Raw genomic sequence first — 121,786 nt, forward strand, 5'->3', positions numbered from 1 at the left:
AGCCATTCCTAGGAGTCTGAACTTATGTTTGCCGGTCCTCAGAAGGCAGATGAGATGGTAGCACTGTTACTTCAGGGGCCAGAGGGGGTTTTTACTTGGGTCTGGAGTGTATACACTGCTCCCACCATGTAACACGTATACGAACCCCTTCTCTGCCATGGTTGTACCTTCTGTGGTTTTTGAAGTTCAACCAGAGGCAGGACAGGAAGGCAGTGAAAATTCGGAGGACATGCGGAGGAAGATAAGCTCATCACTCATGGATTCACCGAGGCTTCTCACCAACACTGAGTACAAGTTATAGTAAAATGAACCAACCCGTTGTTCTTGCAGAAAATTGAGGTTCGATTCCCATAACCCGTGTATTGGCTCACTGGCTCACACCCAGTTACTGGGGGATCCAACGCCCTTTTTGGACCTTTGTTGGCACCAGGCACTCTCGCGGTGCACAGACACACAAGCAAGCTAAACGTTCATACACAAAATAAAATGAAGGACTTTAAAAAAATATATCTTTAGTGAGATTTCCAGCTCTATATTGGCTAGTCCTGGAATTCTTTCTTCATCTGGTCTTAGCCTCAGTAGAGGTCCCCCAAATCACGGAAAACTTGGGAAGCTGGTGAGCCTGGTAGTGTGGAGCTGAGTCTCCATCCTCTCCCAGCCGGCTTGACGGGTGGAGCCCACCAAGCAAATCCCGGCCTCCTTTGCTGCGGTGACCTGAGCAGCAGGCGGCGGCAGGCGGGGCTACGGGACGGGAGACTTCGGGAGATTCGGGGGCCGACCGGGGCAGCCTGGAGGAGCGGGACCCAAAGCAGCCAGCGGGAGGAGGGAGGAGCGCCGGGAGGAAGAGGCCGAGCCGCGGAGCGCCGCCCCGGAGGAAGGGGAGGAGGCCGGGTGTTTCCTGGTGCATTCCCGACCCGCCCAAGTGACTCATTGGGGTTGGAAAGCTCCCGGGGCCCGCCCTGGACAACCGAAGGCGGCGCAGACCAGGTAAGGGCGGTCGCTTGGCCTCGGGGTCCTTGCTCCACTCGTAGTCCGGTGGGGCGAGCCTGCAGACGGCCTCGGCGCACCGCACGGCCTCCCGGGATTGCCTCCTGGGCTCTGGAGTCTCCCGGTCTCTGCACGGCGGCTCCGGAGCCCGGGACTCCCGGCCCAGCTCGGCGGCTCCAAGGGCTCCCTCCCCGGAATCACATTCCAGAATCCCCGGGCCGTGGGCTCCCCAGTGCTGATTCCCTGTTCCCTCGGCGGTGCGCAACCTGCACTCCGGTGGCCCGGCCCCCGCGTCCCGAACCCCCGAGCCCCCGCACCCCCGCCCGGACTCACCCTGGATCCTTGGATCCCGGAGGATCCCAGATCTCGCGCTTCCGGCACGAGGTTTAGTTCCAAAGAGGAAGAGACAACGTTAATGTTTAGTATTTTACTGGTTGAAAAGTAAGGAGCGACGGCTAGTTAATGTTGCACTAAAGCGGCAAAACAAACCATGTTTGTTTTGAGTCCACCATGGTTCTGCCCTCAGAGGAAAGGAAGGAGAGTGTAGTCTAGGGAAGTCCGTTCTCAGATTCTTGGAGAGAGGCATTTTGGGCTTTGTTAAGGAAACGGGATTGTTCAGGAGCAGTAGTGCGCCGCCGCATATTCACACCGAATTTTGTACTTTAAGCCTAAAGCATCTGCGTAATTTGCAGCATTTCATGAGTGTGAGAAAAGAAGGAAGAGATTTGCAACTGGGGATTGCTGAGGGGGCTAGGCAGAGGGAAGCATCAGGCAATCCGCATGTTACATGGGACAGTACAAGGTGAGCCTAGAGATTTCTCTTGGTTGTCTGCTAACAGATCTCTTAGTTGAGTCGTGTTTGAAGCACCACTGATACGGGGGTACTACTGTAGGTATTGTTACTGAGATCAGTGCTTGCCAAGGTGGGGGTATTGCTCGTAGATCCTGGCCAAGTTTGTTGGCTGGAAGTTGAAGCACAAGAAACCGGTGGTATGCCTGAATACCACCAGCACTCCCCTAATTCTGACGATCCTAGTGGTTCTTAATAAAAAGCCTACAGGCACATAGCCTGAAAGAATTAATTCCGTTTTTAAGTACATGTAAGCTACTGCAGACATGCATTTTAAGAATTCAGTAGGGATGTTGTGGGGAAGGTTTCTCTGTTGCCCTCTTCCCTGAACAGCATCTTCACTGTAACACTGATAAAATGCTTCAGTTGAAAAGTCCCTCTAAGAAAATACATCACTAAGTATTTGTGTATTTGAGGAAGTGTGTATTAAGGTTTTTTTTTTTTTTTTTTTAAATAAACGTGTGTGTGTGTGTGCTATGCGTGTTCTTATATGTGGGTGCACAGGTGTGTGAATGTGTTTGCATGTGCATGTAGAGGCCCAAGGCTGATTTGGAATTTTCTACCTCATTCTTTGATACAAGGTCTCTCAGCTGAACGTAGAGTTCACTGATTGGACTAGTCTTGATAGCCAGTTTGCACCGGAGATCCCCTATCTCCACCTTGGAAGCACTGGGACTTCAGGGAGGTTGCTAAACCCATTGGCATTTATGTGGTTCTGGCGATCTGAACTCCTGTACTCATATATTTGTGTGGCGGGTGGTTATCCACTGAGCCGTCTCCCCGGCACTTACGTATTTTTAAGTTTACATATAGTAAAATTCATGCTTTGGAGTGTTGACTGCCGCTATCATTAAGATGCAGAACCGGTTCCTATCACCTCAAGATTTTCTTTCCTGTGTCCCTTGAAGTTAGGTCTTTCTCATGCCGTCAACTCTTGGCAACCGCTGATCTTTTTATAGTGCTATTTTGCTTCCTTCAGAAAGTCCTGTGGTAATCTTGGAGTCTGCATTTAAGATGGTTCTATGCTCTCAGTAAATAGTGTTGGGGGGGGGGCGTTGGGGAGGGGGTCGCTACATTTAAGGCCATCCAAAGTGGGTTTTTTTGGTTTTTCAAGACAGGGTTTCTCTGTGCAGCCCTGGCTGTCCTGGAACTCACTCTGTAGACCAGGCTGCATCCAAAGTGTTTTACCAGCCAAATACCATTAAGTGAAAAATGTATGATACTACATGTAATATTATTTGTGTTACAAAACCGCTACTCAAATATTAAGATGTAAAGCTAATGCTTTGAAAAGTAGAGCCTTGGGAAGGTGGGGTGGCTTAGTGGGTATAGGTGTCACACAGTGGGTATAGTTGTCACAGAGTGGGTATAGGTGTCACACAGTGGATATAAATGCAACACAGTGGGTATAGGTGTCACACAGTAGTTATAGTTAGCACACAGTGGGTATAGTTGGCACACAGTGAGTATAGGTGTCATACAGTCGGTATAGGTGGCACACAGTGGGTATAGGTGGCACATAAGTCTGACAACCTGAGTTACAACCCACAGTGGAAGGAAGGGACTAACTCCTGAAAATTGTTCTCTGATGTCCACAAGGACATGGTGATTTATACCCAAATACATACCCCCTCCCATGAACACACACCATACACAAATAATAAATAAGTACTTCTTTAAAAAGGAAAAAAAATGTAGTTCTGGATACTGCCTGGAAGGAAGACTAAAATGCTATTTCTTCTCTCTTTCCCTTTATCTTTTCATTTCAAAAAAAGCTTTTAAAATACATATTTGACTTGTGTATATTTGTTGTTGCCTGCATGAGTTTGTGTGCACCACATTCATGCAGGAGTCTGTGGAGACCAGAAGATGACTTTGGATCTCTTGGAACAGGAGTTAAAGGCTACTGTGAGCATCCATGTGGGTACTGGGAACTGAACCTAGGTCCTCTTGAAAAAGCTTAATTGAAGAACCGTCTTCACCCTCCCATTCCCTTTGAGATAGGGTTTCATTATGTGGTCCAGACAGCCTTGAATTCGTGGTCCTTCTACATTAGCCTTTTTTTGTGTAGGGAGGGGAAGGGGCTTGAACACCTGATTCTCCTGTCTCCACCTTCTGACTGCTGAGATTGGAGGTGTGACTACCACCCTTCCTCTCTATCTCAGCTCCTTGAGTGCTGACATTACAGAAATAAAATACAACCTAGCCTGAACTAGTACTTTTAAAGGTGAGAAAATTGACAAACTCCACCTCGATAATTTTTTAAATAGTTCAGAACTATATACAACTGTATATGTACTGAAACATTCTGCTCTGGCTTTAGCCTCTGTTGTTGGAATAGGAGTTTCTGTAACACCGGCTGCATCCCATGTGTTACACATTTTCACTCACTGATGCTCAGCTGGGTAACAATCCTGGAATTCCTTAAACGTTTCTATATACAGAGAGTTCAGTAATTCTTTCTATTGATTGTATAATACAGTCATGTATTGCTCAAACTATAGTGATATATTCTAATGTATATCTACACAATTCCATCACTACATCAGAGTTCTAGGAGTGCCGTGATCACTGACTAAAACATGGGTAGGCAGTGTACAACTGTAGTCTTTAGTGCGGGTGTATTATAATGTATTTGATTAGTCTTCTGGGTATCCGACACGAGTATCTGTGCACCACATGTGTACCTGGTGCCAGAAGATGACATTGGATCCCTTGGACAGGAGTCATAGATGGCTATGAGCTGCCATGTGGGTGCTAGGAATTGAACCTGGGTCCTCTGGAGCCAATGCTCTGAATCACTGAGTCATCCCTTTTGAGCCTGACATTGTGTTTGAACATTTATGTCCACTCCAGTTGGTCTTGTGTTTGTATCCTTGAGTACATGCTCAAGTTCATTGTTCTGAAGGTGTCTCACTGTTGTATTGGTATGAAGAGACACCACGGCAGAAGCAGCTCTTACAAAGGAAAACATTTAATTGGATTTAATCGGGGGTGGGGGTTGGTGGGGAGGCTTGCCTACAAGTGTCAGAGGTTTAGCCCATTATCGTGGCAGGGATGTTGTGGTAGGCATGGCACTGGAGCAGTAGCTGAGAGCTACATCCTGATCCAGAGAGAGAAGGGAAATTGTGCTCACTGTCTTATTACATCCTATGTTTTGGGCATCATTGTAAGCCAGTGTTCCTTTTCCTGTAAAGGTGCAGAACATGAGTAGTCTGGGTTCTGTGGGCCTTGTTGTTTACACGCTGTAGCAATAGAGCCTCGTGGAAAATGAGTGGGTGTGGCTGTCTGCCAGTAAAATTATTTATGTAAAAAAAACCAATGTCCTACAGTTTGCTGACTTCTCAGCTCACATATTATTTGCACAGTCCTCGAAATAGATGCAGCTGTCACTTATACTTGGTGGATGAAGAATCGACAGATGACATAGGAGTCCAAGATTATACGGAAAGCCAGGTGTTGAGTTCAATCATCAGATCCTTAAGTTTGCAAGATTAAAAATTAGAAAAAAAAATATACAAAATACTGTCCTCCAAATGTTAGACCCTCAGGCATATCTGTTGAGTCAGTATTACAACAGGGTGCCTTCCTGACTTTAGCTAGCCTCTCAGTCCCCCTCGCCCTCAGTGTCTGTGTAAAACATGTTTTTTGACCTACTTCACTTAGTAGCAACTGCTAAGGATAAATTAGGGTTCTGTTCTTCTAGAGTATATAGGGTTGTAAAAAGAGATTTATTAGATTGGCTTATGATTTAGGAGCCTAAATAGTTCAGTAGTAACAGTTTGCATGCTAATTTTCTTTCTTTTTTTTTGAAATTAAATTTTGTTTGTTTGTTTGTTTGTTTGTTTTTTGAGACAGGGTTTCTCTATGTAGCTCTGGCTGTCCTGGAACTCACTCTATAGACCAGGCTGGCCTCAAACTCAGAAATCCACCTGCCTCTGCCTCCCAAGTGCTGGGATTAAAGGTGTACGCCACCACCACCCAGCCTGAAATTAATTTTTTTATTGGATATTTTATTTACATTTCAGATGTTATTCTCTTTCCCCATCCCCCCCTCCCCAGAAACCCCCTACCCCATCATCCCTCCTCCTGCTTCTATCAGGATGTGCACCCACCTCCCTGCCCTAGAATTCCCCTACACTGGGGCATCCAGCCTTCACGGGACCAAGGACTTCTTCTCCCACCTTTGCCCTACAAGTCCATCCTCCCCTACATATACAGCTGAAGCCATGGGTCCCTCCCTATGTGCTCCCAGGCTGGTGGTTTAGACCCTGGGAGCTCTGGTTGGTTGGTATTGTTCCTCAGTGTTCTCTCTAACTCCACCATTGGGAACCCCGTGATCAGTTCAGTGGTTAGCTGTGAGCATCCGCCTTTGTATATGTCAGGCTCTGGCAGAGCCTCTGTTGTTTTACATTGTGCTGCTTTGTTGAGAATTCTTTTAATAACTATTTTATGCAACCAAGGATTTTCTCTTTGTCACCGGTAGCTGCATGTGTTGACTGGGTTGTAAGGTATCTGTATGTTTGTAATTGTTATATCACGATGCTGGATTGTGATTGACTTTTATAATGTCCCCTCATCTCCACCCTGCCAAGGCCATGGCTAGTCTGATATCATTAGGTAGCCTAGGATGGTCTCAGACACACAGTCATCGACTTGCTTTAGCCTTCTAAATGATGATGGGGTGCCCAGCAAGTGCCACAATGTATGGCTATGTTTCTTTCAGTAATATTTTTTTATTATTATTATTTTCAAGTGCCTTTTCTTTATCAGAATAGTCACTCCCATTATTTTTTGGTTTTGCTTTTTATTTTGTATCTTTGCTATTCTTCTGACAGGGTCTTACTATGTAACTTTGGCTGGCCTGGCACTTACTATGTAGACCAGTCTGGCTTTGAACTCATGGAGAGCCACTTGCTTCTGCCTCCTGAGTCCAAGGTTAAGAGCATATTGAACCATGCTTGTTTGGTGTATCCTTTTCCATTCTTTTGTTTCACTTCCTGTGTCTTTAAGTTTCTCGTGGACACTAAGTAGTTGGCTCCTTTGGATTTTAAAATGGTTTAAAACCATTTTGTATGTCTCTGCCTTTCAATTTGAACGTCTTGTCTATTGAATGTGAATGTGAATTAGGCAATATTGTGATTTATTTTAGTATTTGTTCTTGTTACATGGAGAAGTGATGGCTACCAGCAGCCTTTGTAACACAGGTGTTGCCTTGGTTGCAAATTATCTAATATAAGGCTTCCAGAATACTTTAAACACAACATTTGTATTTGTAAGATTTTAAAAAGATTTTCATTAGCAGCTTCTGAGGGGGTGGTCCCAAAGAAACTATGTTGTGTCCTTCAGTTTCTAGGAGGGAGGCAGGGCTTAGGGGTGGGTGAGCCTAACAAAAACTTGTAGTTCTTTCTAGCTGCTCCTCAGCCGACTTTAATATGATTGCTTCTTCATACCTGGCAGTGAAGGCAGAAATGGTGGACACTGAACTTCAGCTTCCAAGGTTTTTAGTTATGAATGAGACAGATGGACAGTGATAGCTGTAATGACCCTGAATCCAGAATGCCTGTGATTTGTATTCATGTCACAGGTATTGTCCTGGCCAAACTTGTCAAGCTCTTTGTATTCCCCAAGTTCATGCAGGGATTTTGTTCCACAGAGAAGAAAAACTGATAGTCAGAAAGTAGAGGTTTTCATTCCTGAATGTGATTGCTTGTGAGTCCTTGTCCAGGATAGGACAGTTGGCATGAATATCGGATTTTTTCTTAAAGCCACTGAATAAAGGAAGACTTTGGTCTGAAGAATTGTCAGTGGGAACCAAGTTAAGGCACATCTCTACACTGAATCCTCTTAATAGTTTTGGGCTCTTGACTCAGGTAAAACCAGTTCCTTACCAAAATATCGAGTCTGGCTAGTATGAAGCAGAGGTTGCAATTTATTAAAAGAAAATTTTTACATGGATATTTAGTACAAGGGTTAAGAGAGAGATGCTTAGTTGCCCTTACAATAGCCATATGAGATGTACAGAGTTAGGTTTTTTTTTTTTTTTTTCCTGTGATTCCCAGACAATATCCAGGATAAAAGTGAGGCCCTACTGTGCTGATTGGTTTGTCAACTTGACTAACCTGGAGCCACCTGAGAAAGGGAGTTGTAGTGAGCAGGTATCTGGATCAAGTTATGGGCAGGTCTGTGGAGGACTACTATATTAATTGTCAATTGATGCTGGAAGACTTAGACTATTATGGGTGGTACCATTCCCTACTCAGGGAAAATAGAGAGAGCTAGCTGAGAGCAAGCAAGCAAGGGTCCATGCGTTCATTCTGTCTCTGTGCTTGACTGTATAGATGTGATGTTTTCGGTTCTTGACTTGATTTCCCTGAAACAATAGATTGTAAGCTGGAATTGTAAGCCAGATAAGCTCTTTCTTCCCTAAATTGGTTTTGGTCAGTGTATTTGTCCTAACAAGATAAATGAATTTAGAACATCTGTTGAAGGTCATACACATTAAGCCTGGTTCGTTGCTATTTTAACATTCTCTATATAAAGGAAGCCTTGTCTCTGTTTCCATAGCCTTCACAGCAAATGTGCATTGTGCTAGAATTCTTGAATTTCAGCTGGTGACTCTGGAGTGAGGGTCTCCATTCTTATGCACCCGTCATTTAAACCTGCCTTTTTGTCCTGCCTGAGAATCACACGCCCAGAGCCTTACTTGGTGCTGCTGCAGCACTAAGCTGCACCCCAGCCTAGAGGTCTTCCATTTTAAAACATGTTCTTTTGCTTACCACCCACAAACCATGCAGCAGCCTCTACAGACTGGGAGCTGGAAAGCCACTTCTCCTCTTAGCTCCCTGGGGTCAGCTACCTTCAGAGATGGTTGATTGTGAGCACACTGTCGGAATCCAGCTTTGTTTCTGTCCCACACACCAGACTCAGAAGGATTTTGTACAGACCCGTTTGCGTTTTCTTGTTTGCTTTGATTGCAGGAGTGGGGGTGGGATGGTAATAATCAGCGTTATAGCTTGGGTTCTCCAGAAAAACAGAATAAATAGGGTATGCACGTGGGCTGGGGGGAGGCACACAGAAACACTGAGATCAACTTTAAGGAGTTACTTCACACAGCTGTGGAGATTGGTAGGTCGAGATTTTGCAGAGCAGACTAGACTGAAACCTCACAGAATACTTAAATGCTGCATGCAGTCTGAGACCAAAGACCATGCACAAGCAAAATTCCCTCTTTCTTGGGGGCTGTTGGTGTTCTTTCTCTTTAGCTCATTGGATGAGTTCCATCTAAATTGGGGTAGTCTGCTTTGCTTAAAGTTGGCTAACTTTAATATTTATCTCATTTAAAGATTACCATCATAGCTACATCTAGACTAGAATTTGACTTTGACCATAACTTCCTAGATAGTTGTCACAGAGGTGATTCTTGGTATTTTAATAACTTGTGTTTTAGAGAACTGCCATCTCCTACAGAGATTGGGTCAGTGTTCCTTTTGTGGGGGTACACTGAGTTGCTTGTCTTCTGGAATCTAGCTGAGAAGAGACTGTACTATTCAAGTGTACAAGCTATGAGAAGCTGTGAACCCCCACTTCCCTGTCCTACTTTTCTTGCTGTACCCGTCTTCCCCAGTCATCCCCTCTCCCCTTCCATAGCCCATGTGTTTTGTTGCTTTCAGCATCCGGTTCACTTCTTTTGTACTGTCTCATGGGCCTCTTTCTCATTCTCTAGGCTCTCACACTTATTCTCTCCCACACACAAACATTCCCCCAACCCAAACCCCAAACAAGATTTCTCTGTGTAGCCCTGGCTGTCCTGGAACTTGCTTTGTAGACCAGGCTGACTTCAAATGCAAAGACCCACCTGCGTCTTCCTCCTAAATGCTGGGAGGAATTAAAGATGTACTTGTGCCATTGTAGCCTGGCCACACATAAAGCCTTTAGAAGCTATGATATCCAGATGCAAGAGATCATGTGGTATTTGTATTTCTGAGCCTGAGTTACTTAACTTAATCTAAGGCTTTGCAGTTGCTCATAGTAACTGTGGTTGTCTGCACAAAGCCTATACAAGATCGAGCCAGTCAACATTCTAGCACAGAGTGAGGGGTTCATAAGCCTCTACTGGTAACTGAGTAATGGGTGGTTGGTTCATTCTGGGGGAAAATCATTTTGCTTTAAAGGTGTGACTCCTGGTATGTTGACCATGTTCCAGTGGATGGCCCCACACCCAGGAGTATGTGGGCAGCTCTGGCTCAAGTCAATGGGTTATTTTAAACAAAACAAGAAAGCTAGCGGCAGGGCAAGGAGGTGAGGGTGGAACCTCGGGGGTAGGTTGTAGGTGAATGTAATAAAAACATGTTATGTGAAATTCTCAAGGAACAAGAAAGAAATTTGCCGCTCCGTTTTCTTGCAGATTTTGCAATCTTTTTTTTTTTTTTTTAATGGCTCAATAAAATTCCATTGTGTATATACGGCCTGTTTTTATTATCTTTTACTCTGTAAATGGGTGATATCTGGGCTAATTCTGTTTCCTGAATGTTGTGAAGGAGGTGCGGTAAAGACGGATGTGCAAGTGTCTATAACAGTTGGGTATTGCCATCAACTATAAAAATGGGTTCTTCCCCTACATCCTCAATGGCATTTGCTGTCCTCTTGCAAGTTTCATTTATTTTTAATTATGGTATATACACCTGCCTAGAGAGACCAGAAGAAAGTATTGGATCCTCTAGAGCTGTAGGTGGGGGTGGCTGTCAGTTGCCTGACTTGGGTGTTTGAGAATGGAACTTGGCTCTTTGGTAGGAGGGGGGTGTGTGTTTATCCACTGAGTCATCTCTGGCACTCCTCATCTTTTTTAACTTGACGGTAGTCATTCTGACTGGGGTGAGATGGAATTTCAGAGTAGCTTTAATACACATTTTTCTGATGGCTGAAGATAATCAGTTGTTTTAAAAATATTTATTGATCATCTGTACTTCCTTGGAGAACCGTCTTTGCTTTATTTGTCCACTAAATAGGTAGAATTTTTGTGTGTGTTTTAATTTTTACAGTTGTGCTCATTAGTTTCTGTCACCTTGACTATCAGGCTTGAATGTATCTGCAGAGGGGGAGTCTTTGTTGAATTATCTCCATGGTATTGGTCTGTGGGCTTGTCTGTGGGGCATTTTCTTGAGCATTGACTAATTGGGAGGGCCCAGTCCACTGAGGGGCCATCCCTGAGCAGTCAAGAAAACAGGCTGAGTAATTCATAGGGAACAAACCAGTGAGTGGAATTCCCCCACAGTCTCTGCATTAGTTCCTATCTTCAGATTCCTGCTCTGCCTGAGTCCTGCCTGACCTTTGCTAGTGATGGACTGGTACCTGGAACTTACATAAACCCTTTCCTCCTACGTTTATTTTCATGGTGTTTATCACAACATTAGAGAACATTCCAGGACATCACATAGACTATATAAATACACACACACACACACACACACACACACACTTCATCATCTATTTATTGAACTTCGATCCAAATTTTACTTTTAAATTAATTCTCTGGTATTACTCATTACCTTAATACTGTCTGACATGAGAGATTTTTTTGGCTCCTGGGGGTGACATCAACAGTTTGCTGAGTTATGGACTATTAGAAACCACTTCCTCCCCAGACCCAGGGCTGGCACTGTTTGGTAAATTTAGAAATGAAAGAGGAAATTCCAGAGTGGAAGGCTGAAACATTTGGCATGGTAAAAGCTTTAGACCTTGCAATATCTCCTCAGTTCAGTCTCTAGCTCCCCAGCTCCCCCCCCCCCCAAGAAAACAGAAGTTACATTTCCGAAAAAGCAAGCAAAATGGAAAAGCAAATAGCTTGACCTGGAAACAAGTTTGCTGCAGTTCTGCCAAAGTCGTAATGTCAGAAGTGTAGTGAGTGACTTCATGAGTGAGTGAAGAGGAGGACTCAAAGCAAAGCAGCAGCCAGCCCACACCAACAAGTCTTTGAAAAGGGGTGGGGCTGCAGGACACAAACTGGCTACTGTATAGGAATGTGTAAGAATGTGCCCAGTCATAGAGGCAGTAAGAGAAATGCAGATTGAAGAGCAGTTATTATAGGTAGTGATAAAAATAAGCAGGATTCTAGTTCCTTTTTTGACAGTAGTTTTGATTCCTTAATACTGGATAAATACTGGAATTGTTGGATCTTGTGGTAGACCTATTTTTTTGAGGAACTTTATACTTTTCCATAGTGACTGGACCGGCTCACTGACATCTAAGGATTCTCATGTCTCTACATACTCAGCAGTATTTTTCTTTTTAATAATGGCCATTCCCTCGGGAAGCGGGGAAACCCTCCCCCATTGTGGTTTTGATTCATATTTCCTCGATGATTACTGATGCTGTTCGTATAACTTCTTTTGAGAAATACCCATGTGTCCTTGCCTAAATATCCTTTGTCCATTTCAAAATGGAATGATTTGCTTTTCTGTTGTTAAATTGCCTGAGTCCCTTATAGTCTTTATTAACCCCTTGTCAGGTACATAGTTTGCAATGCTTTCTTTCATTAGATGCTGTTCGGCTACTGGATCATAGCATGACAGTGATCTAAGTTTGCCTTGCCTGCTGGTCCCAGCGTGAGTACACCTGCCCTGTTGGGTTATGTGTGTGTGGGACCTATTGTTGGGTTGATGTGTGGGTCCGGAGGTGTCTGTCTCACCATGGGGCTAGGGCCTCTCGTGGGGACAGAGGTGCAGGAATTTGACTGTGTTCTCCCCACGCTGGCACCGGGTGGGCACTGGGCTATGTGAAGCCAGACCTGCTGGGGGGTGAGTGCAGTCTGAGGTCTATTAGGGAGCTGCAGACAGCTCGTCTGGTTCTCAGGCTCTTGGGCCCCCAGGCACCGCTGGGCTGAGAACAAAGTGGGGGCGTACAGGCTAGATTGGCCCATAGCCGAAGGGGGAGAAAAGGAGAGAGACACTCTGGCTGTGTCCCTCCGAAGCGGCTCTCTTGGCTTTGTCACGGCTGGCTCCGCTTGCTTGCCTGGGTTGGTGGTCTCCATGGCTGGGGACGCAGAGAGTTCTTCTGAGTGAGATTAGGCCATGGCTCTGTGGATCAAGACCTGCTCCACTGTTCTCCACAGCAGATTTTGAAGAAGAGAAACAGTGTGTGGTCTTAAGATGCTTATTGTCATGGAGAAAAGTATATGAAAACTATACCCCAGTTCCCTCAGGGCGGGCCTGAGGTTAAATACCTTTTGCAAGGAGGAGGGTCTGGGAAAGAATGTGTAATTGGCTCCGTTCCTCTGGCCTTTAGGTATCTCTGCATTTTCTGGGTAAGAGGAAGGACAAGGCAAAAAGGGTGTGTACCGGTAGTGTGATTGCCAGGGACAGATGACTTTACTGGTTCGCTTTCTAGTCCTGTGACAAAACACCATAACTAAAAGCAATCTGGGGAGGAAGGGGTTTATTGGCTTTCATTTCCTGTCACAGTCTTATCATTGAGGGCAGTCAGGCAGGAAACTCAAGGCAAGAATATGGAGGCAGGAACCAAAGCAAAAGCCAGAGAGGAGTGCTACTTACAGCTTGCTTCCCATGGCTTGTGCAGGGTGCTTTCTTTTATTTTATTTTATTTTTGAGGCAGGTAGAATCCTGGCTGTCCTGGAAAACACTGAGTAGGCTGGCCTTGAACTCACAGAGATCCACTTGCTTTCTTAGACTACTCAGGAGACTGAGGAGTATCGATTGTGTGCAGGATGGCATCCTTAGCTGTATGCTTGCTGAGTATAGGGGCTTGCAGATAGATATATAGCCTGGTAGTGACAGGCAACAGGTAGTTCCTTCCTGGAGAAAACATAACTTCTGCAGCAATGAGCATAGGGTGCTTGGTTATGCTCTCAGGGTGGTGTCTGGTGCATGACTATATGCCTACTCTTCTGAGTGGAGCAGATGCACTGTAGTTCTGAGTATTCAGGCTGGCACAGGCTGTCCCCTGAGTCAAGGCTGTAGAGGTGGTCCGTGGGTTAAAAGGAGCCCTGGGAACCCATGCTGGCCTCCGAGCTGCTCGGTGGGCTCTGTAGCAATCTACTTGATGCCTCAAGATTCAGCTTCTGCTTTTTGTACATGAAGACTTCCTAGCAGTCTATTCTGGTCGCTGCTAGCCTCGGTGTCTGGGGTATCACTGTTCTCCTAAGCACAAGAGACCACAATGGGAGGAATAGTTCTAATGGTATAGTAAGAAGCCCACCCCTGTTCCCACAGGGAGACCCATGCCAATTATCCAAGCATCATCAAATTGGTCAGCCACTGGAGTTTTGCTCCTGTTTTCTTTCTGAGAGATATACTAGGAGCAATGGGAACGGCAGGAACATAGCTTAGAAACTTATGGGCTGTATCTGGCATGGAATGATGGGATTACATATGCTAGCTGAGTGCAGAGACAGCAAGAGAGACACATGCACATGGCCACACATGCACACACACTGAATGAATGGATGAATGAATGAATGAATGAAAGAAGTAGACAAAAGAGATTTGTACTTGTTTCCATGGATTCCACAGAACATGGATTGGACAACACAGCTGTGGGCAGAGAAAGCTATTGGAGAGTGACACAATCAGAAGTCTGCGTTACACAGTTAAAATAGAAAGGAAGAATGGCAGTTTGGAGTGACCCCGCCTTCTTTGTGCGCAGGCTGCTTGGGGCAGTGTCATGAAGCCTAGTGTACAAGCATGGGTTGGGGTGGGGCAAAGAGAGCACAGTGTCATGGGAGTGGCTGGAGTGACTGCCAACTGAGGATGAGGGCCAATGCGTGTGGTACGTGGACATGTACGGTTTCATTGCTTCATCCCTGTAATATTGCAAGCCAGATTGGTTTATTTGTTGTTGGAGCTGCTCTTTTGAACTTTTGAGTTCCTGCTTTAGAAGCTGAAATTTGGAACTTTTGGGTACTAAAAGTGAATTTCTTCTTTAGTAGCACTAGATGAGGGTCTGTTGTTTTGGTTCTTAAGATTTTATTTATTTTTATTTTATGTATATGTGTGTAGTGCTTGCTGAAGCCAGAGGACATTATCAGATTCCCCTGGGGCTGAAGTTATAGCCATTGTGACTTCTCACGTGTGTGCTGGGAACTGAACCTGGGTCCTCTGCATCAGCAGCAAGTGCTGTTACCCATGGAGCCATTTCTCCAGTTCCTTTGCTTGCTTGCTTGTTTATTCATTCGGTGTTTTGAGACAGAGTCTCCATCCTGTAGGCCTGGCTGACCTGGAACTTAGATCTGCCTGCCTCTGCCTCCTGAGTGCTGGGATTAAAGATGTGCACCTCCACATTTGGCCTGATGGTTTTTAGTTATAAGCATCTTACCCACTTTGTCATACCAGTTACATCTATGATAAAAGTGGCGACAGATTAAGCCTTGCTTAATCTGACTTAGTTCCGTGTTTAGCCATTTTAACACATGGGAGAAAAAGGAACAATTCAATTAGACAGGCTTTAGAAGTGATTTCTTACAAGTTTGAAACTGGACATTTCCGCCTTTCTGAGAAGGGCTTTCATTTTCATATAGAAGAGGAAGAAAGTCGGGGGACACCTTGCATATGTTAGCAGGAACATGTCATCCTTTATCTTCTGCGTGTGCTATAGTTAGGCAAGCACACTCCTTCCTTTTTGTTTTATAAGTTACTATGCGAAGTACTAGGTTTCATCATGGCGTTCAGACACAGTTTGGTTTTGCTGGTCTTCCTCCCCATTCCTTCCTCCCCAGTCTCTCTGCGTGACTTCCCAGTAGTCTCCTTTCTGCTTCTGTCCCCTGTGTCTTATTGGCCTCCCTGCTTTCTTAGAAACACCTCTTTCCCCTTCCTTGGTCTCCTTCTAGTTTCATAGCCTACCCTCATACTTAGACCCACATATGTGGATGGCCTTTTTAAAAAACGAACTTTTTGTTTCATGTGTGTGATTGTTTTGCCTGCATATATGTAAGCATATCACAGTAAGTACAGTGCCCGTGAAGGCCAGAAGACCTGACATTGATCCTCAATGCCTGTCTGGTCACCCTTAAAATATTCTCTCTGGCTGGTTCTCTTGATGGGATCCCATGACCCCTGGGGTTGCTGTCCAATTGAGCGTATACCTAGACTCACTGTTTCTTTTGTCCTTCTTGGTCTCCTAGTATTGTGTTGGCAAGCAGGTTGAACCTCAGTCTTGGGTTCTGAGTTTTATTCTTTTTGCAGCTCATAGCCCAGGAACTTTTGTTTGTTTGTTCGTTTGTTTAATTTTTGAGACAGTGTCTTGCTAAGTTTGTAATACCCAAAATTAACTTGTAACCTCCTGGGATGGCGGTTGTAGTTCTTGGAAAATAACAAAGCCTCACGGGAAAGTGTGGTGTTTCTATGTTTCTGTCTATAAAAGCCCCTACAACATGTGTCTCGGGGCCACTCAGCTAGGAATTCCAGGTGGTGGCCCTGACCAAAATCCATCTTGGTCAGTATTCAATAAAGCTTTCTTCAAATTTGGCTCAAAATGGTGGAACTGATTTTCTCTAGTGAATCTCAGGATTAACAGATTACCTGGGTTGGCCTTGAAATTACTCTGTAGCGCAGGCTGAGTTTGAACTTGTTATCCACCTGCTTTTTAATCCAGTAGCCTGGTTACAGGCTTGTGCCACAAGCTTTTGTGAGCCTGGAGTTTCCAAGGACAGCACTAAACAGGAGAGCATCTGTTCTGAGCTATCTGCCTGAAATTGCCCAGAGACAGGGAAGATTATCAAGTCATAATCTGTTTTGTAAAGAAACAATAGTTTAATTATTTACCATTCTTTCTTTCAAAATGTGGTTAATTGTCTGCTTGTCTAACTATAGTTTTGCAAAAGTCATTTCACTTTTTCCTTGGAGAAAGCATAGTGTGCGGGCAAATGCTGGGCTTGGATCACAGTGTGCAGGCAAATGCTGGGCTTGGATCACAGTGTGCAGGCAAATGCTGGGCTTGGATCACAGTGTGCAGGCAAATGCTGGGCTTGGATCACAGTGTGTAGCATCAGAGCTGGATGGAACTGTTCCAATTTGCATTTCCTAGGTTGGTACAAGTTCTCTCATGAGACATCGTGTTTAGGACATGCCTTGTGTTTATCCACTGGGCCTACCTCACTCACAGCCCACTGGCATCTGCAGGACTCAGTGGGGCCAGAACAGAGAAGAAGGATGGGGCTCTTACTCTTGTGCTGCTGGCAACTCCTATGGATCTGTCTGCTATTCCAGCCTTAAACCGCCTCTTTCCTGAGCATTAGACCTGGGCCGGTTTTGTCTGCTCACCCTGGCCTTGACCCCACCAGTTCTCAGTTGAGCTGGGGGCCTTTGAGCATCTGCTTATCTTATCAGTATACTGGGATGACTTCACCATAGGAGTGACTGTGAGAAGGACTTACTGAGGAACTTGAGTCTAACGAGTCAGTGAGTGACACGTGGAGGGAAGGAAGATGCTCTGCAGCCTTGCCACCTTCAACATGATGAACACTTACTTCCCTTTCTGTGGGCATACTAAGACACTCAGCCTTTGTCTCTATCTATGATACCCTGGTGCTACTTGATCTTTCTTGGTGCCTTGTGATGCTCACCTGTGGTCCCTTTATCAGGCAGTGAAGTAAGCAAACATGTGTATAGCTCCAAGCTCTGACTGCAGCTCTCACTGAATGCTGAACACTTGCTCTATGCAAATTACCATCTAGCCTCTTAGAGCAAAACTCTGCTGAGCCATGAAGATACTCGGTGATTAACTTGGGAAATCATTTGAAAAGATATTTTAGAACACTCTAGAACAAAAAGGAATTGATGATGTATTAAAATACCAGGTCGGATACCAGATTTCAATTAATTTTTGTAACTTAGGAATTGTAGGATTTAGAAACAAATGTGACGGCTGAGCTGCTGCCAGCAGAACACAGAGAAGCAAAGCATCCTTTACTCTGCGTAATCAGCTAACCCACATAGCTAAGGGTTATTTGTGGGTCAGTGCAGGGCCTGGGGAGACTATAATACCTATAGCTTGGACATGTGGAATACCAGGCTTTACAGGCCAAGCTTGAGCAGGTGGTTGTTTACTACAGGAGCATATCTTTGAGTGCAGATTAAACATGTATTGTTCTCCTAACTATCAAAATGCCAGTGCACGCTCTTTTTATCTGACAATCCAAGGGCATCTGGTCCCGGCCTGGGTGATTCTCTGTATGTGTGTGTGTGAGACCTGTCACACAAAATACCACAGATCAGTGGGAACTTACGTGCTCACCGTTCTGGAGGCTAGAAGTTCAAGGTCAAGGTTGTAGGAGGGCTGGTTTTATCTAGCACTGTCCTAATATGACGTCTCCTAGTCTGTCTGCTCACACAGGATGTGCTGTTCTGACCAGACCCAAGGGGTGGACATCTGTGTGTTTGGTTATGTCATTAAACTGTCAATTGCTTATTGGTAGCACCAACAGGAATAAGAGTTATTCCAAATATGTGATTTAAATTTTACTGTGGGATGTTCATATTGTGGTATCTATGCTGGCTAGTTTCATGTCATCTGAAAGGAGCAAATTTCAACAGAGGAATTGCCTCTGTAAGATCAAGCTATATGCAAGCCTGTGGAACATTTTCGTAAGGGCCTTTTGGATCATAGTAAAAAGGAATCTCAACCTGTGAACAGTTTCCAGACTTGAGCCAGTTTATAGACCCCCTTTAATTAAGGAGTAGTCAGGTTCCTCTGAGGAAGGAATTTGATAAAATACCTTTCAAGTTTATTAGCCTTTCTCTACTCCTTCCCCAGAGGGACCTACAGCCTTTTTTTTTTTTTTTTTTTTTTTTTTTTTTTTTTTTTTTTTTTTTTTTTTTTTTGTAAACCAGGGTAACTACACTGTGGAAAGGAAATAATCAGACTTCTGGTCTATTAGATCCTGGTTCTGAATTGATACTGAGTCCAGGAAATCCTAAGAAACATTGTGGCCCTCCTGTTGAAATAGGGGGTTATGGAGGCCAGATGATTAATGGAGTTTTGGCTAATGTCTGACTCACAGTAGGTCCAGAAGGTCTCTATCCCATCCTCTGGTCATCTCCCCAGTTTCAGAATGTATAATTGGGATAGATAAGTTGGCAGGATTCTCACTTTGGTTCCCTGACCTGTGGAATGAGGGCTATTATGGTTGGAAATGCTAAATGGAGGCCTTTAGAGCTGCCTCTGCCAAGGAAAATAGTGAATCAAAAAACAATATGGTACCCATGGAGGAAGAGCAGAAATTAATGCCACCATCGAGGACTTGAAAGATGCAAGGGTGGTGGTTCCCACGACATCTCCCTTTATCTCTCCTACTGGCCGGTGCAGAAGACAGATGGATCATGGAGAATTACAGTTGAATATTGAAAACTCAATCAAGTTGTTACTCCGATTGCAGCTGCTGTACTAGATGCGGGGTCCTTGTTGAGCAGTCTAACACATCTGGTCCGTGATACCCAGCTGATGATCTAGCAAATGCCTTTTTCTCAGTACCTGACCATAAGGACCACCAGACCAATTGGCAAGGCAGCAGTATACCTTTACAGTTTTAACTTAAGGATATAGTAACTCCCCAGCCCTGTGTGTCATGAGTTAGTTAGAAGGGATCTTGATCATCTGTCTGCGCCACAAAATATCACATTGGTGCATCATATTGTTGACATTTTCTGATTGGACCATGTAAGTAGGATGTAGCAACCACTTTGGACTTGTTGGTAACACGTGAACCTCAAAGGATGGAAAATAAACCTAACCAAAATTCAAAGGCCTTCTGTATCAGTGAAATTTTCAAGAATCCAGTAGGGTGAGACATGCGGAGATATTCCTTTTAAGATGAAGGATAAATTATTCTGGCCCCTCCTACCACCAAGAAAGAAGCACGATATTTAGTTGGCTTATTTGGATTTTGGAGACAGAACATTTCTCACTTGAGTCTGTTACTCTGGCCCATATACCACATAACTTACAAAGCTTCTAGCTTTGAATGGAGCCTGGAACAGGAGGAGGCTCTTCAACAGATCAGGCTGCTGTGCAGGCTGTTCTACCACTTGGACCATATGATTCAGCAGACCTGATGGTACTTGGGGTATCAGTGACAGATAGGGAATGCTTTTTAGAGCCTTTGGCAGGCCCCTAGGTGAATCACAGAAGAGACATTTGGGATTTTGGAACAAGGCTCCATCATCATCTGCAGACAGTTATTCTCCCATGAGAGACATCTCTTGCCCTGCTATTGGGCCTTAGTGGAAACTGCACATTATCAGACAGAAGTGGTATATATACATGATTGGGCTCAATCAGGTCCCGAAGGCACAAGCAATTTATGTGAAGAAGTTTCCCAAATGGCTATGGTTTCTACTGCCATTACGGCCATTCTGCTGTCTTCCGCCAAGTATGTTCCTGTAGCTTCGTGGGGTCCGCTCTGTGATTGGTTGCGTGAGGAAGAGAAGACTAGGGCAAGGTTTACTAACAGTGGTATAAACATGATCCACCCCAAAGTAGACAGGTGTAGCACACACTCATATCAGCATCAAAGGATGCTGATAATATGTATTTCAGGATGCCCTGAAATATAGCAGTGAAGGGAAATCTTCACAGTGGGCAGAACTTCAGGTAGTACACATGGTCATACATTTTGTCTGGGAGGAAAAATGGCCAGATGTGTGAGTGTGTACTGGTTCATGGACTGTAGCCAGTGGATTGCTGGATGGTCAGAGACTTGAAAAGAACGTGATTTGGAAAGTTGTAAGAAAGACATCTAGGAAGAATATGTGGATACATCTCTCCACATCAACAGGTAACTTCAGCAGAGGAGGAGTTCAGTTATCAAGTAGTTAGGATGACCCATTCTGTGGATAGTCACCCTCCTTCCCCAGTGATCCTCATCATTGTCCAATGGGCCCATGAACAAAGTGGCCATGGTGGGCTCAACAACATGGCCGACACTCACCAAGGCTGACCTGGCTATAGCTGCTCTTGAGTGCCAGATATGCCAACAGCAGAGCTTAACATTGAGCCCCAGATATGGCACCACTTCGTTGGGTGTCCAACCAGTGACCTAGTGGCAGGTTGACTACATTTGACTACTTCCACCATGGAATGGACAATGCTTTGTCTCTCCTTGAGTAGATACGGATTTGCCTTTCCTGTGTGTAATGCTTCTTCCAAAACTATTATCTTATAGAATGCTTTATCCACAGTCATGATATTCCACACAGTATTGCTTCTGACCATGAAACTTATTTCACTGCCAGAGAAGTGTGACAGTAGGCCCACGATCATGGAATCCACTGGTCTTACCGTGTTCTCCACCATCCTGAAGCAGCTGGTCTGATAGAAAGGTGGAATGGCCTTTTGTAGCTATAGTTAGAGCACCAATTAGGTGTGGCATCCTGAAGGGCTGAGTCAGGGTTTCTCCAGAAGCCAGTATATGTTTTGAATCAGCATCCAATATATGGTAGAGTTTTTCCCAGGATGCACAGGGGTGGAAAAAGGAATAGTTCCACTCACTAACCTCCCTAGTGACTCATTAGGAAGATTTTTGCATTCTGTTGAGCTGGAATGGTCTTCTGATGTCCTTAAGCCAACAGGTTAAGAAAGGAATAACAGTGTTAGGAGGGGTGATTGACCAGATTACCAAGGGGAAATTGGATTGTTTCTCCACAGTGGAGATAAGAAAGCTTATTTCTGTAGCGCAGGAGATTCCTTAGGACAGCAGTTCTTAACCCATGGGACCTCTTTGGGAGTCAAACAACCTTTTCACAGGGATCACTTAAGATCATTGGAAAACACAGGCATTTACATTATGATTCATACCAGAAGCAAACTTACAGTTATGAGGTAGCAACAAGTAATTTTATGTTTGGGAGTCATCATAACATGAGGAACTGTATTCAAGGTTCACAGCATTAGGGAGGTTGAAAACCACTACTTTAGGGTGTCTCTTGGTGCTACCATGTCCCGTGATTAAAGTCAATAGGAAGCTACAACAACCTAATCCTGGCAGAATGACAAAGGGCACAGATTTTTCAGGATTGAATGTATGGGTCACTCCTCTAGAAAAAGAGCCAGGATCTGCTGACATACTTGCCACATAAGGAGGACATACAAGACGTAGAGTAAATAAATACCAACTAAGATCATGTGACCAGTTACAGAACCAGGGATTATAACAGCCATGAATGTTGATTTTGTTAAGAATGTGTTTGTACAGTTATTTGTGTTTTCTTTCCTCGATTTCTTCATCGTGTAATGTAAAATCAGTTAAGAAAATATCAGTAGTTATGACATTTAAGTTTGTGATACTAAAAAATGTCCCTCAAGGGACATTGCCACGTAGTCTAAATTTCTAAAGTGTTTGCCATTGTACAAGGGATCGTTATATCATGTTAGGTATAATTATGACTTGGGTATTGTTTTCATTTAGAGACTAAACATGACATGAGATCTGATTGTGTGTCAAGATGACACGGGGTGGACTTGTGATGGCTGTTCTTGGTTATCAACTTGACTACATCTGGAATTAGTTAAAACCTAAGCATCTGGGCACTTTTTTTTCTTAAAAATTTATTTTATGAAATATTTTTGTATTGTGTATTTTGCCTGCATGCACAGTTGTGTGCACTACATGAATGCCTGCTACAGTGGATCCCCGGGGAACTGGAAGTACAGACAGGTGTGAGCAGCCTTGTGGGTGTGGGAATTGAGTCCGTGTCCTCTAGAGAACAGCCAATGCTCTTAACTGCTGAGCCATGTCTCCAGCCAGAGGGATTTTTTTCTTAATTAAATCATTTAAAGTGGGAAGACGGACTGCTCATCTTTGGTTTGAGGTTGGAAGTTGCACCTTTAATATGGGCCACACCTTCTGCTGTCAGCTTATGTAAAGGACATAAAAGAAGGAAGCTGGCTCTCTTTGAGAAGGAAATGAGAGACATTTTATTAGAATTAGGGGAAAGTAAACAGGTCAAGCAAAATGGAGATCTCAGCGGCTTCTAGAAGGAGGCAGACTGATGAGAGGAGGAGAGAAACGTATGCTTTCTAAAGTTCAAGAAAGCAGACAAGCTCGGTGCTGGGGGCCTGAGGTTGTGCACATGGCAGGGGTGGCGGGGTGGGAGGATGGCTCGTTCAGAGAGCATGGAGTGTTGTGAGTAGTCGTGCAGACTGGCTTAGAATTTTGGCCCATGTTCATAGAAGGGAGATAGAGGAACAGAGAGAGTTCTGCTTCAGGCAGGCTTAGCAGTGAGGGACTGTAAGCATTAAAGATTGAGCTTCTGGCATTAGTAAGAACATATGCCACTGATAGGGAAAAAAAAGACATTTTGTTTTAAAAAGAAAACAAAAATCTGGTCACTCTTTGCCAGGAGGAGACAGCTTTTCCTTGATGGGCCTCCACCTTTTCAAATGACATTTTCAGTTTTGAGGAGGGACAGCTGTGGTGCTTCTACATGCCATTTCAAATGCTAAGGGGGAGTAGTTCTGATATTTCCTCCTTCCTTGAATCTAGTGTGTTACCAGGGAAACAAGCTGCCTCCCTGCCTTCTACTAGGTGACCTGCTGTCAGTCTCCTGTTTGGAGATGTTTATTTTCCTAGTTTTCTTCCTGATTCGGTTCACTTTTGCTGTGGAATTTGAAGGTTTTGGGCTCGATGCAGACAGAGCTAAGGTGATTCTGCCTTTGGAGTATTGCTCCTTTTATTATGTAAGGCCACTGTCTAGTTACAGTAACCGTCTTTCTCTAAAGGCTACTTAGTGCCCAAACCCACCAGCTTCCGTTTGACCAGTTCTTGCCTGTCGGCTGATTTCTCTTCTACTTTCACTAACATCCATGTACTCATCTTTTCAGGTCATTTATAGTTAATGTAATTATTGATTTGTTTGGACTTAGCATTATTTTTTTTTATCATTGTTGATATATGTGTGGTTATTATTATTAATTCTTTTTCCTTTTTTTCTTTATCATCTTTTCTGGCTTTGTGTTGTTGGTTTGTTTTGATGAACTTGAGTGCAGGGCTTTACGGATACTAAGTGGTCTTTGTCACTGAGCCACACTGTTGGCCCTCTTCCTGCCTTCTTTTAGAACTTGAGCATTTTGTAGTATCTCCACGCCCACCATCTCTTTTGGGGTGGTGATGGCATTGCTACTAAGGGTTAAACCTAGGACTTTTGTGCGTTTAAGAAAAGCCATCTACCACTGAGCTAAAGCTTGAGCCCAAAAGTTACTTTTTAAACACTTTGTAGCTTTTTTTCTTCTTTTTTTAAGTTGGTGCTGTAAAGAATACATGCCTATTAACTTTTTCTAATCTTTTAGGACTAGAGAATGTGGAGATCTTACCACCATGTAAGTTTGCTTTTCTCCTGTGAATTGGAGTTCCCTTTTGTGCCTTTGTAATCTCGGTAAAATAATTGAAAAACAGACTTAGAAGGCTCTTTGAGAACCATTTTATTAGAGTTTTATTAAACAAAAACAAACAAACAAACAAAAACAACAGGGCAGGCAAGCTGTAAATCCCGGCAGTTCCCAGAGAGAAGGGAGATAGGAAAAAAACAAAAAACAAAAAACAAAACAAAAAGCCACTCCTTGAGTTAGGAGCAGCAATGGTAGTCTGTAACCAGCAGTTAAAGAAAGCCTGCTTAGGGTTTTGGCTGATGTTCAAAGAAGAGGTAGACAAGGAGAAAAGGAAGAAGTTACAACTCAAAAGATGGGCACCCTTAGCAGAGAAGACCTGCAAGCAGTTACCCTGAAGGAGGGGCTTCTGGGTTATATAAGTACTTAATTCATTAAGAGAATGATTGGTTTTCCCTTGTCCTTAGCACAGTGAATTAACTAATCAGGTAATCTGGCCAGGTGATTGACACATCTAGTTGGTCTGTCTGTCTGTCTCCCTATCTATCTATCTATCTATCTATCTATCTATCTATCTATCTATCTATGCCCCATTCCCAGTGTCTTCCTCACACACACAATCCCTCCCTCCATCCCCCCCCTTCTCTGAGAGAGTGGAACATCCTCTCTCCACTATCCCTACCCCCCCCCCCCCATCAAGTCTCTGCAGGGCTAGCTACATCCTCTCTCACTGAGACCAGACAAGGTTTTTTTTCTCTTTCTACATAGTGCTAGCTGGCCTGAACTACAGAAATCTGCCTGCTTCTGCCCCCTTACTGCTCTGCTTAAAGGTATGTGCTACCATGCCCAGCAGTTGGAGTAACTTTAAAATTTTTTTCACAATATAATATTTTTATTAATTGTTTAGGAATTTCATACAAATGCATCCTAATCACACTTGCTTTCCATTCCTCCTAAGTCCACTTTCCTACCCTTTTCTTCCACCTACCCCACCCCTGAGGGGGGAAAAAAACCCCACCAAGTCCCATTATAGTCACTGGAGCATTTATGGAGTCACACTCCCAGTGGCCAGCCATTTAAAGAAAATTGAGGTGTCCTGTCTGTCCCATGTCAGTTGTGTCATCTAGCCCCGCTCCCCACCAAGCTCCAGAAGCCATCAACTGTGAAGAGCTGCACAGCTTCTTTATCAGAGTTTTTAAGGACTCTCTTTAATAGCTTCCTGTCTGGACTGTTGGTGTGGGCTGGGTGGAGGGGGCGGGAAGGTCACTGAGGCCTTCATGTCTCCATCTCAGTTCCGAGTCCACAGTCATCACTCTTAAGGGAAGGTCTGGCACAGTAGTGGGCATGGAGGCTACAGTTGCCTGAGACAGATTATAATTAAGCCGTAGAGGAATTAATCAGGTTGGCGGCCTTTGCAGACACAGCGTCCTTCCAGGAATTCTCATTCACAGGACGTTGACCAAAATATTTGACTTTTTTTTTCCCATTGACTTTGTTTTTCAAGTATGGTTATTGAATACCCAGGAACTTAGTTACACCAGTATTGACAAATGAATGAAGAGGTAGGGTCCAAAGCTGATTATGAGGGTCCATCTTTAATTGCCTTCAAGTCTGTGTGTCTAACATTCTCTTATGTTACAGTCATTTTATATAGCTTATATAATTGCACATAAGTATTATTTGCAGTTGCATTTATTATGTGTTTATATGGGGCTATAGTTTAGTGATAAAGTATCTTCTTAGCATATGTAAGACCCTAGGTTAGGTCTTCTGCACCAATGTAAATAATTAAATACTATGTGTTTACGTAATTGCCATTTATATAGACTGAATATTTTAGTAGATTGGGTGGGTATCAGTCTCTGTCAGAATAGAATTGAATGGCAGGCTGTGAACGAATTATCTTTCAGACAAAATTAGGAACCATAGTATAGCAAGTTCACTGGACGAGGGCAGCTGGTTCTGTCTGTAGTACCTAGAGTGCTGCCTGTGGTGAAGGACAGTGGGTTAGGGTGTTCTTCCCTTAATATAGGTGTGCTGTTTCCTGTCATGTGACTTGTACAGGGTGAAGGAGTATAGTCCAGTTTCAATTATGTACAGTCTTGAGGGGTCAGGCTTGGCAACCGGACATATAGTTCACAGGTATGCAGTCTCTGACACACAAATCATGGCTGTGCACATGAGAGTAGTCCTGGTTGATTAAAGTTAAGTTCACAATCTAAGATCTAGGTCACAGGGTATGGGGCTGAAACTGTGGGGTGGGGCTATAGCAGTCTAAGGCTAGCAATTTGGATCTCTGGGCTCCGCTTGTAAGAATACTCTTAATAGAAGACTAGCTCCATTTTGGTCTTCCCTCTACAAATGTAAGGTAATTTTGTAATTTGTGGTGTGAGTGTTTTGCCTACATGTATGTTTATACACTCCATTGCATAACCAGTGCTTGTAGAGGCCAGGAGAGAGTGTAGGATCCCCTAGAACTGGAATTACTAATGGTTGCAATCAGTCATGAGCTTATTGAGAATTGAGCCCTGATCCTTTGGAAAAACAGCCAGTCCGCTTAACTGTGGCACCATCTCTTCAGCCCCACTAAGTATATTTAAGAGTTGTAGAGGAAATAACACTCTTTTGCATTTCTTTGCATTTTCTCCCATTCTTCACTCCCAGCTTGTCTCCTGTATCATTTCTCTTCAGTCTGAGGAACTTCCTGTAGCATCCTTGTATTCTTTAGTTCTCTGTTCTCCTTTGAGAATGATTGTTCTGACTTTGATTGAAGATTCTCACAGATACTGCTTTCAGACTTTAAAATTCATGTTGCTGGGCTGAAGGGGGGTGGGGATAGTGTAGGCAGGAGACACTCACTAGAGCATCTCCTTAGCATGTGTGAGTCCCTGGGATTGAAGTTCAGCAGCAAATTGAAAAGGCCCCTGTCCTGTTCCCTTTGGCTGCCTGTGTGTTCAAGCTTATTTGGGGAATTGCCAAGTTTTCAGCATTTCATCTTTCAGTTCTAAAAATTCTCCACTGTGTTCTCTTTACTTTGGCTTGTTGGTTGCTTGTTGTTCATCCTGAACATTGGGACTTTTCACAGTTGATGCTTTGAAGTCAGTAGGACTTGTGGCTTGTTGCTGTTGATTGTATAATCACATCATGTATACTAATGAAAATGCAGACATCAATTTTCCCCTTTCCTCCAGCTTGCCTGAGATAACCGCTCTAACTCTGGATTATCGCTGTTACATATAGAGATATGCATTCATAAATATATAAATACAACCGGATGAGTCTGTGTATATGGTTTCAGGGCTGATCGCTTTGTATTAGATAAGCAGTTAGAAGTTTTATCCCTAGGCAAGGCTAATTCTCCTTCTCTTGGCAGTTCTTTTTCTAGTGGTGGGACCTGTAAAAGGGCACAGGGTCCTCATCCTCACAGATAGCACTAGAGAAACCAGGGCTGTTATACTCAAAGGCTTAAAGGGATTTATACCCATTTTCCACCCAGAAGGCTGCGAGTGGATGCTGTTAATATCCTGGTAATCTTTGCTATTCTGTAGAACTAGGCCTCACCTGGATCCTTCGGACTCCTGGGCCTTACTTCTCAGTCATTAGAACCCATTCTTATGAAAGGTCCGGTGTACTTTACAAGAGAGCTTACTATTCTTATTATAAACCTTTCCTAACTAGACAGCTATTCTTATTACAAACCTTTCATACCTAAACAGTTATGGGGCACTGTTTCTCAGTCAAAAGAACATGCAAACAATGTACTTTATAAAGGAGTTTCAATATAGTCATGCCTTAAGCTTTGTTGTAATAATTATCACAAGGAAACTTTGCTTCCAAGTTGTACTGTGTCAAAAATAAACCGGGTCACCTCTGTCAGCTGTAGCATTTGCAGAGACCCCCTCAGGGACCCTTTGAGATTTTACCCTTTGTGAATAAAAATGGCCCCCATGGGTCCATAGAGAGTGGAATTATTAGTAGGTGTGGCATTGTTGGGGGAAGTGTGTTATTAGTCATGGACTCTGAGGTTTCAGGAGCTCAAGCCAGGCTTAATGGCTCAGTTGTTTTCCTGCTGCCTGCCAATCTGGATGTAGAACTCTCAGCTCTTTCTCCAGCACTGTGTCTGCCTGTGCACCACAGTGCTTCCCACCGTGGTGATAATGGGCTAAACCTCTAGAACTAAGCCAGCCCCAATTAAATATTTTCTTTGTAAGAGTTGCTGTGCTCATGGGGTCTCATCTCAGCAGTAAAACCCTAAGACCCCCTTTTCCCTTAGCGTGTTTATTGATACTGCCATTGTTCAAGTCTCGTCTATGCAACCATTTCTAAGACTTTTTTTTTTTTTTTTTTACAGCAAATAACTTGGCATTTTGGCTCTTAGAATCCAAAATGTGACTTGAACTGTAGATGCAGGATATGTGATGTAAATGTGTCCAGTTGTGTTTCCCTGTAATGGTCTCCATTTGCTCTAAAAGGAAGCTTCATTGATGCGGGGTGATACTACATTTGTTTTTTGGGTGTAATGATAAGATTTATAATTCAGTTAGGAATTATTCTGGACTGACAAAGTGGCAGCAGTAGATTTTCTTTTGAGATCCATGGTCTCAGTAGCCTGGGAAGTTGGCTAGAAGTTCTTTATGTGCTGGGTAACTTGAGTGGAAACTAGACATTGTGGATATTGTGATGTGAGTCTTACTAAAACCACTGTAGGATGTTGCTGTTTTTACTTTTATTAGGCGAACAGCCTGTGTTCTCTGGGCTGTGGCTCCATCTCAGTCCTACTTCTCAACTTCTGCTATGCCACTTAGACCTGTCTTCCGCTTTGTGTTTCAATGGCTATATAAGACTTTACTGTGGCCTCAGAAGTAAGAGCAGGGTCTTAGGTCAATACTTGTGCTGTTTGAGGTCAGTCTGGAATTTGAAGAGCAGTTCTGAGGACTCTTCTGTTCCTCACCACACTGACTGGGGACTACTGGGTCTCTGGAACCTTCCTTTTCAGTTTTCGTCTTGGAATGTAACTCTGTTCCTTGAGTGAATCCAAGGGCAACGTGCCAAGGCCTGTGGGTCTTTATCTTCCACACTGCCATTTTCCGGAGGCTTCTATTTAGCGCTTCCTTGTGCTTATTTGTATTACTTCCATCTTAGAACACAACCTGTCCTGAGGCTCCACCTGTGGAGAGAGCCCAGGTCTTCATATCTCCCCTCCAGGAGAGTGAACTCCACCACCCACCCTGCTAGGGCCAGACTACTTTCAGTGGGAGGGAGGGTATGTGCTTCTTCTGCATTTTGTAGCTGGCATAGAAGACTTGTGTTATTCCTGCACCTTTCTGCATCTCCCTCCTAGCTGTGGTGTTTATGATTTTCTCACTAACAGCCACCTCCCTAGTTCACCTTGGACACACTTCTCTAGTGTCTCTGTGATTCCAGCCTGACTGTGGAGCTGTACTGCTGGTAGTCACGTGCAGTGGAAGTCATCTGTGACCTACATCTGTCCCTCATATAGTTGGAGTCACCACTTAGGAGATGCTGCCCTCTCCCAGCCATATGAAGGGTTAGCATAGAGGGTACTCTGGGGGCTAAGCACCAGCAACTAGTACCGGAGTGTCAGTGTCAAAGGGGGCAGGAAGTGACGGCAAATGTAGTAGCCAGAATACTCTAGTAACCAGCCATCTTAGTTAGGGTCTCTATTGCTGTCATGAGACACCATGAAACTCGTATAAAGAAAACATTTAATTGGGGGCTGCCTTGCGGTTTCAAAGGTAAGGTAATAGCATCATGGAGGGAAACATGGCAGCATGAAGGCACACATGGTGTTGGAGGAGCTGAGAATTCTACGTCTTGATCCATAGGCAGCAAAAGCAATTGTGTGCCATCCTGGGTGTATCGTGAGCATAACAGACCTCAAAGTCTGCCTACACAAAGGCATACTTTCTCCCACAAGCCACACCTATTTTGTCAAGGCCACACCTCATAATTGTGCCACTCCTTATAGGCCAAGCATGCAAACACATGAGTCTGTGCAGGCCATTCCTATTCAAACCACCATACCAGGGTAACTCTAAAGATCAAGAGAGCCTTCCCAATAAACCTGGAGGAAGGAAAGGCTCCCAAGGACAGTCCCCAGGCCCTTGTGCTCTGGTCATCTCCAGTGTCCTTGAAAGAAAGGGAAGAGAAACCCATGTAACTCACTGAAAGCTTGTTGTATATTCCAAGCCACATCTTTCCTCACGGGTGGCTCTGTGCTTTGTTCTGTTGCAGGATGGCTGCCCAAGTGACACTAGAGGATGCACTGTCCAATGTGGACCTCCTGGAGGAGCTGCCTCTGCCTGACCAGCAACCCTGCATTGAGCCCCCACCATCCTCTCTGCTCTATCAGGTAGGTCTTGGGACAGATGTGATGCAGTTGGCTGCTCTGACCTCAGTGTGATGGTTTGTTTGTTTTTTTTCCATTTTCCTTCAGCCAAATTTCAACACCAACTTTGAAGACAGAAATGCATTTGTCACTGGCATTGCAAGATACATTGAACAAGCAACTGTTCACTCCAGCATGGTAATATCTGTTTCTTTGTTTCTATCTTGCCAGTGTCATAGTTGAACAGCAGATAAACTATATATTTCCTGAAAGTTTTAAAGTTTTAAAGTCTTTCCTTTTATTATAAAAACAACGCATACTCTTTTAAAAATTTTAATCTCAAGCTGGGTGGTGGTGGCACATGCCTTTAATCCCAGTGATACCCAGGTAGTGGCAAGCAGATCTCTGAGTTCAGAGCCAGTCTGACCCATAGAGTGAGTTCCAGGACACCTAGGGCTACATAGAGAAACCCTGTCTTGAAAAACAAAACAAACTAACAGACAAACAAACATACATTTCTCTGGCCCATAGAAGTTGTTTACCAGCGTTGTACAGGTGCCTGTTTTGGTTAGCAGTCTTCCTTTCTCTTTGTCTGTGTAGTGCCAGGGAAATGTTATTGATCCCCAAAAACACAGACAGGAGCCAATCTGATGCAACTCACAGCCGGGTCTTTATTCTATTCGAGCTAGTTCTGCCCACCCCCACCCCCCACCAACGCACCACCATCACACAGGACAGTTTTGGTGGTGGTGAAGCCATGAATGTCTATCGGGACAAGGCTTTATAGTAAGCAGCAAGCACGGAGTACGTGTGCCAGCATCTAATTGGAAAAGCTGCTGTGGTCTTACACATAATTGTCTGGTGCTGGGAATCATATCATAAACTTAACTTCTGCTCCCCTCTGCATTGGTAGTCATTAGGCAAGGAGTGGGCTTGTAACCTGAGGTGCAGGTTTGTTGGGGGTATAACCTGGAGATGCTGGTCTTGTTGGGCATTAGCCTAGAAACTGGAGCTATCCTCCAGTTTTATTGGGGGGGCAACTTGGAAACGAATGCTAGGTACCAGTCTGTTAGTTTACCTGAGTTCAAACTTAGGTCAGGTTCTCTAAAATGGAGTCTGAACTTAAAAGATTTGGCATCTCATCTGTACTTACATGTGTCACATGTATACTCATAGGGGACTTAGGTCTTCTAAATGAATTCTGTTGTTGTAATTACGTATTTTAATAGTTTTGTGAACATTTTCAAATCATGGCATTTACCAGAGAAAATACCTTTAATGTCTGCATAACCCATATTGCAATGTCCATAGTTAGCCACTTTTCTACATCTACCCTGTCTCCCCTTTTGTGTAATAAATAAAGAATACCGTGATGAACATATTCCTAAATATTTGTAAAAGTGAAGTTACAAGAAGAAAAGCAGCAGTACTTTTAACGCATCTTTAAGACCATTGCCAGATTTCTAGTCACCCACAAACCTATGGATTTTACCCTTTTTACCAAAGCAAATGATATGGAAGTAATGGAATAGAACACCAAAAAGCAGATTTTAAAAATGACGGTAGCCCTCTTGCTGTGGACCCCATCCCTGAACTCTCAGTGCTGTAGGAGGTCTTCTGCCTTTTCCTCATGTATATCCTGGGCTGGCAGCCCTGCTTCTGGACCCCGTCTGAACCAGGAAGCTTGGTGTGACTGGAGAAGCTATGAGCATGCTGTGTCTTGCCCAGGCTTTCACACCCCTAGCTTCGGGTCTGCATTTCAGGTAGTTACTTAGGGTTCAGTGGGCCCAAGATGCACCTCTGTGGCAGCTCTCCTCAGAAATGACTCCGTTGTCACCCAGAATCCTTTGCAGCCTGCTGAAGAAGAGGATGCTTGCAGTAGTCATGGTGGTCTGTCCTGTACAGTGCACCTCTTGTCAGGCTACCATCTCTCAAAGGGTTCTTTGTGGGACTAGCAACAGTTTGCATCTCTCTTTGTGCTTCTTCCCCTGCTTGCGTGTGATGTGTCCTGTGTATTTTGCAGAATGAGATGCTGGAGGAAGGCCAGGAGTATGCTGTCATGCTGTACACCTGGAGGAGCTGCTCCCGTGCCATCCCTCAGGTGCCTTCCCCTTCTGCCACACCCGTCCCAAACCCTACGCGGCCGCACCATCTCTCACCCCTTGTGCACTTGTGGAATACCTGCTTCAGCCTGATGAAAACCTGACTTTGAGTTTCTTTCTTTATGCCCAGGTGAAGTGTAACGAGCAGCCGAATAGAGTTGAAATTTATGAGAAAACCGTGGAAGTCCTTGAACCTGAGGTCACAAAACTGATGAATTTTATGTACTTTCAGGTAAAACATTAAAATAATTAGAGGGGTTTAATGCTAAGGATTACGGGCAGCGTGGTCTACAGCAAAATGACTGCATCAGGCAAAGGAGGACTAAGGTCTCAACAGTCTTCAGAGTAAATCGTTCTTTTCTATTTCACCTCTCTTTTAGTGAGGATCTTTATTCTGCGCAAAAGCCCACGGTCATCACTTCCAAGTGCGGTGTTTGTCTAGTTTTTTAGCTGTTTTCTTGTCTTCCTGGTACTTGCTACCCAGTGCTTGACCTCCTTTGACTCGTCCTTTGGGGAAGGGAGCAAGGCCACATGCTTGCTGTTTTTAAAGTAGTGGAAATACCTAAACCGTTTTTAACTGTAGCTTTCCTTGAAATTTTTTTGTTGTTTTGTTTAATGTTAAAAATTACCATGAAGAATCCTCTCTGCTTTCACCTCTGACAGTCAGCATCAGTATTATAGATGTTGCATTGGAGCGTTTTCCTCATCACTGTCTCAGTTGTTGGCTGTTGCTATAACAAAATACCCCCGTGAAGCCACTTAAAGGAGGAAGGGTTCATTTTTTCTCGCAGTTCAAGAGTAGAGTCAATGATAGCAGGAGACTCAAGGCAGTAGGAACTTTAACCACCTGGTCACATCACTGCCATACTCATGACGCAGAGATAAGAATGCATCCTGCGTCCCAGCTCCTTCCTCTCCTTCTGCAGCCCAGGATCCCAGCCAGAGATCTGTAGGCATCACCTACAGCAGGTGGCTCTTTCTACTTCAGTTAGTATAATCAAGGCAATAGGCAAGCTCGCACACCCATTCCTCAGGTGATTCTAGTCTGTCATTTGACAATCAGCAGTAACGGTTACTATCATAGTAGTTTCACTGGAATAATCAATAAACTTCTTTTACTTTAGTAAGAGATATAGTTGGTAAACTGCAAAATAACTAATGGTTTTTACAGAGCAGAGGCGTGGAAATTGCTCAGACAAGGGTCTCTATGTAAGAAGGAAGGTGATTATAGAGCCTCAGAGAGAAACAGTGAATGAGGGACCATTCTTGAGGCTTGGACATGGATTTGATAAGCCGCTCACTAGGGCTCTTCTCCCTTCCTCATTTTGTGCTCAGAGAAATGCCATTGAGCGTTTCTGTGGGGAAGTGAGACGCCTGTGTCACGCTGAGAGGAGAAAGGACTTTGTGTCCGAAGCCTACTTGATCACCTTGGGCAAATTTATCAACATGTTTGCTGTGTTGGATGAGCTGAAGAACATGAAGTGCAGTGTGAAGAATGACCACTCAGCATATAAGAGGTGAGCTCAGACCTGCAGCATGTGGTGGGTTTACCCAGAGAGGGCCTGTCTTAGCCTTGCAGGTAGCAGGTGCATATCTCTTGTGTGCTAAAGCCATCAGTTTTAAAGAAAGCTTTATTTATTTACTTTTTTATTTTATTTGAGTACACTGTAGCTGTCTTCAGACACACCAGAAGAGGACATTGGATCCTATTACAGATGGTTGTGAGCCACCATGGGGTTGCTGGGAATTGAACTCAGGACCTCTGGAAAAGCAGTCAGTGCTCTTAACCACTGAGCCATCTCTTCAGCCCATCATTTTTATTGATAGCAGCTACTTATTAGTCTTGGTACATGGTACCAAGAATAAGGTGCAGGAGTAGCTCACAGTTTAAGGTCTTCTGGTAGTTTTATACATCTTGAGTGGCTTGGAGCTTTTGGGTGAGCTTCAAATGGTTTTAGGGGAAACTCCGTGCTTAGTTCCCTTGAGGTGATAAACATCCATGTCTGTTCACTGAGCAGAGATGCTTGCCCTAGGGAACTTCTTGTTGTGGGAAACATGGGTTTTTCATCCAAGGATACCAAGTTGCAGTCTTTAGAGAAGTTGTCGTCGCCCTCGTTTGTCCTTTACGTGCTGAGGGACCCTGGCACTGCATTGCAGACAGGAGGTTGTATGATCTTACCCCATGCACAGTTGGTAGGCGTCTTAGGATCCAGGGCCTCAGGGCAGCTAGCTCTTTTCTATGGCAACTTCAGCTTCCTTCTTTTAAGACAGAGAACTTCTGGAAAGAGGCCAGCAGGGGTATACTAATCAGATTGTGTTGTTGCTATGATGAAACACCTGAGGTCCAGATTTAGGGTAGGTCTTTTGACCTCAAATGATCTAGGTTGAGGATGAATCTTCCCACTGCAAATGATCGATCAAGAAAATCCTTCATAAGTATACCAAACCACGTGGGTTTTACTTATTCCAGATGTAGTCCGGTTTACAATAATAAGCAATCACACTACCCTTTATATTCTCATATTCATTCATATTCTTTATCATTCATATTTTTTTCTCTCTCAATCATTTCTTTTGTGCTCAGATGATAACTTTCAGTACATATTCTGAGTAAAATGCAAGCCCACACAATTATTTCAAGCCTTGACTGAAATAGACCAGTGTCCTCAATTCCTTCCTTTCCTGGTTGCCATGTCTTCTACCATAGCATCTACTGGAATCAGTAAAGTGAATACATTAAAAGATAGAGCATTACTATATCACTAATATAATTGAACTATATACAAGTTTTCAAAATACTGATTTTTTAAAATTTTTGATTGAATTATTTTAATTAGGGAGTTATCATTCCATGGTTGTCCTATGTTGCTCATAGTCCAGTATGGCTGCTTGAGTTCTACCCCCATTTACATCTGGTGAACAGGGAGGAAAGACAACATAAAGCCATACTCTCTTAGAAGTAAACACTCAAGTTCCTGTCAATCTTTTGCGTCATATTTCATGGCCCATCTCCTGGTTCCCTGACCACAGCCTCTGCAAGGGAAGCACATTGTCATTTCTTGGGAAGTTCAGGCTGATCATGAGGAAGAAAGGAAGTGAATTCATTGTGGATATGGCCCTTCTTTGTGGAACTGTAAAAGTTTAAGGTTCTGAGTTGCACAGATAGAGCCTTATGGGCAGTCTCTGTTACATGTAAAGATTTCTTCCTATTTCTCCACACAAAGTCAACATGTGCCTTCAAGGATTTTACTGTGCAAGCCCTTTTGTTTGCCTCACATTGTGCGGGAAGTTATGGTATTAGTAGACTGAAACAGCGTAACTGGGGGAGAGGCACTTCTTGTTGGAAATACTGGTGGCCCAGAGAGGTTTTTGGAAAGATCCTTAAGAATGCATTTCAGGGTTTTTGGGCGTCAGAATCTGTATAGACAAGCTCTTCTCTGACACAGAGACTAGGGGTTGGTGCTTTGACCCATAGATAAAGGTAGACATTCACCTGTGTATAGGAGCACAGAAGTTCTCTGAAACTGTAGATGATATGTCTGAGTTGGCAGAAGCTTCTCTTAGAGTCAAGGTCATAGATGCTGCAAGAGGCTGAAACCATAAACAGCTTCTGCAACACTTATTTCTGCAAATAACTGCAGGTAGAGGAGAAGAGTGATTATCCCCCCCCCCCAAGTTCCCCAAGGGGCCTCCCCACCCCCTCCCCCAGTCAATTTGTAGATGTTTTGGAATTGATTTTTTTCTTTCTAGGGCTGCTCAGTTTTTACGTAAAATGGCAGATCCACAATCCATCCAGGAGTCACAGAATTTGTCCATGTTCCTGGCCAACCACAACAAGATTACACAAGTAAGGCCCGTGTCTCTGCACGCCATTGTCATCCTGTGTTGCCGGTGAGGCTGGAGTGGGCGGCAGCTAATGTCTTTCCTTTGTGCTTCAGTCTCTGCAGCAGCAGCTTGAGGTCATTTCTGGCTATGAAGAACTCCTGGCAGACATTGTGAATCTGTGTGTGGATTACTATGAGAACAGAATGTACTTGACGCCCAGCGAGAAACACATGCTTCTCAAAGTACGTGTATAGACGGGAGGGTACAACCTTTCTCAGGGATAAAGCGCAACCATACAGAAGGCTGAACTTAGTCTAGAATCTTTTCCAACCTTTTTTTATTCTCATGCTGTCATGTATGTACTCGGCATTTCTTGAGTCTACATACGTGTTCCCTTTGCTTTGCTTAGCACCCTGGCACACAGTTGGTCTGGGGCACTGTATGCTGAATATGCCTGCTGCTCCAACTTGTGACACATCCTTGTCAGGAGAGCACCTGATGGGTGGTCTGTGATAACAGACACGTCATGACTATGACTGGGCTGGCTGATGCAGAAGCCCTTGTCATGTTCCCAGGACACATTGGGATTGTGCAGCTGGCTGTTGCCAGATTGAATTTATTAGTTTACATAGACATTGAAAGTTAAGTTTAGTACTAATACATGGCTGTGTCCTGGATAGTACAGTTCTATACGAGCCTTGTTACTCAGGTTAGGGTAGTCAGTGCTGCTTTGGTTTTTAGCATCTAGCCTGGATATGAAATAACCTTTGTAACCCAGTTTCAGTGAAGAAAAAGATGCATATAGACTGGGAATAGTAGGTATTAAACCACAATAAGACCTTAAAAAAATAGACAGTCGCTGTGAGGTGGGTAACTACCAAATCTGACTTTGTGTCATCTCAGAGGTTAAATATTGGTATTTAGGTATGCTTGCCTCCCCTCGTTCCTGATACTCCAGGGACAGTAGTATTCTAGCACTTGGGTTTAGTAGGCAAGAATGAAACTTGTGGCATTATTGGGGAACCATCTCATGATTCCCTCGTGCAGTCGCCTGCATCCACTACTTAGGCTCTGTCCTCTGCTCAGTAGGCGTTGGCACCTGAGTGTCTAGGGAGGAAACTGAGGTAGTCACAGGATGACATGTACAAGGGAAAGGGTTTTATCTGAGAGGGAAGCTTTTTATTTTATAGCACCATTGAAGGAAGGGTGATTTGTGATTTCAGAGTTACCAGCTCTGGCAGTGTGCCTCTGTGTGGGTCAGTTCACAGGTCCGTGTGTTATCTTGCACCATTTTGTGGCTTTGCAGGTCATGGGATTTGGTCTGTACCTGATGGATGGGAGTGTGAGTAACATCTACAAACTAGATGCCAAGAAAAGAATAAATTTATCCAAAATAGACAAGTATTTCAAGGTGAGTTTCAAATGTACTTATTCCTGTGTTATGTGTATGTGAATAAAAGCATATATATATATATATATATGAAATTTTTTTGACAAAGACTTTTGCTTAGTTCTGAGCATTGATGATAAATGTCTTTATGGATATATATATCCATTGGATTTTTGCCACATGAATCTCTGAGTGATTATGACGCATATGGCATGACTTAATCTCCCTTCTGAAAAGGTGGCTGCTGTCCCCTTTCTGCTTCTTGCTTTGCTTTTCCCTGCGTTGAATAGTGTAGAAATGGAATCATATGATTTTTTTCTCTTTTGCCTCTGGCTGTGTTTGCCCAACCTTCAGTTTGTGAAAAGAATTCCCGTGGGAATCTGTGGGGAGAGCTTGTAGGTTTGCTTATTTTTATTTTATCTTGTGCTAGAACCATTTTAGTGGAATGAAATATACCTGCAAGATCCAGGAAGAGAAAGGTTTCTGCCTGTATGCTTTCCAGTAAGACCTATAAACACGGAGAACAATGATCTGGCTCAGTTTCTAAGTTCTCCTGTGTATTTGACCAGTGTCTCTTTTACTGTCAGGCATAATAACTAAATTACAGATAAATTAGCATCCCGTTGCTTCTCCTCTCATTCCTCTGCTCTAGAAACATTGTTCTAGGAAGTCACAATGCAGCTCAGTAATTGTTGGCTCTCCATGTAATGATGATGTGTTTAGTTACTGAAGAGCCCCTGAAGAGATGGAGTTCAGGGTTGCATGCAGTACCAGGAGATCATGATTTTGAAGTCTAGCTCTAATAAAAAACTGTATATGTGGTTTAAACTATACATTAACTATTAACTAGCATTTTTACATTTCTTTTTTAAAGTTTTTATACAGGTGTATTTTGCATACTTCTTGTCCTCCCTTTTCTTTCCATGAATATTAATTTTAAATAAAGTAGTGCTTGTAAGACAATCAGTTATGCAGTTCACTCAGCTCTGAATAGTTTTCCAGTGCCAGCTGACAGTCGATTATGCGATGTTAATGAGCTTGAAACATTGTCCGTTCTGCTGAGTTGACGAAGGGTTGGTTAAAACACTGGATTGTCGCTCAGCTTTTATTTTTAGTGGTGTGTGGTTGCATATAGTTTAGAGCATTTGTTTGATCAGTTGCTTTGCAAATCAGAAAAGGCAATTATCTAAAACAATAGCATCTTAAGTAGGTTGTTCTAGCCATTTTTTGGTGGTGGTTGTTAGGCCACCTCTAAGACACTTGATATTTCCTTCTGTGGTTTGCGGAGCTTTGATCAGAGAACTTGATAGTTACCTCATTTTTTTTTTTTTTTTTTTTTTTTAAGCCAATGTTTGGCTAGACCTAGATGTCTTGCCCAGAGGCCCAGAGTATTTAAAGAATATTTATTAAAAAATCCTACAGGGCTTCATAAACCTGGATTTTCCACAAGAATGTCTGGACTTTATAATCCAGGCAGTTGGTATTGCAGGTAAGCTTCCAGGAAGCAGTTTGGTCCCTATAAAGCAAGCAGCATTAGTTAAGACCCAAGTTTGAAGCTCCATGTGCCTGGGTGGAGAGTGAAGCTAGGGGCTCACTGAGCAGGTTAGTAACTGTTTTACCCCTGGACCAGGAAGGTACTGATGCAGAAGGTTCAAAAAAGATCCTCCATCCAGGGCTGGGAGATGACTTAGCATCCTCTGTATGTACTGGCTGGTTTTGTGTCAGCTTGACACAAGTTGGAGTTACCACAGAGGAAGGAGCCTCCCTTGAGGAAATGCCTCCATGAGGTCCAGCTGTAAGGCACTTTCTCAGTCAGTGATCAAGGGGGGAGGGCCCATTGTGGGTGATGCCATCCCTGGACTGGTAGTCTTGGGTTCTGTAAGAAAGCAAGCTGAGCAAGCCAGGGGAAGCAAGCCAGTAAGTAACATTCCTCCATGGCCTCTGCATCAGCTCCTGCTTCCTGACCTGTTTGAGTTCCAGTCCTGACTTCCTTTGGTGATCAATAGCAGTGTGGAAGTGTAAGCTGAATAAACCCTTTCCTCCCCAGTTTGCTTCTTGGTCATGATGTTTGTGCAGGAATAGAAACCCTGACTAAGACACTGTATAAGCTTTATGACCGTGGTTTGGTCCACAGAACCCACATAAAAAGCCAGATGTTGTGCCGAGCATTTACAATTCTACCACTCCTGTAGCAAGATGGGAAAGCAGAGACAGGACAATTACCTGGAGGCCCAGAAGCCAGTTAATGTGGAGGATGCAGAAGAGCTCTGTGGTGGTTTGAATGACAAATGTCCCCCTTAGCCTCAAGTGTTTGAACACTTGGTCCCCAGTTGGTGGTTGGTGCTGTTTAGGGAGATGGTGCTGCCTCACTGGAAGGATTCCCAGGTGGGCTTTGAGAGTTTATATCTTCACCCCACTTCCAGCTCAGTCTGTACTTCATCTGAATGACGATGTGCTCTCTCCGCATCCTTCTTCAGCCATCTGCAGCAGTGCCTCCCAGGCCATCAGGGATCTCTCTCTGGAACTATAATCTAAAATAAACCCCTTCCTTCATAAGTCATTTTTGGTCATGGTGTTTTATCATAGCAACAGAGAAGTAACTAAGACGAAGAAGCAAAGAGAGATCCAGCTGCAACAAAGTAGAAAGAGAGAACTGATTTCCTGAAGGTTTTCCTCTGGAAATCCACATGATTTCTGTGGTGTGTACAGCGATTATATAATAATACATCATGATGATGATGATGGTACAGTTTATGGTCCCCAAATAGGAAATTGAGTCAGCAGCTATATGACTGGCAGGAGGCTCCAATAGAGGTAATGGCAAGGCCTTTGTGTGTAGGAGGAGTAGGTAAACAAGGAAGAGATGTGACAGCATGGAGGTGGAAGTTGTACTCCAGAAGGACACAGTGGAACTCACCTTCCACTCATATGATGTTGTTTTAGACAGGTCATTCACTTTTCCTTCCAGCTTAATGCTGCTATTGGTGACATTTAGCTTTTTGATTTTTTTTTAATTGTAGTTTTTTGAGAACTTTATATATGATCACTGTGTCTACATCACTTCTACCCCCTCCTCCAACTTTTCCCTTGTCCCCTTGCAAATTCATGATGTCTTTATTTAATGTGACACACGCATACACACATGCATACGCACGCATGCATGCTCACATATACAACCTATTGAGTCCATTTTGCACAAGTATCCCCACAACTTGGGTTTGCACAGCCTGCTTCCTTGTCCATCTGTATATAATACTTTTGCCTTCTGTTCAGCTGTATACAGTAACGTCATCTCCTCATTTTTTCATTAATTAATTTATTCACCTTACATCCCGATCACAGCCCCCCTCCTCTCTTCCCAGCCCTACCCTCACACCCCTCCTCCCCCACTTCCCCCTCCCCTTCTCCAAGGTACCCATAGGTACCAGCCTGCCATGTCACATCAGGACTAAGTGCATCCTCTCACTGAGGCAGACAAGGCAACCCAGCTAGGGGAAAAGGATCCAAAGTCAGGCAACGGAGTAGAGTCTGAGTCAGAGACATCCCCTGCTCCAGTTGTTAGGAGACCCATATGAAGACCAAGCTGCACATCTGCTACATTAGTGTAAGGGGTCGAGGTTCAGCCCCTGCATGCTCTTTGGTTGGTGATTCAGTCTCAGTGAGCCCCCATGGACCCAGGTTAGTAGACTTTGTAGGTCTTGTGGTGTCCTTGACCCCTCAGGCTCCTTCAGACTTCCCCCAACTCTTCAACAAGACTCCCCAAGCTCCGCCTGTTGTCTGCTGTGGGTCTCTGCATCGGTTTCCATCAGCTACCGGATGACAGTATGCTAGGCTCCTGTCTGCAAGCACAGCAGAGTATCATTAATAGTGTTGGGTTGGTGCCCATGGGATGGGTCTCAAGTTGGACAGGTCATTCGTCGGCCATTACCCGACTCTCTGTTTCATCTTTATCCCTGCATATCTTGTAGGCAGGGCAAATTTTGGGTTGAATGTTTTGTAGGCTCACCTCCTCGTTTAGTTGTCTACAATAAACCCGTTCCCTTGATTCAGAAGTTTAAAACAAATGTGCTGAGTTTGTGTGAAGTAGCCTGGATCAGAGGGCAAGGCCACCCACTTCTATCCTTTCTGTACTTGTTAGGTCAATCCCTAAGCTATACAGGTCACAGAATTCCAGGTTTGGCTTAGTCTAGTAATTATTCCATGACTTTTACGATTTACAACATAATGGAGTACAAGTGTTTAAAGAATTCCCTAAATATTCTGAATTTCTTTGATGTTTGTCATAATGCTTTCTATTCACTTGTTGTTCTGTTAATTTATATTCATTCTTCTGATTAGTAGGATACAGGACTAGTGATCTTATTTATCTTACAGAATCAGCTCAGATGTTTGTCGCTTGTTTACATTGTTTCCTTGTTTCTATTTCATTAAATTCCGCTCTAATTTTTTACTAATTCTTGCTCTCTAGGTGGTTTGGGTTGCGTCATGAAGTCATTTATTTGTCCTCTCTATGATTTATCAATATGTTATTTGTATGGATAATTTGCCTGCATGTGTGTCTGTGTAATGTGTGTGTCTTTTATTTGTGTGTATATATGTGTGGGACATGTATATGTTGAAGTAGGTGTGTACATGTGGATGTACACAGGCTTGAATGATGGAGGCGAGGGGCTTACGTCAGATGTTTCCTTCTGTCTCTTTAACTTACTTTTTTAGTTAGGATCTCTCACTGAACCTAGAGCTCACTGACCTCACCAGGCTGGCCGGCCATTGAGCTTTAGAGGTGTACACGTGCCCTGCCTGCATTTGGCTTTTGCGTGGGTTCTAGGGAACTGAGCTCAGGTACTAAAAGCTTGCATGACAAGCATATAACCCGCTGGACCTCAGCCTGTATGTGTTCTTACTGGCTGATATTTCCTGATGTGTCCCTGGTGTGTTCCTTTCCTGTTACTGCTATTTCGTCTTTCCTGCTCTTTTTCCGGTTGATTTGTAATTGTCTGTATGTTGTAGAGTTAAGTCTTTTATTGGATATATGTTTTAAGAATACTCGCAGTGTAGGAAGCACAGCACACAGAAAGCATTAGAAGATCCAGAATCATTAAACATGATGGCTTTTTTTTATTTTCTTCAAGGGAAGGAAGGAAATGATGCTTTTTCACCTGGAAGAGGGTGGAGTGAATGTTGTCTGACAGTCCGGTGATCTTTTGCTGTTCTGTGGAGCCAGCCTCCTAAATTCCCCCAAATCCTGGGCATTCTTTAGGCCCTAATCCTGAGCCTTGTCTCTCAGTGAATAGAACCCATCCTTATGAAAATGTCCCATGAATTTTGCATCCTCCACTAATAGAATAGAATGTATCCTTATGCTTATTATAAACCATTCCTCCTTAAGCCTTGCCCTGAGCTCTGCTTATCAGCCAGTAGAACTCGTTCTTCCTGTGAAGGTCACAGGTACTTTGCTACTTTACAAAGGACTTTCAGTGTAGCTGTCCCTGAAACTTTGTTATGGGAATTGCACATGGAGACTTTTTTCCTAAAGTTTGACTGTGTTTAAGTGTATAAAAAAATTAAACCAGAGGATCTGACTGCGAAGTTTTGATCCAGTCTGACTGACCAAGTCCAGGTACCGCTGTTCGGAGTTTTCATTCTCAGCTCTTTGCAGTTGCCCTGCTCGGGGTGAAATCTGCAGGGATACCCTGCACCCCACCCGACCCTGCAGTAGTGCACCCTCCACCCTCCTTTTTGGGTATCAACTCTCCTCCTCATCTTTAAAAAGACAGTTGACATTTAAATCCAGTTCATATTCATGGTGTATAAAGTGATGTCTTAATACATGTATCTGCTGTGAACTAATTGAGTTCATACTTGTTTTTCATGTAGGGAGCATTTAAATGTATTCTAGTAGTGAATTTCAAGCAATGTAAGATGGTTAATGTTGTCAGCGTTAGATCCTACTCCAGTGCTGAAACTGTATGTCCTCAGACTTCGCCTGCCCTGTCTCTTATTCTGGTTCTTGTTTCCTTTTGCTGCTGGGGGCTGAGCCCGAGGTCCCACACGTGCTCAGCATTTGGCTCTGTCATTGAACTGTGAGAGATTTGTCCTCAGCCACTCTGCCCTTCACTTGCTTACGGTGTCATTTGATCAATACAAGTTCTTGATTTTATGCTTGAGAGCCAGTCTTTTCATTCCCACACACTTCAAGGCATCCCAAGAGTCTTCTACTAAGTTACCTTTGTGAAGCACTCTTTTCTTTTTCATATAGATGTATAAGCCCTCTCTGGTACTGGCTCCATATTTATTTGTGGAGGAGGTAAGGGTTGTCTGTTGGGAAAGAAATCTCGCGGGCGGGGGGAGGGAGTCCGGCGGCAGGGTCCCAGGGCAGTCCAGCATCAGGGTCCCGGGCGGGCTTCCCACATCGCCAGCGGAGGGTCCCACATTCACGCAGCTGTCGGTGGGCGGGCCGGCGGCTGCATCGGCAAGGGCAAGGTTCCAGGGTTCCAAAAGCTGGGAATCAGGTGGAGAGACCATGCGACACGTGGAGTCCGGTTTTCCAAAGCTTTATTGTTCATGACATGGTTAATGGAGGTAGGTGGTATGCTCTTCCCCCGCCAAAGGCCAGGGGAGTCTCATTTTATAGGGAAGGAAAAAGGGGAGGGAATAACTTAATTAGCTACGCCCCTGGCCTTTTGATAATTCATTAATATTTAAATCTCTGGAGGTAGAGACTTGTTAATCACGCCCTCTACCTGTGTCCTACGTGACTGAAGGTAACAGGTTAAATGGAGTTACCTTGTCCAAGGCCCAACAGTTGTCATTCTTGGGATTTTTTTCCTAGTATAGTTAGTCAGTTTACCCTGCTTATTTGTTACAGAGACATTTATGTTTCCATCGCTCGGCTTACCTGGGTCTCTGTCTTGTATTCTGGCTTCCTTCCTTGATGCAGGGCCATGCTGCCTTACTGTCTGCAGCTTTCTTCCAGGTGTGCTTACTCAGAAGATGATCTCTTCCAGTTTTATTCTTTAAGATAATCATAGATACTATTAGGATTAGGCAGCAAAGGGTGGGTCTGGGCCAAGGTATGCTGTAAAGATCATGTCATGTGACAGATCTAATGCAAGATGTTTATTGGGGGAGGGGTAAGAATGGAAGGCTGTCTTGGAGTCGGGATATGAGAGAGAGATAGAGATGGGGAGAGGAAAGGAAGCAGAGAGGGAGGAGGGGGGAGAGAGAGAGAGAGCCAGGCTTGATGTTCACATGTTGAGAGGATCTTTTAAAGGTTGTGCGCACGTGTGTGCTTTTCAACATAGATTTTAGAATTGGTTTGCTGGTTTACAAACAAAAGCATTTTTCTACTGAAATATCGATCGGGATTCCATAAGTATTGGTCTGGCCTGAGAGTATAGCTTGGTAGTTGAAGTGCTTATTATATATATGAATGATCCTGGAATTTGATTCCTAGCAACAACAACAAAATATAAACTTAATGAAAACTGTCAGGTCCAAAGGAAACTCGGTTTCCCAAATTCTAAAAGGCAGAAGGGGAAAATGGCCGCCTGTGGTGCCTGTCAGCATACTAAAGCTCATGGCCTCCAGGCCGTCTCCATGTTACCCGTACCTGTTACACATTCCAGTGTCCATGCTGGCCTCCTGGACTTCCCTCCCCCCAGCTACTCATACTCCTTATAACCCCGCTATTTTTGATATGCGCGAGCTCTTGCTGTCTTTGTCTCTCCATGACCTCTCTGCTGCTGCTTCTCTCTTTTCTCTATTCTCTATCCCCTGCTGTTTGTCCCTCTTTTGCAGATACCCCAGGCCATAGTCTGGTGGCCATGTTCACGCTACTTCTTTCTCATTCTGTTCTAGATTCTTCTTCCAGATGCCTCTGCCTGATATCTCCCACCCCCGCCCCATCTACATTAAAAACCTTCCCTCTAACCATACCATGGGACAATCATATAATCAGTTTATACAACAGTAAAATCAATCAATAAATAACTGTTAGGTCTTCTAATACATGAATATCATCTTTCCATTCATTGAGAGTTTTCTCTAGAATTTTTTTAAAGATAGAACTTTTGCTTTGCCATCTTGTACATCTTTTGTTCATGAGTATGTAGATCTGTTGTATACTGTTTGCCTGTACATTTTTATCTCCTAAGTGTTACGAATATGCAGAAATGCAGCTATGGCTATAGCAACACGGTAAGTTAACTATTTAAACATATTTTCATGTGCTGTTTCTTAAATTGTATTTTGTCCTTTTTAAGGAAGATATTTAAATATTGAATGATTTGCAACTGTGTTCAACTCAAACTAATAGCATTATTTTCCTCATGATTATTCATTTGGTGAATGGATGTATTTTGTGACATGCTCTTTTTTTTTTTTTTTTTTTATTTTTTATTGATACAGCAACTGCAGGTGGTTCCACTCTTTGGAGATATGCAGATAGAACTGGCAAGATACATCAAGACCAGCGCACACTATGAAGAGAATAAGTCCCGGTAGGAAGAGACTAGGCTGCCCCCTAGAGCTTACAGAACTCTCTGGCACCTTCACAGCATGCATTTATCTAAAGTAGTTACCTTGACATTCTCACGGGCGTGGAAGCAAATGTCCCATATGGTAGCCCTTGCCAAATGTGGCTGTTTAAGTTTTATTAATTTCATTGATAAAAGCACTAAACATTTTAATTTCTTTAGTAAAGCAAGCCACAGTTTGAATGTTCAGTGGCCAGCGATTAGCATGTTGGGCAGCAAAGACTTAAAATATTTCACAGTGCTGGTTGAGAATGTAAAAATATTTTTCTGGACCTAGTGATGTGGTGAAACATGGTTGTTAATCAACCCTGAAGAGGAGCAGGGGCTATTCATGTATATTCACAGAGTTTACAAAATTGTCACCCGAGGGCTAAACCAATTCAGACCTATGTTTGTAAGGTCCCTAGAACTGAGCCTGGTCTTAAATGCTTTTTAATGGGAATGGTTTTTACAAAAAAAAAGGTAGTCTGTGCATGTGTGCATGCGTTGACTATAACAGATGTGGCAGAGACACTGTGGCCCCCGAAGCACATACTCTGTATTCAGAGAGTAGTCTCAGCTAAGGTTTTGCAGCTTACCATTACAATTTACTATATGTATACTATCTTACTTAATGTATGTTGCGCATAGCCCACTGAATTTCTCAGGTGTTTTTACTGATTTATTGGACACTCATACCAGTAACTAGCCTTTACTAACCACTTAGGTGTGATTTAGACATTGTATTTCTCCCTCAGGGAGTCAGCTAACCTCTCCTAGGGAAAGCTATGCAGACATGCTTCAGGTTTTATAGGCCCCAGATGGTTTCTGTCAAATATTCCTTTAACAACTCTTACATAAACGTAAAACTTGTTGAATGGTCTTAGCGCCACAGTGCCTTCCCGTGCTGCAGCCAGTGCTGTACCTAGGCACTGTGCTAGTGCCTCTGGTCACCCAGGGCTTTCTCTCCATGCCCAGGTGGACCTGTACATCCTCAAGCAGCAGCCCACAGTACAACATCTGCGAGCAGATGATCCAGATCCGTGAAGATCACATGCGTTTCATCTCTGAGCTGGCACGCTACAGCAATAGCGAGGTACACACCCACTGCACCATTTGGCCTGCAGAGCCACATAGACTCTCAAGTGTTAATTTTATTATTATTATTTTTTTTTTGCACACAAATATTTACATTAATTGTCTTGGAAAATCTCACATCTAAAAAAATCCATTTCTTTAAACTGACCAAAACTAAATAAGGGAAGATTCTCCAAACCCAAACCTAAATAGTTAAAGCAAAAACAAAATCCCTCAGAATTGATGAGTCACTGCAGTTAGCCTTGCCTGTATCTGTTCAGATGTATACAATACAGCTTTGCAGCAGGGAAACACTGGGAGGACTGGAACTGGTAGAACACTTGCCTAGCACATATATGACTGTTTAGTGTAAGCCCCAGTGTAAAGGGGTTGGGAATGAGAGGGAGGAAGGGGGAAAGGGCCGGGGTCAAAGAGGGGGTAAAAAAAAGACAAGGAAAAAGGAACTAAAAGAAAAACTAAGGAGAGGATGGAGCAGTAGGAACTAGATGGAGAGGAAGACTTCCCAAAACCTGAAGTAACTGAAGCCTCTAGGTTGGTACAGGGGATATTCTCTGTGGATCTGTATTGGGTTCAGTTCCCCCACCAGTTAAAGAATTAAAAGTCAGGAAAAATCAAGCACAACACCAGGGAAAACCTCAGACGTCATCAGCCAATGGAAGAGACTTTTATTATACATGAGCATGCACAGCAGCAAGGCACACAGAAAGAGTCCCCAGAAGGCAGAGGGTGGACTCTGAAGGGCTCTGGGTATGCTGGAATGGGGACAATCTTCCCCTATGTAGTGTTGGTCATTTTAAATAAAGGGAAGCTGATACACTCACAACTTTGGCTAAATGTGTCTGCTCTAGCATTGAACCTGTGGGACTTGTCAGCTTGTAGGGGCTCTACTGGTCGATAAAATGCCTGTCTGGGCTTTGTCTCCCTGCCAGGTCTTCATCTCAAATAAGGAAGGTGAGGACGAAGCGGGACGATTATGACCTTTTTTATCCCTCTGTGGCACCTTTATTGGCCTCTCAGGAATGTTTAACCCCTAGTTCCTTAGTAGGTGCTGTCTGGGAAGTCTGGCCCTAGAGTTGAGTTAGGAAGAAAGGTCCCACAGGTCCACAGAATGGGGTCTTTATAATTCTTTACTGTTCGTTCTGTAGTCAGGTTACCATGACTTTTTTTTTTTCTTGGATATTCACATTATTTTACCTATCCAGCATGGCTCCTAGGCTTGTGGGATAAGCAGGGTAGTTATAGCCTTTGGGAGGATCTAGCCAGGAGGAGCATGGAAGCCACTTTTGATCTTAGTGAGCAGGCAGTGATGTCAGTAAGCGGGCAGTGATGTCAATGAGTAGGCAGTGATGTCAGTAAGCAGGAAGTGATGTCAGTGAGCGGGCAGTGATGTCAGTGAGTGGGCAGTGAGTAGGCAGTGATGTCAGTAAGTAGGCAGTGATGTCAGTAAGCAGGAAGTGATGTCAGTGAGCAGGCAGTGATGTCAGTGAGCAGGCAGTGAGTAGGCAGTGATGTCTGTAAGCAGGCAGTGATGTCAGTAAGCAGGAAGTGATGTCAGTGAGCGGGCAGTGAGTAGGCAGTGATGTCAGTAAGCAGGCAGTGATGTCAGTAAGCAGGAAGTGATGTCAGTGAGCGGGCAGTGATGTCAGTGAGTGGGCAGTGAGTAGGCAGTGATGTCAGTGAGCAGGCAGTGATGTCAGTGAGTGGGCAGTGATGTCAGTGAGCGGGCAGTGATGTCAGTGAGTGGGCAGTGATGTCAGTGAGCGGGCAGTGATGTCAGTGAGTGGGCAGTGATGTCAGTGAGCGGGCAGTGATGTCAGTGAGCGGGCAGTGATGTCAGTAAGCAGGCAGTGATGTTAGAGAGTATGCCAGTGATGTCAGTGAACAGACAGTGATGTCAGCGAGCATGTCAGTGATATCAGCGAGCATGTCAGTGAGCAGGCAGTACAGTGATGTCAGTGAGCATGTCAGTGATGTCAGCGAGCATGTCAGTGAGCAGGCAGTGATGTCAGTAAGCAGGCAATGATGTGAAGGCCACAATGTAGTCATACCTTGTATGTATGTGAGATCAACTGGGAGGAATGCAGGTCTTAGTCTAGTTTTGAGAACCAGTTGGCTCTCCAGGTTTATAGGAGGACAGTTAACACAAATGGAGAAACTAGTAATGGAACCTAAATGACTGAAAAAGCCTGCTTCTCCAAATGTCTCAGGGTGTCTGCTCCTCCCAGTATATACCCTACCTAACTGGGGTAGTTCCCCAGTGAAGAGGTACCACCAGACCGGTATTCCTGCAGCTAGTCCTGCCTGTGGTGTAGAAATGAATAGTGGATCCCAGCTCCGTGGGACTTCAGGCCGTGCTTGTAAAATGAATTAATAGGAAACTCTTAAACAATATGAACATCTGGAGGAATTGAGAGCTCCAGTTAAATGCATTTTACAGCATTCATTACCTGCCTTCTTCCTAGGGTTTGTGATAGGTTTTTACCCTGCCCCCCTCTGGTTTTTTTGAGACACAGTTTCTCTGTGTAGCCCTGGCTGTCCTAGAACTCACTCAGTAGAGCAGGCTGGCCTCAGACTCACAGAGATCCACCTGTCTTTGCCTCCTTAGTGCTGTGATTAAAGCTGCTCCCAGGTGGCTTGCACCACCACCTTAGTCTCTTTACAAGAAGATGGTAAGGATTTTGTTTGTGGGTAGCCATGAACCCTCAGCTCATTGAGTGTTGTGTTTCCTGCATGCACCACCACACCCATCTTTTTATTTGTGATCCTGACTTGTGGTGAATCTGAAGTGGTTTCTGGTTGTGGTTTAGCTGTGAGTGTGTTATGTCCAGAGCTTACAAGAGCATGCATGTGTCTTTATTCAGTGTTAGAATTTATTGAATAATGATACATTCACAAATTTCTGGTTTCATTGAAAGTTTTTGTTTTTCAAGACAGGATTTCTCAGTGTAGCATTGGCTCTGATCATTCTGTAGACCAGACTGGTCTCAAACCCACAGAGATCCACCTGCCTTTGCCTCCCGAGTGCTGGGATTCATTAAAAGCATTTTGCTGTGAAGTTTTAAAGTCCTTGAGAGCTGAGGCCATAGAGATTCTTTTATTTTGATCTTAGTTTGCTAATATTAACTCCCAGGTCACACACTACAAAATCACATGGTCATTGTATCTCTACATGCATGTATGTAGAGATGTAGGTTACAGAATGGTCACGAACGGTAAGGGAGGCTGCAGCCAAGTTCACGTAGCTTCAGGAAAGGAAGCTTGACTGGAGGCAAGCCTAAGGCTGATAGAGATGCGAAGGGCTCATTGTGGCCTTAGACAATGGGCTGGAGGCAGTTCTGCAGGTTGTACTGCTGGGTCACAGGCCTGAGCTGAGCCTCAAGGTTGACGCAAGGGTCAAGACCATGGAAGATGCAGAAGCAGAGGACAGGAAAGTCCAGATTGATGACGAGGTAGCAGTTCCAGATGGACAAATATATGGACAGGCAGATGAGTAGGCTGTGGTAACCATGGAGACCGAGCTGGGCTGAAGCCCTGGGACAGTTGAGCTTTCTTTCCATCTCTTGATGCACATACTAGATGGTCTGGTGACAGGTCTAAGCAGGTTGTCTCATGCTATAGTTATGTATCTGTCGGAGCATAGCTCTATAGACTCAGGTGTCCACCAAGTATCTGAGTCCAGAGGCAAATGCTGCTAGTAAGATGAAGTTTATTAGGGCAAAGCACAACCTGAAAAAACAGTTCCTAACATTGTGATGTGATTTAGATTAGACCACAGCCAGCTCTCACCACGTTTGGATTTAAGTTATTCCCTGACTAATAGTGTTGAGCATCTTTCGTGTATTCACTGGGCAGTTGTATATCTCCTTTGTTCAAAGGTCTGTTCATGGGACTGAGCTTATAGCTCACACAAGAGTGTCCAGCGTGTGTGAGGTCCATCCCCAAACACCATGTAGTTAAAACAAAAGAACAACCAAAACTGACAGTGGTGCCTACTTGTAATCCCAGCACTGAGGAAGTAGATGCAGATCGATCCGCAGTGAGTTCCAGTCAGTCTTAGCTATGGAGCAGACAGGGGAATATGTTTAAACTCTGTTCATTCTGTTTGTTTGTTTGTTTTTTGTATATGCGACTTTGAAATAGATTTCTAGAGTAGGATTTCTGGATGCTACGTGAGCTTTCCTGGGGGAGGTGAAACTAATGTCTATTCCAGATAGGGCCCTGATGGCAAATCAAAGAAACAATTCTATCCAAGTCTAATTTTACAAACTAATGAGTTTAACTGGGGTACTTGCAGTAACATGGAGAGTTTACAGATAGTTACACACGACTGAACCCAGCAGCCATTAACTGCTTACACACCCGAGGAGAGGGGCAGGCCCTCCAGTGACCTCTCCACACTGCCCTAGTAAATGCTAAAAGGTCTCCTGAGAGAGTCCAAGAGTTCTCCAGAAGGGCAAGCCACAGCAGTGAGTCCTGAGGGAAGCTGGGTGGGTTCTCTTAATGCCTTTGCCTCTGTGCCCTAGGTAGTCACAGGGTCTGGCCGGCAGGAAGCCCAGAAGACAGATGCTGAGTACCGGAAGCTCTTTGACCTGGCTCTGCAGGGCCTGCAGCTTCTGTCACAGTGGAGCGCTCATGTGATGGAAGTGGTAGGTACAGCATTCGTCAAGTGTGTGGATGGCGGAGCAACTGTGCAGTGACTCCTCGTTGCTTGGAAGTGCTTTTACTACAGACCTTGGCAATGTCGTATTAAGGCTTTCATCTCTTCACATATAAATAAAGCTATGGGGGTTGGAGGACAACTTGCAATGGCAAGACCGTTTACCGGTAATCCAACTCTGGTCATCAGGCCCCGTGGCAAGTGCCTTCACCAGCTCGCCAGCTCGCCAGCTCTCATTTTTCTCTTTGGACCAGCATCCTACTCTTTGGACTTGTAACTGTTAGCATCCTTAAGGTTTAGTAAAATGTTTCCGGTCACATATAGTTAACATATACAATTTATAGTTAACATATACAATGTTAACTATAAATTGCATACATTTTCCCGTTTAAAAGTTTATTTTAGTCAGATAAAAATCATTTAATTGGCACAGTACATGGTCATTTAAAAGGCAAATTTTTGTTTTAAATACAAACAAGTTGCTAAAGTTTTACTTGTTCAGCATACAATAGTTTGGACATTTTGCCTGGGTTAGTTCTTAAGCTTGGCTTATATGACTGAGTGCTTGCTATTTTTTGAGGTGTGTGTGTATGACAGAGAGAGAGAGAGAGAGAGAGAGAGAGAGAGAGAGAGAGAGAGAGAGAGAGAGAGAAATTCAGAAAGCAGTGCAAGTTTTAAAGCAGCCATGCTATTGTCTGTTGAAAATCAAGTATTTTGCTTTCATTGTGGAATATCTTTCTTTCTTTTTCTTTTTTGACTGCACCAGTATTCCTGGAAACTTGTACATCCAACCGACAAGTACTCTAACAAGGACTGCCCCGACAACGCTGAGGAGTATGAGCGTGCCACACGCTACAACTACACCACTGAGGAGAAGTTTGCCCTGGTGGAGGTGAGAATATCTGCTTCCTGTTTCCATGATGGTGTTGCCTTCCAAGGGCGAAGGGAAAACATGGACGGGCTGTCGTCTGATGCCATTGCTTGTATGGTGGGCAGCCCACTGTGCCTGTCAGAGAGAATAGTGGCTGTTAGCTGCTTGGGTATATGTTGGCAGCCTGTCAGACGCAGGGAGTCAGCCCCTCTGTGAGTGCTTGTGAGTGGAGAACAGTCTCTTAGAAGTGGGAAAACAGGTAATGAATTGGGATTTGGTCTCTGCCCCATGAGAGAACTGTATGGCAGGCTTGGTTGTTTCCTTCTCATAATGGCTACTAATTCTTTACTGGCATTTATCTGTGACCCAGCAATCTTGAGCTTTCCCCTCCCTCCCTCCCTCCCTTCCTTCCTTCCTTCTTTATTTTTTTCAAGTTTTTCTCCTGAGCCTTCTAATAGAAATTTTTTTCTTAATTCTAGTTTTATTTATTTATTGTTGGTGTGTGTGTGTGTGTGTGTGTGTGTGTGTGTGTGTACACCACAACGTATACATGGAGGTTCTCATTTTGCTGTGTTTTGGGATTGAACTTGGGTTCATCAGGTCTACACCGAGAGCACTTCTACCCACTTATTTCATCTCACTAGCCCATCATAAACATTTTAGAATAAGCCTTTTATATCTCACAGTGAAATATGTTGGAATTTTCCATCAGGATATATCTAACTTAATAGATCACTTTAGAATAACTGATAAACTTCTAATACTCTCTCTCTCTCTCTCTCTCTCATTTTTCTTTCTTTTAGTATGTCATATATCTCTTCATTTGTTTGGATTTTCTTTAATGTCTATCATACATCTCTGGAAATTCTAGAATTATTTATTTTACTTCTAGATATTGACTCTTAGCTGATGTAATTTTAATGTTTTCAAATAACTATTTGAAATATTTTTCTTTGTGTTGACCAATATGTCTACGCTCATTAGTTACAGTAAAGTAAAGTAGTCATAGATTTTTTTTTTTTTTTTTTTTTTTTTTTTTTTTTTTTTTTTTTGGCACAGAGTAGTTTTCTACTCATACAATTACAAAACTCACAAATGGTATATCAGCTTGATTTTTTTTTTTTTTTTTTTTTTTTTTTTTTTTTTTGCCTTCTGTTTCTTTTTGTACTTATTGGCTATTTGTATATACTCTTTGGAGAAGTTCAGAGTCTTCACCTATTTTTTAAATTGATTTATTATTGAATTATTAGAGTTCTGTAGTTTCCTTTTTAGGTATTATTGTTAAACTACCCTTAAATTTCTTTCACCAACTCATCTTGATTATTCTGTGTTCTCTTTATATTTACTCCTAGATTAAGTCACCTAATGATTGGTGTAGGGTTTTTGCTTAGGAGTTAATGAGGTACCTCATTAGCTTAGTGACCAATGGGTAGACCTTCCCTTTTTGAAGACTTATCCTCATTATTATTATCATCATTATTATTAATTACTACATTTTTATTTCTGTGTGTATATCCGTGTGTGAATGCCAAATGCGTGTGTAGGGGGGGTTGCCTTTGTGGTCAGAAGTAGTCTTTGGATTCCCTTGGAGCTGCAGGGTGTTATAGGTGGGTTGTGAGCATTTGACATGAAAACTGGAAATGTAGGTCCTTTGTAAAGCTCTCCTCACTCCTGCATCCCCGCCCCCCAAGTTAAAGTGTCTTTCATTCCCTGACACCTCCTGTTTCTCACATTTCCTCTTTCTGGGGCTCCTCACTCTGCCTCTTGCTCCCTCTTGTTGTCTTGGCTTCTGTGCTTGCTCCTGACATCACCTATAGTGATGTCTACCTTTTTATTCTCAATTTGATCATCGATATCTTATTCCTTTTTCCTTGGCCAATCCTGTTGGTTAGTATTTATTGTTTACTAAGCAACTTTTGTCTTTGTTGATCACTCATTGGACTTCTGTGCTGTTTTATAAATTTTTCTCTATGTTGTACATAAAGATATAAACACATACACACACACACACAAATACACAAATACTCCTTCCTATATACTTTTAGCGGTACACTTTGCTCTTCTTTTTATAAATTCATGATAAGCATTGCATGACTATTATTACCTTCAATTTTTGCATTTCTAATGCTCGAATTCAGAGCTTGGCTTCTCCTTTCAGCCTTCTGTTGCTTCTTTGAGTTCAAATACCTAGTGCTTTCATTTTTTTATTCGCTATAGTTCCCATATGCTCTTTAGTTTATTTTACTTATTTTATGTATATGGGTGCTTTGCCTGCATTCATGTCTCTGCACCACTTGTGTGTCTGTTGCCTATGGAGGCAAGAAGAGGGCATTGGACTTGGAACTGGAGTTACAGATGGTTGTGAGTCACTATATGAGTGCTGGGAATTGAACCCAGGTCCTCTGGAAAAGCATCCAGTGCTCTTAACTGCTGAGCCATGTCTCTAGCTACTATCCTATGCACTTTTTTTTTTTTTTTTTAAAGTAAAAGTTTCTTATGTTTTAAACAGAAAAGCAGTATAAATCATCAAATAGTTTTCTAGTGGAGACTGGAGAGATGGCTCTGGGATTAAGAGCATTGTCTGCCCTTCCAGAGGTCCTGAGTTCAATTCTCAGTAACCACATTGTGGCTCACAACCATCTGTAATGGGATCACCCAGGCATACATGCAAATAGAGTACTCATATACGTAAGTAAATAAATCTTAAATAGTTCTCCATCATGAACACATGGAAACCCTAAATAATGTGACTTGTGGGACCTGTGTAGTGACACCTATAGAGCTATCACAAAGTCAGAATTCAAGCAGTTGGCTTCATTTTTTTTTTTCTAGGTCTTTTCCATGTGTTTTAGGTCAATGTCTCATTGTTAACAAGTGGGATTTAATTTGCAACCTCTTGAAAGTTTTTTTTTTTCTTTTCTGATTACTTTCATATTTTCATTTTGAATGGTTACTTCTGCATTTGAAGTCCATTAATAACGTGATGGTATCTTTGAGTCATATGTACTGCTGCCCTCAGGGTACTCATGGTGAGATGAGATGAGTTCAGTTTCAGGCAGGCACAGAGCATATCGGGTCTTCTGCTCTGGGGAAGATGATGATGGGACAAGGTAGCTTTGTAGGAGAAAAATCAGGGAAAGATCTGTGAGTGAGAAAGAGACCTCCCATGCAATGAAGGACTGTCCCCTGTCCCCATTCAGCCACTGAAAGCTGTGTCTTTACAGGTGATTGCCATGATCAAAGGCCTGCAGGTGCTGATGGGCAGGATGGAGAGTGTGTTCAATCATGCCATCAGGCACACGGTTTATGCTGCACTTCAGGACTTCTCCCAGGTGACCCTCAGGGAACCACTGCGACAGGCCATCAAGAAGAAAAAGAACGTCATCCAGAGGTCAGCCTTCCTCATCGCTTCCTCACAGCCTCAAAGCAATGGATGAAGCCTAGCTTCACATAGATGGAGTGTCACATTTTTATAAGTAGGCTCAGTACATTTATCTTCAACTCCTAGTTATATTTTTTGATGATTATATCTATATAGAATGTAGTGGGTCCAGTTAATATCCTGAACAACAGTAATTAGTTTGCTACTGAAATCAAGGAATTTGGCAACCCAGGGACAAGAGACATTCCCAGTCACCAGTTATTGAGGTATTTGAGGTTCCACATTCTTCTCTCTCCCTAAAGCATATTATACTTGGCAGGTTTCTTTTAGACTCTCCTACGAGTCTGGCAAAAATGACCCAGATATGGTAAAACTTAGAGTTCTTGAGAGTTTTAAAAGTGAGCCTTTTATATAAGTTGACTTGCAAAGAAACATGTGTAAATGAAACCTACTAGAGTTCAGGAATGTATCGTGCTGGTTTTGCTTTAACAGCTGGAATCTTTGTTACCTAAGAGGATATTGGTTTGTAGCATAAACAAAATTCCATACTGTGTGTACATTGTAATGCTGCAAAGTTCCGAGAGAGACAGAGACAGAGACAGGGACACACACACACACACACACACACACACACACAGAGAGAGAGAGAGAGACAGAGAGAGAGAGACAGAGAGAGAGAGACAGAGAGAGAGAGACAGAGAGAGAGACAGAGAGAGAGACAGAGAGAGAGAGACAGAGAGAGAGACAGAGAGACAAAGAGAGGGACAGAGACACACATACACACAGAGAGAGAGAGAGAGAGAGAGAGAGAGAGAGAGCGAGTGAGCTCTTACATGTATGTACATTTACATGTGTGTGGTGTTAAGGATCAGCATGGATCCTTGTACATACTAGACACACTCTACTACTGCATCTTATAAATCCAAAACTTTGTAATGACAGTATGATGCCGTAGTAGAAAATTGCACCCTATATTAGATATTTTATATGCAAAATCATTTAAAATAGTATATAAAATGGCCATCTGAATATATGTATAATTTATATATAAAACAAATTATTACCCTATTTAAACTTGTGTCTTGTCCCCTGAGAAAATTTATTTGTATTCAGATATTCCTAGCATCAAACAGATGTGACATCTGAAACCCTCCTTGTTTCTCCTTGTTAGCCTTTCAGTTAAAAGACAACGTTTGTTGGAGGCATATTGGATAGAAGAACTTGCCCTTGACAAAAAGCAGACCTGTTCTACTAGCCAGAGAATCTATAGAATACATACTGTACTTTGGGTTTTATTGACAATGTTCTGCAAGGGGTGGCCAGAGTCAACAGGAGATATCTCAAGTCCTTGGGTGCTCCATTAATATAGCCTGTTAGCAGTGGGGTTACATGTCCAGTGAGTCAAGGCACATGTCCAGTCCCTTTTGTGTGAGGAATGGCTTCCTATTCCTCACACAAAACAATTGGCCATAGTCAGGGGGAGCTCTGCTGCCTGGGTGGACTTTTGAGAGTTCTGTTCTCCCTGCCCTGATTTGGCCATCTAGCTTGTATTCATGAAGTTAAACCTTGTTTCCTGGCTAATTGGTGTAAACTATAGCTTAAGTCTTTTGGGGATAGCAGTAGCACTAACTAAAGAATGCACTCGGCTTTTGTAGACTTTCATATGAACTAGACTCTTAGCTTGTTACCTCAACCAGAGGGATTTTCTTGGTGCATTGGCTGCTCGTTAGGTGAGGAGACTCTGTGATTGTAGAAATCCGTGTCTGATGACTTGATGGGGTTGTTCAGTGTCCTACAGGCCATCAGGAAGACCGTGTGTGACTGGGAGACTGGGCACGAACCCTTTAACGACCCAGCTCTGCGGGGAGAGAAGGACCCTAAGAGCGGTTTTGACATCAAGGTGCCCCGCCGTGCTGTGGGACCCTCCAGCACACAGGTTCTCATCAACTTTATTCTAGAACTGGGCTGAGGGCGGGGGCAGATGAGGCAGGGCTGAAGTAGTGGTTGCTGGATCTGCTCGGGCACTCCTGTTTTGCCTGAAGCTTTTTCTCTTCTTCTATACCCTGCCCAACACAATTTGAAACCTTACCTGAGACAGTCCTGTGAGTATCTGGTTGGTTCATTTAACTACAGAAGTCATTTCCACGCTGTTTCTGTCTCTGACTGTGAAAAACATGCCTACATTTCTCCTCTTTATGCTGTTTCCTTTTTGCTTTTTGGAGACAGTGTCTCATGTAACCTAGGCTAGCCTCCAGCTTCTGATTGTACTGCCACCACCTCTGCCTCCGCCTTCTGAGTGCTGGGATTATAGGATGCCCCTCCATGCTCAGCACTGCTTTTGTCATTTTAAAGACAGGGCCTTACAGCCTTGGCTGGCCTGGTACTCACTGTACATAGCTCAGGGTTAGCTTCAACCTCAGCCTCCTAGCACTGCAGGCATGTTCCAGCCCGTCTGTGTTTCCCTTTCAGTGTTTAAATGTATGATTGTAATTTTCACGTCGAATCTTTAAATCAAGTGCTCCTAAAAAAAAATGAACTGCTGCTTTCATATGTCATGGTCTGAAGCCACCGTTGCTGCTTTCTCTTCCAACGTCCGTAGGCCTTCCTTGAGGTGCTTCTCACTGACTCACACTTGGTTTACGTGCGCCTCTGCTTTGGGACCTGTCCTTCTTACATGTCTCTCTCAGAGGCCTCATAATCTATCTCTATCACTCCTGTAGAAAGGTACCAGCAAAGCACATGGCTGGGTCTATATGGAACCTCTTGAAGATCAAGAGGAAGGCTCTTGGCCATTCTTGGGGTCTGTGTGAGGCATATCTGCTCTTCCATTCCATTTGCCTGTCCCTGTGTCCCCCACTCAGACCTGTGCATCATGTGACTAACGGCTCTCTCCCGCTTCTCCTTCCCTGTCTGTCTATGTCTAGCTCTACCTGGTGCGCACTATGGCTGAGTCCTTGAGCTCTGCCGAGCTGCTGAGGCAGCTCAAGTCTCTGGGCATGGAAAGGCTCTTGCATGTGGTAAACGCGTTTCTGAGGCAGTCGTACAACTATCCACCTCTTTTAACCTTTGGTGGTAAGACATTGTTTGTTTTTCTTGTTGATGCTTATGGCACGGAGGTGAGCTGCTCCCCTACACATAGCTCAACCTAAGAGGCAGCGTCTTGGCTATGTGGATGCCCAGGCCCTCTGGACAGCCTGTCTACGTCAGGCTGACTGTGGGCGTGGGACTTAGTCAGGGTGTAGTGGAGCAGTTCTTCTTCTATAGACTTTCCCATTTGATGTAACTAATGTACCGTTTATATTTTCTTCCCTACAAATATCTCCTTGGATAATACAGCTTTACATGGTGAGAACTATGCTAGAGTCCCTCATTGCAGACAAAAGTGGTTCCAAGAAAACCTTGAGAAGTAGCCTTGAGGGGCCCACCATATTGGACATAGAAAAATTTCATCGAGAATCATTCTTCTACACTCACTTGATAAATTTCAGTGGTAAGAGACAGTGCTGACCAGAATATCCGGCCTGGCATGCTCTAACCCTGCTAACACCACCTGGGACGCTTCTGCCTACCTCACCGTTCTCCTGCCCATCTCTTCACGCACCCACATGGTGCCACGTCCTAACCTTTGTGGTGGTGGCCAGACATCCTGGAGATCCCCCCCCCCCAAGTCCCTTGCCATCCCTGGCATCTGCCATGGTCTCTGTAGGACATGGCCCTTAACAGGACAGGGACAGTAGGGCTTTGGTTGGCCCTGCCATGCGAACACAAAATTAGGATCACAAAACAGGGAAATGGAACCTCTTACCTGGATCACAATCCAGGCATTGATGCGTAGAAGACACGGCCCCTCTGGCCCCCACTGCCCAGGTAGCAAAAGTGCTCTGAGACAGACTAGCCGCCATTTTGGTGACACTCAGCCACTTTGACCTGGCACTGATGGGTGCTTTCTACCCTCTGTGTCTGCCTGTGGCCTCATTGAGCTGTTCATGTCTTCTGCTTAGAGCAGGAGGTCATGCCTTGCCTGGGGTATTGCAGGCCGTGAAGTAAATATTAACACTGTTGTTGTTAGCTCTGAGAACATAAAACAAATCTTACTGCTTAATTCCATTTCTAGTTTTGTATTGGTTAAACCATTCCTGAATGTGCACGTAATCCTAGACACTGGTTTTTGTCCTACATAAAGGGAAATACAGGTTGAATATCCCTCATCTGAAATCGTTGGGACCAGAAATGCTTCAGATTATGAATCTTGGGGGGGAGGGGTGTGGCTAACTACGTATAATGACAAATTTGGGGGATGGGATGCAAGTCCTCATACACATGGTCTGGGGACTAACAGTCATGTTACATAGCCGCATTTCTGTCAAGTGCAGATGTTTCCTGGAGTCGTTACACTCATCTCCATCTGTGTCCGCATCCACACACACTGTTGCACACTGCCTCAGCGTGTGACCCTGTCCGTAAGACACCGCATTACCGTATCATGCTCTGTGTGTCTGCATTTGGATTTCGGCCCATCATGTGAGACTGGCTATGCAGTGTTTCACTTAGCACCTCGTACTAATGTCACGTCGTACCTCAGCATTTTGAGATTTTGGAGCATTTAAGATTTCTAGGGCTGGAGAGATGGCTCAGCGGTTAAGAGCACTGACTGCTCTTCCAGAGGTCCTGAGTTCAGTTCTCAGCGACCACATGGTGGCTCACAACCATCTGTAATGGGATCCGATGCCCTCTTCTGGTGTCTCTGAAGAGAGCAATGGTGTACTCATATACATAAAATAAATAAATCATTTTAAAAAATTTAAAAAAAAATTAATTAAAAAAAAATTTCTGGTTTTCAGAATAGGGATATTAAACCTGTGGTCCTATTTTCACATCTCTTTTTCAAAAGGTTGCCATCCCCTGCTCCTGCCAAGAAGGGCTCCTAAGGTCCCTGCTGGCAGGACGACACTAGTTGCTCAGAAGGTGTAGGCTCCTGATCTATACTTACACCCATGTTCGTCTTGTCCCTCATGTGAAGTGTCTAGTGACCCCTTCCTGCTTGCATCCATGCTGCATGGCTGGGAGCTAAGCATAGAGGAGTCACATCCCCTGTGCCACACCTCTTGTTTCCTCTGTACTGAATCACTTCCTGCTCATGAACGATAACCTGGTGTTGTTTGAACCCTTCAAGAAACACTGCAGCAGTGCTGTGACCTTTCCCAGCTGTGGTTCCGAGAGTTTTTCCTGGAGCTGACCATGGGGAGAAGGATACAGTTCCCCATTGAGATGTCTATGCCCTGGATTCTGACTGACCACATCCTAGAGACCAAGGAGGCATCAATGATGGAGTGAGTGTCCTATGGGTCTGCCTCTGAGGCTGTGGCACTCAACATGCATGTACCTTCACACGTTCATTCAGGATTAAAATAGAAAAAAAAAATACTGAGTACTGATAGTAATAAAACACTTTAAGCCACAACATGGAGAAGGTAAAGTCATAGAAGCCTTTATCTGGGTAGCTGTTGTGTTTCCTTCATATGGAATAAGGCACCTGTTTTTCCCTACTCTGGTGATAAGTAGTAGACATATATCATTCAGCTTTATACCATGGGAAGTGAGAAACTGGTTTTCTTCATATGACAGTTAAATGGTTTTCTTCATTTGATAGTTAAATTTCTCCAAAGTAGGCAGCTGTGAGGGCCACAAGTCATTGGCAGGCTGGGAACTGACTGGTGTCCCTCTGCAGGTACGTCCTCTACTCCTTGGACCTGTACAACGACAGCGCTCACTATGCGCTCACCAAGTTCAACAAGCAGTTTCTCTATGATGAAATTGAGGCAGAGGTAAGGCACCAGCTTCAGCTCCTTTTATTAAATGCCTTTTGAATTTTAACTTTGTTTTTCCTGAGTATTCAAAGAATTAAACTTTCTTTTTAAATGCACAGTGGTTTAAATGGTGACATGTACTTTTTGGTAAAACATGCTTTTTTGGTATAAGTTCTTCTGACTTCTTCTGTTTATATATTGGAAAATGGTAGGCTGTGCTTTTCCACCAAACCGTAAGCAGTTTCTGCATCACTTTCTGTTTCTGTTAGGTAGGTGCTCAAGTCACTCGACCAACCCTTTTTTAAAAAAATGTCACTGGGTTTTAAAATTTTACAGATAATATAACAGTCCTTTGCTGAACTTCTTGTTACACACACTTTTTTTTTTCTGCATTGGGCAGGGGCACTCTTGTGTGTAACCCTCCACCTCCACTTTTTCTCTGTAGCCCAGGCAATCCATAGACTTCCTGCCTCAGCTTTTTGAGTACTGGGATTACATGAGTAGCCATCATATCTGACTGTGACTTCTTGAGGACCTATTGTCACAGGCAAAATGTCAAGTTAGCACACAGACACAACTGAGGGGATATCTCCTGCTCTTTAGCATAAGGTATAAGAGAACTCAACGTCAAGAGATCCTTTTCTGTATCTGGGCAGCTCCATCTCCTCACAGACAACGTCTCACAGTCTTTCTTCAGGGATAACGTCATGATTCTCAGGCAAGGCAGGATGCGTGGACAGAGGCTTGCCCCCCTGGTTCTGCCTGCAGTTATGGGTCTCTCTCTGCCTCTGAATACACATATTCTCCTTATGATTTTAAAGAATGATGCTAACCCTCTCTGCAGCTAAGGCCATTGCTTCCAGGGTGCTTCTTTGACAGCCTCATGCCAAGTGACCTTGTTAGCTCCAGGAAGAACATGGGATGCCCTTGCAGACAGTGGCCACTAAAATGTTGTTTTGAGTTTAATCATGATGCTGATTACCTTTCCCTGAGCAGATAGAGAGACCTTTTCATACTCCTTTGAATTTGAGAGGACACGAGTGTTATGCTCCCTCTGTAAGATTTTTTGTTTTGTTGTTTGCTGTTGTTTTGAGACAGTTTTATATAACTTGGACTGGTCTTGAGATCACTATGTAGCCTAGGCTAGCTGTGCACTTTTAAAAATTCTACCTTTTTTGTTTGTATTTGTTTTTGTTTTTTGAGACATGGTTTCTCTATGTAGTCCTGGCTGTCCTGGAACTCCCTATGTAAACCAGGCTGGCCTTGAACTCAAAGATCTGTCTGCCTCTGCTTCCCAAGTTCTGACATTAAAGGCATGCATCACCATTTGCTTGGCGGCTGCTTCTTCTTCTTCTCCTCCTCTTCCTCATCCTCTTCCTCCCCCCTCTCTTTCTTTAATATGATCAGTTTTTGGTTTTGTTGGTTTGTTTTTTATGTTAAAAATGCAAATATTTTAATGTTTATTGTTATACTATACTATACTTTGTATTCCCACTTGAAGAAAAAAAATGATTATGGTTTTTAAAAATGCAACCACTGGTTTAGACAAAGTCTTTCCTGATTGATTATACCTCATAAATACCTCAGAGCACACAAGGACACTGTGAGTTAATGAATACAACAAGAAAAATAATGGGAAAATTCTGTTTGATCACAGAAATTTAAGAGGAAATTTCAGAATTTTGGTCAGATTGTTTCTGCATTGGGGCTTATGTATTATTTCATTGTAGACCAAGGTTCAAGGTAGGCTAAGGAGAAAACTACTTATCCTCTGAAGACACGATCTAAGAAATGGGGCACCAAGCATTCTGTGGGAACTGGTTAGCCATGAAGAAGGTGCCAGTAAGGACAGCGATGGAAACAGCTTGCTACTTTGTAGAGAGCCTGAGCCTGCCTTACAAACGGAGTGATTCTTATAGACACAGACATGATGCAGTTTCTCCATCCCTACATAACTCTCAGGGCATTGAAAGGATTCCAGGCATGGCTCTTTTCTGGCATGAGAAGCTACCACTGAACACCAGGCATGGGATGACCTACTGATGGGTCTTCTCAAAGTATTCTTTGGAAGCCGTTGGACTTGGCTTGATCATAGGGGATTCTCGTATCCATGTCAGAGAGACTTCTCCATGGGTTTCCACAAACTGGAATACCTTCACCAACTGAGGTTTTCTTCCAGGTTGCTCCTACCAGGTGGTCGTTGACACTCAAGTGCTTGGTGACACCATTAGGGTCAATAATGAGGAAGCTTCTGAATGCAGTGCCACCACGTTCAGCAGTGCCCTGCAGTCTCTGGCTATTTGCTTAGTTAAATTTGACAACAGTGTGATATTCATGTGGCCCAAATCACCATTCTTCCGTTGTGTATTGATCCACTGTTCTTCTTTGGGCAAGATGGCTAAAGTGGAAATCTGAAATTGAAACTACTTGACAGTCAGGAAAGTCATTGGCTTTGTCACTGAAAGAAAGGAAATCCAAAGGCTAGAAAAAAGACACCAAGTATTTCCCATTACAGTCTTCAAGACTCAGCTCTTTGAACTCTCCATTGACAACAGTGGTACCCTTAAAATAGGGCACATGCTATGTGACAGCTGGGGCGTGGAATGAGCAGTTGATGCTAACGGCAAACTTTGCCTGGGCAGAGGCAGACCACTGTATGTCCGTCAAGCAGGTTCTTCTAAAAGCAACAGGCCTAAGAATCGCCAAAGCAGAAATACCCCTGGAAATAGCACTCATATTCTGAGCAGCCAAGGAACGAGCAACCTTCCTGCAGCAGCTGCCATCGTCAGTGTATAAATCAGTTTTATTGGCATATTCAGTGCTGGTTGTGCTGGATTTCACAAGGATAATTTTCTCAAGTATATCATGTACTTTGAACATACTTACTTCAACTTTGGACTTCTGATCCTCTTCAGCTTCATAGGTGCTATGACAGAAATGTGCTACCACGCCTGGCCTTTTCTCAGTAGTGTTCCAGTCTGATTTTCTATGCTGGCATGGTGGTCATCCCTGGCCAGTCAGAGCACACTTTATATGCTCTGTTGGACAGGAAGATCATTTCTGTTTTCTTTTCTAATAAGAGTTTCAGCCAGGTAGTGGTGTGCATGCCTTTAATCTTCACACTTGAGAGGCAGAAGCAGGCAGATCTATGAGTTCAAGGCCAGCCTGGACTACAGAGCAAGTTTCAAGACAGCCAGGGCCACAGAGAGAAATCCTGTCTTGAAAAACGAAACAAGAGCCCTACCTTGTGTTGAAGCAGGAGTTTGAAGCTAGGAATAGTTGCACATGATGCCTGTAATCCCAGTATCCAAAAAGCTGAGCCTGGAGGACCTTGAGTTCAGAGTTAGCCTGCCCCACATAATGAATCAAAGCTGGCTCAAAGCAACAACAACATAAGCAAGCAAGGAAAGGCAGAAACATTTGTTTTTGAGTTTTTATTTGATCTTGGTTTCAGGAGTTGAGATCTAACACGGTTTGCTTTTTGCCAGGTGAATCTGTGTTTTGACCAATTTGTTTATAAACTGGCAGACCAGATATTTGCATATTACAAGGTTATGGCAGGAAGGTAAGTGTATGATTTGCGATTCCCATGCAGAATCTTGGGTAATTTGGTCTGGTATTTCTATTAAAATCAACAGTGCATGACAAATATTCTACCTCTCTTCTGCACCAGTTTGCTTCTTGACAAAAGGTTACGATCGGAGTGCAAAAATCAGGGAGCCACGATCCACCTCCCACCATCTAACCGCTATGAGACGTTGTTGAAGCAAAGGCACGTGCAGGTGAGCTAAGTGACTCTACTAAAGTGCGTCTTGGAAATGATGGGCTTGTCTTGGAGCTAACCAGACTCTTACAGGAATTGTGGCATGTGAATGTCATAACAAAGTACAAAGTATTAAGTTGTTTTGTGGTTTTCCCTTTGTACCTACTTCCTCTCTGGGATCTCAGGGTTGCCCAGGTTAGTCGTTTTGTTTTGTTTCTTTGAGATTATGCCTTAAAGGTTTTTCTATTGCTACATAGAGAAGAAAGCATTCATTTAAGGCTTATGCTTTGTGAAGGTCAGAGTTCATGATCATCAGGGCAGGGAACATGGCAGCCCCGCATGATATTGGAGTAGTAGCTGAGAGCCCATATCTCGTGACACAGCCACAGGCAGAGATAGAATGACTCTGGGGATAGCACAAGTCTTTTAAAACTTCACCTCAAAGCCTTTCCCCAATGATACACTTCTTCTAACAAAGCCATACCCAGTCCTTCCCAAACAGTTCCACCAACTAGGGACCAAGTATTCAAGCATGTGAACCCATGGGGCCATTAACATTCAAACTACCATAGATTATAATATACTTGCATCAATTCCCTCTTCTGTGTCCTCTTTCCAAAGCCTCCCAAATATCCCTCCCTTGCTCTTTCAAATCAAATTCATTTCCTTTTTCTTTGTGTGCTCTCTCTCGCTCGCTCTCTCTCTCTCTCTCTCTCTCTCTCTCTCTCTCTCTCTCTCTCAATATATAATAAATTTTGTGTTTTTATGGCTGACCATTTGATACTGGATAACCAATTTGTGTGCTCTTCCCTGGGAAGACGATTTCTTCCATTCTCAGCATCCTTAGTTGTGTAGGGGTCAGGCCTGTTTGTGTCATCCTTGTTCAGGTCACATTTCAGCAGCCATGTTGTTGAGACTTTGTGGATATGCTTCTCTGACATTTGTAGGAGACACAATCTCACTGCAAACTCCCTGTTCTTCTGGCTCTTAGAATCATTATGACCACTCTTCCACAATGGTTCCTGAGCCTTAGGTGCAGGAATTGTGTGGTAGATGTATCAGTTGGGACTAGGTGCCATAACTCTGTTCTGATTGGTTCTGTTTTTTCTGTAATGGTTTCTTGTCTGTTACAAAGAATTCTCTCTCTCTCTTTTTTTTAAAGATTCATTTATTTATTTTATGTGTATGAGTGCTCTATCTGCATGTACATTTTGCATGCCAGAAGAGGGCATCAGATCACATTATAGATGGTTATGAGCCACCATGTGGTTGCTGGGTATTGAACTCAGGACCTCTGGAAGAACAGACAGTTTTTACCACTGAACCATCTCTCCAGCCCTGAGAAGTTTTCTTGATAAGGTGTAATAACTACACTTGTCTGTGGGCATATTTAGAATTTAGTTATGGAATATGCTGGTTTATTAAACTGGCAGGTATAGGTTTTCCTCTAAGATCCATGACTTCACTAGTTCTGGGTAGTTGGCTAGGTTTGCAGTACCCAGAAAAATTTACCTCTTGTTGAGTGGGTTGGCTGTTGGTTACCACCAATTTCTGTGTGCCACTGTTGTACCCTTAGAGTTATTATGCCATGGTTTTGGTTGTTGTGGCTCATAAGTTAATGTTAGGTAGGATTTTGGGTGCTTCCCTCCTTGGGAAACTTCCATGGCATCTTCTGGCACTATGAAAGTTAGTTCGTAGGGAGGAAGGCTTTGGGTCAGATCCATCTCAGATGCTCTGGGCCTTATGTTTGAAGTGCATGGTATCTTCAGCAATAGGGACTTAGCTTCCACCTCTGCAGGGCACAAGGGCAATAGTAATTGCTTAGGATGTTTTGGGAGTCACTTGGACAACCCTGACAAACATTTCTAAAGAGGGCTTCTTGTATGCCCAGGCTCATCTTACACTACTGGGCTTCCCACCTTAGCCTTAAATCTTAGGTTAATACTTATACCCTGTCTAAGAAGGTTACATTTTATATTGGACAGCCTTAACTACAGGGGTGAAATTGCAGCTCTCTGAACCCTGATTGGCTTCTAGGAAACAGACCCAGATCCTAAAGAAAATAGTAATGAAAACAGATCCTAAAGAGAATAGTAATGTACTAAATAATGTCGTGTTCCATTTCAGACTTCAAATACAGCAGTAGTCCTGATATCACTTGGCTTGAGGTCTAGCTAAGTGGTAGAGTCCTTGCCCAGCATCTATGTAGACTTGGGTATCAGCTTCAACACTGCTTGTGTGTATGCTTGTGAGTGAATGCGCGCACACATTCTCACATACATACACATAGTTTTTTGTATATTGTTTTGATATAGGTGTCTTGGATATCTTATGTTGCTGCTTGTTTGTTTTTGTTGTTTTTTTTAAGATCTTTATGTTCACTTTTTAAAAAGATTATTTCTTTGTATTTGGTGAGGGCTTTGTGGAGTTTGTGTGGAGATCAGAGGACAACTTTCATAAGTCTCTTATTTTGTTCTCTTATTTGGGTCCCAGGGATTGAACTGATGGTGTCAGGCTTGGCCATAAGTATCTTTCCCTACTGCTGCATCCCACCAGGCCTTGTGTTTATTCTTTACCCTGGTATCCCTTGGCCCCTCTCTTCCTCTAGCTGCTCGGGAGATCTATTGATCTCAATCGTCTGATTACACAGCGTGTTTCAGCAGCTATGTACAAATCTCTAGAACTGGCAATTGGACGATTTGAAAGTGAAGATTTAACATCAGTAGTCGTAAGTATTAGAACTAATTTTTCTTCCCTTTCTATTGATAAGTTGAACTAATAGTAGGTCAGTTCTTGAATAGACGATAAAAGATGGGAACTGATTGATCTTGGAATATGTCAAGTATCATGTTACTACCTACTTTTAGCATTTGAAATTTATATTACCTTAAAATTGAAAATAATCCTGATCTTGAATAAGCTATACCTTGTTTAAGGTATACCTTCTACTGAGAACAAAGATAAAAATCCACAAACTCCATTACAGAGAAGGATGAAATGAAGAGATTGAAAGGAAGTATTTTTATATATTTTATTATAAAAGTTTGTGTTAGTTGATTTTGTCCCAACTATAGGCTGATGTAGGTATTCTGAGAATGTTGAAGGTAACACTGGCCTAAGCAATGATAATATTGCAAAGGTTAAGTATAGTAAATTCTCTCACCACCTACTGATATTTCTGCTTAAATTTGCTTTATCATGATATATCTCCATTGTAAATCAAGGAGTATATATAGAGAGTGTATTACTTGGGTTTGTCTATATGGAGTTTATTACTTGGGAAAACTGACACAAAGTGGCCGACACCAGTTGGATTATATACAGGTGGTGGGGACAGAGCTTAGGACTTAGATGGTACATTGACAGCTAGTAGTGTTAGGTAGTGATTTGTCCAAATTGGCTTTTTCCAAGGTAAGTGGTGATTTGAGGGCAGTAGTGGATGTGTGAAAGTGACTATAGAGGAGAAAAGACCAGGGACCAGTGGATGTGACTATAGAAGGAGAGGCTTAAGCTGAGTACCAAACTCTGGTCACCTACAAAAGTCCGATTTCGTGTGGTTCTGGCCCACATCCTGGTGACCGCCTCATTGCATCCTTCCACTGTCTGTATCCTCCCATGTGCTAGTCCTCCTAGGGACCACATAGGTAGGGATTGAAGGCTGCAGGTAAATACCTCCTTCCTGGATGGCCTATCTCTCTTCTCATGTCCTTGTGTCTATGATCCTGTAGGAGCTAGATGGGCTCTTAGAAATCAACCGTATGACACACAAGCTGCTAAGCAGGTACCTCACACTAGACAGCTTTGATGCCATGTTCCGGGAAGCCAACCACAACGTGTCTGCGCCTTATGGAAGAATTACCCTCCATGTCTTCTGGGAGCTAAACTATGACTTCTTGCCCAACTACTGCTATAATGGCTCCACCAACCGGTAAGCATGCCATTAGCATCACAGACATGTTTGGATACCCTGGTTCAGATGCATCTACAGCGGGTGATCTTTGGCCCTGACTTTCCATAGACTCTCCCCTTAAACTCTGCCCCTCCTTCTTCCTCCATGATTTCTCATGTTCTGCTCTCTTGGGCCTTCCTTGTTTCTTCTGTTTACAAGGATAACCCTGGGCCAGGACTTGGGCAGATGATCATTGCTTTGCAGGTAGAAATAGAATACTGACAAAAGGCTGGCCCTTGAGGTAGGAGAGCCAAGGTTCTGCCGGCACACTTAGTTGTGACTGTAGACAGAGTCTCACATGCACTGGAATGGCTGCTGGAACAGTACTGCCTACTTTTAGTCTTCCTGATATCAGAATGTGGCAGGTGATTCTACTTCTCTTGTTTCTATCTGAAGTGCTGAGGGTGTGTAAATGCCTTCCTTCCCACTTACCTTCTTGTGTTAATGAGAATAAAGTAGTCAGTTTGGTGGTAGAATGGTTGTATCATAATTCCTACACTGGTCCGCAGGATGGACTTTCTTTAGGACCAGTGTGGTCTCTTTGTGAGAAGATTACCAGGAACAGGGTATTCTCTTAAGATGATACATCCACTACTGGTCAAGTTGACTTCTGAGTCTTGATTAAAGTGGGTGCTCCCGTGTTTCTCCACTGTCCAGTTACCGCTTTTCTGTTTAAATTTTGTAAGTAACGTGTAACCGAGTAACTCAACTGAGACTACTTAATAATCATACTTTGTTGGCATCTAACCCACTAGTTTCAGCACCTGTGACAAATAACTTAGCTTGATCTCATTTGTCCCAAGGTGGTTGAAGAGTGGGTTTTTAATACCTTTATTCCTCTGCAAATGTTAATCGGCATTCTACGAGTTAACATTCTTTTCTTTGTTGATGATTATAAGTATCACCAGGGATTCCATCTTAGTATCTTCAGTTGATTTCTACATCAGCATCATGAGTACCTATTACAACGGTGTCTGTATATTCCCACTGTTTTTACCACTTTATCTTCTGTACCACAAGATGGAATGTCTAGGTAATTGGTATGCTTACCGGTACTGTGATGTCACTGTTAGTGAGTACTTATATGCTCATTGCTTTAGGTTTCTGTGGCTGCTGTTAAATGGAGAAGTGTTCTCTCACAGTCCAAAACAATGTGTCAACAAGCTACACTTCCTTTTTAGACTCTGGGTGGAATCTCTCCTTGACTCTTTTTTTTTTCTTTTCTTTTTTCTTTCCTTTGTTTTTTTTTTTTTTTTTTTTTTTTAGTTTTTCTTTCCTTTTTTTTTTTTCTTTTTTGTTTCTTCAAGATAGGGTTTCTCTGTGTAGCCCTGGTTGTCCTGGAGCTCACTCTGTAGATCAGGCTGGCCTTGAACTCAGAAATCCACCTGCCTCTGCTTCCCAAGTGCTGGGATTAAAGGTGTGCGCCACCTTTGACTCTTGCTAGCTCATGTAGCAGCTGTCTGTTCCTGACACTCCATGGCTTGTAGCAGTATCATTCTAGGCTTTGTATTTACCATGAAATGTTGTTGTTCTTCTGAATCTTTTTCTCTGACCTTTATTTTCTTCTTATAAGGACAATAGCCATATAGATCAGGGGCCTTACTCTCAGCTCCTGATCTTATCACCAAGAATATGTAGAGTGAATGACCCTATTTCTACTTTCCTTGCTATAGAGAAGGAGTTTGAAAATATCTTTTGGATGGCCACATTTTAATTCGCAGTATTTATGTATACTTGTATTTTATTCCTATACAGTTATCTATAAATTAAAACAGTACATTCTGATATCTCCAGTTTCAGTTCCACAATGTTCATTTGAGTCATCACTCTGTGTTTTTGAATTTCCTTAAACTCAAAAAAGATCCCTTCTCTTAGGGTGTTGGCTTCTCCAATTATGCAAAAGGCAAAATACTTTAAGAATTGCTGTTTCTGACTGCAGTAAAACAAACCTTCCCTATAGTTCATTTGCACAATAGAGGAACAGAGTCTATTTTTATGCCTTTTCTCTAAATAAGAGGACAACTGGACAAATCACACAGGTCACCTATTTTCTAATACTAGTTATTTGCTCTGCATAGAGGAAACATGAGACATGTCTTCTGGCTGTCTTAGCTTTCTGTATAGAAGCATGTTCTGAACAAAGTACAGAGAAGGTCAGTCAGAGTAGAGCTTGAGAATCCTGCTTGCAGGAAGAAACACAGTAGAACTCAGGGAAGTTCAGACACCTGAAATGTGTAGAGAAAAATATGGAAGAGGTGGTACTCTCACAAAAACCAGCTCCTGAAACCAGCATGGGCGCCATGGTGTTGGGGAGCTCTTGTCCGAGTAATTCACAGAGCTTGCAGCAATATGGATCATTTGCTGTTCTTGTCAGCATGAATTTAGAAACGTATTCAGCACCTAGACACTTCATAGAATCTGTAGAAGTCTCTGCCTTAGTAGTAGATCTTAATTCTAAACTACTGCCTGCCTTGCCTTCTCATAAAAATACCGTAAACGAATCATTAAATATTTATTTGATATGCAGATAAACTTAGCTGTTTGCTGCCTCAAAAATCAATACTCTAAAAGAAAACAAAACCTAATAAGATATCACAATGTCCAGCACCCAGTCTGGAATTAAGTATGTCCAGTCTCAGAAAAAGGTGACCTAAAATGAAAGGAAAAATCAGTTCATAAAACACAGGCACAGAGATGACAGTGCCAATGTGGTCAGAAGGCAAGAGTGTCAGAAAGCCATTTTAAGTATTCATAAAGATTGAAGGAAGTCAAACCTAACAGAGATAATGGTTTTATAGAAGAGAATGGACTGAATTAATACATAAATCCAGTATCGGAGAAAACTCCGTTTGCTTAGCTAAATGCTAGATTCTGTTTTGCAGAAAGCCAGTGATTTCAAAATTGTCATGGTGGGAAATGCAAAGCTAGGAGAAAAAAAATTGCTGAACAAAATAAGAGTGGTCTCTGTTAGCGGTGGCAGGGTGTCACATGTTCTTATAGTTGTAATTCTAGTAAGAGCTTATCTTTGGAGTGGAAAGAATATTTAAGTCAATACTGCCAAATCTGCAAGTTTAGTGAAAACTGTAACTGTGCAGCTGTAACTGAGGAAGCTCACAGAGCTTATGGGGCAGACATGGGGAGGGAACTGCTGGCTCAGCTCAAAACGGGGTAACTAAGTGCTGAGACTTGACTTTCAAGTTAGTGTGGCGTTCTAGCCATGGGGGTTGGTACTGAACAATTTCCCTATTCAGGAATTTTGACAACAACCCCACTGAATTCTAGTATCCATTTCACAAGACTGCCTTCATTTCAGTCCTAGCTACTAGTGACTCAGTCTACCCTTCACTTCTGACCAGCTGGCTAGATTCAGGAAATCTCTCCCCAGGTAGTAGATCTTGATGAGATTCCTAGTGGTAATGAGCGGGCTGGTTTCCATCCAGGAGATGTGTTACTCTCCTAGCACTGAAGCATGTGATATGGACTGAAAGAATGTGCCAGGAAGGGGCCAACAGTCTGTTACCATGTGACCATGCTCACTAAAACCCCAGCAACCGCCCTCCCCGATGGTCCTCTGCTGTCACCCAGCCTACATCCTCATTCTCTAGTCACATGTCACATGGTTGGTCATTCTATCATGCCTGTCCCATTCTGAGGGTTTATCTTTGACATAGACTCAGGTGTGATCCAGGAGGCCATCAGTGAGTATTGTGTATGCCGCGTGCATCCGGTGCTCTCCTATTGCTGTGACAAAACATCATGACCAGGGCAACTTAACAAAAAAAGGGGTTACTTGGGCTTAATTCCAAGGGGGTTAAGAGTCCATCACCTCCATGGTGAGAAAGCATGCTAGCAGGCAGGCATGACAGCTGGAACAGCAAGATGAGGACTTGCATCTTAAGGCATGAAACAGAGACTTTGAAACATTAAAGCTCCACCCCTAGTGCCTATCCTAATAGCAACATCGACTGGGGACCAAGTGTTCGAATGCCTGAGGGTATATGGGACTTTTCTCATATCAACATGCCTCAGCATGGCAACGCACTTTCCTTTTGAAAGATTACACACGCAGTTGGGTTCCCCCCCCCCCCTTTTCTTTTCTCTTCTCTAATTTTCTTTTCATTTCTGAATACAAATTGGGAAGATTTGCAGCCCACAGTTACTAAGGTCTGATACCTGCCCTTCAGTAGGCGGGAATCTGGCCCCTTAACTGCATTCTGTCTGTGAAACCCTTGGCCTTGCAGGTTCCTGGCCTCTCAGGTGCACATGTTTCTAACTATTGAAAGGCACTTCCTTTTGAATTTACTGTACTACAATGTGAGTTCACCAAGTTCACAGATGTATATAATCAGCAAACCCGTGTGTGAATACTTTCTATGTGTGAACATTTGCCTGTATGTTTGTGTTTGTGTCACATGTGTGCCTAGTTCATGTCGGAAGACATTTGGCCCCTTGAAACCAAAGTTACAGACGACTGTGAGCCACCATATATGGATGGAGGGAACTGAACCCAGCCTTCTGTAAGAGCAGCCAGTGCTCTTATCTGCTGAGCCATCTCTCCAGCCCTATGTTTCAACAGCAATTTGAAAGCTTTTTGCTTGAAATTTATTTTACTTTTAAATGGGCTAGATTCATTATCTAGATGCAGCCTTGACTGATTTAGGTTAAACATACATTACTTGGCTTCTTAGTAGTCCAGAACTAGTGCACTAAGTACCCACCCAGGATGTCGCTGCTCATGGTGTCGACTCCTGTCTTCACCTGTTTCTGATACTCAGCAAAGCCAAGGATGTGTTCATTACAGGTATCAAGTATTGCATTAGACTCAAGACACTTTTGATGCTAGTAGGCCAGAACCTTTGTGAACTAGAAGATGTGTTGTTAGGTAGGGGGACAACAGAGGTTCCTACTCTGGCTTGGATTTACTATGATTTATGGCATTTTAGAATATTTATATATATTTAATTCTGTGGGTTTTGGTTTATTAGAATTTTCCTATTTGATGCTGCCAGTTAACAATGAGAAAGATTTAAGACACATAATAAAATTTTTGAAGTAAAGAATTGCTATTAAACTTTATTTTTCTTGGCAATCTCATTTAGGTTTGTTCGGACAGTATTACCATTTTCTCAGGAATTTCAAAGAGACAAACAACCTAATGCACAGCCCCAGTATTTGCATGGATCCAAGGTAAGTTGTTTTCTGTTTTTGTAACGATAGACTTCTAATGCTGTGGTAAGTACCTGACCAAAATCACGAAGGGAAAGTGTTCATTTCAGCTTACAACTGTAGTCCATCCTGAAGGAAAGTCATAGCAAGAAACTGGAGGCAGGAACTGAAGGAAAGGACACAGAAACGTGCTTACTGGCTTGCTTAGCTTGCTTCCCTATAGCACCTAGGTCCACCTGCTCACGGGTGGTACTGTCCCCAGTGGGCTGGGCCCTGCCACGTTAAAACACCCCATAGACTTGCTTCTTAGTCGAGGTCCCCCTTCTCAGATAACAGCCTGTCTCTTCACATTGGACACTTCTGCTGTAGAGAGATATTTTATGTAATCCCATTGGTCATTTCCTGCATCTTTGAAGGCCTTTTCAGAAGGTATTGCCTATATTGTATTTTAGAGTGTTTTACTTGTTTCCCAAAAGTACTTTGAGAATTTCAGATCTTACATCAAGATTTGATCCAAGTTTGAATTACATTTTGTATAGGGAGACAGATGGATCCAGTTTCACTCTTTTACTTGTAGATATCCACTTTTACCTGTATGTTTTTGATATTTTTGTTTTTTTTTTTCAAAAATTAGATGGCCAGAGCTATGTGGGATATATTTCTGGGTTCCCTGTTACTCTACCTAGCCTAGCCAATGCCATGCCATCTTTGTTCCTATAGCTCTGTGATACATTTTGAGGCTAGAGAGTGGGATACCTCCAGTACTGCTTTCTATTAAGAATTGCTTTGGCTATTGGGGGGGGGTGGGGGGGCAGGGGCGGGGGAGTTTTCTTCCATATCAATTTTGCAATGTTTGAATTTTTTGTTGTTTCCAATTCTGTGAAGACTGTCATTATGATTAGATCTAGCTCTGTCCTGTATTATTACATTTGCTGATTTGCATATGTTGAGCAGAATTTGCATCCATGGAATGAAATCATCTGGGCCATAATGGGTGACATTTCATAATACATTCTTAAACTTGGTTTGTAAGAATTTTATTGAGGATATGTATTGTTTGTTCACCAAGGAAATTGGTCTTTAGTTTTTGTTACTGGACCATTGTCATTTGTGTGCATCACAGAATGAGTTTGGGGTTCCTGCCTCTTGTAGTTTATGAAGCAGTAAAGTGCTTCTGATTTCTTTTTCAGGTTTGGTAGAATTCACTTTCTTCCATGTGGATTCTGTGGATTAGATTCAGGTTGTCAGGCTTGAGACCAAGGGTCTTTACCCACTGAACCTTCTCAATGGTCCTTTGCAGCACTTTTTAAGTTCTTAGGGAATGTGTATTAGCAAAGTGCCTGGTGTCCATCAGAGCTATCTTCACCTTGGTAGCAGTATGGTTTTGCACACTGGGAGCTTCTGTTGATCACGCTTAGCTTTGCGATGTCCAGGCAAGGTTTTAGCTAGGTGTCTTCCCTGTGCATTAGGAGTGTGGGAAGCAGGCACACGTGTGAAGTGTATGTAGAAAAAGGACCCGTCTTCATATTTTGAAAAACTTGTGTTAATCATGCTTATGGAGGAGTATGGCTTGAGTACTGTGTGTACTCTGGAATGCTTAAATTCCAGACCCCACAGCAGATTGCTGGCTCCTGGTTTGATCCATTTTCCCACCTCAGGCTCAGAGTTATCAGACTGGAGGGCTAGCCTCAGTTGATTGAGATCTGCTGCTGGTGACTGAAGTAGGGCAACTGTTCCCTATGCATTTGCCTGCCTAAGCCAAGTACCACCATGCCTGGCACAGGAAGATGTTTCTAATCCTTTCCTATCTCTTCTGTGCTCCTGGATGTGTCCTCAGTGATTGTTGTGTTCTTGGATGCTTGTGGAATCATCCAGAAGCAGATCTATAGATCTCACCTTACATCACAGAACCCAGTGGACCTAGATCAGGCTTTGTCAGGCTGCCATCTGCTGTCTTCTGGTTGAGACTTGGGCCTTCAGAGGCCAAGCAGATATGTCACATGTTTCTGCCCAGGGAGGAGTAGCCATCCAAACCCTCAGGCTTCCCTGGGGCTGGGAGGTAGGCACATACTACCTATGTAACCAACTCTGTCTTCTGAAACCTATCAGAGAAAATCAGTTATTATAGAAAATATGTTTACCTAACTGACCTAAACAAGCTTATACACCATGCTAATCATGTGTTCCAGATGTATAAAACCTTATCAGTTAGTGACACAATGAATATTTTAAGGAGTAAGCTCCAAGGAGATGCAAAAAAGGCCTTCTTCACATGTGCTATGCCCTTTCTTGCACTCTGAAATCCTTGTAGCCTTCATGAGGTTCTTGTTGGATGCATAGGGCATGCTAAGCAGTAGTAAACGGAAGGAGGACAGAGGGACCAAAAGTTCAAAGTGGTAAGTGCTGGCAACAGTGGACTTTTAAAAGACTTTATTTTTTTGTATGAGTACTCAATCTACATGTATACCTTCATTCCAAATAGGGCATCAGATCCCATTATAGATGGTTGTGAACTGCCATGTGGCTGCTGGGAACTGAACTTAGGATCTCTGGAAGAGCAGACAGTGCTCTTAATCACTGGGAACTGAACTTAGGATCTCTGGAAGAGCAGACAGTGCTCTTAATCACTCTCCAGCCCCAAGATAGAACTCTTAAAAACTGTTTTCAATAACCCAGTGGTAATGCAGGCTGACTGAAACAGAAGAATAGTAAACAAAGAATAAGCAGAAAATGAGAACAATACCCTTATACCTCACAATACCAGTGTGTAAATGTACTAACTATAAACAGCCTAAATACATTAAAAGCTAGAGATTGGCAGAATGGATTAAATGACAGTTGGGACCAGTGTGGAGCCTGTGGTAGATATGTGCTTACTGTGTATGAGGTCTTGGGTTTGATTCTCAGGATCAAAACAAACAAAACTATATGCTCAGCTTGGCTTGGTTTCAGTTTATGATAGCAGAAGGTAAAGGTGTGTGATATCGGTCAAAGCAAAGCAGATGTGGCTATATTACTGCAAGATAAGCTAGACTTCAGAGCAAAGGACATTGCTGGGGAAAATACTTAGAACATGCCAATTCCGTATGTTTACATGCCACTGAGGGCTTCTACACAGAAACAAAAACTCATTTGTTACCAGTCTAGACCATATCTGGAACTACAAAATAAACTCAAAGAAAACTTAAATCTGGAGTTGAAATCATAGACATAGCAAACTCAAACTAGAAACTAATTTTTAAAAGTTAAGACAGGTTGTGGAAGTGGCTCCGTGGGTAAGAATGCTTCCTGTGCAAACATGAGGATCAGAGTTCAAGTCCCCAGCACCCATGATATAACACAGGATTAGCGGGGCCATTACCACAATGCTGTGTGAGGGCACAAGCCATCAGGTCAGAGAAGTTTTAAGGGAAATTTAGGAGATACATTGAAGGAAATGAAATCCTTCAATTCGGCATCTCCCTGCTCTCCATACCTGGTCCTTCCTGCATGAAAATCTTTTATCACCAACTCCTGGGGACTGCTCCTGTCAGCTCCTGAATACCTTCTGTCTCCCTCAGAGGATGGCTTCCACTGTCCTATTAGTTTCTCTGCTTACAATTTGCTCTTTAAAAAGGTGAAAACCTCCACATCAGTAAGGGCGGTATAGGTAACAAGAGGAGTCGCTCCTTGTCTTAAGATGTGGTAAAAATTGAACACATCTCCAAATGCCATCTGCATGAATGTGTGAGGACGGTGTTAAACACTTTGTCCTCTTTTCCCCAGGCTCTGAACCTAGCCTACTCCAGCATTTATGGCAGCTACCGGAACTTCGTGGGACCTCCTCACTTCCAAGTCATCTGCCGGCTGCTTGGCTACCAGGGCATTGCAGTAGTCATGGAAGAGCTGCTGAAGGTTGTCAAGAGCCTGGTGAGTTTTCCTGAATGAATCCTGGTGAATCCACTGGGGTAGACAAAGTCAGCCATGGGAGTCTTCACTTTCTGTCTTGGAAGTTTGGCTCTAACAGAAAAATGCTTCAACTTAGCTTCAGACGTTTCTCCTAACTAAAGAGGATGCTTCTGGATATAAAAGTATGTCATTGTACTGCCTGGTTTCAAATTGAGGAGAAAGAGTTGTTTTGTTTTATTTTGTCTGTCTGTTTTGGCTTATACTTCCATAGCACTGTTCATCATCAAAGAAATCAGGACAGGAACTGAAGCAGGGCAGGAAACTGGGAGGCAAAAGCTGACATAGAGGCCATGGAGGGGTGCTGTTTACTGGCTTCTCCCTCACGGCTTACTCAGCCTGCTTTCCCATAGAACTCAGAACATCTGCCCAGGGGTAGCCCCACACACAATAGGCCATCCTACATCAAGCACTGATCCAGAAAATACTCTACAGGCTTGTCTATATACCTATAGCCCGGTCTTAATTGAAGCAGTTTCTCAGTTTAATTTTCCTACTCTCCAATGACTCGAGCTTGTGGTAAGTAAAATTGACCAGTACAAAGCCTTACAGTACAGGTCTTTGAAAAGGGGAAATGATGCCACAGTGGACTTTGGGTTTTTATTCATAATCAGTGTCTGTCTGTCTGTCTGTCTGTCTGTCTGTCTGTCTGTCTCTGTGTCCCCATGTAGAGGCTATATGAGCTCAGATCTTTATGCTTTTAGAGGCATAAAGAGGCAGGCACTCTTACCCACAAGCCATCTTCTTTGCTCCCACCTTGTTTTATGAGGAGAGTATTGCACTGGACTAGAACTAATCAAGGCTAGACTGGATGACCAACAAACCTCAGGGAACCACCTCTCTGTCTTACCATGCTGAAATTACAATGTGCTGTACCATTCCCTTTTTATTATTTTTATTTATTTATTTTTTAATGTATGTTTTGGGGCTTGAATTTAGATCTTTATTCTTGCATGGCAAACACATTATGGATTGAGTTATCTTCTCATCCCTCAATTTATTATTATTCACTGAAAAAGAATGTTTTAAAATCTTCAGTGGTTTCTCCTTACATTTGTTTGTTTGCTTGTTTGTGGTGCTGAGAGTTGAACTTAAGAGTCTTACACATGTACACCATCATTGAGTTGTAACCTATTCCCTAATTTATCTTTTGGGGAAAGTGTATTTCTTTAGGTTCAGATTTTTTCATGTTTTCTATGATATGCCCATGTTTTAGTTAGGGTTTCTATTTCTGTGATAAAACACTATGACCAAAAGCAACTTGGGAAGAACGGGCCCATTTTAACTTTTGTGATTCAATCTCAGCCCATCATTGAAGGGAGTCAGGGCAAGAACTCAAGGCAGGAATATGTAGCAAGGAAGTGATACAGAGATCTGGAGAAGTGCTTGCTCATGGTAGCTTGCTCAGCCTGCTTTCTTATAGCACCTAGGACCATCTGGCCATGGGGTGGCACTGTCAGCAGTGAGCGGGGCCCTTCCACATCAATCATCAATCAAGAAAATACCATATAGACTTGCCTTCAGACCAGTCTTAATGGAAGCACTGTCTCAATTGAGTCCATCTTCCTAAGTGACTCTAGCTTGTCTTAAGTTGACATCAAACTATGCTGTACAGCCCACTAAATGAAAAAAAGTTTGAATCAGAATTTGTGGCCACCGGAGTACAACCTCAGTCCATCAAAGACATGATATTGTCTTGAACTTAAGACGTTGCAAAGGTTAACAACTCTGAGAAGTTGTAGAGTTATAACAGGTTAGTTACTGTTATATTGTTGTTAGTTATAACTTAGCTACTGTTGTATTGTTGTGAGGATACACCATGAATGACCAAGGTAATTCTTATAAAATAAAACATTTAATTGCAGGCTCGGTTATAGTTTCAGAGGGTTAGTTCATTATTGCCACAGCAGGAAATGAAGCAGCACATTGGGCAGGCATGGTGCTAGAGAATTGGCTGAGAACTCGAGTGTCAGGCAGCAGGCAGAAACATCAACACTGGGCTTGGCATGGACTTTTGAAACCCAAAGCCTAATGCCTAGCAACACTTCCTCCAACAAGGCCACACCTCCTAATCTTTCTGCTCTTTTTCAGATATTCCAACTCCCTAAACATTCAAATAGATGAGCCTATACGTGCCATGTTCATCCAAGCCATCAGACTTAACTAGAATGTAGATGAGTTTGGTCATTTGCACATCTATGGTTTTAGGAACCATTCACACTTTATGAACTGTTCTGCCCTGAAATACTTGAAAGTTGGGGAAGACAATTAGGAATGCGGCTAAACACATATGGCTAAACACAGAGGTCTAGCCTGGAAGCCATCCTAAGCCTGTCAGAGGAAATAGAATCTATCTTATAATGGCTACTGCTCCTGGAGCTGCTGGCACTGTTGGTGTTGACAGTGGGTCAGCATGGAAGCTACATGGGAATGTGAACTCTGCTGCTCTATTTCCTGGCTACTTCATGTCTTAGAAAGGGACTTGTATTATAGTGTGAACATAGTTGTCTCTATGTTCACATAGAGAGTAGAGGGTGCTCTCTTTTCACTGGTGGGATTTCATCTCCTAGCCAAACTGATTCTATAGTCTTGGTCCTAAGTGTATTTTCTCATGGACTGCTTTTCAGAGCACACACTTACCAGGGCCTTCCATGGGAAGGGGGGAGATAGCTAACAGCCTTTCTCTCTTGCAGCTGCAAGGCACAATCCTGCAGTATGTGAAAACTCTGATGGAAGTGATGCCCAAGATCTGCCGCCTTCCCCGACATGAGTACGGCTCTCCTGGTGAGCAAAGGTGTCTGGAGTACCCCTCATCAGTACAACCCTTATGAGAAGGGAAGCTATTGAGAAGGATTAGATTTGAAAGAAACCCAAACCAGAATTTGCCTGTTTAGAGTAGAACAAACAAACACACCGTACAACTAGGTAGCAGGCAGGGACTTTGGGGTCATTATTTGCAGCTAAAGAACTGAGGGACCCAGCTTTTCAGCTAACAAGGATTTTGATAATTGAACATATTGTTATCCTAGATGCTGAAAATAAACACCTACCAAGAAAAGCAGAGGAAGCTTAACTACCAGATCCTATTGCCCTCTTTTTGGGGAAAGGCATTTTAAAGCAGCCACAAGGCTCTACTTCCTGTGCCCTCCCTCTGGCCTCTTACCCATTAGAAACAGTCTTGTTCTTGTTGTCCTGTAAAACATTCTGCCCTATGTAGCTCACAGGCTGTAAGAACGTCCCCCACAGTCCTTGGATGTGTGCTTCTAGACCAACCTCCATGCCTTGCTGCAGGCCGGGATAAGGCCATGCAAATAAATATCCGTAATGATCTCAACATTCCTTAGGATTAACCTCAGCTCTACAAAGTTCTTTGTTGCTTAAAAGTGCCTTTTATAGCTGGGCAGTGATAGTACACGCTTTTAATCCCAGCACTTGGGAGGGAGAAGCAGGTGGATCTTTGAGTTCAATGCCAGCCTCGTCTATAAAACAAATTCCAGGAAAAGCAGTACTACACAGAGAAACTCTGTCTCTCTTTTTTTTTTTTTTTTGAGACAGAGAGAGAGAGAGAGAGAGAGAGAGAGAGAGAGAGAGAGACTACCTTTTATAAACTCTTACCTGATAGTATTCTTTCTCCAAAGATGGCATCAATTAGTTCGTTCTGTATCACTGTGACCAAATACCTCTGAAAAGCAACTTAGGGCAAGAATGATTTATTTTAGCTCAGTTTCAGACAGTTCTATTCATGAACACTTGGCTCCATGTTTTCAGGCAAAACATCACAATGGCAGCATATTAAAGAGACTGCCTTCTGGCAGATAAAAAGTGGAGAAAGGGCTTACAGAAGAGTCCAGGGCAAAATATAGCACCCGAGGACATGCTCCCAGTGACTGGCTTCCTCCAACCAGGCCCCATGTTGCCTTACCTCCTAGTAATCAAGAGATGAATTTGTTCATTACAACTTCATAGTCTAGTCATCTGAAAACACCATCTACCCACAGAGGTATGCTTCACTGCTGTTCCCCACGAGCTCCTCTAGTCGTCTTGTTAATGTATTTGAGGCTACACATGATAACTCATGCTGCCATCCCGATGACTAGCCTGCTGATGTGGCTGAGCTCCCAGATACAGTTGACATTTGCGGTAACTACTCTGCCATCATAAAAGAAAATAACCATCAGCATGAACCTGGCTTAGAAGAATTATATTTCAGTTCATTGACAGAAAGCAGATAAGTAATTTTAAGGTAATAAAACTACAGATGAAAAATTAAATGCTGAGGAGAAAGCCATTGGGTCAGATTCACAGCATTAACTTTGTTCACACTTGTTGAGGGATGACCCCAGTGAACAGGTCTCTACTACACTGGGTAGCTAGATAGTTGGACTGACAAGTGGGAGATAGCAGGAACAGGAGGCATGAACTCTCTGAGGTGAGCAGGAGCATGAATCCTTAAGAAGACATTCAGGGCTGACCTGCGTCTTATGTGGTTAAATTCAACTTTGTTCTTAGGGTAGTTTGGGCTCTTAGGTTGGACCAGTTTGGCATTGTATGTATGACTCAAGTTAGCCATGTTGGCTTCTGTGTCCTTGGGCCATGTTATGTTCTCCAGGCATTGACAAAGATGACTTAAATACTGTGGGAACTCAGAGAAAAAGTATGTCAGGTTTTTCCACCAATATGAAATAAACTGCAAGGTTTTTATACCCTTTATCAAATTAGACACACTACTTTCTATGCCTGTAAAGATCTACTGAGTTTATCAAATGCCTTATCTGAATCCACTAGAGATGATGCACTGGACTCTCCTTTATTCTTCTGGTATGTTGACATTCTCTGTCATAATTGCCTTCTCTGAACCTATGGAGTTGACTGAGCAGGGTGTCAGAGGATAGGCCCTATGGTCTGTTACGGATGTGCCAAGTGATATAAACCATCATTGGTGGAAGCATCTGGCAATCTCCATAGTCAGGCACTGTCAGAATGGCAGGTGCTAGTGCTGTGCCTGAATCCCTGGCACTTACTTCTGCTGCCACAGGCATCCTAGAGTTCTTCCACCACCAGCTGAAGGACATTGTGGAGTATGCAGAGCTGAAAACCGTATGCTTCCAGAACCTGCGGGAGGTGGGAAATGCTGTTCTCTTCTGCCTGCTCATTGAGCAAAGCCTGGTGAGTTCTCAGTTCAGCCCACCCTAGTTGGGCCAAAGTTTTCACTGCTGGTGATAGTTTTCTTTCTTTTCCTTTTTTTCTCTTTTGTGCTTTCGACACCCCTCTTTAGTAATGGTATGAGGTGGGCAATGTAGCTGTTTATTGGTTCCCTATATTTAGAAAACAAGAATATAACTTTTTTTGTTTAAAGAGTGTTTTTCCAGTAGACCAAAAAAGTAGCTCAATGGGACATTAACACTACTCCAGGAAATTCTGTGGACAATTCAGTGTTTATTTTATTCTAATTGGGGAAAGTGCAACATTTCTTTTCACTGAGATACCCTTCCTGGGATGACTTTTTCTACTCTGTTTTAGTCTCTAGAAGAAGTCTGTGACCTGTTACATGCAGCTCCTTTCCAGAATATCTTACCTCGAGTCCACGTAAAAGGTGAGTCTGCATCATAAACCAGAGTTCACACTGCATGTAAAGAGGTCGTACTACACTGTGCAGCCTGAGAAAAGGCCAATGTTCAGTTATGTTGGTGCCTGTTTAGTCATACCTAGGGAGTCTCTGTGGGGAGTGTCTAACCTGGTTATAATTCATGAACTCAAGTATTTATAACTATAATGATATCTAGGATCTGTTTCAAAATAACACAGAAACAGAGTAAGTGGCCACCAAGGTGACAGTTGTCATAGTGGATGATAAGAGGTTCACTGTACCATTTTGCTTTAGATGTTTAGAGTTTTCAGTGAATTTTGAAAACTGCACATTAGATATAAACTCTTCTATGTTCCCCCATTCTGTTGATAATTGCATGAAAATGCTACACTGTCCCAAGCTGAAAGCAGATTCTAAATGCATTTACATTGCATAAGTAAATCTGTTAGCTTGAATTAAAATTACAAATAAGCCATTTTAATATACTACAATATACTCTTTCCAAAGAGAATCTGTATCCATGGAGTTTACGGAATCTTAAAATTCTGTTAAAAATTAAACTTCGGCAATTTTAAAATCTTACATAAGGACAGAGCTTAATAATGTATTTTCCAATACAGAGGGGGAGAGAGTGGATGCCAAAATGAAAAGACTAGAATCCAAGTATGCCCCACTGCATCTTGTCCCGCTGATTGAAAGGCTGGGGACCCCACAGGTAATGGATGCTATGGTTGCTAGGGTTTGTATATGGGGTGGAAATTCACATTAGGCCAGTGCAGAGGTTGGAAGCAGCCAGAAGTTATTGTGAGGGCAAAAGACTTGCAGGAGTTGGGAGGATTAGAGATGGTATGCAGAAAGGGCTTAACATGTATCTCAGGAACAAAGATGTACTCAGATGTTGTCTGTTTTCATATTCTACCCTTTCATGAACAATTGTTGAGTTTTTTGTTTTGCTTTTTGTTTTTTTTTTTGTTTGTTTTGTTTTTGTTTTTTTGAGATAGGGTTTTTGTGTAGCTCTGGCTGTCCTGGAACTTGCTGTGTAGATTAGGCTGGCCTCAAACTCAGTGATCCACCTGCCTCTGCCTCCTAAGTGCTGGGATTAATAGTGTGCATCACCACTTCCCAAAGCTTTTTAATAGGGGTTCTTCTTAGAAGAAATTGTGACAAAAGACAAGGTATCAGAATGAAGTTTACCCTAGATCTGGCATTTGAACAAGATTTTTGTTTTTGTTTGAGGTTGTCTTATAGACTCTCTTTGGTGGCATTGCTGGCTTCTACCTACTATCTATGCCAGTAGATTTTTTGTGACCATTAGAAACGTCTTTGGGAATTGCCATGTGACCTAGAGGCAAAGTTGCTTGCAGTTCCAAATGGCTGTACTTCACTCTTCTAGACTTCAGTATTTTAATCTTTAGAATATAGGTAATAGCTGATATAACCTGTTGATGTCAACTTAGCATTTTCTATCTACTGCAGAATAAACAGACTGGTGGTAGTTTGATTTTAGCCCTTCAGTATTCTATCATGGCTTGTAATACCCCATGTACTTTTTGCAGCAAATTGCAATTGCAAGAGAGGGGGACTTGCTGACCAAGGAGCGGCTCTGTTGTGGTCTGTCCATGTTTGAAGTCATCCTGACACGGATCCGGACCTTTCTGGATGATCCCATTTGGCGTGGGCCCCTGCCCAGCAATGGGGTCATGCATGTGGATGAGTGTGTGGAGTTTCACAGACTATGGAGTGCCATGCAGTTTGTTTATTGCATTCCTGTAGGAACACACGAGTTTACAGTGGAGTAAGTGTGTGTGTGTTCTGTGACTCTTTGGAAGAGTGGGAGAATTGGCAAGGGTACCCAGGTTGCTGAAAGGAGTGTGAAGTCAGTACAGATGACAAAACTCTTAGTACACAAACATTCCACTGGTTTAATGCCACTGAGGTGTGGCTCCTTCTTTGATGCCAAAGAAAGGATTTAGTATGAGTATCTGGGAATTATTTGAATCTAAAGTAACTGAAGGCAAATTTGATATATCCTGTTCCTGGGTGGCAGAACCATAAAGTTATTCTCTACAGGTCTGTGACCATAAAATAACATGCTAGAGGAACCCAAAATTGGCATTATCAAAAATAGAAAATTTCTTGTGCTTGTCTTTCTCCTGAGAAACTGTAGACAAAGGAAATGTAGTCTGATTATTGACCTTTGCAGACACTCATGAGAGTCCACCTGTTTGTTCATTCTCCTTATTGCTTGGTGCTTCTAGGCAGTGTTTTGGAGATGGGCTCCACTGGGCTGGCTGCATGATCATCGTACTTCTTGGACAGCAGCGGCGCTTCGCTGTGTTGGATTTCTGCTATCATCTTCTCAAAGTTCAGAAACATGATGGCAAAGATGAGATCATCAAGAATGTGGTATGTGGACAAAATCTTTGACACATTTGTCTAGGCGGAGAATGCTTATCCTAATGTAAAATTCAAGCGTAAACATAATGCAACAAAACATAGCCCAGTTTCCTTTTTCTTTGTAAGGTAACTAGATCTACTTACCTTACCTGCATTTTCAGATTGTTGACACACTATTCTAGTCTTCTAGCTTCCAAACCATGTGGTTTTTTAAGTTGCTTTTATTACCTTTTTGTAATCTTACTCATTATGTTCTCAAATGTTTTCCCTTCAGAACATTATTGTTAAACTTTCTTCTGCTTTCCATGACTTACTCTGTTGTATTAGTTTTCAGTTGCTCCCAGAACTAAACACAATAAGTTTAATTGATCATCTCACTTTTCAACATCTACATAGCTCAGCTGATTCCCCTGCTTAGTCTCACAAAGCTAAAAGGACTGTGTTTTCCCTGGAGGCCTTGAAGGATGAATGTGCTTTCAGTCTCCTTTTAGTCACTGGCTGAATTGTAATTGTAGAAACGAGGTCCAGTTCCTGCTGTCAGCTCATTTCCTCACTTGCTTTCCACATGGCCCCTTCAAATGACAGGGCACCACCCACTTTCATCACATCCTTCCTGTCAACAACTCAGGAAACTTTTCTGCTTTGATTATAGACTGGGTTTGTCCAGACAATCCAAGAGTTCTCTTGAAGTCACTCAAGACTATCCATAGGTGCAAAGAAATTCAATGTGGGCATGAGGTAGTTTCCATACCTCCTTTGTTGGCTCTCTGGAATATAACCAGAAAATTTTCTTCTGCTATGTCTTTGAGATAACTAATTCATTTCAGGTTAAGTTAGCCAGAATTTTTACTTTCAAAATTCCTTCTTAGTTTTAATTTGGTTCTTAAAATCTTGGCGGGTATATTCAAATTGTAATGTCTTGTTATTTTATGTAGCATATTATATATAAAATACATATTTTCTGATAATTGAAGGCCTTGGAGTCAGACATTTAAGACTAGCATTCTTGTGTTTACATGACAAGCTTCTTTTTTGTTTAACCATTGGAGATTTGCTATGGTTCACTGTCACCCTGGGTTATTAGAGCTTCCCATTAAGTCTCCAGCTATCTCTTCATTCCAGTCTACTCACAATGCTTTCAAGTTATGTTTGTCATCTTTATCTAGTCTTAGAAGATTCAAAGCATCTTTTCCACAGACCTGTTAAACTGGAAACTTACACCTTATTAACTTATAGTATTTGCATATATATATTAATATGTTACATTATATTATATTAATATATATTAATATTCCAGCTTTTGGCTTATAGGTTCTTTTTGTTTGCTTTTGGGTTGGAGAAAAGGGTCATCCAGCATGACCTGGAACTCACAATGTACCCAGGCTGGTACATTGAACTCAAGTTTCAAACCTTGAACTCAAGTTTCATCTTGAGTAGTAGAATACTGACATAAGCCACCTCTCCTGACCAATAGGCAACTGATAAATGAACGAACTTGTTTTTAAGTTTTATACTTAGCAATACCAAGATTACAAGGTGAATTTAAATTGGAAATGTATTCATCATTCCAACTGTGATATTAGAAAGATGGTAGGGGTCAATTTAATTTTCTGTAATTTTTCTGAAGTAGAATCCTTGAATTTTAAAGTACAATAAATATACCAGTCTGATCTCATTGTAGCCATTGAAGAAGATGGTGGAGAGGATTAGAAAATTCCAGATTCTCAATGATGAGATCATCACTATCCTGGACAAGTACTTGAAATCTGGCGATGGGGAGAGCACACCTGTGGAACATGTCCGCTGCTTCCAGCCACCCATCCACCAGTCCCTAGCCAGCAGCTGAGGGCTAAGCTCACAGCACCCCAGTAACTGATGGCATGTTTGTCTTTATGTAAACTATACTGAAATTTTTAGGGGCTATTTTCCATTATGTCTGAACCGACATGAAGGGGTACTTTTTGATCTGAAAGCTTAACTTTATAAAACTTACTTATTTTTCTATACTAAAATTGTATATGCCTTTGGAATTGGGAAATCTGAGAATATGGTTACTAGTTGTTGCCATTATGGTCTTAACAAATATTTTCATGCTGAATATTCCAGTAGCTAGTTATAAAATGCTAAATTCACTCATTATCCTGCAAGAGCATAATACCAACTAACTGTATTTAAAAAAAACAAAAAAACAAAACCCATATCAATTACTTTTAAATTTAATGACTAGCTTTGTTTAGGGATTTTTATGATGACCTTTAAGGAAATCTTTTCTAAGTCATTGTTCCAGATAGTAAAATTGTTTCCTCTGTTCAAGTGAATCCAAAAGTGAGTCTGATTTGTGAGATATGACTAAACAATTAGAGAAATAAAAATTAATGGAATCTGTTTGCGTTTGTTCATTAGCATGATGTTGTGTCCACCCCTGTACATCCCCCACATTCCACATGTCATTTTCAGTAGGACAAGATCATGACATCTTTCAAACACAACTAGAACTTAACATTCAGGTCTGGGCAGGGATGAAATGAAAGCCAGTGAGATGCAAGACAATTGTGTCATCCATAAAGGACATGAAAGGAACACCAGAACTTCTATGGTATGTGCATCTACTCTTTGGGACCAACAGAATTGGGGCATAGTTACAGTGGACACTGCAAAAAAGGGACTGGGGGAAGCCTTACCCTAACAGCTCTCAGCATACCTTCTCGATTACTGGGGGAATTACGTCAGTATGCCGAGTGAAAAACAAGAACCCAATTTTGCTCTACTATCAGAAGTATGAAAGTGGAGAGAAATTGAGAATCTGGTATAGTGATGTGCCACTCACATCCCAGCTACTTGGGAAGCTGAGGAATGAAAATTGTTGAAGCCCAGGAGTTCAAAGACAGCTTAAGGAACATAGTAAGATCCCTGTCCTAAAAACAAACATAAAGAGAAATGTCATTGGGCTGGAAAACACCAAAGTCCAAAAGCGTCGAGCTTTATTTTACACAGAAAATAAAACACAGGTACTATTCAGCTGTACTGTAAACCTGAGTTACATTTTAAACAAGCCTATTTATCAAAAAGTTACCTAAAATATTTTTGTTGATATGAATAGTCATAATGGCGTCTGTACTGACCCTATGAAGTGTAGATTTTAAAAGTTAACAACTATATTACCAAGTGATAGGCCAAATAAAATGCTTGCGTACAAGATTATGTACGTATAAAAGTGTACATACAACACACATTCTCAATGTGGAAACTTTTCACCCCCAAGGGAATGAACATTGGCTTTTTTTTTTTTTTTTATGTGCAAAATAAGACATAGATACAGTACTTAAAACAGACATAAATTATATCTGTGAGGGTGAGGGGGAAACCTATTCTCTCTGGCATTTAAGTTATATAAGAAGACTGTAAATGTAGCTCAATTTTAGAACATTTATGTAGAATATACAAGATCCTGTGAATGACACTGAGTATGGCCCAAAAAGGACTTACACAGAGGGAGGCAGGCAGAGTCCTTAAGAGTGCCAATTAATAGAACAAAGCTAACCCCACTCCAAAACAAAAAAAAAAAAAAATTTTCACAAAACCAGTACTAAGCCACTCTACAACCATGGGCAGGAACAGGTAACAGGCATAGACCCAAACCTTAGTTCTTCCTATCAGTGAGGGGTAGGATGGAGGGGGGTGATTTTTGAAGCTAATACATGACTTTGAAATGGGCAGGTCTGAAGCTGGAGAATGTTCCTTACACTGGCCTAACCTTTTTGTACCTGTTTGCATTTTTCTATAAACATTTTTTCAGTTTCTAAAAAAGACAACCAAAATACAAACTCTGAAGCAAAATAAACCACTTGGTTCAAAGAGACCTATGTAAAACATTTTAAATCTAAGCATTTACAATCAGAATAAGGACTTTGTTCCAATTTGTCATTTTATGCAAGATGAGTTTCTAAATTTAAGAAGCCACAAGAGTTTCTGTTGACATCCCAGAGTTAAGGGCTGAATGACAATCTAATCCATTCTGAACACACACTGAAAGGTCCAAGAGCTCACATAAGATGACAGAGATCCAGTCACTATGGAAACAACAAGTACTGACTGATAGCACAGTGGGGTTTTTCTAAAAGGTGGCCAGCAGATGTGTGTGGGAAACCAGATGTTTGGGTGACAAATCACCACCTGAGAATTATTTTCTTGGAATCACACACACATATCTTCATAATCAAAAAGCCTTAGTATGATGAGGTATCGATGAATTGGGGATCGCAAATGTACATTTTAATGTTCATCACCAATGGGAAAAAATGAAACATTTTTATATGCTTAAAATTGTCATTAGTGCATTTAGATTTCTGGAGAATGAATAAAAATGTAAAATATCTTTACAATAATACAATGTTATTAGAAATTAGCCATGTACTGAGGTCATATTAGTGAGCTACCATTGTTTAAATATAAGAAAAGTAATTTCTTGATCCAAATTAGTGAAAACTTAAAAAAAGATTGTCTTTAGAGGACATTATTTGAGGATAATTTTTTTCAGATACATTCTGATACTCAAAAATCACTTTATAACAGAATTATAGGTTTAACTTTTCAAACATATCCTTAAAAAGATGTCAGATTTCCATTTCTACGGGAGATATTTTCACCAGTGTGTTCGATTCCACAGGGTAAGTCTTCTTCATTATTATTAAGAACTTCATACATATTAGAAAGATTGCCATTCATTGCCTTTTCATCTTTTCGAAAAGATACTGGCAGACTTGCTAAACTAAAACTGACATCTTTAAAGGCATGCAACAAAAATATCCCCACAATGATTGTGAAGAAGCCACTCAAAGTCCCAATGACATCATCAACAGGCATATCTTGCCATTCTTTAAAAAGAATAGCTGAACAAGTCAAAACTGAAGTTGTGAAGAACACATAGTATATTGGAGTCACAATGGAAGTGTTGAAGATGTCCAAAGCGCGGTTTAGGTAATTAATCTGTGTGCTCACACAGACCACAAGACTAAGCAGCAGAATCCAGGCGAGGGGGTGCTGCAGGACAGGCTTTCCAGCCAATAACTCTTTTATGGTGATACCCAAACCCTTCACACAGGAGACTGAAAATGCTCCAATCACAGAGCAGATTGTTATATACACAAGAATGTTTGTCTGTCCGTGTCGAGGTCCCACCACAAAGATGAATATCAAGGCCACAATGACCACAAATGTTGCAAAGACCACAAAACCTAGAGGAAGCAAAGAAAAGCTATATTGAAACAATATACACACAAACTCAACAGGAATGGTATATGTATCTCCCAGTACTGCATCCTCAGATTTATCTTGCCTATAAAACTATTTGATGGATTCATTTTGCAATGTTAAAGAATTTGTAAGTTACTAATTGAAGGTAACTCCTATTCACACCAAAGAGACACATGAGTCTAAGAAAATAATTCTTGGTTGGGGATTTAGCTCAGTGGTAGAGCACTTGCCTAGCAAGCACAAGGCCCTGGGTTCGGCCTCAGCTCTGGAAAAAAAAATAATAATTCTCAATTTTCTCTTGTTCCTCTAGCAAAATCTCACACAAATTCATCAGAAGTATACATTGGAGGGCTGAAGACAGTGCAGCTGGCAGAGTGCTTGCCTGGGATATGCAGAGCTCTTGATTCAATCCTCAGTACCACTTTAAAATAAAAGTACACAGTCTAAAATTAAAATATGCTTCATAGTATAAACAAAAACTTACACCGCTGACATTTTTTAATTGTTTTTTCAACAGATGACTTCTCTGCATACCCTGGTTGTCCTGGAAGTCCATCTGTAGACCAGGCTGTTCTCTACCACTTAAGTGCTAGAAATAAAGGAGTGTGGCAGCACCACTGACACTTTTAAAGTATTCTAAATCACAAGGCGGAGGAAAATGATGATCACAACAGGGGAAGGAGATACCAGTGTAGACTAAGTTCAGACGTGCCCTTGAGTGTTCATCTCTATCTGCAAAAATCAGAAATTATAGCCAAGTGATGGTGGTGTACACCTTTAATCCCAGCACTCAGGATGAAGGGGCAGGCAGATCTCTGAGTTCAAAGCTAGCCTGGTCTACAGAGTGAATTCTAGCATAGCTAGGGCCACACAGTGAAAACCTGTCTTGAAATATTTTTTTTAATTAAAAAAAAAGAAATATAAAAATCATTAGTTATGAGTTGTTTTCTTAAAAGGGACACATCTGGAAATAAATCAAGTATCAGGATAAGCAGCAAGTCAACAAGAGAACCTAAACATTGCTGGGGTTTTGGTTGAGTATGGAGAATAGTGGTATGAATCATAGCTGACAACTGTATAATTATGTGGACCAGCCATAGTTCTCAGCAATTCTCAGAAGTTCTCCACTGCAGATAGTCCATAAATGGCCTTCTACATCTGAAGATGAAAAAGGGGAAAAGGGAGGAATTGGGGAGGCACATGCCAGTAACCCTAGCACTCTGGAAGTAGAGTCAGAAGCATGTGGAACTCATGATTATCTCTGGCTATAACAAAAGTTCAAGACTGGCCTAGGCTACATGAGACTGTCAAAAACAAAGAAAAATACAAAAAAGAAGAGGAAACAAACCAAGGCTAAGAAAAGCCAATCTACTCCTTCAAACTCCACAAATAACAGACTATTTAAAGCAGACAGAAACAAGGAAAGAAAGACAGTAATAGATATATTTCTGAGTGTATTTTAAGTACAAGATACTGTAAATCTGAGAAAACCGAATCCTGAGCTGGGCATGGTGGCACACACGATCGGAGCACTTAAGCAGAGGCAGGTAGATCTCTGGTTAGTTTGAAGCTATCTTAGTGTATACAGAGTTCCAAACAAGCCAAAGTTACATGGTGAGACTGTGTCTCAAAAGAAAAAAAAAGTTGGATTCTACATGTTGCATCAGAATGTGACTCAGTAGCACAGAACACTCACATGCACTGTGGAGCTGGAGCAGAGTATAAAGGTGAAAGGAAACCAGATTACTGGTTCAAAGTCCCCTAGGCTTTAGACAACTTAAGAGTAGAACCAGACAAGGGGAAGAGTTCTAGGAGGAAGTGATGATTCCTTCGGGATAAGTAGGAATCACTAAGCAAGTAAGATAACAATCTTGAGGTAAATTTCAAGGTATACAAGAAACCTCCAATAAACTAGGTAGAGTGATGCACCTAAAATTCTAGCACGTGAGACAGACAGTGCGGCAGGCACCAGGTGCTGGTGGCCAGCCTAGGCTATAAAGTGAGAGCCTGTGAAAATAAGAGAAAAAGAAGGAAATAATCATAATGTTTAAAAGTTTTATTGTAAGGGGAATATAAAGAAATATAGTAAACCTATATAAATGTAATAGGTACCAGATAATGACTGTGGTCAAGGAAATAGCAGTGATTTAAGCATATTATTTGGAAATTAAAAACATAATTAAACAACAAAAAAAAGACAAGAGGCTAGGGACACATGAGAACCATTTCTTATAAGCTGTGTAAAACAATTCATCTATGTACACACAAAATCTAGATTAAGATAAAACTAAAATTTAAGTACAGTAACATTAATGAGGCTTTTCTTACCTGGATCACCTAACTTATGAGACATTTCATTTAAGGTCTCAATCTCTTCTTCCTTTGGAGCATGAATGACCATAACTGTAGACCCTAGAATACTTAGCAGACACCCAATTTTCCCATGAAGATTAAGTCTTTCATTTAGGAAGTATGAAGACAGAATGGCACTAAAAGGAAGAATAAAAGTTGAACACTTAAATTAGCTCTTTTCAAACTTTTAAATTTAACAGACATGCAATGCAGATCACGGACAGAACACACACAAAAATATTTCTAGCTTTTTGACAAAATCATAAAACTGTAATGAGGTCTTAAAGTTTGCTTAGCGAGAAAGCACTGTTTCTTCACCTGAATTTGTGAGCATCCAACTAGCAGGATAAAAATATGGCCTCTGCCTCCATCTATACTTGTCTCCTTTGCTCAATAAGTACATTCTGCTCAATAAGTACATTCACCCTCCTAATCAATTAGCCTGACCAGACTGACTGAAACTGCTTGGCTGTGAGTACTGTGGCTCTCTCTCTCTGTATCAACTGGGAACTCATGTTAGTACCCCAGAAGACACTGTAATAAAGTACTGCCCTTGCCTTTCCAACATACTTCTTATACTTCCTCCCTTGTCTTTTTTACTGCTTCACTCTTAGACTGGCATTTTTGTATGAGTGCAGAATCTAGTCTAGGACCATCAGAACTGTTGCCCTAAAGCTCCTGGAACAAAATGAACCACCTCCTTCATATACACTGAAACTGTGCATTTATCATCTTCCTACTGTAAGACTCCACATGAAATATCAAGAGCTATAATTTATACAGCCTAATTCTGAATTAAAAAAAAAAATCTGTATCCAAGTCAATGTTTCAAGTTTACAAAACTTCAATGTACTAACGTTTGCCTTCTTTTTTAAAACTACATCTATTTATCTCCCTCACTCCCATCTGTCTCTCTTTTCTATCTCTGTCTCTCTTGATCTGTGTGATGAGAAGACAACTTCCATAAGTTGGCTGTCTCTCTTCCACCAAGCTTAGCAGTAAGTGTTTTTACCTCCTAAGTCATTTTGCCAGCCCTTATGTATTGATTTAATTGTGTATGATTTGCCTACAATCATCCTAAGTTATTTGGAAATACAGAGTCAATAAACTGTAATCTGAGAACATTTTAATTATTAATTTACCTTTAAACTGCAAAGTTTTTATAACTTATAGTTAGTTTTATTCAAACTTAAAAAGAAAGTACAGAATAAACAAGATCACCATATAATAAAGGAAAGTTAAGGATTAAAAACAAAATAATCATATTTTATATATAATTTAATAGAAAGGGCAACAGGAGTTCTCAACTTTCAAAATAGTAGTAAAAACTCAGACTTCAAATAGGCTTAACTATTTGGATTAATCATTACAGTAACAAAACAGGACAAGTTTTAAGCTGGTCTTGCAAAACAAATACCTCATGTCAGTCTTTAGAGGTATACAACCTCCCTGCCACCCCATCCCCAAGACCTGATGTTCTGTAATAGTTAATGAATCCTACCTACAACAGTGTATGTATACTGAATGGTAAATGTTAAAATGAGCAGCAACGTTCCTAAAGTTGAAATCACTAATATGCTGGTCCTGGATATAAGCAGAAGAATAAAATGGTTTTGTCCCACAGATCAATAACTATGAAAAAACACTACTACAGATTATTTAAAATTCCTCAAGAGTGTTCAAGTATATTGACAAATAATCAGCACTTTAGTATTTTACAGACTAAAATACCATTTCTTGTGTGAAATACAGAGTCTTACCTTACGAGGACACTGAGCGCACCTAGTGGAGTTACTAGTGTGGCCGGAGCAAATGCATATGCAGCAAAATTGGCCACTTCACCAGCTCCCACTGAAGAGATGAACAATAAAAACCCATCTCAGACAGGAATAGACTCAATTTGAAGATATCTGCATTTTATGTAACACATACCTAGTATTTCAACTATACTGTTGTTCATAACTTCGTATCTTCTCTCATCTAGGTATGAGTGCTGTAAACTACCAACATCTGGTACCAACAATCCAAGTCAGTAAATGTAATTAAAATCAACAGTTTTAATGTAAAAGATACAATTTATGTATAGGGCATTAATAGATTTGTAAAGTAGGACAACAAATACACTTAAAAGAAGCTGACACTGATATAAAGGTAAATTTCACAAGCTTTTCTGGATCTTTTTTTAAAAGCAAACACTTTTTTATTTTTACTTTTTGAGATGGTATCTTGCCAGTTCAAGTGCACACTCAGCTCATGTTTTTTAATTCCCTACTCCTTTTCTTTTTCTTTTCTTCTCTCCTTCCTTTCCTCCCTCTTTAAGAGATGGGGTCTCATTATGTTACCCAGGCAAACCTCACATAGACTCAAATAATCCTGCCTCAGCCTCCCACACAGCTAGAGCTACAAGCAAATGCCACTTTAGCAAATAAACACTTTGAAGGAAGATTTTTTTTCTTCAGCTTGTTTTCAGTGTAACTGTTGATTGATTCATCCAATACACTATTACTATATGCTTTCAATACTGCTTTCTGTTTGACTGGTTTTTCCTAGTAGTGGTGAGAAGGCATTTTTCCCCCCTTCTTTGGGTTGTTTTGTTCTTGAGACCAGTTCTCATTATATAACCTGGATTGGCCTCATACTTTTTAATTTTGTTTTTATTTTACGTGCATGAGTGTTTTGTCTACATGTATGTCTGTGTACTTTTTGCATGACTCATACCCCAAGAGGCCAGGGAGGATAGTGCATATCTGGGAACTAGTTAGAGACAGTTGTGAGCAGCCAGTGCTCTTAATTACTGAGCCATGTCTCCAGCTCCTGGCCTCAAACTCTTAATCCTTCTGCATTAGTCTCTTAAATACCAGGATCGGAGATAGGCAAGTGTTATCCATCATTCTAGGCTACATGTTTTTATTACGTTTTTATCAGGCATACAAAGAAGTATCTTCCACTGCCATTTCCATTCACAGTCCATCACTGAAAAAAGTTAGGTCAGGAGAGCTGTTTATTGGCTTTCTTTTTTAAAATTTTTATATGTATTTTTATGTGTATGAATGTTTTTGTTTGCCTGTATACATGTACACTACATGTGTGCCTGGTATTCAAGTAAATCAAAGGAGGACTTGAGCTCCCCTGGAACTGAAGTTACAGATAGCTGTGGGTTTTCTGCAAGAGCAAAAAGTGCTCTTAACTATTGAGCCATCTCTATCCAGCCCACTTTGGTCGGCTCTATCATATAACCCAGGATCACCCACCCAGGTTGATATTGCCCAGTGAGCTGGGCCCTCTCATATCAATCATTAAGAAAATGTTCCACAGACAAGCAAGCCCTCAGGCCAGTGTGATGGAGACAATTCCTCTACTGAGCTTCCCTCTTCCCAGGTGACTCTAGATTGTGTCAAATGGACAATATCAGTGACGAAAGAGTCTGTTCTCTGCTTATATGAAACTGTCAAAAGGGATGGCAGGGGTGTGGTATTTGAATTCAAGTCTTCTTATATTGTCCTGACTGGTATTTCCTGCCTCCCCTAAAGAGTAACTGGCCTGCTAGGCATGGTGGAACGTGCCTTTCCCAGAACTTGAGAGGCAGAGACATGTATATAGCTCAAGTTTGGGGCCAGCCTAGTTTATAAAGGCTACACAGGGAAATGCTGTCTTGAGAAAAAAAGTTTTATAAAGTAACAGGGGCTACAAGTACACACCACTATGTCTGGCTGAGTACTGTACCACTATAGCCAACTTTACTTCTTCTTGATATTCAAATCGTTTTGTGTAAAACTAAGTGAGAGGACATGCCTGTAATCCTAGCACTTGGAACGTAGAAGCAGCAGGGTCAGAAGTTCAAGATTATCTTTAGCTACTATCTTAGCAGTTTAAGTCCAGCCTAGGCTATGTAAAACCATGTCCTTTAATTAACTAACTAGCTAATTAATTAGTGAGAAATGTTCTCACTATGTAGCTCTGGCTGACCTTGAACTAGCTATGTAGACCAGGCTGGCCTCAAACTCGGAGACCTGTATGCTTCTAGTGGGATTAAAGATGTGACCAACCATGCTCTGTGAGTTTCTATCTTAAAAAAAAAAAAAAAAGTTTTATACAAAAGATTTTAATATCAAAACTGCTGCTTATGGTCACTAAGGATTTACATAATTGCTAAACCCAAGAGTCAATGTTCAATCCTCATTGTACTTACTTTGTATCAACATCATTTGACACCAACCAGAACTGGTTCCCCAAACCCTATCACTTGGCTCCAAAGGCTTACTTGGTTTCCCCTTGTTATTTTGAGGTTTAGTTCCAGCCTCTTTCCTCCTCTACTCCTCAACTCTAAATTTATCTACTCTGTATTCTGAGTATCTTATATGTGGAAATGATATTCTCATTTCCTAATGATATCCTTCAATCTTTGGCTTTAAAGAGATAGCAACTCCCAATTTGTTGTCACCACCCTGAATGACCTGGTAGAAGTCCAGAGCTATCTGACTGCCAATTTCACATATCTGCTTAACTTTTTAATATAAACTTTTAACATTAATGCACTCAGAACAAACTCCTGATCTCCTCCTACCTGATCTGCTCAGGTCCTTCCTATATCTTCAGCATTAGAACAGTCGTTTCTATTGACCATGGCCAAGTAAGTCTTCAGTGTCCTTCTTTTATACCATACATTTTAGTCAGTAAGAGAATACACACATTTTGTCAATTCTACATTGAAAACATATTCAGAATCCATTTCACTATACTCCCTGATACTACCTTGGTCCGTGTTGTCACCTCTTCTTTATATAGTCAGTCTATGCATGGACACAGCAGCCAAAGAAATGATACCACACATTTACCTAAGCTCTCCAATGGCTTTCTATCCAACAAATTCAAAATCCTTTCTGTGACCTAAAAAGCCCAACATTGCTTAATAAATGCCCTCGTTTCTCTGACCTTGTTTCCTACTGTCCTTATTGTCCTCACTCCCTTACTACTGAACTTTCTTTAATGCTTCCTGAAGTTTTACTATTCTAGCACTAGCTATGGAGCAAATCACTTTAAAGTATGTCAGTCTAAAACTAGCAGCTTATTGATGTAGTTTGCTGGCCCAGACTTTCGGAAATGGTCAGGATCTTTTAAGAGCCTGGGTCAGATGTACCAAGGCTGCAGTATCTAAGATTAGAACCATATTCCAGGCACTGTTCCAGGCTGCTGTTCAGGGATCTCTGTAAAAATACTTTGGTAGTCTTCACAGCACAGCAACTGGCTTCCCTAAAAAACAATCCAAGAAAAAGGGGGAAAGCTGCACCTCCACTTATGATGTAGCCTTAGAAGCCATACATAAAACTTCCTGGATTCTGTGACCATAGCGGGCCAGCACTAATTCTATGCTTGAGAGGATTACTCAAAGGTATGACTATCAGGAGACAGGAGGCAAGAACAACTGGAGGCATCAAAGAGAAGGCTATCATATTCCCACGCTAGTCCCAGTCCTTAGCAAAGTCTGTGGTTACTATTTTCATTTCAAATGTTCTTTCCTCATATGGCCAGATTCCTCACATCCTCAACTGTCTATTACTCAAATACTATCTTTTCAGTAAGGTTTGTCCTTCCTGGTCTCCTATCTAAAAGTCTGTCTACTTACACTACAGTTTATATCCCCCTTCTAGCTTTGTTTTTTTCCCTCTACACACACACACACACACACACACACACACACACGCACACACACATTTTAACCTATCCTTCTTACTGCTTGTGCCACTTAAAATGTAAGCTTCTTGTAACTGGGCTTTTGGGGGGGAGGGGGGTGTGCTTTTTCCTTCAGCTCTTCAGAACTAAGAACAATGTCAAGATGTAAGAGATGAGATCAACAGACAAGCATCTGTTAAATATTCAAGTCTCAGGTACCTTTTCATTCATTCATTCATACACACACACACACACACACACACACACACACACACACACATTTTGAGACAAGGTTTCTCTGTATAGCCTGGCTGTCCTGGAACACACTCTGTAGACTAGACTGGCCTCAAATTCACAGAGATCTGCCTGTCCCCCAAGTGCTAGAATTAAATAGTTTATGTCTCAGGTGTCTTAACGACAATTTATTTCACATTTAAAAAAAATTTTTAAGTAAGTTTTATTTACATTGGTGTTCTGCCTTTATGTATGTCTGTGTGAGGATGTGAGACACCCTGGAACTGGAATTACAGTTGTGAACTGCCATTTAGGTGCTAGGATTTGAATCTGAGTCCTTTGGAAAAGCAGCCAGTGTTCTTAACCACTAAGCTAACTCTCCGCACCCATTAAAAGATTAATTCTGTGTCTCAGAGTTTTACCCGAATGTATGTATATGTACTATGAGCATGCATGGTACCCACAGAGGTTAGAAAAGGGTATTGGATATCCCAGAACTGGAGTTATGGATGGTTGTGAACAACTATATGGGTGCTGGGAATAGAACCCAGGTCACCTACAAGAATAACATGTGCTCTTAGCTACTGAGCCATCTTTCCAGCCCCCATTCACATACCTTCATAAAGATAGTGACCAAAAAAAAAATTAACAGTCTTTAAGAAATAATGGAGGGAAAGAGAAAAACTCAGATTTTTTTTTTTCTAACTTTCATCTGCCAAGTTTTTCTTTTCTTTTTTTAAGGTGCTAGGGGATCAAATCCTGGATGTTTTATATGCTAGGCAAGTACTCTATTCCTCCATCTCCCAACAAACACAAACACACATCTTTTAACCTACTTATCTGGTTATTACTTTTAAAGGCAAAGATATATCAAAAATGTTTTAATCAGATTAGTTTTTATAAAGATCTTATTATTTAAAATAAATAAGCAATTAACTAAACTACTTTTATAGGCTTCAATCTATTATAAATTTAACTTATAAAAGCAAAATGTTCAGCCGGGCGGTGGTGGCGCATGCCTTTAATCCCAGCACTTGGGAGGCAGAGGCAGGCGGATTTCTGAGTTCGAGGCCAGCCTGGTTTACCGAGTGAGTTCCAGGACAGCCAAGGCTATACAGAGAAACCCTGTCTCGAAAAACCAAAAACCAAAAACCAAAAAAAAAAAAAAAAAAAAAAAAAAAAAAGCAAAATGTTCTAAAATGTGCTAATATGAACTGTAACAACATATATAAAGCATTTAACATAGAGCTCTAATGTTTTCTTGAAATGTTCTCTATACATACTTGATAGCAGTCCAGCCCACCACAACCATTCCTTAAGATATGCATGGCCTCCTTGACCTGTGAATAAAGAAATGTTTTATTTTTTGGAAGATTATCATTCTCTTATAAAACCTGTAACAAGTATTAATTAATCACAGATTTTAAAATATCTGATATGAGATTTCTTGGATATTTCATGATTGCCTTGGAAAAGAGATATGAGGATCATGACTCTTAAAAATGTTTATCTTTGGACTATACTATGAAGTTAAAGAACTAACTTAACCCTCCTACTTAGTGTTCTTTTTAAAAGGCAGCTTTAACAAATAAGAAAGGTAAACCAACAAAAAGTATCAAAGCTGGACAGAGTAGTGCACATCTGCTATCCCAGCACCTGGAAGTCTTAAGTGAGATGAGTCCTACAAGTCTGAAGCCAATCTGGAATACAGAATAAGCTCCAGGAGAGCCTGAACTAGAATAAGATCCTTTCTGGAGGGAGGGAGATTGAAGAAATAGAGCAACTTCAAATGAGTTAGTCTGCAAAGGGGAAAGGTATTTAGACGTGTATAGCCCCACCTGAGAAGACACTACCATCCTACAAAAACAGAAATGCTCGAAAACCAGGCTGCCAGGAAATGATCTACTCTTTCCTTGACCAAATTAAGTTGAAGAGCAATTGATACTTCAGCCATTGTCCATAAGAAAAAAAGCTGAATTTTACAAGTCTATAATTTAGGAATAGTAACAGGGATGCCTTAAGACCAGAAAATAGCTGAGATGCTAGTGTTTTCTCCTTTGTCCATTAAATCCTAAGAGACTGTTTTATGTTTTAACATTGTTGAATTAGATCTGGCCACAAAGTTGGTCTATTCATAAGGTCCAATAGGTGTAAAATGAAGCACAACCAGGAAGATGGAATGTAAGCACTAATATCTGATAATGAAGGGAACTGTGATGGATATCCATGGATTGAACTAAAGTTCAATTATACTGAGTATCCTCCAGGGTACTGTAACATATCTGTATATTGGGGGGAAAGAACATACACCATTCAGATCAATTAGTTGAAAATGCAAACCAGGCAAGACCATTCTTTCCTTTGTTCAATTTTACATCATCAAGAAAAACATCTAAGGCAGAAGTCACAAGTTCTATCACACACAAATATCCCAGTCTTCAATAAAAGTCTGGTTCTATTCATGGATCACATTTCCTCCTGCACAGACATAATGAAATTTAAACCTTGGAAACTACTTTGGCACTGGTCCCATTCCTATTTTGACAGTAACTATAGAAAGAAGCAGTTAACTACTTTTGACAATTTATTTTTCTCATTACAAAACTGGTATCCGATTATCTATTAAATATTTAGAAATCTCTTGAGCAGTTCAAATATTCAAATATAATCACAAAGAACGAAGACAGTGCTTCTATACTCCAAGATCCTGATGTATAAATATATATGTACTTTTTGATACCTAAAGGACATAACTTACCTGCTCTCATGGAGCCTTTTCTGGCAAGTCGCAGAAGGCCTTTTTTTTTCAAAATGAAACTCCCTCCAATGAAAATGCTGGAGGTCATAGCCAATCCCAGACCAATATAAAAGTCATATTTTCCACGCCCCAGGCTCATTTCGTTAGTTACTTAAGTTCCTGTGAGTGACATTGATCACCAAACAGAGAAACTACTTGTACTGGAGACAGGATGATGCAGTCCTCAAACCTAAATGATATGAAATAAGGTGAGATTTTTCACAAACTGATCATGAGAGCTCATATACAATTCAAACATTTCTCTCTTCATAGAGGAAAAAAGAAACTACTTTGACACTGGTACTCTTCCTATTTGTCAGTAACTATAGAAGGAAGCAGTTAACTACTTTTGACAACTTATTTTTCTCATTACAAAACTGGTATCTGATTATCTAATAATTGATCAGAAATGCATATACTATCTAAACTTAGCACTAAACCTAATTATGTTTCTTCTAATTATGGCAAAAGAGTGAACTGTAATATAAAATCAAGCTTGGATTAATTTTATAAATTCTGGCTTTGTATTGTTTTAATTGTTTCCAATCTTAACTGATAGTCCATAATATAATTTTGCTTTTAGGAAAAGAACAGAAAAAGTAAATATAACAATACATGAATCTAGATTATCAATATATTTATCTACATGCTTAAGGATATATTTATCTTCATATAGAGAAGATTTTTTTCTTACACATATATTGTTCTTTTAGAGATATGCATGGGGCTAGGTGTGGTAATACACAATCCTGCACTCAGTAGGCAGATACAGAGAGAGCTGGAGTTTGAGGCCAGCTTAGGCAACATAGGGAGCCACTAGACAGCCAAGGGAAAGAAAGCTGTAACGATATAAAAGTATGTGATGATAATCTATCTATTTAGCCTATCTGGAAACATGCTAGAAAGGGCAGTTTTAGCACTAGTTTGTTAGCAAAGAATGACAGTTTTAACAAACATATCTACTGGGATATGGACTGTAATATTGCTGTTCTTTAGAGAACATAAGGACCAGGGCAGAAATCACAACCAAGTTCCAAAAGCGAAGTTGCCCCAATAGTCTAAGTTAATGTCCATCATGTGAAGGAGAACAGGTCAAACAGCAGCATCAATATAACACTCATGCCAGTAGTCATCTATATAAAACATTTCCCGGTTTCCTCTTTCAAGGGATTTCTAGCCTTCCCTCTGCAGCCCCTAAGGCAAGATGTAAAAATGAAGTTCTAGGTAAAGAGTTGGAGACGCTCAGGCTGAGTACAACAGATATATATGTAAGAAAAGAAAAAAGCTAATCAACCTAAAATACCGATCTATGTGCCCAAACACTTGCCACGTCAAGTTTTAAAGGTAACTTCCTTGTGCCCTATCTGACTGTAACCACCAGCTACAGAGATGGAAACACATGCAGGGAGGAGAAAAGTAGGATTTCTGAACAAGATGGACAACCATTTCTATATACCATCAGAATTTTTGAAAAAGAATTCTGCCTACATTGTTCCTGTTGCACTCTGCATGCCTGGTTACTTGCTTATAAGCAGGTCACCTAAGCTCTAAGCAAATTATTGGCCTTTCAAGCCCACAGCTTTCTGGCACCTCCAAAGAATGAATGTTAATTGACTCTAAAAAAATTAAAGCTGCCTATTCTGGAGTAGCCATTAATATGTAATAAACAACTTCATCATCTAGATCAGATTGTAATATAGAACCAAATTGCCAGAGCCAGAACTAACACTACATATTGAGTAAAATGCAATGACAATACTCACAGCCTGGGAGAAAGATAAATAAAAAAACCTAACTATCAGTCCCTAACTATCAGCCAGGTGGTGGTGGCACACACCTTTAATTCCAACACTTGGGAAACAGAGGCAGGCCAATCTCTGAGTTCTAAGCCTGGTCTCCAAAGTGAGTTCTATGATAGCCAGGGCTACACAGAAAAATCCTGTCTCAAAAACCAAAAACAAAAAACCATGCAAACAATCCTGTCTCATAACAAGGCAGGTGAAGACTCACAACTGAGGTTGTCCTCTAATCTTCACATACGCACCAAAGAATATACTCACACACCCCAAATATACACACACTCACACACAAATGTTTTTATCTACAAGTGACCAATAAATAGCCAAAAAATGTTCAACATCCTTAGCTATCAGGAAAATGTAAATCAAAACTGAACTACAATTCTATCTCAACCCAGTCAGAATGGCTATCATCAAGAAAATAATACAGGGGTTGGGGGAGGGGTAAGGAAACATATTAATGGCAGTGTAAGCTAGTACAGCCTATTTGTATGAAAATACTTCCAAAAACTAAAAACAAGATATGATCTAACTATACTATTTATGGGCCTGTACCTGAAAAAATCTGCTGGCATGCCACAAAATCATCTTCATATACATGTTTACTATAGCTCTGTACAAAATCACCTTCGTATACATGTTTACTATAGCTCTGTTTACAAGTCACAAAATACCAACAGCTGGTGCCTATCAACAAATGAACAGACAAAATGTGTCAGTGTTAGCTATCCTAGAATTCAAGAGATCCACCTGCCTCTGTCACACAAGAGCTGGGACTAAAGGCATGCACCACCACTGCCCTGCTTGACACAAAGATTTTTAAGAGCCAGAAGTGCTCCAATGACTCCCAAGAAAACAGCATCTTTAGACTAACAAGGTTGGTATGAGCTATAATATGAGCTCACAGAGTCTGTGACAGCACACACAACTTCACCACACAAATCCCAGCACTGAGAAGGGAAAGTAGACACAAAGTCTCATTCCTACCCAATAAGCAATTTATAACCAATCCCTACAAGAAAAGGGAAAGTCAGTTTTCTCCAATGGAGTGATACAATACACTCCAGGAACAATTGGCCAATGCAAATGGAGTCCATGGTTTTGCTTTTTTTTTTTTTTTTGTCTTATTGGTTTTCCTCTATCTATCTATCTATCTATCTATCTATCTATCTATCTATCTATCTAATCTATCTTTTGTTGTTTTAAGAAAGAATGAAAAAAGAAAGAATGAGAGCATGAAATGGGAGGATCTAAAAGAAATGATGGGGGGAAAGAATATGCTCAAGATATATTACATGTATCTTAGGCTTTCTCATGCTGTGGTAAAACACTATAGCCAAAAGGCTCTCGGGAAGGAAAGGGTTTATTTCAGTTGCAGTTCCACATCACAATCCATCATCAAAGTCAAGGAAGTCAAGGCAGGGCAGGAACTTTGAGGCAGAAACTGATGCAGAGGCCAGAGGAGTGCTGTTAACTAGCTGGCTCAGACTGCTTTTTTACAGGACCACCAGCCCCAGGGATGTTATGGCCCAAAGTGAGCTGGGCACTCCCATATGGATCATTACTCAAGAAATTGCATCATTAGCTTGCCCACTGGCCAGTCTAGTAAGGACATTTTCTCAACTGAGGTTCCCGAGTCCAAAATGACACTAGCTTGTGAGAAGTTGATATAAAACTAGCCAGCATGGTATGACAAAAAAAAAATTAAAGCAGACAAAGAAAAACACCAATATTATTTGCTGCCATGACATCTGATACAGCTAGGAAAACAATGAACTGCAACACCACAAATCCCCCTCCATACTTCTGTTGATAAAAAAAAAAAATCCTCAAGTCAAACTAACATTATCATGATAACCAGGCAGTGTTTCACATCACATAGTGGGCTTTGGTACTCTCCCAGCCTAAAAAATTATCAAGTCAAGTAATCACATCTCCCTCAGGAGCTACAAGTACAAGAGCCTGCCTCCTACAGTTCTTTATTCTAGTCTGAATATCACACCCATGAGGCTCTGCAAGGTGTGTGTATTCTCTTTGTCTGGTTTAAGTACAGGAAACTAAGAAACTGCTATCTATCTTACATGCCAGGGTTCTGAAGTGAGAACTGCCTGCCTCTCCTCCAATCAATAAGGTAAAGGGGTGATTAAAATAATGCATTTATTTTATGCACTTAAATTCAAATAAGGGTATTCATTTTCATAGTTTGGTGGCTGGTGGCTCACTTAGAATTTGAAGGCAAGACTGCACTCCTAACTGGTATATTTCCAGAAGTAAACAAAATAAAAAAGCAACCTTACTTCTAGAAAGTCATTCATTTTATTCTAAGATCAATGAAAGTTAACTGCACCTATTTTTATTATGCCTTATTTTATTTATTTATACTTTTATTTTATATTTTATACTTTTATTATGCCTTAAAAATTTCCTTCATAATGTAAAGTTTCATGACACTGTTTAAAAATTATTTTCTCTTTTCTTTTTATGTTTACCTACATACTACCCAAACATATTAAGTTGAAAGGGCTTTAGGGGCAAGTTGCCTCAATCATATATGTGTGGTTTTAGAAATTATCAATTACTGTTTCATCTTTGAAAACAAACCTTAAAAAACTTTAAATAAATAATTATTTTATGTATAAGTGGTTTCCCTGCATGCATATACCTATGCGTGCCACTGGTGCCGATGAAGGCCAGTCTCCTGGAACAGAGTTCCAGATGGCTGTGAGTGCTGGTCATCTCCAAGAGCAACATGCGCTCTTAACCACCGAGCCAAGTCTTCAGCTCCCTGTAAAACTCTTCATCGTTAAACTCACTGAGATCCTTAAAGACACTTACTTTGGCTATCTGTGGTAGTTTTCACAAAAGCACTCACTTGTGGTAGCATATTTTATATGAATGGCTTTCTAGAATTAAGGTTGCTTTTTCAGTCTGTTTACTTCTGGAAATATACCAGTTGGGGAGGATCACAGGCTTGTCTTCAAATTCTAAGGCAGGCACTAATCGATGAAAATTAATTACCTCATTTGGACTTACAGTTTACTAATAGGACATATGTGTGAATATCCTGAAAGAAATGAGTTGCTTTGATAGTCTCTGCTCTGGTCATACCCTGTTCCCACTCTCTGTAACTGAACGTCAAACATAGCTGAGGACATGCCACAGGGTTATTTTTTATAAGTCAGGATCAAGCTTAAAGACAGCTGAAAGAAATGGGGAAAAAGGATGGCATCTGAAATGTAAATAAAATATCCAAAAAAAAAAAAAGACAGGTGAACGAGAAAACAGAGGGCATGGAAGATATAGCTCAGCAAATATGAGGACCCAAGTTCAAAACCCTGCACCTAAGTTTTAAAAAGCTGAATATGGCCCCATCAGTACCTATAACGCCAGCATAGCTACAGGTTCAGTGAGAGATCCTGTATCAAGGTATTAACAAGGCAGAGCATTTAACATCTTTAAGTGGAGGAAGCTAGGAATGAGAAAACGGGTAGAGACATTAAATAACTTGTTATGCACATGTAGGCAGCAGAACCAGGACTCAATAGAGGTTCCATCCTTTGTTTTCTCCTTTTCTCAAAGGATGTCTCCAAGTCACAGCAGGTAACCTGTGGCTAAAGCAGGGTCCCAATGTAGTTACCTTTTCTACTCCATATATTTCTCCTACTGCTCTGACAACACTATCACCATTCTTATCACCAAATGTGTACAAAAGAGCCAACAGACATGCATTCTACCTTTAGAACATCATCTTGCATCTGCTCTGCCTAATCAGATTGGTACCTCCAAGCCTCCTGGCCCTAAACCAATTTAAACCACACAATGCAGTGCTGTCAACTGGGGTAGAAAACATCTCTGCCAATCTTATTCCTCCTTTTAAAAACTTAGGAAATAGGATGTAGTACACAGCTAACATGAGCAAAAATTAAAAAAACAAAAAACCTTTGATTTCCCACTACTTACCAAAGTCTTAATGTTGTAATTAAGACCAATAACTAAGACCCTTCCTTTGTTCCACATCTAACTTTTAAATCTTATTTCCTAACACTGTATTTCTCACTCCTTGTGTTCTTTTCACTTTAACCTACTCCTAATTGTTTATTTACCATCTTCACTGCAAAGGGCCCAATCAAAAAGCACTCCTGTAAGCAAGTCCTGCTTGAACTCCAAGGAGCCAAAGTAATTACCATGTTTCAAGAATTCTCTAGTTTTCAGCCTATTCCATTCTGAATTTCCTAACCTGTATTAAGGTTACTTATATAGATTATAACCTCCTTCACTGTGGCTCTCAATGAAGAACTGGTTCACTTATTAATCGCATTTACTTAAACTAAGATGTTCTGAGTACATAATGTATTTATGAACCAGGGATAGAGCCATGAAGAAAAAAACAGACCAAAACTCTGGTCTTCATGAAAGTTACCTTTCAGTTGGAGGCAGGGTAAAACAAGAAATAAAAGGACACTGCAATGTGGTAAATGCTGTGGTGAAAATAATGTACATTAAGGCACTAAGGAGGAGGCCTTGATGAGATAATACTAAGCAGACTTGAAAGGGATGGAAGAAGAACAAAGCAGCAATATAAATGCAGGCTCTCCATAAGAGCAGGTATGCTGTTTTCTGGGAAAGGGAAGATTACTATGGTTTATCCTAAGTGAGCAAAGTTATGTGAGATACCACAGTACAATAACATTACATATCAGACCTCATGGGGGGCCCCTATAAGCAAGACACAAAGCCAAAAGACATAAACACACCTGCAATGCATTTATTTTTACCTACAGTCATCACAGAACTTTATACAAGTATTAATTTCAAATTTATCTACACAAAATTAATACAATTAGATATAAAATATTATATAGCTGGGAACGTTTTAATCTGAGATATGTGCTTAGTTCTACAATGCAGAATTCAGGTTAGTTTGTCAAGTTGGGAGTTTTAAAGTCTCTAATACAATTTTTATTAACTATACATTATATCTCACAACTTATTCTATATACCTGCTACTTTGCATTCTTTGATGCAAGTCCTTCTTCTACCCCACCATCACCATGTCATTCTACAGAGAAGTTCTTGTGCATACCACAACAAATAACAATAAATTAGTCAGAGTTTAAGTGAAGCTTATATTTTCTATAGAAAAAAAAATGGGTACAATTTAGTCATGTGTGACTCATTTTTATATTTTCACAGAACTTCAAAAACAAGTAGAATTGCTTTTCTTACATCAAAGGGCTACTGCTTCACACAATATCCGAAAATAGCACTGCTTCTCCTTTACAACTACAGAAAATACACCTCACGGTGTAAGCAGTCATGAGAGCATCACTCAGAAAATAGATTGTCTTTACTAATCCTGACTGCCATATCATCTTAAAATGTTAGAGCTGAAGGGTCTCCTTATGGAGTTCAGGCTGGCCTTGATCTTGAAATCATCCGTCCCAGCCTCCTGAGTGCTGGAATTACAGGCTTATATCACCATACCTGGCTCTAAAAGTTCAGTTCTTACGTTTACTTCTACATGGTTTTTACTGCAATCTAAAGCTTTTAGCAGTCTTAACTTCATTTTTCTTGTGTATGCACACCAGCAAGTAGTAGCGTGGTTTCGCCACATGAGATCACATTTGTGAAAAACTAAAGAAAACAGCAATATCGGTTACTCTCCATCTTATTTTTCCAGATGGGGTTTCTCAATCAACCTGAAGCTTACTGACTCAACAAGACTAGCTTGACAGAGGTGGGCTGCTACATGTCTAACTGTTTATGAGGGTGATTAAGAGATAGGCATTTTACCAACTGAGCCATCTCCCCAGTTCCTTGGCTGATAATTATAAACCCACACTTAAAAATACTACAGAGCCTAATCTCCAATCTAACTTAGCAACACTGTTAGAAATTAAAATTTTAACTTACATGTATGCTTAATATGGTCTTTCTTTTAAAAAACAGAGATGATTTATTCATTCTCATTTTCTTGGAAATGCTATCCTTTATTCCCATTTAAAGTATTTAACCACGGCAGAGTAGTTCCACCCTGGAAAGAAGAAAACATGGAAAGGACAGAAAATTACTAAATACTTTAGAAACATAGTTACTGGTCTCCACGTTCTTTCACTTAGTTAGTAAGTACTGTAAGAACCAGCCAACTGAGCTTCTACATACAGCTTACTGGAATGAAAAACCTCTGCTCTCGGACTTCCTCTTTTAGCTTTAAAAATAATTAATAAAGGCATCAAATGGGCACATGATATAGTATCTCAAGAAACAGAATTCAAGACGCACTCCTAAACTAAATGCCTTGCCATTATAGTTGAGAGATCAAAGCATGAACCCAAAACACTGCGTTTTGTGTAACTGCGTGAAAAGGAAAACTCGTCGACTCTATTAAGTGCTAGGGAATTGAGTCAAGCATGCTCAAAACGTTACAGCAAGCTGAAACCATCTTCTGAAAACACATTGAAGGCAAATAAAACTGACGTACAGAACTTATCGAGTACGCGACCGGCCAGGGCCAACCAGCCAGACTTCCGCCGGATTGAATGGCAATCAATCCGACTCACCATGGACTTCCTCACTGCGGATCACAAGGGAAGCTGCGTCGTCCTCAGAACACATGAAAAAAAAAAAAAGTCGCCCCTGGGGCCCTTCTCCGACCTCAGGCGTCTGAGACAGCCCGCACCTCGGCCCTAGTGTTTGCTTACAGGAAGTAGCTACCTTAGGGCCGTCGCAGGCCGGCGAGCGACGCGGGTCCCTCCGGGACGCGACCCCGGTGCCCGCTCAGACCCCCACGCAGGCAGCTCGCTCCTGCGCGCACACAGCCACCGACTCCGGCGACGTCCCGCGGGAAGTTCGTGCATCCGGGACTGCAGTGAGCGCCGCCTTCTCCATGGGAGAGCCGAGAGGAGCCTACCTCGGACAGCCTTCGGCCGCACCGCGGCCAGCACCAGAGGAGCCGCCAAGAACCTGCCGAGAAACCTGGACGCAGATTAGTGACGTAGACCGAGCGCGCACGGGGCGGGCCAGCTCAGGCCCCACCCCCGCAAGGTTCTTCGCTCGGCCCTGACAGCAAGCCGGAGTGGTGTCTTCAAAGATGGTCTTTGCTCACCAACTGATCAAAAATCAAGCTCTGTGGCCCCTTATTTAAAATCCGATTTCCCGGGAGCCTTCCCGTGAGACCTTTGGAACTGAGGACATGGGTTTGACCTCAAAGGGCGGAAGTGGGCGGGACAAGGAGACAGGTTTCCAGGAAAGAGGCGGTAAAGCTTGTGGGGGACCTTGTGATTTGGTAAGAACCGGTCTTGGACAAGAGATCTTTTCCACCGGATGCACGGGAAACACAGTAATAGCTTTTCCTCAGCTGCTTCTGGTTTGAAAAATCAATCGAGAGCTGCTGAAAATCCTTGGTTACAGGTGTAAAGGTCTTTGAATATGTTACTCCAGGATGTGACTAATCTCAAGAACATTAGTTTGGGTGTGTTTGGGGGGAAATCCTTGTAAAATGAATTACATATTTATTGAAACATAAAAACAGCACGTGTAGTTTTCCTGCTTCCTATTCTAATGCTTTGGGAGTGATGGCCTAAGGTTTTGTGGGAGTGGCTAAGTAGGTAATTTAAAAGCTACACTGCTGTAAACTTGACACCCAGAAACCCAAGTGTCTTAGAACTGACTCTGAAGAATCAAGATGTACTCTGAGCTCCTTCTCTAGCACCAGTTCTGCCTAGACGATGCCACGTCTCCCGCCATGATGATATTGGACTGAACCTCAAAAACTGTGAGCCAGCCCCAATTAAATGTTGTCCTTGATAAGAGTTGCCTTGTTCATGGTGTCTCTTCACAGCAATGAAATCCTAAGACAATATGCTATATGATTATGACCCATTATGTGCCAATTATACTTAAATGAAGCAATTAAATCCTATTTGTCACTGCTACAAAAACAGTCAAGACTTAATATACTAGGTTTTTTGTTTGTTTGTTTGTTTGTTTTAGGTTTTTGAGACAGATACTCACTGGGTAGCTCTAGCTATCCTAGAACTCACCAGGCATTGAACTCACAGAGATCCACCTTTCTGTGCTTCTCCAGCTCTGGGATTAAAGGCATGCACCACCATACCTAGCAAATAGTATTTTTTGTTTGTTTTGTTTTTCAAGACAGGGTTTCTCTGTGTAGCCCTGGCTGTCTTGGAACTTGCTCTGTAGACCAGACTGGCCTTGAACTCAGAGATCCACTTGTCTGTGTCTCCTGAGTGATAGGATTAAAAGCCTGCACCACAACTTCTGGCCTTAAAATAGTATTTTTTTTAAAACTATGGCTAATAAATCGTTTTCTTGTGTAAGTTCTGGTTATATTATCACAAAAGCACAGAACTGCAGAACAAATCGTGTTTTCCACAAGGAACACCCATCACTAGAGCTGCCTTTTCTCTAACTTGCTTTTTAGGGGACATTGGGAGCTTGGGGAAGGTGAGCTCCAGGCCTCAAGAGTATTTAAAACTAATTTATAGTAAATATTATGTATTAAAACTATTATATAAATGCTTTTCAGTTAATATTAGTTTACTTAAAGCCATAGATGACCTCAGATGTCTAAGAGGTGGGTAAGAATCAAAAAAGTTAGGTAATGTACTATGACAATGGGAGAATAGTCACAGATTAAAGGAAATGCCAGGGGCTGGAGAGATGGCTCAGTGGTTAAGACCACTTGCTGTTCTTTGAGAGGTCGTGAGTTCAATTCCCAGCAACTACATAGTGGCTCATAACCAGCTATAATTTGATCTGATGCCCTCTTCTGACATGTAGGTGTACATACAAATAGAGCACTCAAACACATTAAATAAAACTTAAAAAAAAAGGGGGGGGGAAGAGGCAGGAATAACAGGCACACTCTAAAATATAAGAGGGGCCTTTGAATGGATGTAATCTTTCAATAACCAGAATAAAACCTGAATTGGACTTTCAGTTCCAGAGCATAGTAGCCAACCTGTGTTACTATAAACCTCAAAATCTGTGGTAATTGAAAACAGTCAAACTATGTCAAATTTGGAGGAAGAGAAGAAACCAAGAGCCCCACATATGTTTTTTCTCAAAGGTTTATTTATTTGTTATATGTATTCGACTACACTGTCTCTGTCTTCAGACACACCAGAAGAGGGCATTGGATCTCATTAAAGATGGTTGAGGGCCACCATGTGGTTGCTGGGAATTGAACTCAGGACCATTGGAAGAGCAGTCAGTGCTCTTAACTGCTGAGTCATCTCTCCAGCCCACCCCAGATATCAGACAGGGTTTCTCTGTGTAGCCCTGGCTGTCCTGGAACTCACTCTGTAGACCAGGCTGGCCTCCAACTCAGAAATCCGCCTGCCTCTGCCTCCCAAGTGCTGGAACTAAAGGCGTCTGCCACCACTGCCTGGCTACCCCAAATATCTTAACTGTAAAAAGGTACAATTTTATATACAGGCCGGTTAGCTGAATTGTTTCTCTCCCTCTGGTTCACCATTTCATTTATTTTACTTAGATTGGTTGTATTTTGTTACTTAGTTGCCTCGACACCCATTAACACAGTCCAGTTCCACTCTGAACCCCCTTTCATGTCCTTGACTGAAAACCTCTCTTGGAAATACTAACAAAGTTTTTTTTTTTGTTTTTGTTTGTTTGGTTTTTTTGTTTGTTTGTTTGTTTTTTAATGACTGAGACAGTCTCTACCCTAGGCTGGCCTGGAACTCAGTGTGTACCTGAAAGTAACTCTGAACTGATCCTTCTGTTTGCACCTTCTGAGTGCTGTAATTACAGTGTTAGGGTTTAGGAATTGCTGAAGGAAGACCCCAGACTCAAATAGTTTATAAGAACAAAGAGCGTTTATTCTGCAGAAACAACCAACATGCAGGCATCACCACCATATCACAATGGCAACCCAGACAAAGACACTCAGGCCTCTTTTATAGGGAACTGGGGGAGTTTTCCAGAAGGATTAGGTAATCTCTAATGTGATTGATAGGGGCCAAAGCCCTGACTTTAGTACAGTTTTGATTGGCTACTGTGATAGGGTTAGATAATCTAAAACCCCATTAGTGGGTGCCAGGATGCCCCAGATGGACTGCTTTCCTGCGTCATGAATGATTAACCACAGGGTGGGCTGCCTAGCACAGATGGCCTATCCTGAGATAAAAATCTCCCATTCATGTGGCTATCTTCAGGCTGTTCCCCCAGGTGGGGGATTTTATTGTCTTGTTCCTGGACTTTAGGGTCTGCGGCTGGAGCAGATGGCCTATGACCTAGTTTCATGGTCTGGTCCTGGCGCAGATGACCTATGGCCTAGTTTCTGAGTGGAGACAAAATGGAATAAGTAGACCCCAAAGACCCCTTCAACAGGAATGTACCAGTTTCAAACTGTTTCTTGACTCTTCTCTCCCCTTTTCCAACTAAAAAACCTATCCTGAAACTAACATCCAAGGTTCAAAAACAATAGGCTGAGTGTGTAGCGTCACGGTAGAATGCTGGTCTGACACGTGCAAGGCCTTGTGTTCTATAGGGGGACTTATCCAAATCCTGGCCAGAGTAACTCCATCTTAAAGCTGTTCTACGTGCCACCCTGCATCAACACAAGCCATTCTCCCCAAAGTTGGACAGTGTTTTCCAAGACCAACAGAATTCCTGATTAGGGCAAAGACTGGTTTTGTTTTTGCTTTAAGTTATTTTAGTGTGTAGTCATCGCTACTGCTTTTAACACTGGATAGTGCTCTGACCAAAGGTTTATAGTTATCCAGCTATAAACTTACGGCCATATAAAATAGCGTCGTGTGCAGGAGATTATAATTGCTGGGTGATGGAAACGCTCCATGTCATCCATAGTCCTTTAAGTAACCCTCATCTGTTTTTATTTTACAAAACTTGTTGGAATCTTTCCTTGGTCTGTCTGTGCCCTCCTCATATGAGAAGAATAGATGTTTCTTTTCCTCATTAACTAAAATAGCAGGTTGGAGGGTAAGACCACTAGTAAAAAGAATTGTGGTGTGTGTAAAAGGGTAGTCTATCTGCAGCAACAACAGAAAAGCAAAAATCTTATAGGACAGTAAGAAAGATTTTAATGGCAGCACTCCCAGTGACGCTTAGAGTACTAAAACTGTGCTGTGGTGCTTGTAATTTTTCTGAGCTTAAAATATAAAATATGCAACTCAAAATATGAAAGAATATTAGAATAAATAGAGTTTTCTGTAAAGCGTCCTGTGAACTAGGAGATGAATTCACAGGGTGAATTCCTTCACATATAATAAATATGCCTCCTGCTGCGGCCTGAATGAGATATGTCCTCTGCCAACTCATAGATTTGAACACTCAGCTGGACCTGGTGGCCGTGTGTGGTAGGATAGGCTATGGAAGCTTTAGAAGATGGAGCCTGCTGGAGAAAATGCATTACTGGTGGCAGTAGCATCACTTCCTGCTTCCACTCTGCTTTATGTGCCCAGATAAAAAAACGTTATCAGTCAGCATCTATGCCATGCCCTGTGCCATGTTTTCCCCACCCTGATGGAGCCTCTACCCTTCTGAAATCAAAAGCCAAAGTACTCTCTCTCTCTCTCTCTCTCTCTCTCTCTCTCTCTCTCTCTCTCTCTCTCTCTTTTAAATTGCTTTTGATTGTGGTATTTTATCATAGCAACAGAAGAGTAACTAATTCAGAAGTTTGGGTGAGGAAGGCAGGGTTGTTGCTGTGAAGAACCTGTTAGTTTTGAGGGGGATGTGGAAGACTTTGGAGCCTTGGACTAGAAAACAGGTTAACTGCTCACATAAGCAGAACTTAATGGAGGTCAACTGCTGTCCTTGAGCTCTCCAGTACAGCAATTCTAAGAGTAACGCAGAAAGTGGAGAGAGAGCTCACCAGGTTTCTGAGGGGAACAAGGACTGTAGCAACTGGGCTGAAGGCATTTTTGTGATGTGTTTATAAGGAGTCTGATTGTGTTCTGCCTGTTTCCGGAGAATTTCCATGATGAGGCTAAATTAAGAAATTAACTGTTTTTATGTCAAGACAATATAATATTGACTCTGGGATATGGTTATTGCTAACTCCTCTGGTTAAAAAAAAAAAAAAAGTCTTTCCAATCAACCACTGTGAATTTGTATTTAAGAAGATTCAAACCTTTGTTATCCCTCCCACCTTGTAAGACTTTTATCACTTCTAATCCCCTGGGATAAACCATTAGTTGTACAAAAGCCTCAGGCTCCTCTCCATTTCCTTCATTTCTTTCATGGAGTCTTTTTTGTTTTTTTTGTTTGTTTTTGTTTTGTTTTGTTTTGTTTTGTTTTTGCTAACCAGTCTCAAGAGAGTGAGGTTGGCCCTCCTGATAAGGGAAAAGACAGTCACCACCTGCTTTAGAATAAACCCCAGGTGCACTTCCCGCCCTGGTATGCTTCCTCTTCCCAGTGTACTCTTAATTAAAAATAAATCTTTGCCTTATGGAGACACTTCAGTTGCAGTCCTAGTTTCATCCTTGACAACCCCACCCTAATTTCTAACACTCTTGTGCACATCTACTTTGAAAAGGAGCAACTAGCAGAGTAGAAGGAAACGAAAAATGTGTAGCTTGTAGAGGAAAAGAGCACAGGGAAGCGTAAAGCTACAACCACACCTCTGTGCTGAAAAGGTGGCTACAACAGTTAAGGAGAGTGGTGCCATTAGAGAGAAGCCTGCGCCTCACCATTAGAATAAAAAGGGTTCCCTCAGCTAAGCCTCCAAATTGTGGAAGAAAGAATAATGGGTTTCTTCTAAAAAGCAACAGCATACAAAGATTTCTGTTACTATAGAACAAGGAAGGGAAGGTTCCACCCTAATTTGGTAACTTGTGATCAAAACAGGAACAATAAACCTTGCACGTTAATGGGACAGCAAAACAGGAAAAACAGAGGAAAAATAGACCTTTGCGGACTAACGGTTGTGTTTGCAATTAAGATAGTTAAGAATAAGTCCCTGTTTGTCCTATGTTAAGTCCTTGTAAGTAAGGGTTTCTATCTGTAATTAAAGAGTTCCAAGCTGGACGTAGTGGTGCACACCTTTAATCCCAGCACACAGGAGCAGAGGCAGGCAGATCTCTAAGTTTGAGGCCAGCCTGATCTACAAAGTGAGTTCCAGCACAGCCAGGTCTTAAACACCCCCCACCCCTGTAAAGTTCCTGCCAGGTGGTAGGGAACAACTTTAATCCCAGCACTTGGGAGGCAGAGGCAGGTGGATCTCTGTGAATTCAAGAACAACCTATTCAAGAACAACCTAGTCTACAGGGCTAGTTCCAGAACAGCCAGGACTACATAGAGAATCCCTGTTTTAGAAAAAAGAAAAGCAGAAGACCAGGAGGAAGAAGAAGAAGAAGAAGAAGAGGAGGAGGAGGAGGAGGAAGAGGAGGAGGAGGAGGAGGAGGAGGAGGAGGAGGAGGAGGAGGAGGAGAGGAGGAGGAAGAGGAGGAGGAGGAGGAAGAGGAGGAGGAGGAGGAGGAAGAGGAGGAGGAGGAGGAAGAGGAGGAGGAAGAGGAGGAAGAGGAGAGTTGTTCCTGCAGGTCCTGTGCAGGTTAAGGTTTCTGTTTGTAGTTAAAGAATGTGTCCCTCCACCTACCATGGGACCTAGGATCTCCTCTCCCACCTATGCCCGACAAGGCCATCTTCCCCTACATATATAGCTGGAGCCATGGGTCCCTCCCTATGTGCTCCCAGGCTGGTGATTTAGGCCCTGGGAGCTCTGGTTGGTTGGTATTGTTGCTCTCCTCATGGGGCTGCAAACCCTTTCAGCTCCTTCAGTCTTCTAACTCCTCCATTGGGAGCCCCTTGATCAATTCAATGGTTAGCTGTGAGCATCCGCCTCTAAATATGTCAGACTCTGGCAGACCTCTAAAGAGTCAGCCATATCAGGCTCCTGTCAGCATGCACTTCCTGACATCCACATCAGTGTCTACCTTTGGTGACTGCACATGGGATGGATACCCAGGTGGAATGTTCTCCAGATGGCCCCTCCTTCAGTTTCTGTCCCACTCTGTCTCCATATATGCTCCCCTGAGTATTTTGTTACTCCTTCTAAGAAGGACCAAAGACCACACTTGGTCTTTACATCCTCATAGAAGCAAGAGGAGGGGAGATGGGATAGGGGGTTCCTGGGTGGGGTGGGGGGATATGGGGTAAGGGGGTAACATCTGAAATGTAAATAAAATATCCAATAAAAAAAAAGAATGTGTTCCTGTTTGTGCTTGTGTTAAGTCCTTGCAACTTAAGGTTTCTATTTGTAATTAAAAATAAGTTCCTGTTTCTTAGATGGGATATAAATTGCTTTGCAACCCCATTACATGATGAACATCCTTACCTTTGTGCCTTCCCTTTTATTGTATTTTTTTAATGATTTATTTTTATTTTATGTGCACTGCTGTTTTTCGTGCATGTGTGAATGTGTGAAGGTGCCAAATCACTTAGAGCTGGATTAGACAGTTGTGAGCTTGCCATGTGGGGGCTGGGGATTAAGTCAGTGCTCTTAACCACTGAGCCATCTCTCCAGCCCCTCATCTTTCTTGGGCTGTATAACAGCCAACTCTCTAGCCCCTGTGAACACAGGATCTTTCCTATAAAAGGGACTTCAAGCTGCCAGCAGGGGCTGCTCTCTTAAAACCAAATTTATGTTAAGAGAGCTGGCTGGCTAGTCTCAGGTGCATAACAAAATACAACTTACTTTAATGATCAAGGATTCAATCTTTTCTCCTCATAACTCAAAGGTTTAACAGTAACCAAATCTAGCAGTGTTGTCCATATGGTACTGGTTTTGGAGACATGAAAGGTTTAAAAAAAAAAAAAAAGAAAAAAAAAAGGTGAGAATTTTACATTTTTTTCTCCACAGACTGAATCACCAAGGCCAAGCAATGTGTGATTAGGTTGGAGTCCTTGAGGGGACACTGAGTGAAGTCAAGATGGTGAAGCCTATGTTAAGATGGAAGTACCAAGATGCTGGGGATGCCAGAGCTGTTAGACATCTGCCAAGGAGAGCTATAATCAAGGATACAACCAGCCCACGAGAAAAGCTTGTGTTCTGGAGAGCAAAGCTAGAGAGGGAGAGCATCTAAGCACTTTGGAACTGAAGACCCAGATACTTGACATGGAGCGACAGTGATGTGTTTATAAAAAGATAAAGAGAGGAGGGGAAATATTCTATGAAGGTGTAGTCAGGTATGGGGGAAGGGGGTGCTTCGGTGAGCCCATACCGAGGCATCCCTTACCCCTGAGGGACCAGCCACATAGGGTATAGTATAGAATAGAGTTTATTTGGGGCATGGGGAGTTAAGAGGGTAGTAGAGGCAGAGAGAGAGAGAGAGAGAGAGAGAGAGAGAGAGAGAGAGAGAGAGAGAGAGAGAGAGAGAGAGAGAGAGATATCGGTCTGCCATAAGCACAAGAGGAGAGAGGGGGAAAGGGAATGGGGAGAGAGAAAGAGAGAGAGAGAGAGAGAGAGAGAGAGAGAGAGAGAGAGAGAGAGAGATTGGTCTGCCATAAGCACAAGAGGAGAGAGGGGGAAAGGGAATGGAGAGAGAGAGAGAGAGAAAGAGAGAGAGAGAGAGAGAGAGAGAGAGAGAGAGAGAGAGAGAGAGAAAGGGAGCAAGAGAGGGAGGAGGGGGCAAGCAGCCCCTTTTATAGTGAGTCAGGCCTACCTGGTGTTGCCAGATAACTCTGGGGTGGAGCTTAGATAGAATGCTAACATACAGGATTTGGTGTTTCCCCTGTGGGGTTTCAGACTAGTTTTGACCCAGTCTTTCCTCACTATGTCCCCATTCCTTCCTTTTGCAAAGGGAATGTATAGTCTGTGACTTTTTATATTTAAACTACGTAATGTAATTCTTTTTTTTTTTTAATTTATTTTTTATTTTACTAGAGTCACAGGTAAGAGGTTGCCTTGAATCTCAGAAGAGACTTTGAACTTTGAAGTGTTAAACTGTTAAAAGACTATGGGAACTTCTGAAGTTAGACTACATAGTTTTGCATCATGAGATGGCCATGAACTGATGAGGTCCAGAGGCCAACTGTGGAGGTGTGAATAAGAAGTGTCCCCTGTAAGCTCATGAAGTTGAGCATTTGTCCCACAGACAGGGGACTGTTTGGGGAAGGTATAGAACTTTTAGGAGCTATGACCTTGCTGAAGAGGAAATACATCACAGGGGGGCAGGCTTTGATTGTTTATAGCCTTGCCTTACTTCCTGCATGTTCTCCCTGCTTCCTACAGGGAATGTGATCAGTCAGCTCCCTCCCCTTACTTACATGCTATACAATCCCCACGACGGGCTCTTATCTCTCTGGGACTCTAAACCAAATTTAAAAAAACTTACTGGTCCTTAAGGCAAATGTATTTTATCATAGTAACATAAAAGTAACAAATGTATCCCCTAAGTCTCTCGCTGTTCTCTGTCACATCTACAACAAAACCTTCTGCTTAACCATACCTTGGAGCCATCCAGTTTATACAGTATCTGCTGTATTATGGGCAGGAATGATAGGTCAGTGATTAAGAGCACGTGTTGCTCTTGCAGGGATCCATGGTTTGAATCTCAGCACCCAGATTAGACTGTTCATATCTGCCTAAAGCTGTAGTTCCAGGAGACCCAATGCCACCTTCTAGTCTCCTTGGACACTGAATGCCTATGGTGCATAGAAGTATGCTTAGTCTCTCTCTCTCTCTCTCTCTCTCTTACACGCACACACATGC

General features: G+C 42.0%; 2 protein-coding genes and 1 pseudogene across 6 annotated transcripts; 1 reads left to right on the forward strand and 2 right to left on the reverse strand.

The window, feature by feature from the left end:
• The first annotated feature begins 730 nt into the window (after positions 1-730).
• On the forward strand, positions 731-89,355 carry Cyfip1 (cytoplasmic FMR1 interacting protein 1). 2 transcript variants are annotated; one of them, XM_034506993.2, is made up of 31 exons: positions 731-987; positions 30,422-30,539; positions 30,624-30,713; positions 32,539-32,616; positions 32,748-32,849; positions 33,953-34,134; positions 36,368-36,464; positions 36,556-36,684; positions 37,749-37,853; positions 46,242-46,333; positions 47,327-47,444; positions 51,970-52,092; positions 52,870-52,995; positions 56,199-56,365; positions 58,145-58,292; positions 59,693-59,846; positions 61,530-61,686; positions 62,085-62,181; positions 65,652-65,728; positions 65,837-65,945; positions 68,535-68,654; positions 69,655-69,854; positions 74,975-75,062; positions 78,807-78,950; positions 81,680-81,770; positions 84,022-84,152; positions 84,507-84,579; positions 85,194-85,288; positions 86,130-86,368; positions 86,832-86,979; positions 88,652-89,355. In XM_034506993.2, exons 2-31 carry the CDS (start codon positions 30,423-30,425, stop codon positions 88,814-88,816), a joined length of 3,762 nt encoding a protein of 1,253 aa, XP_034362884.1. In that variant the 5' UTR covers positions 731-987; position 30,422; the 3' UTR covers positions 88,817-89,355. The 2 variants fall into 2 exon arrangements, with proteins under 2 accessions (XP_034362884.1, XP_034362909.1); XM_034507018.2 differs by lacking the exons at positions 731-987; positions 59,693-59,846 and adding an exon at positions 59,281-59,428 and having other exon boundaries at positions 88,652-88,869.
• Positions 64,200-64,946, reverse strand: LOC117711423 (thioredoxin-dependent peroxide reductase, mitochondrial pseudogene; annotated as a pseudogene).
• Positions 89,356-89,934: 579 nt separating the features above from the next.
• Nipa2 (NIPA magnesium transporter 2) lies at positions 89,935-112,124 on the reverse strand. Of its 4 annotated transcripts, none has more exons than XM_034507030.2 (7): positions 111,790-112,052; positions 110,989-111,109; positions 103,238-103,466; positions 101,763-101,819; positions 96,336-96,426; positions 94,552-94,712; positions 89,935-92,204 (listed from the first exon to the last, which is right to left on the reverse strand). In XM_034507030.2, exons 3-7 carry the CDS (start codon positions 103,374-103,376, stop codon positions 91,573-91,575), a joined length of 1,080 nt encoding a protein of 359 aa, XP_034362921.1. In that variant the 5' UTR covers positions 103,377-103,466; positions 110,989-111,109; positions 111,790-112,052; the 3' UTR covers positions 89,935-91,572. The 4 variants fall into 4 exon arrangements, with proteins under 4 accessions (XP_034362921.1, XP_034362930.1, XP_034362937.1 ...); XM_034507039.2 differs by having other exon boundaries at positions 111,557-112,052; XM_034507046.2 differs by having other exon boundaries at positions 90,653-92,204; positions 111,986-112,124.
• Between the last annotated feature and the right edge of the window lie 9,662 nt (positions 112,125-121,786).

The sequence above is a fragment of the Arvicanthis niloticus genome, chromosome 1 (genome assembly GCF_011762505.2).
Source record: "Arvicanthis niloticus isolate mArvNil1 chromosome 1, mArvNil1.pat.X, whole genome shotgun sequence".
NCBI classification, from domain to species: Eukaryota; Metazoa; Chordata; class Mammalia; order Rodentia; family Muridae; genus Arvicanthis; species Arvicanthis niloticus.

Bases quoted from the DNA above. Each gene is read 5' to 3' on its own strand.
- Cyfip1 (XM_034506993.2), top strand. From the start codon at position 30,423: ATGGCTGCCCAAGTGACACTAGAGGATGCACTGTCCAATGTGGACCTC. The intron at 52,093-52,869 runs GTAGGTACAGCA...TGACTGCACCAG, and splicing joins GCGCTCATGTGATGGAAGTG to TATTCCTGGAAACTTGTACA. The intron at 68,655-69,654 runs GTAAGTATTAGA...ATGATCCTGTAG, and splicing joins AAGATTTAACATCAGTAGTC to GAGCTAGATGGGCTCTTAGA.
- Nipa2 (XM_034507030.2), bottom strand. From the start codon at position 103,376: ATGAGCCTGGGGCGTGGAAAATATGACTTTTATATTGGTCTGGGATTG. The intron at 96,427-101,762 runs GTATGTATAGAG...TCATCTCTTCAG, and splicing joins GTGGGCTGGACTGCTATCAA to TGGGAGCTGGTGAAGTGGCC. The intron at 92,205-94,551 runs GTAAGAAAAGCC...TGCTTCCTCTAG, and splicing joins TCATAAGTTAGGTGATCCAG to GTTTTGTGGTCTTTGCAACA.